General features: G+C 41.5%; 1 protein-coding gene across 3 annotated transcripts; it reads left to right on the top strand.

Moving 5' to 3' along the window:
* The first annotated feature begins 57,001 nt into the window (after window positions 1-57,001).
* On the top strand, window positions 57,002-125,690 carry NPR3 (natriuretic peptide receptor 3). Of its 3 annotated transcripts, none has more exons than XM_058564279.1 (8): window positions 57,002-57,094; window positions 68,445-68,567; window positions 82,319-82,485; window positions 115,245-115,380; window positions 120,464-120,558; window positions 122,451-122,586; window positions 124,088-124,175; window positions 125,199-125,690. In XM_058564279.1, the coding sequence occupies exons 1-8, from the start codon at window positions 57,055-57,057 to the stop codon at window positions 125,308-125,310; spliced, it is 897 nt and encodes a 298-aa protein (XP_058420262.1). In that variant the 5' UTR covers window positions 57,002-57,054; the 3' UTR covers window positions 125,311-125,690. The 3 variants fall into 3 exon arrangements, with proteins under 3 accessions (XP_058420262.1, XP_058420261.1, XP_058420259.1); XM_058564278.1 differs by lacking the exon at window positions 57,002-57,094 and adding an exon at window positions 58,053-58,815 and having other exon boundaries at window positions 124,091-124,175; XM_058564276.1 differs by lacking the exon at window positions 57,002-57,094 and adding an exon at window positions 58,053-58,815.
* Window positions 125,691-144,179: the final 18,489 nt, after the last annotated feature.

The raw sequence follows: 144,179 nt of genomic DNA, 5'->3' as shown, positions 1-144,179 counted from the left end.
ATGCCTAATGTGGCTACGTAGGACTAAGGAAGAAATAAGGGAAAACTAAAAAGAACCATCATGTACTTATTAATAGGCCACCAAATAGAAATTTTTAGCCTTCATCCTTATAATAAAGTACCATTTTGAAGAAATATCCTACTACTTTTCCTCATTTATGAACTGCAGATATTACGGGTTGTCATTGGATCTGAACACAACGTATGTGTTCACTTCGGTGTCACAAATCTTCTCGTCTTCACTGTGCTATATTTTGCTTATGATTTGTTTATGAGTTGCACATCTATGTTCATGAAGGAGGTTGTGGCTTTTCTTGAAATGTAAGGTTCCTGGTCTTGTTAATAGCTATGCCATGATCTCCACCACAGTCTTTCAGTTTGCCCATTTCTTTCGTCCCAGCATTCTCTGCTAGGAAGTACAATGCTGATGTCTGCATTGTAACGCGTGGTAAATTCCAGCAAGGTGGAAGGAATGAGAGAGGACGAGAGAAATCTACCAGGGCTACAATAAGGAAATGGAAATTCTTGGGGAAATGCAAATGGACACAAAAGCCATTAAAGAGAGTTTATTTCATGAAGGCAAGGTTGTTTTCCCATTCAAAAAAATTATTCTTACATATCTTACATAACAGAATGAAGGAGAAAAATCCAATGATCACCTTAGTCAATGAAGAAAAAGTTGGTGCAATTCAATATATTAAAATGACTATTTTCCCATACATCATATTCTTGACAATCCTAATTGGCTTTCTTATATTTCACAAACTTTAAGACCTAAGCCTGTTCGGTACTTGTTCTAGACCTCCATGTCCATTTCTTGTGAAGCGCTTAGGCCTCTTTTTAAAGACACCCCATAAGAGATTCCCTAAAGATTCTAGTGGTGACTACATAGAAGTCACTATTTTCCAGGGAAGGGTGTAAGGAAATGGGGTCTCACGTCAGAGCACTACCAGGGCTGCCAGCTGTTGGCATGTCTCTAAGATGCAGCATGGGACCTCACGCTAGTGCTAACAAAGCAGAAAGGAAAGGGACACCACTCTGGTGGCTGGCAACTGCTCTGAGGAAGGGTCAGCTCTGCTGACTGCCTGGTGGGCTCATCACACAGGGCTGGAGCTGCATCCAAAGAAGAAGCTACCACCTGGGACTTGCAGACCAGAATGGGAGCCATCCTCCAAATGGGGACCCTAGGGTAAGACCAATGACTGTGATCAGTGAGTCCTGGTTTCAGGCTATCCCACACAGGAATTCTGGGACAATCAGGTCCTCCTCACAGCCAGCTTCTGTGACTGACATGACTCAGGCCTCACGCATGTTCCCTGAATTGGCTGGCTTCCTACCTCAGAGAAAGTATGAGGAGGGCATGTGTTGTAAAATGTAAAGCAATAAGAAAAGTCTTCCAGAGAACCTAATCCAACTAGAATAGTGTGTATACTAGAGAGGAACCCCTGGTGTTAAATAAACCCCCTCCAAAATTTAGCAATATGACATTAGGTTATTTCCCTGACATATACGATGATTTCTATCTCTGTAATAACAGAAGACAGAAGGACAGGAAGTGCCTGCTGCTCAGATATTAAGACAAGTTTCAGAGAGATTCCCTTTTCTCTCCTATTGAATATTCCTTATTTCCTTAGGATCTGGAGAAGGAATAGGAAGGCCGTGAATACATTGAACATTTATTGCTTTCCTTTCCAATTCTAGTGATTCTGGTATCATCACTTAATCTAGTGATCCTGTGCTAATATTCAATTGAGAAACTTCAGTTCTTTGTTTTTTGACAAATAATTTGAGCCCTCAGCAACCATCAGTTTCTTATTACTTCAAGTGGACGACAGTTCATCCAGTCCATTCAGGTAATCTGCACCATAGGTATGGATCTCTTTCTAATTAATGTTGTCTGGAGAGGAAGAGGAAAAGAACTTTTTACAGTTTTAATATCTTTGGTCTCCTCTCAGAATATATTTTGATGGTGTTTTATTATATGTGATGGTACAGATCCAGACCACTTCCTCAATATCTATATAGGGCATTAGATAATGGATTTTTCCTCAGGAAATTGCTCAAATCTATGATATGGTGTTAGGTTTACTCTCTCTGACCTGTTTTAAACTTTAAACTTCTTCAAGCCCTAAATGCATGTTGCATTTCTTTCTAACATCCTGGGAGGTGTGCCCATTTTCAAACCTTCATTTTTCGTTGCCATTGATATTTACTGTACAGAAAAATTTATGTTCCACAAAAGCCTTCACATGAAGTTCATACCAGCTTTATCCGTGACAGCTAAAATTGTAAAGACAAAAAATGTCCTTCAATAAGTAAATGGTTAAACTGCAGTGCCACGTTGCCTCCTTCCCCCACATCCCACCCTAGGCTCACAGTGTCCCACTGTCAGACGGTGACCACCACACAGTTGCGCCCCACTCCATTCCCCAGAAGGAGAAGGCGGGTGCAGGTGAGCAGGGCCCTTCATCCTCTGGGGCAGAGGTGGACAGGCCCTCAGCAGCCTCCATGCTCCCCACCTGCACGCCCTCAGAGCTGGGAGCGCCTTCCTCCTCCTCGCTGCTCCAGAGTGTGACAAGGACAGAGGGAAGGTGACACTGGGCTAAGAGGGATCCACAGGCCCATCTCAATCTCAGCTTTACCAGGGAGAGAAGAAGCTCCTGGGGCACGTGCCATCTATTCCCACCAAGAGATCGGGGTGAGGGCCAAGATTTCTCCCACCCCTGGACTCACGGCCAGCCCTGTCCCCAAACTCCCCTCCCCACTCTGGGACATGTGAACCAGTCATTGACACTTTCTGGAGCCTGAGGGGAATTTCAGCCTGTGCAAACCCCTTCCCTACAGCCCCACAAGATCGAGGGAGAGAGAACGCAGGAGAGGACAGGCTGAGCCCCATCCCAGGGCGGGGTCATATAGGTTTTTCTCATCTTGAAATATCCTAAAGGCTTCTGCTTGTTTTTGTAATGATGGTTTATGGAAACTTCAGGTGCAATGAGGGAATCGGGGTGAGGGTGGGTATGCCACACTGTGGTCAGCCTCGCTCCATGGCCCTGTCCCTTCTGGAAGCCAAAGCAGGCACTCAGGAAGGGCAGACCCTGATCCTTTCCCTTCCCCCGAGCAGGGCACAGGCAGAGGCGACCACCTCTCATGAGAAAAAATATTTATTTTGGGAAAATTGGGATGGGAAGAAGACATTAGCACACAGGGGTTGGGCTCAGGAGAAAAAACGGGTTTTCTCTGCACCCACTTCATTGTTTTCTGGAGAAAAGTTTTCCTATAAGGAAAGGCGTGAGAGGCACACTCTGGTTGACCACAGGAGACAACTTTTGAAGAGAGCATGGTGGGTAATGGTGGGCTGAGGCACCGTGCTGGTGGGGTCTGGCTGGGGACCCTGGCTTCCTGAGTGGCAAGGTGCACTTGCTATCCCTGTCATTGCTCCACTCATGCATTCTAGGACAGCTGTGGCCCCTGGGGGTGGCTTGGTGACTGTCATCTATCATCATGCTTGTCTGCTCTGGGAAGGTGGGTACCCCGTGGTAGCAGGAATGCCCACCTTCCCAGGCCTGAAATTGTTCTTTGTGCTGCGCTAACTTGGATGCACGAAGTCCTTGGCGAAGTCCCAATTTCTCTCCCAGGGCCTCTCCATAAGATGTCACCATGGACTGAGTTTCAACTGCCCTGCCGTCCATGACCAATCTGTTCTTCATGGTCCCCGGCTCTGGGCAGTGGCTGATGCAGGCTTGCCTTTTGGAATAGGATCTTCTGGTGTTTCGTCTTCTTTATTGGATTCAGACAGGGCAGAAAGCATCTCATCTTTTTTACAAAGCGGCTTTCAGGAAAAACTTGTTCCTTCTGTGGCAGGAGCTGGACGTCTTTGCTCCCAAGTGTGTCTCCTATTCCCCTGACCTGGGGAGGGTGGCTCATCCCACTAGCTTGGGAAGCCCTCAGTCCTGCAAATCTTTCTTCATACTCTCCTGGTCTGGGCCTCCTGTAGTTCCCCCTCTCATCAGGTGGGGTAAGCATCTTGCTCTGACTCTCCCATGGGGCCTTACCTTTTGGTATCCTGCACTCCTGCTGCCCCTGGCTGCTCCATCCATGTGACTGGAGATCATATGGCACCTGGCGAGTGGGCATGTCCCCGCTGGTGTGTTCCCTCTGGGAACAGGACAGTGACCAGTAAGAAGCCAATGTGTCTCTAGCACGGAGCACATAAGTATGAGAGTTTGAAGAAGCGCATTGGTGGCATACTCTTGGAGAACCGTGCCAGAGGCAGAGTCTTGAAGGATGTCAATGTGAGAGTTCTGAAGGAGCACGTCAGCAGCACGGCCTTGAGACTGGTCCTCTGACACTACCTTCCGTTGCAGCTCGAACTTACTAGCAAGCTCTGTTTGAAGGCATAGCTCCTTTGGGTCTTGGGCAACTGACTTTGGAGGTGGTAAGGGGCTTTTCCTGGACCCTGGACTCCTCATATCCACATTACTGGTTTGGGAGGTGGCCAGCACACTGTGTCCCAACATGACTTCACAAAGAGGGGCCTCCTTGGCTTCCACAACAGCTCTAGCCTCTTCAGCCCTCGAAGACTGGGACCCTGAGTACACCTCCAGTTTTGCTACCTCATTGCAGGGGTCTTGTGTGGCCCCACCCCCACTCTCTTCCCTTGGCTCATTCCTGGCCATTGCCGAACCCAGACTCAATCCTGCCTGCCTTGCTCAGCCCACACTACAGTCCCGCTCTGCCAGCTTCTGCCCATGAGGCTGAGCATGAAGGTCTGAGAAGGTGGCCTGGCCTCCTGTCCAGTCAGAGGGGCCTCTGAGGGCCCAAGACCAGCACCAGGTAGGGTCCCTCCTAGGACCTTCTGGATTTCCTCACATGCAGGTGAGGGAGCAGGGAGGGGACTGGCCAGGGTGGGAACTGACTCTTTGGGTAGCAAACTCTTAGGTCTCTCTTCCGGCAGGGGCTGAAGAGGTTTTCCCAAGAGCTTGGCAAAGTGGGCTTTCGAGTGGGCCCCAGATTCACAGGAGGCTGAGGGGGGAAAAGTGGACCACGGAAAGGGTGAGGGTTGAGCCTCACATAGTTTCGGATCTCCAAGGTCAAGAGGCGTAGGCCCCACCTGAATCCCAGCCCAGACATGACACTGTGTGCTTCGAGCATCTGTCGAGTGCATGGATCATCTTCCTCTTCCTTTTCCCAGAGCTTCTTTTCTACTCTTTCAGTGACTAGTGTCTCCAGCAGCTTCTGGACATCAGGGTTGGCAGTTGAGGGGCTATCGGTCTCTCCCTTCCTGTTTATGGGGAGCCCCCAGAGTGAGGGCACTGGTTGGTGGCAGGACAGGTGCCCTTGCTGGCACTCGAAGTGTGATGAAGTGGGGAAGAACAAGACCATGGCCATCTTCCACCAGGGGAGTAATGACATGCGACAGCTTGTGGGGCCAGAGCCTGAGATGGGACATGCCAGACAGGAGTTACCTGGAGCTGAGCTCCTTGCAACGGTGCCCACTGGGGTTCTGTTCAAGTCCGATCAGTCTGCTGGAGGTTCCGCTGACAGGGTAGAGGCCAGAGGTAGAGGGTGCTCGGTCAGAGGAGCCAGGGAAGTGCTGGAGACGTGGCGAGAGCAGCGTCTTCCACAGGCTTCCCGCGTTGCTGGTGGGCTCCCACGGACGCGGCTTGGTACACCTCACCAGGGGAGTCGTGACGTGACAGCCGATGAAATCCACCCTTGTGAGAGAGCCTCCCCGGGTAGCTGCAGGAGACAGGAGGCACAGGCTGCAGCCAGCAGCAGATGGGCCCGCGGGGCTGGGCAGGCCAGGCAGGGGTGGCCACTTGAGGCCCACGGCCCTCCACGGCCCCCACCCTCCCTTCACAGAAGGCTCCTGCTGTCCCTCACCCCAGGCCTTTAGCCATGCCCTGTCCCCACATCCCCCCTCCCAGCCCAGCCCCAAGCTGCCTGCAGCCCTGGGGCCACATCACAGGCTCTGGGAGGAAGACGGACCAGGAGAGAGGGGGAAGACTCTACCTTTGCAGAAGAGAAATCCACCCCGCCCTTCTTCCAGGCCTTTCCAGCCATCTCTCTAAGCTAGAAATCAGGACACTGTGTCACAGTGGTGCAGGCAGGGGCCAGGGGGTCTTACAGGAGGCTGCGTGCAATGTCCCTTTAGGGGGGAACATCGGAGGTCAGACTCTGGAGCCCAGGCATCAGTGTCCGAGGCCACGTGATCCCTGATGGGGACGGCAAGGCTCACGATGGGTTGAGATTTGTCATTGACAAGGTGCTTCCTCCTCCACCACAGCCCACACACCCCTGCTGGGCAACACCCATTTCCAGGCCCCTCCCTGCTTGGTTCCCAGCACAGACTCGGGCAGGCATCCGGGTTCTCATCTCCCTCCCAGGAGCCTCCCCGAGGGCTCTGTTTCCTGGGGGTAGGCTCTGCCCCTGACATCCTCGGAGCCCGTGGAGCTGGCGCCCAGGGACAGGAGGGGTGGAGGCGAGCTCTCGGGGCACAGGGCTGAATGGCAGCAGCTTTCCTTTCAAAGCTCCACGTTTCTTCCCTCTCCTGCTGCTCCTCCCCCTGGCTCCACTTGATGCTGAGAGGTGAGAAAAAACAAAGAACTCCAGGCGCTGAGACCCAGTGCTCCCTCTCCTCTCCCCAGACCAGCTGCGGACGCTCAGTGTTCATGTGCAAGATGACTTTCCACATTGAACTCCTGGAGCTCTGTGGTCTTTCTTTCTTTTACTCATTTTATAGTAGATAATTGAACATGAAATGGAGATTTTCTGTCTTCCTTCTTTGAAGAACATAAAGAAGGATTTTCTATGGGAGACCCCCTCATGGGTTTCTTCCATCACTGTTCCTGTGCTCAAGAAACACACATATTCTCAGACCTACAGATGCTTCTGAGCTTCCTCAGGTAGGACTCTGCTTCTCGGGGCCAGAGCCCCGCTCCAGCCCCTGCTCAGAGGCTCTCAGGGTCTCAGCACGGGCCTCAGATCAGCCCTGACAGAGGAAAGTCTCCCTGAGACGCCCGCCGTGGGAAGGGAGCTGGTGAACCAGAGCTCAGGGCCCGTCCTCCCACACAGATCCAACTCAGTATCCAGTCCTTGGCCTCTGCTCACTGTATTTGGGACTTTGCCTTGGAGTCCTCTACCATAACTGGACTCCTGCTCCTAGATCTTCAGATGGAAATCCTTGTGCCCACTCTAAGCCCTGGCTACCCAGCCTGGCTTGTCCCTAGAAGGATGATATTCTATTCTTTCCCATTCCAAGAGTCCCTTTAGTTGATTCAGAAAAGTGGAAATCAGAGCAGAGAAGAGGAGAGAATCATCTTCTACTGGGTCTTCACCAAGGTCTTACCTTCCTGATGTTTCTCCATTTCCTAGGTGATGGTAAGGATGGGTTACTCTGGAGGGAGGGAAGGAACACTAAGAAGAGCCCTAGTCCACACAGGAAGGCGAAGATGGTACCAGCTGTCCAGGAATTGGAACTGGAGCTCCGCCAGGTAACAATAACTTTTCAGGTTATTCAGGTAGCTTTTCAGAGACAAGAAAAGATTCTCCAAGTCTGAAATGCAGTGCTGCCCTCAGGCAACTGAGCTGTGGGAGTGGCTTAGAGATTATTACCCCAGGCCCCCATCACAGAACTCTGGCCCTGTCACAAAGGGATCCTGAGGGTGGCGGAGGGGACAGAAGGGGAGCAGGCTGGATACAGCCCCTCCCCCACCATCTAGCCTACGACTCTGTCCCTCCACCCTCTTGGGCCTTCTCGACTTTCATCAGTTTTCTATTCCTTCCACCTGGAAGCCAGACAAGACCTGGTTCCTTGTTTCTCTTGGAGATCTTGGTTTGAACCCACCAATTTCATAGCCTTTGAAAGTCTGAAGTTCTCCCAGGAATTTGGGCTATTTCCCAGCGATTTATACTCTCCGAATCTTCTCTGTCCTCAACTCCAATTTTTTTTCCACCTCACATATTTACTTTTTGTATGTGTGTGGGAACATTTAAGTGTTACTCTCTTAGGCAATTTTAATTATATGTTACAGTGTTATCAACTCTAGTCACCATGCTATGTATTTGGTCCTCTCTCTCTTTAAAGGATAACTTTCCTGGACTTTTAGTCTGCTGTTGATAAAGAGGTTATAAAAGATTTTTCTTTACCTTTGAGTAAGTTTACCTAAAAGACAGAAGATCTATGTTTTATTAAAATACTTTCCTATGTTCATAATGAGTGAGGTTTCTCTATTAAGGTTTTTTGTCCTTCTGACTTTTAACTCTCTGTTTGCCCTTGACTATTTTTGTTGTCACTTTGATTGAATGGATAACCGAGCATTGTTTTGCAGTGAGCATTGTTTCCTATTTGACCAAGTGTTTTAAAACCTTTTGATATTTTTGACAAGCTTTCCCCCCAAATTCAAATCCTAGATGAAGTCTTTGTTTTGACCTGAAGAAAAACTATTTCCCTTTGAGACTTTTCAGGGAACCCCCGGGACTACTCAAAGAAATTTGTTCTCTCGCCTCCTATAAAGAAGATACTAAACTAATTAGGTTTATTTGGTATGTTAAATTGGGAAGCATTGCCAAATAAGTGATGATAAACCTTCTTAGGTGGTATTATGTAGGTAAATGTTATTGATATAAATCTTTAAAAAATTATGCAATATTCCTAAAATTCTGATCTGTTCTGGTTGTCAGCCATAATTATAGTTACTATCTTGAAGTGTTGTATGTCACAGAATTAGCCAAGCTTCTTTTGTCAGTTGAACTTCTGAGTCTTTTGTCACTTGCGGATAGTTGCTGTTTTACTTTTGCAAATATGTTTTGTCTTCACAGAGGTTCACGGAAAGGATTCTGATGCTTACATTAAAATACAGGTTTCTGATAAATTTTCAGATCATAAAACTGAATTGGGTAAGAAATTACAGAACTCTAACAGAAACTGGTGACTTCATGAAACTGCTAATAGAAGATTAAGATAAAGAATTGATTACACAGGACTTGAACTGATGAGGATGATTATAATTTGTGTGACTTTTTGTTTGAGATATTGCTTATTTTTTAATCAGCAATCAGTTTTGTTTTTTCCTGATTTAAGGAAACCTTTCCTCTTAAGCTAACTATGACTTATAGCAGTTTAGTAAATTATACCTTTGTAAGCAAAATTTAAACATTTATCTTTTTTCTCCCTGCCTGATCCCTCCAGAATTTGGAAACTCAATGAGGGAGTATTGTTTTCATGGCAATACAGTTATTTGCATAATTTCAATAAGAATCTGTTCTCCTTATAACAGGACGTAATTGGAAACAAGGTTATATTACCAAAGATTTGACTGGAATGTCGTATTTGAGAGAAACATGCAGACTCAGATATGACAAGACAGTTTTTGAGGAATAAAGGTTAACTTTATGGGATAAAGCCACTTGGAAATATCATCCTGGTACTTTGTTTACAGGGTTCCCAGCAACCTTACCAGGTGAGTAAAAAAGGTCACTTCTCTGGCAGGTGCCTGGAACCAGAGAATATTTTGGGGACCTCAAGAAAAGAGAGGAATTCACCCAAATTTATAAGTAGGCAGACATATATACTACAATATATGTAATATATATTACAGGCAGAGTTGGATGACAAAGCCTTGGCTTGGTTTTCCTGGCCTCAAGAGGCCTATAAAGTTCAATCTGAGATTCCTTATAAAAAGTTCCAGCAAAGCAGATTTGAAAGAGCCTGTATAATCAATTGCTATTCTTGCTGTCTTTATGTAAATAATTAGGCCAAATTTACTGAAATTAGACTTATTTTGCCAACCAATGAGTGTTAATTGGCTATCTTTGGTAAAAATGAGGGTGCTTTTAGAGAGAAAAATTATGTTTCAATAGAAACTGTAGTACACATTCATGTATATTAGGTTCTAGTTCTGATAATTGTCTTTGAGGTTTTGTTTTATATTTGTTAATGGGACTGAATCTTGAATTCTTCTAGTCTCCTGAAACAACTAGCTACAAATCTCCAAACTAACGTTTTCACTTTTTGCATCATTTTCATTCAGAATCATTGAGAATTGAACCTGCCCTTTTCCCTGAAACCTTGCAAACTGAAGCTGGATGATTTGATATAAACTTAAGAGAGAGCCATGCCTGTTGCTGTGTAAGCCACTCAGAGAGTTACCTGCACACCTGACATCACCAGAGACATTTCAAACTGCAAAAGATACTTTGACTCTGACATCTAGAAATCCTTTGACTGCCTGCTCCAGAAACTGGGTCCAGAAACTGGTCTATAATTTGCTCCAGCCATTAACTTTGTTTTTCTTTTTGTTTCTCTAGAAATGCTTCTTATTAAATACCTGGATACTTGCTCACACAATATAGGCCTAAATTTGGGAGCCTACCTGCATCACCATCTTACTAAGAGACTGGTTTAATGAGATGGAACAAGCTACTCCCTCTATCAGCAGTAAGAAGCTAGAGCAGTCATCGCCTGTGTCCCTCAAGATTGAGGAATGAACAACAAAAAGGTGAGATTTATAACCTCAGGCCCTCCAGGACCAGTTCAACTGACCTCATCTCTTATCAACAAAGTGATTAAGAATCGTCTTTCAGAAAAACTGCAAAGTCACTTAGCCAGAGCATGTGTAACAGAAGAAATCATGAAATCATGTGAATCAGAAGAAATGACCTCAAAACTAAAGATCCTCCTCCCCACAGAACCCAAGGACTGGGACGTGACCAGAACTTGAAAGTCAGACTCTTATCAGAAATGAGGGGGTCCCTCATTCAGGAAGATCCAGTGTTAAAATTCCTTCCCCACCCTGTCATAAATGTTTAAAACCTTACTATAAATGCTTGAAGCCCATGAATCAAAGACTGTCCCATTAGCATTTCTGAGTGCCAGCCTGTTCTCCTTAACCTCTTAAATTTTTCTCCAAATCCTGAATTGCGGAGACAGATCTGAGGGTACATGTTCTCTGTCTCCCTGCAGATCGATCTCACAGAATAAAAGCTGATTTCTCCCCCAAAGGCTGATGCCATAATTAATTAGCTTGTTTATGCTCATTGGGCAGAGAACTTCAATTTTGTGCAGTAACAGCAGTGGGGCCTTTATCAAGTTGCTTAACTTCTCAGAGCCTTAATTTCTCATCTGTGGAAAGGGAATGATATTGGCAATAGTATTGCTGAAGTGAAATGAATGTTTTATCATATATAAGCATGTATAGTAAACACTGTATAAGGGATTATTCCTGCTTTTTTCCTTCTGAGAACTAAGGACAATACGGTAAGACAAGTGGCTAATCAAACTAGTCCATTACGTGGTGTAACTAGCCATATTCCCATATGCATCAGTGTTCACAAGCGTGTCCTCCAAGTCCTTGTTGGTCGGAATTTGTTTTATAACCATCCAAAAGGGTTTGAGAGGAAAGTTTTGGGTCATATTTTAGGAGCAGAAGGGGACTATAGAGAAAGAACTTCTGTTCCAAGTGTTTCGATGGAAGCAAAAGCACCACCCAGCTCTAGGAAACCAAAGCAGAATGTTCAAGTGAAGTGTGTAATTGAAAAGCGATTCTGCCTTTGATCTCTTCTCCTCTCTAGCACCTCTATGCCTTGGGGGCTGTCCCTCTACTGCTATTGCTCTTTTTTTTTTTTAAACTTTTATTTTATTTATTTATTTACTTTTTGTGAGGAAGATTAGCCCTGAGCTAACAACTGATACCAATCTTCCTCTTTTCGCTGAGGAAGATTGGCCCTGGGCTAACGTCTGTGCCCCCATCTTCCTCTACTTTATATGGGACGCTGCCACAGCATGGCTTGACAAGTGGTGGGTTGGTGCACCTGGGATCCAAACCTGTGAATGCCAGGCTGCCGCAGTGGAGTGCATGCACTTAACCGCTATGCCACTGGGCCGGCCCCTGCTATTGCTCTTTGAGGGTCCCTGTCTTCCACTGGCATCTAATTAGGACCTGGATTTTCTCAGGAAAAGCCCCAAGATCAGCCCACCTCTACTGCATAGGAATGTCTTTTGTCCCTTTCTCTCAAGGGTTTACTTGTGTTCTAAGCTGGTCCATAAAGTGCATATCAGCCCAGTTTAGCTCAGCAAGTGAGAGGGGACCAACGTATTATGTCTCCAGTTACGCTCTAGGCTTTCTGACAGACGTCCCCCACAGTCTGAGCTATTTGAAGGCAAGATGGCAAGCAGGTAAAGCAAGGCTCTGAAAATTGGTCTCTTTTGTCTCCTTTTAAATTTCAGCATGTAAATGACATCCTAGTGATTTTCTGTTCACTGCTCCTTGGCAGTAGGACAGAGAGGATGAGAGCTTGGGGACTTTGAGTCATTGGGCCTGATCAGCGTCTCTGTTCAGAAGAGGTGACATACTTGTGGTAAAGAGGCATTCACGAAAGAGCACCTAAAATGAAGACTCCTGTTCTGATCCTAGGAAAATAACAATAGACCAACATTTGCATGTGGGTAACAAAACCTTTCAATCCTATAATCTCTCTTGGTCTAGACCACCACTGGCCAATAGAACTGTATGTTGTAATTTTAAACAGTTGTTAAGAATTAAATAAACATTAAAAAAAATCTGTTTTGTGGTCACCTTAGCCACATTTCAAGTGCTCAGTAGCTACATGTGGTCAGTGGCTACTATATTGGACAATGTAGGTTTAGATTACAACCCTGTGAATGTGGGATGGGCGTTACTGTGCTCACTTGATCTACTAATCTACATCTTGGTGCAGATAAGAGGTCATAGACTCAAAGGCCTTTGGGAGCCAGACAGGTAAGAAAATGAGTGTGTTGCTCTGGGTGTGCTATGGGAGTGGGGGGGACTGGGTCACACTGGAGAGTGTATGCCTTGTCCAAAGAGCAACTGTTACTCAGATTTAGCCAATTGTTGCCATTTGGAAATGCAGCCCCAGAGGTACCAGATCTTTCCTTTTTTTTGGACATTGATAATGAATTTTTAAAAATTCAACATTATGTAGGTTAAAAACAACAAAAACAAAAAACCCCCACAAAAACCTAACCACATTGGAGCCTTGATGTAGCCCACAAGCCACCAAATTTCAAATTCTGCAGATGGACCAAACCATTGCACTTGAAACAGCTTCTGTGTGGAAAGGAGCTTGTAGGAATGTAGGCTGTAGGAGGCCAGACCTTGAATATGACCTTCTAGAAATGGGAGACTAAATAAAGGAGATTGTGGTAGGAGTAAAAGAAAAAACACCAAAAAACAAACTGTTTCTTTTTTAAGGGTCAAAAGTCAGAGAAGTTCCCAATATGTGCACAGACTGTTAGAGACCAATGGTAGGGATTGACCTCCAAATATGAAGGAGCCCTAATTAGAGATTATGATTTTCCCCAATGATCATAAGTTTTACGCGTCAACATTTCCTCCACAGGCAAGGAAGAGGAAAAGTGTTTCTGTGTCCCAGTGCAGACAGTTGTTAGTTGACTCCCAAATCTTCATTGTACGACTCCAAAATCATAGCACAGGAAAACATCTTGAAATAACAATACAAACATTTTAACAACAGGAATGGATAAGGGAAAAATGATTTAGTTTATAGAGACATCAGTTATCTTAATGAATAGTCATCCTGCTCTTCTGTGATGAAAGTTACTGCATATCCAATCAATCCATTGTTCTAACACATAAGGATTAGAGACAGCTTTCAAATTATCAAAAGTAAAGAGCATCATATGAGAAATATCTGTTTTACTAATTCAATACTGCAAAAAAATTGCTCCATCTTAAAGTTCTGGTCTCTTTAACCATCTGTATTACTAGATTGTATTTACTGTGTGTTTTTGGTTCGGATACTTGCAGGAAAAATAGTTTATTTGCATTTCAAATTCCTGGGTTATGTCTTAGTTATGACTCAGATGTTCTGCTGATTGTCTTAAGGCTGCTGTTTTATAATATTTTTCTGACATGATGCCAAGAATGTTGCAAAAAAAAACAACAACAACAACAACAACAAAAAAACAGATTGAGAAACCTGAGTCAAACCAAGGCAAACGTGAGCAAACTTCACCCAAATGAGAACAGAATTATCAGTTTTCACCAGATATTTCAAATGGCTGGGTTTTTCTTTCATTAAATTTCACCACGTAAGCCAACATTTATAAAGTGACTATTGCATACCCTCTCTTAAGTGCCCTACTGTTGGGACAGAGGGATAAATTCAACACTCTCATTGTACCCTCAGCAAGTGTAAAATTCAGAAATGCAGTCACTGATATTTTCTTCTGAAGTTCAGTTGAAGTTGAAAAATAATGACCTAGGGCCTAGTGTGTTCTAGGCAACATGCGAAGCATTTGAAAGTCGCTACAAGACAGAAACAGGAATACATAGATTACTGAGTAATATCTTAAAATACCACCAAGGTGTTTGCAGATACAAGAATTAAATTCCCCCTCAGAATGCAGATGTTTTCTGGAAAGGAAATGTTGGTAAACCACAAAGATGCTATTGTTTTTTGATCATGGAATCCCTTTCCCCTTGGATCCTTGGAGCACGTACTGCACTTTGTTCAAACCAGTAGCAAGTTTGTTGAGATGCGTCTTTCCCCAGGGTGAGTAGTCCTTGGATAATTTGCATTAGCCCATGAGTACATTAAATTTTAACAGGCACTTCAGCAAAGGGCAAGACTCTTCCAGGATCTAGGGGCCTGGACTTCTGCATTAGTCTGCTTGAGCCGCCATGACAAAATACCACAGACCAGGTGGCTTAAACAACAGAAATTAATTTTCTTACAGTTCTGGAGGCTAGAAGTCAAAGATCAAGGTGCCATCACGGTTAATTTCTGGCGAGGCCTCTCTTCCTGGCTTGTAGATGGCTGCCTACTGGCTGTGTCCTCACACGGCCTCTTCCCTGTGGGCTGAAGGAGAGAGAGATCTTTGGTGTCTCTTCCTCTTCTTATAAGGACACCAGTCCTATAGGATTAAGGCCCCACCTTTATGACCTCATTTAACTTTAATCACCTCTTTAAAGGCTCTATCTCCAAATATAGTCACCTTGGGGGTTAGGGCTTCAATATATGAATTTGGAGGTGGGTGGGGGGCACAATTCAGTCCATAACAACTTCTTCTATTTTACATATCAGATCATTTCATCTAGGAAATAGTAGTGCTTGTAAATAATTGTCCCCCAGCCCCAAATTTATAAAAAATTAACCACATCCTTCAAGGTTAACACTGGAAAGAGAATTTCCTAGAGAGGAGAAGCACCTGGATCCCATAGTCCTGTTGTCTGTCTCCCAAGCTCCACTGTTCTGTGGGGGAACTCTCATATGTACCCTTGCTACCACCTCCACCTTGGGTGGAGTAAGGGTGGGAGTGAGGAATGTCACTTCCCTTTTAACAAAACTTGCCTAAGTAGGAAGCATGACCCTTCTAGTCCTGCCCTATAGTACAGCTGAGCCAAGGTTATGTCATCTAAGGGAAGCTTTTCTGAGAGTTAGGAAGTGACAGAAGGCAGAGAATTACTGACTGCAATAGGAAGCACAATGATCCTCTGGCCAAATCTTCCCCATTTACGGTCCACTGGAGGAACTACCTTGCTCCCTAGTTCCTGGGGTATTAAAGATACCTAAACCTTCCGAATTCTATCCCAAGAGAGACTTCCTAAGCTTCTTTTTTCTATTTCACGTTTTCCCCCTAGCTGGTTACCCAAGCAGTGACCACCCTTCTATAGAGGAAGTCATGGAGGCAGAACCCCAACATGATAACCATGTCAGAATGCCCCTCAACATATCGTAACAGGATGGCCCTTTGCTGGGAGTTGTCACCCCTTTGTCTCCATGGATAAGTCATCTTTATCTCCCTGGTGCTCTGAATTAAGCACCAAGATATGCTAGACACCCTTTATGCGATAAATTGCTTACATGTCATCTTTCTATCTGGATCCTACATGATCTCTTCTTCATTTCATCTATTCACTCTTCCATCATTCTTCCTTCCAAATGACAGACATCTAGTGTCCCCAATAAAGATGTCAAAAGAGACAAGACCAAGTAATTATATCAGATCTTGCTTAGAGAGTTTAATTTTCAGAGTTACTAAACAACCTCAGACAACATGAAAACCCATCCTAAAATCCCTACAGTCTTCCCTGTAGTTACACAGCAATGACGAAAGGACTAAAAAACTATATTTACATCCAGACATTGTAAGCATCTGATCTTTGTGACACCATTAAAAAAATACTGTTTTTCATACTTGCATTTTACCTACCAAATAAAAAATTGGTAGAAAAGGTTTTAGTCTAGCAAAGGAGAATTTTAGCAGCACAAACAAAGGTTTCGTTTATTTTCCTAATCGGTTGAAGCTGTAATTCTCAGCCTTCTGCCTCTGCTCTTCAGAGCAGGTCCCCAGTGTGAGATCTGGGAGGTGATGCCAATTCCTGACTCAGGTCCTGACTCTCAGTGCACAGGATTTTTCTCTGAGGGTTCCCTTGAAGAACTTAAACCCACTTCCTTAAAGAGAAAATTACGGAAAGTTAGAGCACCGTGTCCTGATCTTAGTTGAGACAAATGTTCAAAAGGATTTTTTTTTTAAACAGACGTTAGAAAAGGCCAGGAAGACAGACTCAATTTTTTCCTTGAAAATGTTTACCTTCCATGTTTCCAATTTTGAATATTTGGGCATGACCATAGCTACGAGCAAAACCTTTTCAATCCATTGATGTCCTTGAATTAAAACAAGCCTCTCAATCATTCACTCATACAGCAAGCATTTATTAAGGGTCACTTGTATGCATAGCAGTATACCAGGTAGTTCCTGAGGGACGCAGAAGGTGAAGTGATCCCCTCTTTGCCTTCTGAGGGTTTACAATCAGGACCCACAGTGGGGTGAACTGTTCCCTCAAGGAGCCCACTTCAGTAGCGCAGCCAGCTGGTGGCCTGGGCGGCGAGAAGGGTGGCTGCGAGGTTTAGAGCAGTTTGGAACAAAGTGGGGTTGTGTGTCTTTTAGGACCTGAGCTGCTGGCTGGTTTACAGCTATATGAAGTAGGATGGGAGGGGAGACTACAGCTGCGTGGGTCCCCGGGTTCAGCAGGGGATGTCACAAGGAAAGTTATTTAGATGACTCAATAATAAGAAGAGATAAGAGCCCAGGCATCTTGTCAAACATGGCTTATTTGCAGGAGGGTGAGACAGGGAGAGGAGAAAGCGGGGAGAAAAGCACGCATATGTACATCAGTGCAAATGCAGAAAAGTCAAAAAGGCAAATGGAACTGACTGGAAAGAGAAAACCTCAAGGTAAAGGCTATCGGAATGAGCTGAAGAATATAGAAAGACTCTAACACAGTTCCCAGTAGATTCAGGGCATCTCTCCTGGAAAAGGCTCAAAGGACTTTATAAAATTATGAAATTCATTTTTATTGTCTATAACACTCAATAATACTTTTTAACCTCTACGATCTCTCTTTTGTCACTAAACTCTCTCTCAACCATCCATGAATTTTTCCCCCTCATTTAACATTCCTTTGAGTCTTCAAAGCTTAGCTGATTCTTATTTTATCTGTAAGGTGGCAGTGTCTAACACAGTCAGTAGATGTCACTCTCTATTAGTTAAGGTGTCCACCGAACGACGCCCTTAGGTCAGAAGCTTCAGGTTCCCTTTGATGGATTTACTCCCTACTTGGTTGGCTCTGTAAGGTCTAAAATCTGTGTATAGTGTTTATTCAAGACAGAGACATAGCCACCTCTCCATTTAAGATATGACGTTCAAGACGTGATTTGCCTGGGGTCTGTGATCACCGGCTTTCACCGGCTTCCAGCTGTACCACATTGCCTCATGCTCTAAGAAGCCACACTTGCCCTTCCAGGCTGATTCAATGGCATTTAATGGTATCTAACCCTGGCCCACTGCCCTCTGGAACTGGATCTTTAAGTTGTGGCCAAAATCTTAACTCTGAAGATGGAGACGGGATCAGGTACCACATGGTCCTGAGCACAGGAGCCAGTCTGAATGTGTCCTGTCACTTGATAGCAGACAGACACTCTTCATCAGCTACTCAGGACTCCAGGCGCCAGGAAGTAAGTTGAGGTCAGGGAGTTTGTTTTATCTACTGATTTGGAAAAATATTTAGCCTCCCTGGAACAGGGATGTGCATTCCGTGCGCCTGAAGCCATGAAATTTGGCAAGTCCCGTATCAGATGCCTAAAACTGTTATACAACTTAGTCTAATTTAGATTGTAAGGCTGCCAGAAGGAACCGGGTCTCTCCCTTGGTCCAAAAGTCCCCTCTGACAATTCTTAGGGCCCAACAATTAATATCACTCGATAATAATGATAAGGATAATAATATCCATTGTCCAGATTCTACCTACAGTTCAAGACCCATAGCTTTGGATAATCAGGAGCTAGAATTTGGCCCAGAGGGACATGTGAATACTTGTGCAATAATTTGGCCATCCTACAAATGGAGACAAAGGTATCTGACCGTGTGAATTGGAATGAAAATATCTCCCAAACTGGTGCTTTTTCCACAATTGGCTCTGGCACCCAGAAAAGAAAAGCCATCTTTCTTGTAATTTTTCCAAGACGAGGCCATTGCATGTCTCACATAATTTTTATTCAAAATTGTGTTAAAAAATTTAATTCTACTTAATTTTGCATGGTATATATGACTCTGCAAGAGCAAGCACTTAAAACTTTGTTCTCTGGGAAAGTAACACTAAAAATGGAAAAGCAAACTCAAAACTAGTGTGTCTAACAGTTACTTTCCAAATGACTAATGATACTAGTGTTGTATTTGTGTATATGTGTATGGAATGTGGAAAGAGCCTACGTTTTAGATTCAAATAGATCTGGCTTCAACTTGTTACTCAGCAGATTCTTCAGTTTGCTTGTCTTTATGTTATCACACCAAAATGTATTCCGAAGAATGCTAGCTTTGTAGAATAGGAAAAAGGATCACAGGAAGAAAAGTGAACTGAAGTTAAATAAGTTTGGGAGGTGCTAAGTTGAATAAAGTTCCGCTGGCTTTCAAGTGTAGGGTCACTCAGAGTCTTTAATATGTTAAAATATAATGAGACTATCAAAGAGGGAAGCAATATATAAATTAAAACACAATGAATATCCATTCTTATCTATGGAAACTTTTTCTCCTAGAGCATCTCATGGAATTCAGGAATTTAGGGAAATAACGACTATGTTCCTCAGGACTCTTCAGGTTGTGAGTAATAGAGACCAAACACTAGCTTAGGCAAAAAGAGGAAACCATTTGCTGGGGGGACCCAACCAAAGGCGGGGGAAGGATGGAGAGAGCCTCATGGACAGTGGAGTAGCTTATAATAGTTAACATTTACTGTGAGATGACCATGTGCCAAGCACTGTTCAACGTGTTTCATGTGCATTAATTTGTTCAGTCACAGTAGCCCCATGAGTTAAGTACTATTATTATCTTCTTTTCACAAAAGTGGAAACTCAGGTTCAGAGAGATTGTTTCCAAGGTTACCCAGGCAGTCTGACTCCGAGTCCACACTTGGAACCACTATGCACTGTGCATCTCCAGGGACTTAAATGAGGTCAAAGTTTATTTTCTCTGTATGACTGTTGTGTGGTTTGGTCCATTTCATTCTCTTCAGCCAGCTTTCCCCCATGAGATTAGAGACCTGGCTCCCGCCTCTTAGCTTGTCCCCTCACCTGTTTCCCAGGAAAGGGCTCTTTCCCCTGAATGTTTTATTAAAACCATTCTAGAGAAGGGCTATGATTAACCCCCTGACTTAATGTCATCTACCCAGTGTTGGTGGGCTGGTGCGTGGGGTAGTCTGCTCAGCTCACATGCCACTACTGTGGCCACAAGAGAGTACAGAACTATGATTAGCCACACCCATTATATGAACATGGTCTTAATGGGGTGATGGGGAACAGTTCTCTGAAAGAAAGGAGGTGTGTTTTCCAGAAGTAGATGCCTGAGGCACTGATATTCTGAACTCTGACACACCCTGAGATCTTTTAGGATGGAAGGGGATACGTATATAGAGATGCCAGTGTGATTCCTAGCACTGGAACAGGTTGTGGGTTCATGGTGACTACTCCTCTATTCAGGTTGAAGAAGAGGAAGACCCTCCTTTTAATGTGGGGATGCTAAACTAAGCAGGTGGAAGAACTAGCTAGGAAGTGTGCTTTGTATAAAAGTCACAGAGTTAGAACAAGACATGACTGTCAGGTCAAGATCTAGGTCTCAGAGTTCAGGCTAAGCTGGAGGACAAACAAAACCAGGTCAGAAGTCCAGGGAACAGAGCAGCAAGATCCAAATTTGTCATAGAGCACAGACATGCTCAGATAGAAAAGGCCAGAGGTCAATAGGCCAAAGGTCCAATCTAAGTGAGAGGGCACAGGTGGGAGTCAAACCATGGAGGAGGTCCAGCCCAAAGCGGGGTCTGGATGTACCCACTCGGGCTGGAGTGTAGGATCCCAGCTAGATGGAGGTCAGGCAGCAGTCCTCAGATGTAGACCAGGGAGACAGAGAACAATGTCTTGGATTCCAAGATCAGGGATTGACTAGGGAGTTAAGTGATGCCAGAGGGAATCTCCTCCAGTTCCTAGAAGGGAAAGTCAACAAAAACAACACATTGATTTACTTCAACTCAGTATACCCACAAATTCTAATGTCATCATTGACTATATGCAGGAATGGGTTGCCAAATCTCAAACAGTGCTGTGCTGAGGAGCGCTTGTGGTGCCAGTGGCTTCAGTTCTGATGGGCAGTCTTCTTCATGTCAGTCTTCATGTCAGCCAGCATTGTTCTCAGGATCAGTAAGGAGTGTGTGCCTCCATTTTTGTGATTATCCGCAAGGTAGATCCTCATCCACCTTTGGCATTATTCATTTCATACTCCTGCTGTAACAAATGACCACAAACTCAGTGACTTAAAACAACGTGAATTTATTATCTCACAGTTCTGGACGATCAGAAGTCAAAAATAGGTCTCATTGGGTGTTGGGAAGGTTGCGTTCCTTCTGGAGGCTCTCAGAGAGAATCCCTTTCCTTGCCCTTTCCAGCTTCTAGAGGTAGCCTGCACTCCTTGGTTCATGGCTCCTTCCTCCATCTTCAAAGGTGGCAGCCTAGCATCTTCCAGTGTCACCCTAGCTCTGACCATCCTGCCTCTTTCTTATAAGGACCCTTGTGATTGCATGGGATCCCACTCCTCTTCCAGATAATCCAGAGTAATCACTTCTTCTCAACATCCTTAATTTAATCATACCTGCAAAGTCCCTTCTGCCATGTGAAGAAATCTATTCACAAATTTCAAGGATTAGATGTGGAAATCTTTGGAGCGCCACTAAGCAGCCCACCACAGCTGTGATGTTGAACTTTAAACCTCCAGACAGCTTTGGCTGTTTGTCATACGCATATATCATCTCTATAGTGCTTCCATCAGTCTGTTCCAGATTTTATAAGCACCTGCCTGGGTATCTGCAGGATGAGAACTGCATACCCTGGATGTATTAGCTCTCCTTGTGGAGGAGGATGGGGCTGGAAGGTATGTGCTGTTCCTCGAGTGAGGTGGGCTTCTGTAAGAGCTGGTGCGTGTGGTAGAGGCCCAGCTCAACCAGAGACCCCTTCCTGACTACTGCATTTTCCTCCATGAAGGGAAGAATTTCTAAGCAACCTCTGATCACTAGCTACAGCCATACAAATCTGCTATACCTAAGCAGATTTCATGGAAAAGCAAATGGAACAGATAAGTTTCTCTGGAAAAACTCTCATACCTGTGCCCTAGAAAAAATACATGAGAATATTCATTACAGTCTTGTTTGTAATGGTGAAAAACTGCAAACAACTAAAATTTCCTTCAGTAGCAGAATGGATCAAGTATTGACATACCCTACAGTGATCAGCATGAATAACTTACAAGTATGTATATTGATACGGAAAAATGTTAAAAATATAATGTTAAGTGAAAAAAATCCCAAGTTAGACAATTATGTTGTTTATATAAATAGCAGTTAAAAGTGTAAAAACATGCTTGGGATGGAAACACTCCAGCTTCAGAATAGTGGGTTCGTCTGGATGGGAGGGAGGGTACAGCATTGGATAAGGCCATGCAAAGGAAAGCAAAGGTGAAATTGGTAAATTTCACCTCTTCAACAAAAAAACTGAAGTGAATACGGCAAAATGAAAATATTTGTTACAGCTGAGTGGTAGGGACTATGTGTTTATTATATCATTCTCTTTACTCTTCTGTATGATTTTGAAATATTTAATAATAAAGCAATAATTGATTAAATCTCTAAACATAAGACATAGTGTAGTCGTTTGGATTATTTTTAAAAACAACTTTTTAAAAAATAATATAATGTTAAAAAGAAATTCAAACTAGTCTCATTATGGAGTTAAACTACATATTGAGCCAATGAACGATTTACAGTTTTTCAACACTGTGCTCTGACTTAAAAACTGGTTGGCGCTCAAACTTCAACTCTTCAATTATTACATAATTCTTCATTAGCCTACTTGTCTTTATGAACAGCAGGGAAAAGTCATTGTTCCAGAATTTTTTTCCCCAGGGACTTATGGAACAGACATTCATTTTCTCTATGGAACTAGATGGAAACTTAAGCTAGGTAAAATTTTTATAATGAGTACAGAATTCTCTCTTCACTATGATGATGTCGAATATGACTTTATCCAAATAATGATATGAGAACCACCTTCACCAGTTCTACATTTCTGCCTTCTACACAACATTACAGACAAGTTTAAAAGTCACTGCCGTGTAGACATTTAATCCAATCCTCCTGCCTGTTCTTCTCTGGTCACCTAGTACTTTGTACGGTCTTTCCTCTGCAAGTCTTATGTTGTGCTATTTCTCCAGTCTTCCCAAATTGCAAGGAGGAGTTGCTGACCCTCTGCAGGGAAAGAGAAGTTCCAGTTGAAAACCAAGATTTTAAAGAGTTAAGGGAGCGGAGTCAGAAGTGAACACATAAAGGTTCTTATACAATTTTTTTTTTTGTTCACTAAGTAAGAGCAGTACAGATAACACATTCAGGGCTGCAGCAAGGCTGTACAGCTCCTCTGTGCAAAATTTGAAATGTATGTCTTTCTCTGGGTGGACACAGCCTTAATTAGCCAGGTGCTCTTGTGCAGGGCACAACCTGCCCAACCATACGTGGCAGCTCTGAGGGGGATTATCCATAGCATTTTACACATCTTAATATAGTAATATGGATATGCTACAAACAATTTAAATGTGCAACCCCTTGCTTGGTAGAAACCTTTTAGGGTCTCTCTGCTTCACGCTTGCAACAGTATGCATGCACATTTGTTTGGCTCTGCTGAGATAGCATGTACAGTAAGAGGCATTTTTCTTCCTCTGAGTCTGCGTGTTCATTCAAATGGTCTGCGAGTCAGGACTGTTGAGTCACTTCTCACACTCACCCATGGTTCCAAATATGATGCCCCCAACAGGGCCTGGGGAGGGATAGCGGGAGCATGATGGAGGGATGCTCAGGGCAGTAATCCATATGGGGCTTAAGCAGCAGAGGACTATAGCAGTCCAATGGTAAATTGGTTCTGCTGACAGACAGCACCCTTGAGCAGGAATAAAATAACTTGAGTGCCAAGCTACATCTCCTAAATATTTTTGCAACGCCCACATGCAGTCTCACCCAGTCAGCTGAAAGTCAGCAGTCCCAGGCAACTGGAATTCTGAAACCAAGTAAAGCCTGGCACAGGGACCTTCCTGTGGATGGAATAAATCATGGATTTCTTTTACTATTTAATATCCCTCCCAATAATTGGCTAAGATTAGAAAATTCCAAAAGGAAAGAGCTATAAGAAAAGCTGGAAATGTTTTCTTGAATTTTTTCAGACCACTGACTGTTTCAATCAGAATCGAATTAGCGTTTCCACATGCACTTTTAAAATACTTGTATAATTTTGAAGCAATCACACAGAAGAATTGCAAGTACAACACAGAAAACATTTTTACCTCTGAGACTTCTCTTTTCCCCTTTGTAATTAATAAGTATTTTGAGAGGGAAGAAACTCTGAAACTATGTAAGTATCTTGTATCTCATTGAACTTAGACTTCATTGATTGTTTTGTCAATACGAATATGGGCTCATGTGTTTGGGTAATAATCAATTACTATCATAATTTATCTTGATAAATTGTCCTTGTTTTGGCCCCCATTCACGCTGGCTTCTGTGTCTTTTTGGCATGTCTGCTCACTCTTTGAGTGCTTCTTGCTTTCTGGCCTAAGATGCTCCAGATTCATCTTTACTTTCCCTGCCCCAGTGTAGAGTTGGCCATTTCCTCAAGGAGATGGTTCCTTTTAGTGGAGAACGGTGTTTAGGAGTCAAGATCTGGGTGCTAGGTGTGCTCATTGCTATTGGTGTGATATTGTTCCCAGGCCTTTTTAGTGGATGGATTCTCTCAATGTATGTGTGTATATAAACACATCTCTACCTATGTTTATTGAAAACCATGACCTCACACCAATACCTCCAATTCCAATCTGTCACCACAGGCTTCATTCATTCCTTTCACTATGTGTACCTCTCTTCTCCATGAGAAGCCTGGCTCCATTATCTTTACTTTATTTACTCCTTTGCTCAACCCTCCTGTATGTAACCAATCTACCATCTCCGCTGCCACCTCTTCCCCGACCAGATGCCCTCCTTACTCCTAGAGTGCTGACTCCCCTTGCCAGGCTGCCTTTCCACAAAGACATCCTCTCACCTTTGCCCCCACACCCCACTTGGGACCTCCCCTGTGGGGACACCCTCCTTTTCATGCTAGAACTCTGACGTTCCCCATTGGGCTGTCCCCATGTGTGAACACTGTGTTCTCCTTGCTGAGCTCTGACACCCTGCTCAGGGCCATCAAGGTCTTCCCTTTGCTGGTGCAGAAGCCTACCTTGCTCTGCCTCACCTGATAGATTTAGGACTGAATTGTTTGAGAAGAAAAACGGGAGAAGGAGGAGGAGTAGCGGCAGGAGGAGGAGGAAGACGAGTTACATGCACTTTTAAGAATAAAAAGCCTCTAACCCTAACCTTACTAAATACATGTTGAGCCATTTTTAAAAATAGCATTGATTTGTTGACGACGTGCTCCACTCTTGGCCTTCCCGGGGCACGTTGTGTCTCTGCTCAGCCCTGGCTGTCAAGCCCTCTTATGTATGTCTTAGTTCCTTCCTTCTGTACAATCCCAGAGTACAATCGTAAGGAAGTAGGTTTCTCTCAGCTTCCTTTATCTTCCTAAGACCTCATTGCAGAAATGCTCTATGATTTACCTTCATTTTCTATTTTCAACTATCCCACTTCCACCCCATTCTTCCTTTTCTAAATATGCCTATCAAGAATGACTTGGGTTTACTGGAATCAAAATTCTCAGGCTTGACAAAGAGATGTATAGCAGTAAAGGTTTATTACTAGAATCTGTTTATCAGGAACTTGTGACTGAATTTCTATACATGTTTATTCCTGAGTCTGGAGCTTTTTTTCCCATAATTATTTTTGTTTTTTAAGACTTGGCATTACACCTGGCACGTAATAGGCAATCAGTGTATGTTTGTGGGACTGTAACAAGTGATCTTGACTGATATTATATGCCACGAAGTTTGAACACCTGATGAGCTGAAACTGGAAAAACTGTTATTTGCACTCTCCTGACTTTTGATTTATTGAGTTGGTTGTTTCTTTGTTCTGGGGAACTAGTCACGACAGGCCCTAGTAATGAAAGGTGGAGCAAAGACCCTCTTCTGGAATGGGGATGTGGGAGCTAAATGATTTGTCTGATTATGTACACAAGGGCCGTTGCTACAGGCAGAGATGTCTTACTGCCCATTGTCTTTGCTTTAGTGGGGTTGTTCTAGGTCCAGATCCAGGCCATGGTGTTGTGTGTGTCACTGCTCCAAATATTGGAACAATGTGTGTTCTTGATCCCACGTCAGGAGCAGAGACCCTAAAGAGTCTGGGAACACACACTGGCCACAATCTTCTCTTTCTTTATGCTGGAGCAGAGACGGGGCCAAGGAACTTTGCTTGGAGCAAAAGGAGCTGGATGGGATTGTGGTTGACCCCCCATGGTGTTATTAAAGATTGAATAACCCACTTGGCAAAGTATTGACATAGAAATATGTTCTGACGTCTTTCGGGGCTAAAGAACAATACTACAGTCCTGGGGGCGGAGGCTGAGTTTCCCCTGAGAGGAATGGACAGTCTGACCACCAGTTGTCCCGGAAAGAGGTCAGTTCTGGGAAGGTGGTGGGAGCAGAGAGGTGGGTCTCAGCAGAGGCAGGGGAAAGATGTCCTCTTTTCCCCAAGGCCTCAGGTCAATTAGACCTGGATGCTGACAAGTGGAGGTGTTCAGAAACCTCCCGTGGTGGTGGGTGTGTTTGGCCACGAGAACTAAAGGCAGATTGGAGGGACCCAGAACAAGTTATGTCATTTTAATCTATTCTGTATGTTGTACTTTTCCATGATTTTTGAAATACACACACACACACACACACACACACACACACACACAACTCAAGTCATCTAGATCGGGAAAAAAAAAACCCCTGGAGCTCTGTGTGGATTTCATCATTTGTAAAATGGGGGAAAATAGGGCATACCACATAGGGTTACTGTGTGGATTAAGTGGGATAACCCATGTCAGAGGACCTGCAACTGTGCTCACGAAATGTGAGTTTCCTTTACTTTCCATAGTGAGCACTTTAGGAACTATTTCCAGGGAAGCTTCTGTCTCACACACTCTGAGACTTGCCTTGAGCCCTACACTCCAACCAAAAAAAAGCCAATTCTTTATTCCGTCATTCTTTATTTTGATAAACATGCTCATGTGTGTCATGGCGGCTCACAGCATTTAATTATACGGTTCATCCAACATCATTGTAAAGAAACAGTGACATAAAGTAACATGATGAAACGTCAGAGTGAAAAGGACTTCAGAGATCATCTAGTTTAGTTTCACAACAGGGTTATGTTGATTTTCTGGTGGAACAATTCTTTGTTGCATGGCACTCTCCTCCCCATTGCAGGTCGCTTTGCATTCTTGATTCCCACAGTTTTGTGACAAAAACAATCCAAGTGTTTCCAAATGCCCCTGGGTGGGAGAAAATAATGTTCCTGTTGATAACCACTAAAACCTTGATTTTCATTCAAAGATAGGTAGGTCTGAAGAGGTCATATGACTTGCCAAAATTACAGAGTAAGTTAGAGGACCAGAAAAGAAAGCAAGTTCTCTAACTCCTACAGATAAGTCTTATTATTGTCTTTACCTGGATTGAGAAACTGAAGTTCAGAGTGGTTAAGAACATGCCTTAGATCACACAGTTCATAAATGGCAAAGCCTGTATTCAGCCCCAGACCTGGTTGTCTTCAAAGCCCGCCCATTATACTCCATCACACGATGCTCATAAACTAGTCCACGTCCAGGGAGACTACGAAGACCTGACATGCTTTAAACTTTCTATAGGACATTTCCTCCACCCCCAACTCATAACTAACAAAGAGATAATCCATAGATTTTCTGATATTTCTAAAATTTTCTAATTTTTCTCACATAATGTACTGTGAAAGGTGACAATTTAAAGTGATAGATAATGCAGAAATCTCTAATTTTTTTTGTTATTACCCAAGTATTAACTCAATTTTAATTGTGCAAATAATTAAACTTGCCCAACCCTGCATTCTTTCGGTATGACCAACTTCAACACAGGAGTTTTCATGCAGAGATATAAACTGTTGACAGAACATTTTACCCTAAATGAATTACTATTAAAGGCAAATTCTTTGAATTTCTGACTGTGGACATTAAGGTTAATTGTATACTGCATAAATGAAACTAAATATTAAGAAGAGGTTTCTGTATAGTCTCTCTTCATAAACCAGGCACATTAACTAGTTCTGCTAACCTACATAATCAGAATTATTCTGGCATTCGGAACTAGCATACACAGGATTGCTTTTTTTTTATATGGGTGACAACGAGAACTATTCTTCACTGAAATATTCTCAGTACTATTTGCTCATGTTTCCAATACGCATGGAAAGTTAATTGGAAGTTAACTTCCGTAGTTATAAATTAGAGAGACTGATTCCACTAGTGACAATCAAAATCCTTCTCATTGTTATAGTATAGATGGTCATCCAGGTAATCCATAACATGCAGATATTAAGCTTTTTGAGACTATTTTAGAAATATAAATGCAAAATTGAAACATTCTTGGAGGACTCATCTCACATATGAAAGCATTTCCTTTCAGCTATCAGTGCTCTCTTTTTTTCTTTTTTATGTGAGGAAGATCAGCCCTGAGCTAACATCTGATGCCAATCCTCCTCTTTTTTTTTTTTTTTTTTTTTCCCCGCTGAGGAAGATTGGCACTGGGCTAACATCCATGCCCATCTTCCTCTATTTTATATGGGACGCTGCCACAGCATGACATGACAAGCTGTGCATTGGTGCACGCCCAGGATCCAAACCTGCGAACCCTAGGCCACAGAAGCAGAACACGCGCACTTAACCGCTGCACCACTGGGCTGGCCCCTTCAGTGCTCTGTTCTTTTTTTCAGATGCTATAATTCTTAATCTAACCTGGCCATATAATTTAGAATAATTTTTAGAATTTATTTAGAAAGTCAATGCGTGTAAAATTTGGTTATTGTTGAGTTGATTTTTTTAGATAGAGCAGAATGTCATTTAGTCTTACTGGATCAGAAATATTTCAAAATCAAATACCGTGTTTCACAATCACTAGAAAGTAAAATTCTCCACATGTGCGTTTACTCACAAGAACAGCTAGATAATTACGAGCAATTTCATAAATAGAGGAATGGTCTGAACCCCAACCTCTACTCATGAACTCAATTTACATGCTTTTGTATACAATTTGACAAACATATATTAATGCATTCATAGAAATTGGAGCTTTCACCTACTTAATAGAGATTATCAACAGGCTGTAAGGTATTTTTCCTCTTCAAATACAGTGTACAGAATATCAAGGGAACAAGAACTATCAGAGGCCTGCCTGGTGGCTCAAGCCGTTAAGTGCACGCGCTCCGCTGCGGCAGCCCAGGGTTCGCCGGTTTGGATCCCAGGCACGCACCATTGTACTACTTGGCAAGCCATGCTGTGGCGGCGTCCCATATAAAGTGGAGGAAGATGGGCAGGGATGTTAGCCCAGGGCCAGTCTTCCTCAGCAAAAAAAGAGGAGGATTGGCAGATGTTAGCACAGGGCTGATCTTCCTCACACACACACACACACACACACAAAACAAAACTATCAGAATGCGTATGGAAATTTTGCACCAAATACCTATGTAGGAATTTATAGCAGCAAATCATTGTAATACCCTTCAAAGGATTCATCTTAGGAGGCCACACATTTATTCTAAGGATGATGTCATTGCTCTAAACCACTGTTTCTCCAACTGGGAGTCATGATCCCTGGGGTTCCAAGAATGTAGTCTCAGAAATCCATGAGTTCTCCATAAAAAAGTTTAAAAGTTGCATTAATATTTCTAAGGTAATCTCAAAAATTTTAATATCAGCATGTTACGGATCATCTGTGTGACTATCTCATAACTGAGTACTGCCAAGAATTATGATGCCTCTGTTTGCATTTATGTTTCCAATTCATTAACATCCGATAACACTACTCTAATTATCATGGGTTAATATGAAAAGAGCACAGAGATTGTCACACTAAGTGAAAACCAAGTAAAGATCTGGCCCTGCTGTCTCAAGATTTCCCAGTGGATTGAAGGGATAAAAGTGGTGGGAGAATTGAGTCATCGCAAGGCATGCAACGGCATAGCAATGCTGAACTCCCAAATGCCTGCAATATAGCAGTCAAGACTATATTCACACTGGGAGAACAGCTCAGTTTCAAACAAATACCATCTGTCAAGTTAAACTTATGTAAGTAATTTGAATTATATCGGTTTTGTCATTTTGTTTGAATTGAATTTTAAAATTTGTTGTGGCTTTATAATTTTATAAGTGTTATAATTCTAAGGATTTTTACCCCTAGTTTTATGTATGTGCACATCTAAGTAACACTGCAGTATAAAGTAATTTAAGACAACACTAGATGGTTCATGAGAGCTTTTCTTTTAAAATCTTCTATTTGTTTATTTTATTAAAAAGTGGTCCTTTTGAGAAAGAGTGCTCTAAATATTTTGGACTTTTTCTTTAGGAATTGAGCCTATGGTGCATTTTTTTGAATGTTTGTAATAGTATGAATCTTTCTCCTCTCATCATGGATGTGTTAAAGTCATTGTAGCATTTTGTATTTGCCTGCCTAGCACCCATGAAGCCTTCTTGTGGTTACTCCCCCTCTATTTTTCTTTCTGGAATTCAGCCTTGGTGGAACCGCCAATCACGGTGCCCCATCCCTCCTCCACTCCCACTCCCCTGGCCTAGGGCCGGACAGGGGATCCAAATGATGTCAGTCAGACACGCACTGGAACTAGAGGCCTGAAGCAGAGTGACACAAGGACTGAAAATAGTTGAAGCTGATTCATCCCAATGGTGGAGGCCCAAAGAGGCTGTCTGTTACTTCCTGCTACTTTATTCCCTCGTTTTGCCTGGATTCTGTCCTTTCCAAGATTTACTGATTACCTCCTGCTTTAATTCTGTGAGCTAACCTTACCTTTCAACAAATCCTTTTATTTTTGATAAATTTATCCAGAGTTGGTTTCTGTTACATGTAACCATTTTTGGAGTCATAAGAGTGTAATCTGGTCAAAAGAGTTAGTGATAATACCAGGAAATTTTGTTTGGGGTCAACAAAATAATGTGGAAATAAAGTCATATGTGTAGCATTTATTGGGACTCCCTCATCTGGCTATTCATTCTATAAACACTATTGAAAGAAGCCGTGGAGTTTGGCCACTTTAGCGTCAAATAGAGCCAATTCTCTCACTTACCAGCTGTGTGTCACCTTGAGCGTGTTACTTAAACTCTCTAAGCCTCAGTTTCCTTATAGGTAAATTTGGGATAATAATAGTATATACCACAGGGAATTGTGAAGATTAAATGAGATAAGATATACAAAATATATAGCAAACATTCAAAGTATAAAGTATTATCATCACAATTTTGATATATTTTATGAGATAGTCATTGAGCTACATGCTGGGGATGCAAAAATAATAAGAAATTAAATCCACCCGTATTCTTCTTGGAAAAAACACTGATTTTGAAGAAGTACACCGATATTCTACTTCAGGTAGAAAGCAAGGAATTAAGTTTAATTAATAGTTGAATAAGGATGGGAAGAGAAGAGAAATTAGCCAAAGAATGACAAATTGGAGACTGTAGAGTGAAAAGTGATGTAATATGATCCAGCCTACGTAAAATGAGGGGACAGTTGTCATCTGTGTTTTATTTCTGGTGTTCTATGTGGGATTATTGAAATAATGGACAACACCTGGTGATAATTTATATTTGTTCACTTTATACTCAGAACACAGACCCTTGAAACAGGATTTTGGGATTGGGTTGTATATATGTTCAAGAAGCACAGAGACTGCTTCCTTGATGGGGTGAGGGGAGAATGGGGCATGGGTAATTCACGGCATGTGGTGGCATCATGACTCAAATTATCACTGCGTGACACGGAGAAGTGAAGTGCAGGTGGAGGGCGAGGCTCGGGGAGATCAAGTGGCTGTGGGACTTAGTTGCTATAGCGATAGCAGTGTTTGTAAAGATTGTGGAGTCACCTGGCTTCTTCTGAGAATCCTAGACAGTACAAGAGAAATGAAAAGCTATGACCGTAGATTTAAGAATACACGTAGCTTTGAAGGACACGACAGCTTTGAAGGACTACTTCATCTTTTGTAATTGCAGGCTTGGTAGAGCTGAGGGGTAAAGGGTGAAGAGTTACAGCCCCAATTAAATGCTTAAACCTTCCAGGCTTCTGACCCTAGGGTGAGGACACTGGTGGGGCTGGAGTGGGACATGGCTTGAAGACATTTGGGCAGATATGGACAAGGCTGAGAACCTTGAATCTGTAAATTCCCCGTAACTCCTTTGCCAGCAGAGGAAACCCCACCCCTCTCCGAGGGACCAAGTCTTCCTCTGCTAAAAGCCTTTTAAATGGCAACTCCTGGCAATTGCCTCCCAAAATAATGTCACCACTCATTGCCTCTAGGTCCATAACAGGAGTCAAAACCCAACTCTCCCTGATGGAGAGGCACAAAGGCTGGTCTGGGAAGAGAGAGCTTATACAGAGAGTTATAAGATGTCACTGATCAGTGTTGGCAAGAGTCTGGGGAACATATGTGAGAGTGGATTCTAATGGTGTTAGACCAAAAAGGACAACAGGTAAGGCTCTTTTGGCCTGATTTTATTAACATTGGAGCACTCATCCAGGATTCCAGAGTTAATGCTTTGGCTTTAGTGTGCTCAATTGGCTAATCAAAATCTGGACTTAGCCATGGTGTGGCAGATTGTATTTTCTAAGGTGTTTGCAATGTATATCCCATCCCACATGCTTAGCGCTAGGGCTGAGTCTGTTCTCTTGTTCTCTATCACAATATAGTTTGGAGGAATATTGATCATTCTGATATCCCACAGTCAATGGAATTATACTAATGGGACTTGGTGGTCAGGAAGTAGCAAACTCCTTTGGTGCCTTGGTAAGACACATGTATTTCACAGGATGACAAATAAACTCTGAGAAAGGTTAGAGCTTTGCCATTTTTCTAGATGACCAGTGACCTGGTCATTTTGGGATATTCCTTGTAAAGTGAGAGACATTTTGTTGCACCTTGCCTAGTTCACTGCTGAGAATGAGGTACAAAGCTTGGTGAGCCTCTTTGGGTTTTGGAGGCGTATAGACCCTATTTGGGCCTGCTGCTTTGACTCATTTGCTGGGCAACCCATAGGGTGCCAGTTTTGAATGAGGCCTGGAATAAGAAATGGTTCTGCAGGAGGTCTGGGCTGTGATCCCAGCTGCCCCTGCCGCTTGAGTCTTATGACCCAGCAGAACCAACAGTAGGAGAAAATTTTCTTGAGAAAAGAAACTCCAGTATAATAAGTATAAATAATATATTTTTTTCTCATTTTTATAAAATAATACATGTTTATTATAGAACCTTTGAGAACACAAATAAGAATAAGGAAGAAAGTAAATCAACTATAACCCCACAACTCGTATAACTGTGGATCCTAGCTTGGTGCATAGCCTCCCAGTCTTTTTATTTTTATTTTTTAATGTGTGTAAATTTCTTTTTCTTCAGAAAAGCAGATCATCTAGAACATGGAATTTTGTAACTTACATTTTTCATTACGTATATTGAAAGCACCTGCCATCCTACTCATCATTCTTCAGCAACATTATTTTAAATAACTTTTGCATGTTTCGTTGTGTGGATATGTCATGATTTCCATAATCGCTTAGCTTTGGATGTTTAGGTTGTTTTCAATTTCTGGCTTTGATGACAGGTTTTGCTGATCAACACATTTTAATTTTTTTTTGTTGTTGGGAAATATTCGCCCTGAGCTAACATATGCTGCCAATCTTCTGTTTTTTTTTTTTTTTTTTTCCCCTCCCCAAAGTCCCAGAACATAGTTGTATATTCTAGTTGTAAGTCCTTCTAGTTCTCCTATGTGAGCCACTCCCACAGCATGGCTACTGACAGGTAGGTGGTGTGGTTCTGTGCCCAGGAACCAAACCAGAGCTGCCGAAGTGGAGCACACCAAACTTTAACCACTAGGCCATCAGGGCTGGCTCAACACATTTTAATTTTTATTCTACTAAACTAAAACCACCACCTAGAAAAGAAAGAAAATTGTTAACTGAAAAGTAATATATCTTTAAATGAAAAAATATTAATGTGGAAAGAAATCTATACATGTATTTTTAGTTGGGGAAGAGTAGGGTAAAGCATCCATCTGTCCTTACAATAATGCACAACTTCCTGAACTTAATTATTCTTTTGTGATTTACGTAATTAGTTCAGTTACACATCCCACCAGAATTGAGCAATATCTGGAACAGAACCACATGTAAAATCCACAGACTGTATAGATTTCCTCTTGTGTTTTCCATAGGAGTTGATTAACACCAAATAGCAGTTCTCCCACAACATTTTATTTTTGGTTAACTCTGCCTAAGAACAACTTGTCTATTACTTACCTTCTATATGAATTGTGATTTTTATTGTCTATATTTGATAATGCTTTGACGTCTTGGAGGGCCTTACTGGCTGGAGAGAGACTTCCCCTGCCAGGGATAGCTGATTCCTAGAGATAGCAAATGATTCCCCTGTGAGCACACCTTTAATATGCAAATCAACCACACCAAAGCCCATATCCCCAACCACCTCCTTTATCTAATTCTCCAATACCAAACCAATATTTCCTCTGCCCTAAATCAGGTACCAGACAACTGGAGACCCCGCCTATAGCCCATAGCCCCACAAAATTATTTAAACTATTCAGTCCTAAACTTGCTCAGACTTACCTACCCTGTTTTCCCATTCCTTCCCTTGGAAACCAAAATAAAGTCTCTGGGCCATACTTTCTCCTTCGCTCCTGCCTCCTGACTGACCAAACTTGGTGCTTTCCCATGTGGCCCTGCATGGTGTGTCATGTCCCCTTCTCTTGGGAAATGTAAGTAATAAATTCTTCTTTCAAAGGCAGTTGTCTCTGTGTCTGTCGCATCACCACACCTGATTAAAACAAATATCTGGTACAGATTAGAACACCTTCCTTCTCTCCGTAACCATAAACATTCTAAAGCTGCCTGGGATCCCAATTCTACGCCCATCCTCAGTGCACTTTCCCAGTTTATAGCAACATCCATTCAGGGCCCGTGTGCGTCTGAGGTTTTAGGATAGCCCAAACCTGGAGGCTTTGCACACTGTGTAGACAGTTTTTTCCCATAATACAGAATGCCCTTCGGGTATTGCAATTTGCTTCTTATTTCTCTTGTTTTTTAACTAGGTCATCGTGGTTTCTCCTTGTTCAAAAGAAGAAGAAAATAATGCGTTATTTTGCTTTGTCATCTTTGAATAGCGGCATGAAACAAGAGGACCCCTGGATTTTATATGATGAAAATATGTCTGTGGCTACCCAAATATAAATTTTACACAATGTGAATCTTTCTCCAAAGCCCAGTAACTGGACATGTAAAAGATGTGTCAACCAAAGGCTCTGTTTGATCTCCATAGCTCTTGCAGCTTAAAAACAACTCCTATTGAGAAATAGAAGGGTATCTGCTCACAATCAGTCTAGGAAACACAGAGACTTCTAAGAAAATGAGTGATTCACTAGAAAAGGATAAATCAAATACAATACAACCCAAGGGATTAAGTACATACTAAAAAACATTTTTCTTGCAAAGTAAGCTTGGTAGATTTTTTAAAAAACGACTTACTTAATAAATGCTGAATTTAGAAAATTTGGAAAATTAAATCAAACATTAAACTGTTACCAAATAACACCTTCACACTCCAGGCTCAGAACAAAAATCCCAAAAGCTCTTAATAACATAATGTATGATAACACAGTAAGATATATCATATCATGGAATGACAGAGTTGCGATGCCTTGGTTCTTGGCTTGACTACATTTGGTGGCAATGAGCATTCACTTAACTTTCCAGGCTCTCCTTCATCTATGAAATGAAAGGATTGGATTGGCTGCATTCTTTCAATTCTAAAATTCTAACATATTAATAATTTACTTGGGATTCTTTCTATGACTATTCCAAGCCTATCCTTAGGTCTTCACATAGAAAATCACCCTGGTAAAGACGTTTCCTCTTAACGGTATCTAACATTTTTGATACATGCTGAAATATAGATGCATGCACTTACATTTTAAATAAAGGAATGAAAAAACAGATTAATCGCTAAAATGGAAAACTCTTTGACAATGATTTCCCAAGGCAAGGAGGGTAGATGATGTTCAGCACAGTTATGGGCCAGGGAGCCCACCATTTTGGTAGGCTCAGAATTGCTCCCCAACATGGGAATGACAGTTGACACACGCAAGTTCAACCCTAGTTCTGATTGAATCCAAATTTCTTGTTTTGCCTGTGGAATAGTCGTTAGAAATGTGGACTTCAGAGTTAAACAACTGGGTTCAAATCTCAGCTGTTTCATATACTACTTGTGTCACTACAGACAAATTATTCCATTTTTTGAAGGTTCAGTTTCATCATCTCTAAAATGGAGCTGATAACAATGATTACGTGAGAGAGTTACTGTGAGGATTAGATGAGATAATGCATGCAGAGCACTTAACAGTGCCTCATTCTGACTGAGCAGTGCTCAAGAAGTGGTTGCTACTCTTATGCTGCACTGCCTTCTTGGATGTCAATTCTGTGTCCTTATGATCTTGTAGGATTAGGAAAACTAAAGAAATAATGACATATGATTTCTAAATAATATAAAGAAAATAGGGGGAAAATCGAGTGTCTAGCATAAGAGAAAGATGAACTATTTTGCAAATGTGGAAAGTAGATCACAATAGAGTTTACAAAGGCAGAACTTTAATAAATGACATTAACTTAAGAAATGACATAAAAAAAAATAAATCAGTAATAGACTGGGAAGGAACATGACATTTTGACTCCTGTGAAGCCTTACTACCACAGACATTTTGATAAGTAGATGGCAAAGAGGGCAAAGGGTGCAATTGTCATTTTGGTGGTAACAGCGGAAAATAGCCAATGGTTTCACACTCTCTCCATGACCTTGGAGAATAAAATGAAATAGATTCAAAGTTGTTAGGGTTTTTTCTGCTTGGAGTGGACATTTGTCTTTTTTTTGGTCTTTTGAGAGCCCAACTCTTCTTTGTAATAGCATCTGGCTCGTGTTATAAGGCTTGATGGGAGGAAGCACCTATCTCCCGCCTTGGAAGCCAAAGAGAATATTTTCTGTTTTCCAGCCTGTACCCACAACCAGAGGCAGGCTTAACCTGAGCTCTGCAAACTGCACACATCTCTCAGACTTTGGCTTTTCTGTGAGGGACACAGTGAAACGTGGACTGGTCTCTTCCAGCTGCAGGTCCTTGCCAGGCCTATCCCATCTGAGCTCCTTTGGATTATCTATTTCCTGGGCCTGGTTGTGAGATCTCTCTCCTTTCAATTCTTTGAACTTCAATAGCCCTCCAGTGAAATCCCTTTTTGCTGAAGAGAACCTGTTTAGTTTGGTTCCCCCAGAAGTAGACCCTGAGAAAAGAATTTGAAAGCAGGTAGTTTATTTGGGAGGTGCAGAAGACATTGGTTAGGTAAGTGGAGAAATGAGGTGGGGAACAGAAGGTAGCTAATGAAGGATGTGTAATCACAGCTACCACTGGGGGCTTCTGAAATGGATCCCGCAGAGGAACTCTGGGAAACTGGGAACATGGGTCTTAGAGTTGTCTCCCTCAAGTGGGGCGGGCACTGGGGTATATATATAGTCCTAGCCTCAGGGCTGCTCTGGGGCTGATTAATATCTGGACCTCTGGCTGCCATTAGCACAGGCAGGGCAGCCTTCTTCTGCTTTGAGGAAAGCCTCTAGTCAAAGAGATGGAGGTACTGGCAGCTGACTCTGGGCTGGAGCACACAGAGGTGGTAAGGCCCGAGAGACACGGGCAAGGTGCCGACAGCATCTGCTACAGGGCTAGAGCCAGTCCCAGTCGTTGGAGAATCAGAACCAGGACTGAAACACACCATAAGCAAGGCTGCAGCCAGGCCAGCCTCTCCCGGGTCAACGATGCCAACATCACCTGCCTCCCCGACATGTCCGTGTCTTCCTAATAGTCTCAGCCACCCAGATGCCCCTCCTTCCAGATTTCTGGTTCTCGGCAAGAACAGGCCAGACAGCTGTGTGCTGGCTGTAAGGGAGTGGAGAGAGGAAAGGCTCTCTCTGACCTGATTTCCACAGTGGCAGGCTGAGCACTGAATCCCACATATATCATCTAAAATTGGGAAGGGTGGGGGTTGGGAAGGCCGTGGAGCAAAAAACCTGACAAATATTCATTGCAGCTGTCACTTTGGTATCTCAATTTTCACCCTCAATGGTATCCCCATACTTCACAGCCAAATAAAAAAATCACCTGCCTAACATGACGAATTATTCCTCATGTGACTAAAAACGCACTCACTCTTTCCCCTAAGGAAGAACAACTAAAATCACATCTTTTAAGATAACCAGCTTGAGCAACTAGAAGGATGTGCAGCTATGACAGCCAACTATCTACTGGGGCTTTGGGGGAAAAATAAATAAATAAAATCTTAAAAAAAAAAAAAAAGATAACCAGCTTCAGGATCAGGATTTCTTGGTAGGGTTCATTATTTCTCCAATTCTGTGGTGATCTCATCTCAATACTCCACAACTGATGGACCACATTATAAAGTTATCACCACAACACACCCCACATATGATAGAGGAGTAAACAGAGAGAAAAAAAGGAAAAGTAGGTAAAATATATAAACAGACACGGGATAGAGTGAGAACGGAAACAGATGGGGAGATTAACACCCTCATATCTGTACCAAATCAGGAGGCTATAATTGGGTTTGGGGACTTCACCCTGCCATGGTCCCTTTGTCTTCAGTCAGAGTCTCTGTTTGTTAGTGCTCTTTGCCCACTGAGTTGACACAAAACCTTTAATTCACAGAGATCTGCACCTTTGGCCCTGGAACACAGGGGTTCTGGTAGTCATCCATTGTCTTCTTATCACTGGTATTGTCATGTGAGGAGGCACCTCATGGGAACTCCTGAATTCCATTCATATTTCTTCCTGCTCCGGCAGTGTTTTAGCATACTTGGTTCCTCTTGATAGTCAGGATCAACTCTTCTAGCCAATTTAGGACCAATTTAGAACTCACCCCATTTTTTGCTTGTTTGCCCATTGGCATGAAGATCCTGAGTGGCCATTGTCAATCATGGAATCATTCCTTCCTGGGTTCAAAACCAGCAGAACCCAGAGTCATAGGGATAGTAGCATAAATTTTGAAAGTGGGTCATTAGGAGTAATAATGAAAGGTGACAATTGCATTTTTGTCCCTTGATTCCCAGATCCATGTGTTCTGGCTGTGGGAGCAACAGTGACATATATTGATCGAACCCCTGGTAGGTCATTCAAACATTCTTTAAAACCACCTGCTTCTGACTGATGCTGAGTATGTGATAAAACCTAGAATCTCATGGGAATGAGATTATTACCTACCTTTTTTCACTGTTAAGTTCATTCCTTGGTCGTAAGTAGTGGTATGTGGGAACACCATGACGGTAACTTCCTAGATGGTGGAGCTGGCAGAAGCATTGTGGATAAGGAAACCAATCCAAATACAGAATAAGCATACATTTCAGTGAAAATACATTGCTACCCAAGAAAGGGGTTCAGTGTAATTAGCTTCCCTTCAGAGAGGTGGATGGTTCACCCAGGAATGAGGATATCAGGGTTGGTCTCTGTTGCTGGCAAGTTGGGTACTCACCACAGTGGTAGCTAAGGCAGTTTTGCCAAAGCAAATCTATTTTGTGGAACTCATGCATAAGCTCCACTCCTGCCAGCATGGGCACTTTGTTTATGACTCCTTTGAACAGGAATGGAGTAGCTGGAGAAGGAAGCTGCTAGACCAGGTCATCTTTCTCATCTGAATAACTAATAGCCTCCTCCAGGGTAGGAACTTTTTGGTTAGATGTCAATACATGGAACACAAATATTCTCATATTCTAGGCCTACTCAAAATGTCTATCATCAATATACCTCTTTCCCAAAACTCTTTGTCTTTAATCTTCAAATATTTTTCCATCCAGAACTCTGACCATTAGTCTTTTCCTATCATGCCAATTAGGATTAAATTCAGCTGCATATAACAGAGAAACTCAAAGTAGTGGCTTGAACAAGAGAGAAGTTTATTAGTTTCCCACATAAAGAAGTCTTGAGTTGAACCATCCAGGGCTGTCACTGCCTCATCATATTTGGATGTGATCCTCATCTCTTGATCCAAGATCTAGTCATCATGTTTACCTTCTAACTGCAGAAAGGAGGAAAGGGAGAGAAATAGCAAACTTGGATTTCTTTCATAAACCTTTCCGGAAATGACACACAACATTGCTGCTTACATCTCATCATTATTCACATGTCCACATCAAGCAATGTGTTCAGCTAAAATCACTAAGAACGAAAGGGACAATGGATCTTGGAAGGCCATTAGCAGTCTCTGCCATACATGTAAATCAAATATTCTTACTTCAGTGCATATCTCCTTCAAGGTAAAGTAGACAGTAAAGTAGACACGTTCTTTTCCATGGTCCTTCAAGGCCACTAGGGGGCAGTGAGTGGGGGAAGAACTTCAGAGTCTTCTAGCTGATGTTAATATACCTTGCAGCACTATTTGTAAACCAGGCTTGTTTTTTCCCCTGTCTCAGTGAACTGGCCAGAATATACTTCCTACGAGGCCAAAGGTAAATTAAGGAAGGAGTATCAGTATGGAAGGAGTATTTAGTATTTATTCAGGGAGTGTGAAAAACTTCCCCACGAACCTTCAGTATCTGTTGGGCCTGAACTTATACATACTCCTTCTGCTTGGTGTGGGGTACTGATGGGCATGTTTGACTTTATGCTAAAGGGTTAGATAAAACTCAGGTCATGATGGACAGCTCAGGTCACATGGTCACTTGGTGGTCCATGGTCAGACACTTAGTCTCCATCAGGGTCCAGCAGCAAGCCAAGGGATGTTTCTCACAAGAGGGTATTTACTTGCTCCAACTGTAGAGCCAGCTATTGTGATTCTTCTAATGAAGCATGTCATAGGTTGTAAATAGTATAGGTTGTAAATAGTATCTCCATCTTCCACAGACACTTCAAGAATCTCCTAGATCATAATGGCAAGTAGCAGACTGCTTACACCTCAGCCCAGACCTGTTAGAGAGCTTGTTTTTACTTTGGGCACCACTTAAACCTAGCAGTCTTTCATTCGGTTCACTGGGATCAGTGTAGCAATCCCAAACACACTACATGGTCCTCTGAAATTCAAAGAGGCCTAGCAAATGAAATGTATCTTTATTTCTTAAGGGTATGAAGCACAAGATACTTAAATTTGTCCTTCATTTTAGAGTGGATAGCCATAGTCCTTTGTTTTAGAGTGGACATGTGTGTATTTTATGGCATCTATCTTCCGTCTTCACCTAAGCATATATTTTAAATGGTCTGAATAGTATTTGTCATTTTGTGTTTCCAGGTACCCTTAGGATGCTAAAAAGTACTCGATCAGTTTGGTGACCTGAGATATTAAGATGGTCAAAGTTAGTTACGCAAAATTAATTATGTTTCAAGCTAATGAGTTTACCTACACCTGAGGTGGTGTCACAAAAGAGTACTGCTTTCCCTGTTAGGTCAAAGAAACTTGATCTGGGGGTTTTCATTTATTGGATTAGAGGTGGGGTCAGCAAATTACAGCTTTCTGACTGTTTTTGTAAATAAATTTTTATTGGAACACAGTCACACCCATTCATTTATGGATTTACTGTGGCTGCGTTCATGTTACAATGGCAGATTTGAGTAGTTGAGATAGATGCTCTATGGCCAGCAAAGTCTAAAATATTTACTATCTGACCCTTTACAGAAAAAGTTTGCTAACTCCTGGGTTGGAGAAATAAGTTAAGTCAATAATTGCATAACAGCTTCCAAGGGCTGTTTGGTTTGCCCATGTCTGTTTAGACAATTACAAATACTGTCTCCACCTAGTTAAACATCAAATAATTCAGCCACTTTTCCAAGACTAATCTCTTTTCATTCCAGCCAAGTTGGACATATAAATGGACACATGATAGGAATCATCCTGTTTCCCCACATACAAAAAATATTTCATAATGGCTCCAATCTTTGTAATTCTCAGGAATGCAGAATTGCTTTTGGTTTATTATTTTGGAAAGGAGGGGAAACCCTAGACGTTCCACTTGGTCTTGTCTACTAAAATAGTCCTTATTCCATGGGTTAGGAAGCCAATACCAGTATTCTTGAGTTTCTGAGGATGTCTGTATTTTTAGTAACCATGGGATAGTATGGTGGTCCCATTTGACCTCTGGTGAGAAGGATATGGTTAAAAAAAAGTCAGTATTTCATATGTCCTCTATGATCTCTATTGTGATTGGTAGACTGCAGTGATAATCTGGGAGCTCTGGGAGTTAGAATTACCTTAGAGTCAGTGTGCAATAGTTTTCCAAAGTTTTGGGTATTTTTTTTTTTTAGTGCATGGTTATATTGATGAACAACTACAGGTTCCTTTGGAGAAGAATAGGAAGAAGAGTCATAGTACCCACTTGTGATGTTACTTCAGCTTCCTTCGTTCCTCAGTGGAACCCGCATTTTTCTTCACTGAGTCTGTGAATGGATTCAGGACTGAAAAGTGGGCAAAGTGTTGCTATTCTTAAGCTACTCTTAGGACTTGGTGTTTTTCTAATTCGAATCAAGTAGAACCTTAGCAGTTTGACTTTACATTTTTTCCTAGGGACCAAATAAATTAAAAATCACCGAAATTCCATGTGGGTCAGACCACTTTGATTACAATGATGACTTGACTGTCTGTAATAGCAGGAATGGGAGGAAGGTAAGCAAGGTGCCCAGGATACACAATTTAAGGAGGCATCACTCCCAGGGTAACACGAGTACTAAGCCCTTCACTGGCACAACCTTGAGAATGAATGTCTCCTTAAATTTTGTGTCCTAGGTGCCTTGATTGCCTCACCCTAGTCCTGGTCCTGTATAATAGTAATCATGTGTTTCTACTTTCTCTCTGATTGTTAAGTGCTGCTTCTTTGTCTCCACTATCTCTAACATATTGGATTCTTTCATTTCTGTTAATATTGAAGAGATCATTTCAATTGCAGTGTCTCTCTAGCTATAGTGAATGTATGTTGTGCTGTCCAGATCCCCCCTTTAGAGAGAGGCACTCATTCCTCTAGTAGCTGTGAATGTTGGTAGCTGAGGGCTGTCTGCTGAGTTGCTTTCCAGGAATTGCATTGGGCTGAAGAAAGCCACTTCATTCAAGATCATGCCCCTCCCTGGGGTCAGGCTTCAGTATGAAGCTGGACGCCTTGCTTCAAAATTGGGCATTCCAATTCCAGAATTCTTGGTGGGATTGCATTGCAGTTCAACCCCTCCCTCTGCCTAATCCTCCTGCCTTCACTCACCCACATATGTTGACCATGAGAATATTTACCAATAAACATCCTGCATGCAAATCTCTCAGAGCGTGTTTTCTGGAGAACCACATAATGACAGTTGGTTTCCTGAAGAACCACATGATGAAAGAAGATCAACATGCCTCTTCCCCAAATCTTCAAATCATTTTCCTTCTAAAATTCTGACCATTGAATCATACCATTAGTCTTTTCCCATCATGCCAAGTAGGATTAAGTTCAGTGGCATTTGACAGAGGATGCAGACTCTACAATGAGATTTTGGAACAGCATCACCTGCCATTGGACTGGCATTGAGGACAATATCATGCTGGCAAGTGGAACACTGATTGCCCCTGGCTTGCCGTAGCGGTGCATGCATTACAACTTTCACTGCTGGTATATTGGGATGGGATATTGGTGGACCGTGGAAAGGAATGCAGCGGTAGGAGCAATATGAAATGTGGAATTGGATGGCTATTCCTGGGGACAATTAATGAAATAGAGTAACACAATGACAAACTGAGGGATATTAATCACTAATTTAAGACTAAGTGGGAAAGATAGAGGGCCTCTTTGGCAGCACATAAAGGGACTCCATCTGCCTCAAAACGGTAGAGAAACCTAAGGATCAGGACTAGAGCATCATTATAAGAATAATAATGCTCCAAAGGTGGCTGAATTCTCAACATCAGAAGGTCTGTGACACCAAGGTCAAGGCCTTGATTGGGAAATCTGGGTCAATGTAGTAGAAAATCTTGAGTCCCCAGATTCCTCCAAACCCCCTGAGCCTGCAGAAAGGGCTCACTACTTCCTGTTAAAGGACTGTGCTCCCCCCTTGCTTGAAAACAATCCAGAAGTCTCTGCCATGAAAGACAGTATGAAGCCCCCTCAGGATCTACACCCATCTCATATCCTGGCTACCAGGCCAACGATTATGGTTAAATTACAATAAAACTCAACCGTGGAAGTTCTGGGCTTGCTAACGAAGGATAGGGACTCTCCACGGAAGGAACTGCAGAAACTCACCAATATATACTAGCAGTAGCTGGGAGGATTTATATGAACTGGATCCTGAGGATGCCAAATGAAGGGAAGTTAGAACATACAGGAGTTCATCATGGGAGCCTTCTTTTAGGATACATGATTTAACATCTTTGGCAATGACTATGGGAAATGGCGGGTCTTGGAAGTTTGAAGAAGGGGAAAGCCCACACCAAGTGAAGTAGAAATTCTAGAACAGTGGTAGATGGTGGAAAAGTAGATCAGAAGGCTCAGAGAAGAGGGAATGCTATAGTGGACATACAATCTAAGGTCAGAAAGCCCACCAGCTGATTACATCCTGGGGAAGGGCCCAGAGGACAGTCCATTTTTCAACATATTAAAGAATGGTCTGGTGAGAGGGCACCAGATTCACTGAGATTCTCATTGGTATTTGTCCCTGCAGGACAGGGCTGAATGATAGGAGATGTTGATGTAGAACTGGGCTTCCTGAAAACAAGGAGATAATAAGATTCCAAAATAATAAAGACTAGCTGGTCTTTAATCATCAGAAACAATGAGGCTACAATATCAGAGGGGCATGAGACTGAGTGGGTCTGACCTCTAAGAAGTTTACAGAGTTGGTTAATAGAAGATGTCTTCCCTTGAAGCAAGACAGATGGCAAGCGATAAGGGCATTGCTTAATTTACGCAATCAAGAGGAATCAAGGATGGATAATAGAAAGGCTGAATGTAGCCAGACCAGAAAGTCATGGTCCCTTGCTCAGTTTCCAGACTCAAGCTATTTTAAGACCCAGAACTACTAGATTAAGAAGAAGCCATGTCTCCAGGAGGAAGGACCCTGCAACACTATGGCAAATGTATATGGTAACTTTCCCTACTCCTTTCCCAGAGAGACCTATGGCCATTTACTCAGATAACCAATAACTTGGGAAAAGAAAACCCAAACATTTCAAGGACTGTTGGATATAGGATACAAGCTGACATTGCTATCTGGAGACCCAAAGCATTATTGTGGACCACTTTCACAGGGGGTGCAAATGGGAGACCAGGTCATAAATGGACTCTTGACTCTGGTCCATTTCACAGTGGGTCTTCTGGGTCTATAGACCCACCAGTGAGGAAAGTCTTCAAAAGACTTTTCTGTGTAACAGGAAAGAACAAAAGGAAAATAAATACCAAGATTCAAGAAGCCACAAACAGCCCAATTTACATAATAACAAGTTACTCAACCTACCTTGATGTACTAATTAGGATTAGGTTCAGATATGTTGACCAAAAACTCAAAGAATGGCATAAAAATATATGAGTTTATTTGCTCTTGTAAAAGAAGCCTGCTGGGCTATCATCAGGGATGCAGACACTGATTTTTCTTTTATTCTTTCTTTTTGTACCATAATATAAATTTCAGGTGCACATCATTATATTTTTACTTCTGTGTAGACTACATTGTGTTTATCACCAAAAGTCTAGTTGCCAAATGCTGATTTTTCTACCCCGCCATCCTTAGCATGAGGGCTCCATCCTCAAGGTCATTTCATAGTCTAATATGACTGCTGGAGCTCCAGCCATCATGTACATATTCCAGGAAGGAAGAAGAGAAAGGGCTAAGGGCCTCAGTGTATGCCCTCCTTTTAAAGAGCTTTCCTAGAATTTTTACCCAACTTCCACTTACATTTGATTAGCCATACTTAGTTTCACCTGGCCATACTTAGTGTCAAGGGAGGCTAATCAATATAGTTTTTGAGCAGATAAGATTGTTGCCTTGAATAAAATGGATAATAAAGACAAAGGGGAGAATGGATATTGGATGGATAACCAGCCCTCTCTGCTACAGATTGCTTCCATGGCTCAGAAGCCCTATTCAGTAGATGTCCCTTAGCTCCAAGATGGCAAAAGCTCAAAGCCACACTGCCTGTATCTTGTCTGTATTTTGAGCTTCTCTCCAGTCTCCATATGGAGGTGTCATCTTAGAACCCATTACACCAGTGCTCCCTCAGTATCTTGGGCTGGCTCAAGCCAGAAGAGCCAAATACTTCTTTGGTCTTGTCCTACTTTGTTTTGGTTTTTGGCCAGAAGTCGTACCTCTTCTTAGGTGACTCTCAGTAAAACTCACCATTTTAGTGTAGTATGCTGTGGAACCATCCTCTAGCACGGTAGATTGTTATTTAATGGACCCCAATGAATCATGCATGTGGTACTCACTCCCTTATGAATCACCTTCCCACATTGACTCTGGGCTTGGTCATGTGACATGGTTTGGCCAACGAGACATCAGCATATCAGCCAGAGACTTGATATGTGCTATTGCACTGGGGTCGCCTTCTTGGAACTCTTCTAAGAAACTCAGGCCATCTTGTTGGAGAGGCTGCATGGATGAGAACTGTTACAGCTAATGGCCCTGGCTAATCTTCGGGCATGTGGTTGAGGTCCACTTGGACCTTCCAGACTCAGATAAGCTGCCAGATGATTGTGGCCACATAAGCAATCCTAGATGAAATACCAGAAGAACCATTCAGCTGAGCTTACTTGCAGAATCATGAGTAAATAAATGGTTGCTGTTTTAAGCCGTTAAGTTTTGAGGTGGTCTCTTATGCAGAAATAGAAAACTGAGACATGTTGGATAATGCTCAGAGAAGTTATGGCTTGGGTTAGGGTTATGGGTTGGTCATAGCCCCTAACCAAGAGGCTGTGGTTTTAAGAATATACTTTCTTGTAAACACTTATTTTATTTGATCATTCAGCATCCATTTCTCCCTTTTTTGGTAACAACACTGGAATTTTACCTGGGACAATCAATGATTCAATTCTTGCATGCAATTCCTTTGGCCACTGTCTTTGGACAGGAAGAGGCAGGTGACCTAATTCAGACAATTAAAAGTCAGTTCCAGGACTTTTGTTCAAACTCTCTTTTCATCTGGAAGACAGACTCCGAAGTTGTGAAGGATCTGAGGAAATTGGTTCAGCTCTCCTCTTGGGTAATGGAAACACACTAAATGGGCATTAGAAACATACTGACTTTTTACTGTAGGAAGGAAACCCTCAAGTGCAGCTGGTGGGCGTGTAAAACTCATGCTGCCATTCTGCAGAGTAATCTGGCCATACTAAGTAAAATAAAATATACCTTTGACCCAGCAACATATACCCCAAGGAAACTCTCATATAAGTCCATAAGGAGACACAGATGAAGATCTTCATCAGAGCAGTTTCTGGTAGCAGAGAATTAACACAGGTGTCAAAAGCTAGGAGAATGAACAAGTAAAATATGGTAGAATACTATGCAACATTCAAAAGTAACGATGTAGGTCAGCAAGATGGTGGGCTAGGAGGTCCCAGCTCGTCTCCTGCACAAAAACAACAAAACCAATAAATAAACAACTATACGCTGATGAAAGTAGCTCTGGGAAAGCAATCCAAAGCAGCTGGGTGCCAAAAGGGATCCCCTGGGAGAGATTTTACCCCCTGGGCAAAAAGAGAGCAGGAGAAGCCCAGCAAGCCTCACTGCCATGGATGTTGCAGCCTTTGCTACTGAGGACTCCACAGTCTTCATCAATGATGAATCCAGCTGATGGAGCTGCCCAGACTCCCCACTGCTGCGTCTCCTCCCCAGGGCTGGAGCTGACACTGTGGTGACATACTAAAGGCTGTATATGACAAGCTCACAGCTAACATCATACTCAATGGTGTAGAGTTAAAAGCCTTTCCTTTAAGATCAGGCGTAAGACAAGGATGCCTACTCTCACGACTTCTATTCAACATAATACTGGAAGTCTAGCCACAGAAATTAGGCAAGGACAAGAAATGGAAGGCATCCAAATTGGAAAGGAAGAAGTAAAATTATCTCTGTTTGCAGATGACATGATCTTTTTTTTTTTTTTAAAGTTTTTATTTATTTATTTATTTTTCCCCCCAAAGCCCCAGTAGATAGTTGTATGTTATAGCTGCACATCCTTCTAGTTGCCTGTATGTGGGACGCGGCCTCAGCACGGCCAGAGAAGCGGTGCGTTGGTGTGCACCCAGGATCCGAACCCGGGCCGCCAGCAGCGGAGTGCGCGCACCTAACCGCTAAGCCACGGGGCCGGCCTGACATGATCTTATATATAGAAAACCCTAAAGACTCCAATGAAAAATTGTTAGAACCAATGAGTGAATTCAGTAAAGTTGTAGGGTACAAAATCAATGTACAAAAATTAGTTGTGTTTCTATACACAAACAACAAACTATCTGAAAGAGAAATTAAGAAAGCAATCCCATTTACAATGGCATCAAAAACAATAAAATATTTAGAAATAAATTTAACCAAGGAGGTGAAAGACCTGTATAATGAAAACTATAAGACATTGGTGAAAGAAATTGAAGAAGATACAAACAAATGGAAAAGATATCCTGTGTTCTTGGATTAGAAGAATATTGTTAAAATGTCCTTACTACCCAAAGCAATCTACAGATTCAATGTAATCCCTATCAAAATTCCAATGTCGCTTTTCACAGAAATAGAAAAAACTATCCTAAAATTTATACAGAGCCACAAATAGCCCCGTAGCCAAACCAATCCTGTGAAAAAAGAGCAAAGCTGGAGGTATCACACTTCCTGATTTCAAACTATATTACAAAGCTATAATAATTAAAACAATAATTAATTCTGTTTTAATTAATTCTGCTCTGGCATAAAAACAGGCACATAGACCAGTGGATCAGAATCGAGAGCCCAGAAATAAACTCATGAATATGTGGTTAACTAATCTTTGACAAGGGTACCAAAACCACACAATGGAGAAAGGATGGTGTCTTCAATAACTGGTGTTGGGAAAACTGGATATCTACATGCAAAAGAATGAAACTGGACCCCTATCTTATACCACTCACAAAAATTAACTCAAAATGGATTAAAGACTTAAATGTAAGACCTGAAACTGTAAAACTGCTAGATGAAAACAGGGGCAAAGCTCCTTGACATTTGTCTTGGCAAAGATTTCTTGGCTAAGACACCAAAAGCACAAGCAACAGAAGCTAAAATAAACAAGTGGGTCTACATCAAACTAAACAGCTTCTGCACTGCAAAGGAAACATTCAATAAATTAAAAAGGCAACTGATGGATTGGGAGAAAATATTTGTAAACCATATATTTGATAAAGAGTTACTATCCAAAATATATAAGGAACTCATACAACTCTTTAGCAAAAAAACAAATATTCAATTAAAAAATGGGCAAAACCTCAATAGACTTTTTTTTCCAAAAAAGACATACAACTGGCCAATAGGTATTTGAAAAAATGCTCAACATCATTAATCATCAGGAAAATGCAAATCAAAACTAGAATGAAATATCACTTCATACCTGTTAGGATGGCTCTTATCAAAAAGACAAGAGATAAAGGGCGAGGATGTGGAGAAAAGGGAACCCTTGTGTACTGTTGGTGGGAATGTAAATTGGTGCAGCCATCATGGAAAACAGTATGGCGGTTTCTCAAAAAATTAAAAATAAAACTACCATATGATCCAGCAATCCCACTCCTGGGTATATATCCAAAGGAAATGAAATCAGTATCTCAAAGAAATATCTGTACTCCCATGTTCATTACAGCATTATTCACAATAGCAAAGATCTGGAAACATATGGAATGTCCGTCAATGGATGAATGAATAATGAAAATGTGATACACACACACACACACACACACACACACACACAATGGAGTATTACAATGAACATACAATGGAATATTATTCAGCCATAAAAAGAAGCAAATCCTGCCTTTTGTGACAACATGGATGAAACTGGAGGGTGTTATGCTAAGTGAAATAAATCAGACAGAGAAAGACAAATACTGTATGGTATCATTTATACGTGGAATTTAAAAAAAGCCCATTCCACAGAAACAGAGAATCGAATCGTGGTTGCCAGGTGCTGGAGGGAGGGGAAAATGGGGAGATGTAGGTCAAAGGGTACAAACTTTCCATTCTAAGAAGTTCTGAGGATCAAATGTGCAGCAAGGTGACTGTAGTTAATAATATGATATTGTACACTTGAAAGTTGCTGAGATTTTAAGTATTCTCACAACATACACAAAAAAGAGCTAACTACAAGAGGTGACGTATGTGCTAATTATCTTGATCTTGGTTAACTATTCCACAATGTATATGTATATCACATCATCATGTTGTACATTTTAAATATGTACAATTTCATTTGTCAATTATTCCTCAATAAAGTTGGAAAAAAGAAGAGATTACCATTCTAAAAATTAAACAAAAGAATGATGTAGATTTTTCACCTAATAGTTAAGATCTATCCATGTTACTCTTTGTGAAAATAAGAAATAGCATCATACAATTTCTATATTGTAATAACATATGCACACATAGGAAAAACTCTTTTTCAAGAATATAGACTTCTCTACGGCATATATTAAACACATAAAGAGGATCCTATGGAGTAAAAGAATGTGAAGAGAGTAATGAAGGGGAGAGATAAAAATAAGAGAAGAACCTTGCAGATTGATAATGAATGTGTCAAGAATTGAGGATATGGTTAGTTAAAAAATTTGTACCTGAGGTTAAAAGAAACCCAAAGTGATTCACTTGAACATGAATGATTTGCAATTTGAGACAATTTGTACACTGATATACACTTAGATATGAGAAATGACCCAAGTAGAAAGTCATTTCCATGTCATACCTCGAGACCTCCAAGAGTCGAAAAGCAACGGATTCAGGTTAAAATAATCCTTACTATTTTCCCCAGGCAGTTAGTAAAGGGCAAAAGAACATAGAGGCTGAAGAGAGGATATTTTTGTAGGATGGATGAAGAGCAAAGAACATTTCGTGTCAAAAGAGTTACCAACAATTGAAAAGTAGCAATGTCAGCTTGACGAAACAATTCTCTCCCCTAATGTCAGGGCGAAATTTGATGTCACAACCTGATCACCAAAAATATAAGAGGGCAAATGTCAAGAATTTTCCTGATGTTTTCCTCATGGCATTCTATTCTATTTTAGTCTCATGCATCAGCTATCCAAGATTTAATACCTCGTGGAATGTACTTGCTGGAAAGAAATAAAAAACTATGTCTCACGACATAGCACGTGGCGGTAACAAAAGTTTTTCTCATCACCTTTAATTCCTGTTCACAGCATTATAAAAGATAATGTACGGATTTTTTTAGGATACTGCATTTTTCCCATTAGCAAGAAAATAATCAAGAATTAAGTGATGAGATGCTGGTATATCAATGTGTTAAGGCCTCTTAAAGTTGATATTTAGGATCTTTGGCTTCTTACATTGTATGCATGATCAGAAATCCAACATGATCATATCTGAATGTTCTTAAAACTATGATTTTAGAATTTATATATATGAGCTAATTTCTCTTTGAATTATCTCTTTTTTCCTTTATTGCTTTATTATTTCTCTTCTACATTCTGTTTTATAGTAATATTTGCATTCTTTGGATTTATCACTGGTGAAATAAAATTTCAAATGCCTACTATATCATTCTTGAAGGAGGGAATGCAGGATTCAAGAAAAAAAAAAAATCCCAGCCCTCATGGACTTTATATTCTAATGGATTAATGCTGGTTAATTTAGAGTATAAACTGTTCGATATTGTGATGTCAGGAAAATTATTTTTATAAGATGTTTTTGAAATTTGATATATTTTTCTCCTGATAATGTTTCTCTTAGACATAGCATATTTGACTGTTATAAATAACTATCACATAGATTTAAATATAACTTGGGTCAAAACACATCCCCAAACAAAACAAATGCATGTCTGATACAGCAGGTTTAAGCTGTAGAACACCATAGTCCTTCACACACAGGATGTTTAAAAGGTTGAATTGAACAAGAACATTAAGCCCCGAGCTTGACATTTTTATAGCCTGGGTATTCAGCACATTAGGATATACTCTACTCTTTTCTCATTATTTATGATAATACCCTTGATCTAGAAATTAAATACATTCCTTCTAGCACAATCCTCTTTTGCTTCCATACAGTCTTATATTGCTTCCCCTCATCCTCAAAGTCTTGCTCCTATGCACAGCCACTTTTATTTTTTTCCCTTTTTTCAAAAATCGCTCTCTGATGTATCCCTGTCTCCCCTTGGTCCCTTTAGTTCTCTCAGGCTGCAGGCAAGCCTGAGTTTCTGGAGGAGCCTTATAGGTGTTGAGGGCAGCCGTGGGGTGGCAAACATGAGCTGCTTCCTGCTCTCTTTGCGACACTACGTAAAGAGTATTGAACAAGCTCTTGTCTCAAGCTTACCAGGAAATATCTGAGGTTGGGAAATCAGGGCCAACGTCAAAGTGATTGCCAAAAGGGCTCCCCCAGGGAAGCCACTGTCACCAAACAAACATTATTAAATAAGGTCTGTTGAGATCAGGCAATAGATAATTCCAAAGAAGTTACCCATAAGCCATATCTTTTTGGGTTTTGAATTCATTCCTTCATTCCATAAGCATTATTGAATGCTTGCTTGGTATAGTACTTTTCACCAGGCATTGAAGGGAATGTAATAACAAGAGCTGCCAATTTTAATTTCCTACTATATACAAAGCACTTGGCATGTATTTTTCCTGATCTGTGCTTCCACCACCAGGATGATATTATCTCCATTTTAGAAGTGAGAAAATTGAGGAAAGTGAGGAAACTGAAGGTCAAATAGATGAGGTGATAACCTACGGACATGTCTGCGAGGCTTCTGAGTGTGCACTCCGTCCAAAAGGAAAAAGCAGGATCCAAGAGAGTGAGACCCAATGGCTGTGCCTTTTGCCCTGAGGAAAATTTCCCAAAATTCATGTTATATTTTTACGTGTCTTCTCAAATCCTTTCTGGAATGAGGCAATGTACAACTGAATACACCAATTAAATATAGTCTGTATTGGTATGCATGACATTGGGGCACATAACACTAGTTTTTGTGAATATAATAATCTACATTAAATAACTTCTCTGTAAGTCAATGATATGAGAATTCTTCATGTGGCTTGCAAATCCTAGGAAACCTTATGCTAGTACTCAGGTTAAATCACAGACCAGCCCTACATTTTCCGGAAGTCTTTCTATGTCATTTTGTCTTAGAACACCTCCAAAGAAATGAAAAGAGATTGTAGTTGATGAAAGCCAAAGAGGACAGTGATACAGAAAGAAATCTGACCAGAAGGAGATAAATCTCCTAGAAACGTTTTCAAAAGAATCCCTCAAGGCCACGTTTAACTGTAGTTTCTGACGAAACTGCATCATAAACTTAAAGAGAAAAAATATGTAATTGCTGTTATTTATAGTGCTGGCAAAAAATTGTAGATTTGTGTAATAGAAGAAAAGGGGTCAATTAACAGAGTCCCTGCTAAAGAAAGCTAAGACCTAGAGGCAAAGTTTTAATTTGATGTTTTGGCATTCATTGATTTTCCTCCCATGTTTTGAATGGTTCCCTCTAAAACATCAACTATACGTCAAAAATAAAATCTCAACACTCATTGATTTACACAAATGTTCTTAAATCATGTGTAATATTCTTTCATCTTTTCTGCCTCTAGGGGGAAGTGTGTTTTCAACAATTCTGTCCCCAGAAGGTATTTTCTTTGTGGGCTACAGACTTCACAGGGGTATTCTTCAACGTGACTTCAGCGCTGGCTTAACAAGGGACAAGAGATTCTCTTTGAAAATCTGGAAGGGCTCTTACTTTAGAGGCTGCTGCCAGGATTCTGAGGGAGAAGGTCATACGGACCACGACAATTGCTGGAGAAAACTTCTGATAGCATTTCTAACACATTTCAAAGAATCACATGCTGAGGTGCCCTATATATTGCCATCTTTCCTGGTGGCAGAGGAATAACATATAGACACCGGTTTCATTCCACAATTGGAAAACAAACCGTTGAATACTTGATAGAAAACTTGCCACCTTATTTTAGCAACTTGAAGTTAAAAAAAATACGATTTGTGGGTAGCGATGAAAATATTTCTAAATGCTATAAAAAGTCTATTAGTTTCATCACATTTAGGGCTAACATTACCCTTCTTTTGGCTATTTTTATTTTATTTTACAACATTTCCCTGTAGCTTTCTTTTGTTTTCATTCAGCAATTGTAGTCAGAAAGAATGCACTCAGTGAAAAGGTTAGCAATCTTTTGAAAACATTCAAAAGTGCCCCCCCTTTTTTCCATTTCAGTGTTTTATAGAATCGAAAGGAACAATATTTAAAATTGAATCTAAGGCATGTTATTTCCATTTGTTTCCTTTTTTTCTTCTTTCTCCCTTTGATTCATCTTTATGATTATAACGCTGCAAAAATTCTATTATAATCTATTAGTAATTTTCTTACTGTGCTGCATATCCTCAAAACAGCTTCATATAAAATAAAATCTTGATACAATGAATCTTATCTCTTAATGAAAATTAGCTTTGTTCCCAGCCCTCTTTTACATGGTATAATAGGCGGTACATGCTTTATTTCTAATCCAATTCCACTTAAAAATATTCTCAGGAGATGAAGAGGTATTTAAATACGCCATTTATAACCTTTGGCCTAGATTCTTCACGTAGAAAATGAAGGGTGTCAGGTTGGGTGACTTCTAAGATAATTTCTAGTCCTAAGTTTGGAGAACTCCATGATATTCATAATATTTACACAAACTTTCAACTTCTTGGGAAAAATCTAATTTGACGGGAAGCAAACTCATAACACTAAAATCTATATACTTATATTACTTGGTGGGTCTTCCTAGAATCTTGTGCTTATTTTCATTTGAAAAACAAAAAATAAAACTTAATTTCTATAAAATAAATGTCATGGGGATAATGTACAGCATGGTAACTATAGTTAATAATACTGTATTGCATATTTGAAAATTGCTGAGAGTAGATCTTAAAAGTTGTCATCACAGGAAAAAAAATTTTGTAACTGTAAGGTAACAGATATTAGACTTATTGTGGTGATCATTTCGCAATATATACAAATATACAATCATTATGTTGTATACCTGAAACTAATATAAGGTTATACATCAGTTTCGTACCTCAATTAAAAAAATCCTAATTTCTGCTCATTGGAAAAATTTAAGGTGAGCTTTGAGCATCTGCAAAAGCCTGTAACACTGGCTTTTCTGGTTCTGCTGTCTAGTTTGGGGGTTCTTCCCTTCCACAGCTTGGTTCGTCGGTGCTCTTGAGTGACAAGCTGGAAGCTGAGAGCTCTGGTCCAAAGGCCACCGAGAGGCTGCGATACTTACTGACACGTAAACGCTCTGCCCTGCCGGTGACCCTCGGCGCGGCTGGGCAGCGCCTGGAAGGGGAGAGGCATTCATGCCTGGTGCCACTGAAACCTCAGACTCTCCGAATAAGCCCACGCTACGCAGTGTGCAGAATCATATCGCCATTGGCCGGTGTTCCCCAGACACAGGGCATAGCGAGTAGTAATAGGAGACCCTGGTTCCTTCACGTCTCCTGGCAACTAGTTTTGAAATCCATTAAGACCCTTGGAAGTCGAGATTTAGCTGTTCTTTCCTTCTCCTTCCTTCCTTCCTTCCTTCCTTCCTTCCTTCCTTCCTTCCTTCCTTCCTTCCTTCCTTCCCTCCCTCCTTCCTTCCTTCTTCCTCCCTCCCTCCCTTCCTTCCTTCCTCTCCTCTTCCCTCCCTTCCTTCATTCCTCCCAGGAATTTAGGGAGGATTTAATTGCTATGAAGCTCTGTCTCAAATTCCAGTGTGTGCAGATTACCCTCTCTGTGGAATTAAATTTTATACAGATGCCTCTTTTGCTACTGATTAGCAGCTCTAAATTAAATAAATGAAAGTTCTCACAGGAGTTAGACTGTCCTACCTGAAGATTCAGGGATCGCATTGCATAATCTGAAATCTAAATGACCCAGACGATGAAACGTTACCCATAATTACATTAACCGTGCCAGAAAGAGCGATAAGGAGGGTGCCGTTAACGGCGACCAACGCTGATGCCTGAAGTTGCCACATCTCTGGAAACTCCAATTTGCCTTTTCACCGTCACAAATGAGAGGGATTGCTCTTTGAGGCCTCGGCTTAAAAAAACACGAAAACAAAAACAAAACCCACAAACGCAGCGCCTGGGGAGGTGGCATCAGGGATACAAGTCGGCTGCAAGTTTCTGCCGAAAGAGGGCGTTGGTCTAAGACTAACAGAAATTTGCGGACAGGGACGCCCAGTCAAATGAAAGACCTTTTAAAAACATTTTCAATTTATTTTAATTTGCGGGACTTAAGTGTCAGAATTCTCCCGTCCAATATACCACGTTCACACTGCAAATGACCTCGGTGTGTTACCACGTTCAGAGGGTCAAGTTCCATTTGGACCTGCCCTGAAGCGCGCGGACTCCAGCGAGGCTCCTCTGGCCACGAACATCCCCACGGCCGTTTCCATCCTTGTCTCCACTGCTGTTGTGGCTGTGACCAGAGGCAGGACGGGGTCTCGGACGCAGGACCTTTCTCGGCACTGCAGAACCCCGAGCATAGCGTCTCGCGCGCCCGCGAGGAGAAGCAGTTGGATTTCCAAGCGCCGGGGTTGCAGCGGAGCGTGCGCCTGCATCCAGGGGACCCTTGGGCTAACCATTTAGGGAGAAAGTCTCTTTATTTAGTTACCTGGTTTAGCAAGCAAAGCCCAGAGGACGGCTTGGAGATGCTTTTCAAGCTTTTTGCCACCTCCAGAAGCCGAACCGTTCGCTCGCCTTTGGGAGCAACAAGTTTCGCTTTTCTGCTTGCAATGCGCCGGCGGAATGTCTGTGCGCGGGGACTCTGGAGTCCCCGCAACGCTGGGACTCCAGCGCGAACCCACTCGGCCCGGGGGGAGGACGCCGGCGCGGGACTGAGGAGGGCGGGAGAAGGAGGGGTGCCAGTAAAGCCTCGGCAAACTGGGCGTTCCAGGTCCGTGGTCTAGCCGTCTGCCTGGGACCTTGGTCCCTGTTCCTTGACCTTGCGCCAGGGGACCGAGGAAGGTCGGGTGCCTGCCCAGAGATGGCGCGTCCGGAGGGAATGTGGCCAGAGGGAGAAAGAGGTGAGAGAGAGTAGGACCTACGGATTTTTGCAAAGAAACTACCAATTTCTAGGACCACCTCCTGTCTCTAATCCTGTTGGTTTTTTTGCACGGTGTGTGTGTGCCTGAGCGCGTTTCTTTACTTTCAAACATTTCCTTTTTTAAAGCACGGAACTGGAGAGAGGGCTGCCGCGTGCGGGGCCGGGGAGAGGCGAGGACCCCGGAGGCGGTGGGGTGCGGTGGGGGCTCCCGGCCGTGCCGAAGTGGGCGACTGCGGCTTTAAGGAAAAGGCCGAGGTCTGGCAGGGAGAGGGGGTTAGGGACAGGGGAGGGGTGGGACCGGTAGGAGTGCGGGGAGGAGCCCTGATGTAAGAATGTTAATGAGAGGCTCCCCCAGCCCAGCCCCCACCACTCCCCACCCCCACCCACCCTACCCGCTGGAAATACAACCCCGGCCTCGGCGCGCCATGTGTGGTAACACGCTCAGCCGCTGCCACGCTATTTAAACGCGGGCTATGGATCCAGGAACCGGCACGAATCAATGAGATCAAACGCGAGGGAGATGCACCGTCAATTACAAGCACTTGGACAAGTCTAACTTTTTTTTCTTTTACAAATATGCTTTCAAAAGCAATCTTTGCAACGCCCAAATAGGAAGCCACCTCTAAGCAAAATAGTATATATATAAGGAGGGCGAATATATATATTTATAATAAGTATATATATATATAAATATATTACAGGCGTACAGGTTTACACCCGGTGAACTTTTTCTTCTTTTTCTTTTTTTTTTTAAACGAGTGAGATTGCAAAGAAGGACTCTTCCTCTCTATCTTTTGGCAAGTTAGTGAAGGGGGTGTTCTATTTTCTTAGAGCGCCCAAAGGGGCGCAGGGACCTGGGAGAGAAGAGTGGGGAGGAAAGAAGAAGGGTGGGTCGGGGGCAGAGGGCGAGCCGGCAGCCAGGGCAGGCGCTTTCCTGCGGCACGATGCCGTCCCTGCTGGTGCTCACTTTCTCCGCGTGCGTCCTGCTCAGCTGGGCGTTGCTGGCCGGCGGCACGGGTGGCGGTGGCGGCGGGGGCGCGGGCCCGGGCGGCGGGCGCCGGGAGAGAGAGGTACTGACGCCGCAGAAGATCGAGGTGCTGGTGCTGTTGCCCCAGGACGATTCGTACCTGTTCTCCCTGGCCCGGGTGCGGCCGGCCATCGAATACGCGCTGCGCAGCGTGGAGGGCAACGGGACCGGGTGGCGGCTTCTGCCACCTGGCACGCGCTTCCAGGTGGCCTACGAAGATTCAGCCTGCGGCAACCGCGCGCTCTTCAGCCTGGTGGACCGCGTGGCGGCGGCGCGGGGCGCCAAGCCGGACCTTATCCTGGGGCCGGTGTGCGAGTACGCCGCGGCTCCCGTGGCCCGGCTTGCATCGCACTGGGACTTGCCCATGCTGTCGGCCGGGGCACTGGCCGCCGGCTTCCAGCACAAGGACACTGAATACTCACACCTCACGCGCGTGGCGCCCGCGTACGACAAGATGGGCGAGATGATGCTTGCCTTGTTTCGCCATCACCAGTGGAGCCGTGCCGCGCTGGTCTACAGCGACGACAAGCTGGAGCGGAACTGCTACTTCACCATCGAAGGGGTCCACGAGGTCTTCCAGGAGGAGGGCTTGCACACGTCCGCCTACAATTTCGATGAGACCAAAGACCTGGACCTGGACGACATCGTGCGCTACATCCAGGCCAGTGAGCGAGGTGAGCAGAAGCGTGCTCCTGTCCCCCGGCCCTAACCCAGCCGCTCTCCGGGGCTTTCCCTACACACTGCAGACCCCACTACCCTCTGCGACACTGAAGACCTGGGGAGGGGGCGCACTGGGACTCGCCCGGGTGCGCGCTGCCTGGCTGCGACGACCTTTGACCACCACCCCCTGCGGTCGCGGGGTGTACGTAGAGGGTCCTAGGGAGGTGGTGGAGCCTGGGGGAGGGGCATCTGAGCCCGCAGCTCCCGTGTGCCCGGGTCTGACAGGTGCCATCAAACTGCCTGAGTTTTTTCTTCCTCGCTTTCCCTTCACCGGCGCCGGTCTGGCGATTAGGGACGCACTCCCGGTGCCCTGCTCCAACCAGGGTCTGAAAGCGTGCGGAGGCCGAAAGAACTTGTTACCCAGTCTTTTTCCGACGTGCGGTCCCTCCTAGGGCCGAAGCGTGCGCGGACACCCTACAGCCCGCGCGCCGCCACTTGGCTAGCCGGGGTATCCGGGTTTCCCGGCTGCTCCTTCCACAGATCCCAGATTCTTTTAAACGCTCATTGTATCGCCCTTCTTATTCCTTCCATGGCCCCTCCAGCCCCTTATAAATGAGCTTCTGTGGTTTGCACCAAAAATGCCTCGCTGTGTCTGGACTCAGGCGACACTGACTTCCTCCAGCGCGTTTGGCGTCGCGGTCTCTAAAGCGCCCGGAGCCAGGCTTTGCAAAAGCGCGCGCTGGAGAAGCAGGCGCTGAACCTCCTTTCCACGTGACCCCAAGTTTTCTCCGCGGGTCTGTGGGGGTTTGAATAACCACCAAACTGGACAAAGAGTTCAAGGATGAGGATGGTGGCTATGGCTACAGGGAGCGGGAGGAGAAGCGGGTGGTCGCGGATATGTAATCGCAGAAGCTCCCAGTGCAGCCCATTTTACTGTGGAGTGGACTACCGGAAGGCGGGCTGAGATCCCAGCATCGCGCAGTTCCCGCCTTCCGGGCGTCAGGTTTGGGGTGCACAACACTCGGGGAATCTCGCCTCTGCTTCCCCTTGGCGCGCACGCGCCTGGATTGTCGCTGGTGCAATCCCGGCACAGCTCCCCCCGACCCCACGCGGGGAGACCCGAGGGGAGAGGGGCCGAGCCACGACTTGGCACAGCCGGCACCTGGGCGCTGGCGGTGGGAGACAGCGCAACCGGAGGCTGGCTGCCACTGGAACAGGTGAGAGTGGGCTGAGGCGTCGTGGAGGATGGCGCTGCGGCCGTCCCTCTTCCCAATTTGGCCACCTCGGACTCGCAGTGAACGCACTCTTTACAGCGAGAAGGCAGAAGGTGTTGACAGTGGGGATGCATGGCCAAGTTTTAAGCGTTCGAACTCCAGGCTGTCTGCGCCGAATCCCTGCCAGCCGAGCAGGCGGGGCGCCGGCTTTGCTGATTATGAAAAAGGGCACTTGTATCCCACGGCTGCGGACTCGCCACGCCCGGCCGAGAAACCCACATCTACTTCTCTCCCCCGTCGCAGTTCCCAGGTTACTGCAGACCTTGGGCTGCTCTGTTCCCCTAGAACCCGATTCTTCAGTTCTCGGCTGTGGGGGCCTGGAGCTAGGAGTCGGTGACTTCCCTGGAGGGGCTGGCGATGGGGGTGTGTCCCCCTGCGGGCGAGATCCGCGGTCTGCCAACGCGTCTGTGCTGCCCCTGCGGTGAAGGTCTGGATGCCGGCCGTGACCCCTGCACACGTGGCCTGGGATTCACTGTTAGCCCAGATGAGGGCAGATCTCGGCCACCGACGGTGTGGCTGAGGTCAGGGGCTAGGGAAGGCGTCAGTGCTCTGGTGGGCCGGGGGACTTCAGAAAGCTTGGGCCACAGTCGGCTGCTGCTCATAGTTTATTAGTTCCAAAAGCCTCGTAGATTTCCCAAGTCTCTTTGCTTTTTTTTTTTTTCTTATAAGTTTGAATTTAGTGGTGAAAATTTGCTTGGCTGACTTGTATGTTTTACAGGTGATAAGGTTACTGTTCTTACTCTAAAATATATTTCCAACAATGACTTGGCAGATGTTCAGAGATATATAAAATATAAAATAGTTTCTCCCCTAAGCCCGCTGCCCCCGAAATTCCCTACTCTCTGGAGAGAAAGTTGCTTGATAACAAAGCTCTTCGAGCATCTTTCACCTTTTATTAATCATCATTACTTCACTATAAGCAATTAATGGGTTAAACAGGGGTTCAGTACAGGGGTTCAGTGGAGTTGGACTTCCAGAGTGCCTGTCCTGGCTCAGGCATTTATTGGTGAGGAAGCTTGGGCTGTTACTTAACCTCTCAGGCTCAGGCTAGCTCAGGCTTCTCAGGTGAAGTGGGAGTAGTCCCAGCACTCCCATCTTGGGGATGCTGGGAGGATTAAATGAGCTAAACACACGGAATGTGCTGAAACAATGCCAGATGCATACTGAGTGCTCAGTAAGTGTGAGGTCTTATTACAGTTGTTATTATTTTATATATATGATGATAATCACGGTTACCAGAAGGTGAGGGCATGCCCTGGCGCAAGACTCCTGGGGTGATAAGCAGATGTTCTGGATTTGGGGTCTCCACTCAGCTGCTGCATGGCCTGTGCAAGTCACTTACCTTCTCTGAGGCTGAATTTCCTCCTCTGTCAAACAGTGAGGTGGATGACAATCAGGCCTCTTCAGAGTAAGTTAGGTGGTTCTGATTTGTGCTCACTCAAGTGTAAAAATGTAACTGACCCTGTTTTTGTCTTTGAAAATTGCATATTAAACATCACAGAACTAGAGAGATTTTCCCCCCCTTTTGGAGATTACATTTTTAGCCCTTTTTGGGACTTAGGTTCATCTTTAAAATCAGATCACAAATGTTTGAATATCTTACAGGGTAAAATCTGATAATGCCACCATCCCAAATAATAATATGACTGAAATTTCATTTGGCTATGTGCTGTACTGCAGAATGAAAAGCTGAAGGATATTAATCATTCTTTTCAGAGATTTACCATCAAAGTCAACGATGAAAAAATTTTGTTTCTCTCGTGACTTTCGCTAACATAACATCACCAAAATACACAGACCTGAGCATATATTATTTTAAAAAATGACCTTTATTTAAAACTGATTCCATTATACCCTCACCTACTGCTCTCAATATTCTACACTCAATCATAAATTTATTTTTAAAAAGGCAAAGTTAAAAATAAATATTATTTTCAAGCAATAAAAGCCAGCAGTTGTTGTTTATACATCTCATAAGATGCAGTACTAGAAGTATTGTACACACAAACATTTTTGTATGAAGAACTGTAGTTTTATGCTTTTAGTTATCAATATGTCATTAATCAGGGCCTGCATACAACTGTAGAGATAACAATATTTAATCAGCACAAGAGTCATTTATTTTTAGAATTAGGCTGGAGTAAATGGCCAAGTGGTTGATCAGTAGAACTTTTAAGCAAAGAACCCATGATAAGTGTACAATAGCTAACACACCTCAGGCAAAAAACAAGCATTGTGGACTGCAGTGTAGAAATTCTGAAAGCTTTTGGAGTAATGAAGCTTTGTGAGCAACAAAAAGAAAGGTGCAATCTCTATTTTGCAAATGAAACCCATTGCTATGTAGTGTAGAAACAGCCAGAGAGAAATCTTTTTTTAAAATAGATTTTATTTTTATGAAAGTTAATTATACAGCTAAATAGTTAAAAAAGTCAGAAAATGACACGTCTTATTAGGAACAAGAGTTTCCCCATTTCGCACTTCCCAGAGGCAAATATTTTCAACTCTTGTAGCTGTTTCTGTAGGTATTTGACTTCATACCTCTAAATAACATGTTACTTTAGATTTTTTCAGTTTTAGGTCTTATCTCTTGCCATCCTAGTGGAAGATGATGATTTAATTCTCTTCTACTGCCTGTTGACCACACACTCAAGCTCTCCTTCCAGTCATCCTTCCAATATGGTTGTGTCAAAATTTTTGGTTAGCCCAGTATTCAGTATTATTACCTTCTAAATGCTATTTGTAGCTGAGCCCTATAGGCTACTACAATGACGTTTTCATTATTGTCCTACTTGTTTTCCTTGGGGTTAAAAAAAAAAGTCTGCTTTTGTTTGCTTAGTTTCCTATGGGCTTATAACTAAATCATCTACCAATTCTCTGTTTTAAGCCTCCTGAGCTGCTCCAGTGTGGTTCTTTTCTAAGCATGCCGCACAGTTGTCACTTGGGGTTCTTTCTTCAACATCCTGCTGCAACTCCCATCACCTCTGTCTCTCAGACTAGATCCCTGTGTGTTCCTCTTTCTTGGTTTATACTCTTGTTTTGGTGGAGCACATCCTCCAGGAGCTTTCTGAGAAAGGATGGATGAGAGCTAAAATTTGAGGCCTTTCATGACTGAAAATTTCTTCATCCTACCCTTATACATTATAGAATTCTAGGTTGGAAATCATCTTCCCTCAGAATTTGAAGGATTGTCTTCTAAATTCCGATGTTGCTATTAGGAAGCTTGAATTCATGCAGATTCTTGACCTATTGTTTGTTATCTATTTCTTTTTCTAGAAATTTTTAGAATCTTCTCTTTGCTCCCAATGTTTTAACATTTCATCATCTTGACTTTTGTGCCAGTATTTTGCCTTACGCATGTTAGGATATTGTAGGGAAAGCCTCTTTAGTTCAGAAAATCATGTTTTTTAGTTCCGGGAAAACTTCTTATATTATGTCTTTTATCTCCTTCATTTTCTCTGTTATCTTCCTCTAGAATTTGTTTTATTTGGTTGTTACACTTCCAGGATTGAGATTCTACATTTCTTATCCCTTTTCTCCTATTTACCACCTGTCTTTTTCAAAAAAAATTCCTCTTACTTAGATATTTCTTTGAATGCCCCCAAAGTTACTATATCAAGTTTTGGTTTTTAATTTCTGCTATCATATTTTCAATTTGCAGCATATGGCATATCTAGCTTTGCTTCCACAAAGGAACATCTCTTCTCTCTTCTAAGTTTAGAATTAAATGATAGACGGATGCAGGAGTCAGATGGATAATATGAAAATATCAGAAAGGCTGAGTCCAGTATGCTCAGTTTTTTTCTTAGACTCACCAATCAGACAATTCACTCCTTTTCCTCTGGGAGAGCAAAGGAGAGGGATAAATGAAGACACACTGAGAGGTGAGGAGTGCCAATGGAAACCTGAGACTGGAGAAAAGATATCCCCTTAACTCAGCTTTGCTACTTGGACTGTTTTTGGCTCTCTGAATTGACTTCTATAGCTACCCCTGTGCACTTTTCACGGCCGTTCTTAGAGTGATTGCAAGAACGGGTTGCAATACTGAGAAGCCACTTACAGAAGACATTGTGGGAATCAGATAGTGGAGGCTGACATGGAACATCACAAGTTCATGAGCAAGGAGGAAAAAATAGAGCAGAATGATGAAAAGTCTATCCAGAAACTTAGAATCACACCATCATTCCCCCTTTCAGAAGTTTAACAATTTGGACCAAAAAATTAGTATTTATATATTTATATATACTTAAATACAGCAGAAATTGTCTTTTTTTTTACTTTTTTTTTTTTTTTTGTGAGGAAGATCAGCCCTGAGCTAACAGTCGTGCTAATCCTCCTCTTTTTGCTGAGGAAGACCGGCTCTGAGCTAACATCTATTGCCAATCCTTCTTTTTTTTTTTTCCCCCAAAGCCCCAGCAGATGGTTGTATGTCATAGTTGCACATCCCTCTAGTTGTTGTATGTGGAACACCACCTCAGCATGGCTGGAGAAGCAGTGCATCGATGCGCGCTGGGGATCCAAACCCGGGCCGACAATAGCGGAGCGTGCGCACTTAACTGCTAAGCCATGGGGCTGGCACAACTTTTTCTTTTTTTAATCGTGGTAAAATACACATGATCTAAAATTTACCATCTTAACCATGTTTAAGTGTACAGTTCACTGGCATCAAGCACATTTACATTGTTGTGTGAGCATCACCACTATCCATCTCCAGAATTACTTTTATCTTGCAAAACTGAAATTCTGTGCCCATTAAACACTAACACCCCATTCCCTTCACCCCCGGCCCCTGGCAACCCCCATTCTACTTTTTGCCTCTATCAACTTGACTACTCTAGGTACCTTGTATAAGTGGAATCATACAATATTTGTCTTTTTGTGATTGGCTTATTCAATTAGCACAATGTCTTCAAGGTTCATCCATGCTGTAGCGTGTGTCAGAATTTCACTCCTTTTTAAGGTTGAATAATAGTCCATTTCAGGTGTACATCACAGTGAGTCGAGATTTATCTACATTATGAAACGATCACCCATAAGTCTAGTTACCATCTGACAGATGGTATGTTGACAACATACAAAGTTATTACAATATTATTGGCTATATATCCCTACGCTGTACATTACACTCCCATGACTTATTTATTTTCTAACTGGAAGTTTGTACCCCTTAATCCCCTTCACCTATTTCACCTGCTCCCCCCAACCCCTCTCTACTCTGCCATCTACTAGTTTGTATCTATGAGTCTGTTTTCTGTTTCGTTTCATTTGTTTTCTAGATTCTACATATAAGTGACATCATAAGAAATTGTCTTAACTGACCTCCACTTAAGCAGCTTGCAGGATTGGCTGATGCTCTTAACTATATTGACTGTTGGTGAACGCTGGTAGCCAGCATACTTCTCCTGAGTATGTCCACACACTTCTCAACTTGTCCATATACTTTCCAATAGTTGTCCCCAAATCTGTTTATGCCAGTTGTGCTTATTATCATAAGTATGTAATTTAATTAGTTATTATATAAACTGATAAAACACGAGTAGGAAGAGAAAGCTATTTTAGTGAAAACTATTTTAAACCCTCTGATAGAATGCTAAAAATACTTGCTGTTGAATTAGGCACGAATGAAACAGCTATAAGAGATTCAGGAGCATCCTACAATTCTAGAAGGATTCTGCATTCTGACTGCTTTGCGAGTGTCCTCAAGTGCTTGTTCCAACTTAAACTGGATGATAATGTGCATTATGGGTTTGTTTTATGCGAGAAAAACAATACCCTGCCCATGAACTTGGAAGTTAGGGTTTCCTTTTGAGAGCTGAACCACATGGTCAACACAAAATGGATGAGATCTAAAATAAAGTCTGCTCAGATAGACACAATGCCACTCTGGGTCACTTTTGCTCAGTCTAAGCAGGTACTGACATTTAAAGAAAGAATGGGTCCATCAGAAGGGCTTGGTCTTGGTGGTGATGGGGATAGAGAGAAGGAGATGGGCCAGGACTGTAAAAGTAGAAAAAGAAGTGAGAGCGAGGCTAGTGTTGGGCAGAGCCCATCCAGGACTTAGGGAAGCTGTGCTCTGGCCTGAGGACACAGCCCGTTCAGTCCTGGGCCATGTATAGTTCTCAGTTGGATGCTTAGGGTTATCAAGGCCTGATGCCTTTGGATGCCCTAATCCTCCAACTGACTTCCCTGATTCTGATTTCATCCTTACTAACATCCTACTGCTTATAATTTGGCTCCTCAATTAGCATGCCCAGGTACATGTTGACACAAACATGTTCATAACCATTCTGGTCCTCACTGAAATTAAGTAATCTGTATTTCATTCTAAAAATATCTGAGTTAGGTTATTGGGACTCTGCCCCTAAGCAATGACTCTACTCTTCACATGTGACAGAATCAGGTTCTGTGCGGGGGGGTTTAGAGCCAGACTCCAGACTATGATCAGTTGATCAAAAAATAATGAGGGCTGCCAGTGGACAGTCTGCCAGCACTTCCTGGAGCCTCCTGGAGATGCCCACTCTCAGAATCCACACTTTTCAAACTGGTCCAGCCTCAGCCCCTTATCGGAGCTAAAACAAGGATCTAGGTCATAAGGAATAATGAGAAGTTTCTTCGAAAGCTTCCTTACTGAGGCATCTTGGAATTTGACTATTTATCCCAAATATATAATCCTATTTCCAGGCACAAGCAACACCTAATCCCACAGTTATAGATCTCTACAAGTTTTGTATTGTTTAAAAAGCTCGTCCAGGGCTTTTACCCTGTACACTGAGTCCTTTGGTAGTTAGAAATGTCAGAGTCATGATCCAACACTCTAAATCAACGTGTGCAGTAAACTAAATATCAACGAGCGCCTACCCTCCATGCAGGTTGCCAAGGCAGCTTTGGCACAGCCTGGAGTTTGTTTTACATCTTTCAGCACCCGTGCTTTTACAACGAACATACACATCTCGGAGGGCTGGCAGGCATGATGATAACGCGGTTCCGGCATCCAGGCCTCTCCGGTCTCTCCTCTCTCTCCTCTCTTCTGAGTATGCAGCAAAACACAGTGGTCCCCGTCATGGGGACTGGGAGCCATCAACAGTGATCAGATTAACTGGATAACGGCCAGGTCACCAATTCACTCCAGGCTGTTGTAGCTCTTATGTGGCGGGCAACAATATTCTGAAATTGTTTAAAGCCTCTCAAATCTGACAGTGTGGATATAAACTGAGAGAACATGGGGAGGGGCCTAGAATTTTGTTAACTATTTCCTATATACGTTGAGGCTGTTTGAGAAAAGTGTTTCAAAATTCAGATAGCAGAATGCCTGTACTACTCACTGCAATGAATGCTTTCCCTAAAACCATTCAGTTTGCTTTTTCAGGAAAATGTATTTACCATGCTATTAAGTATAAAAAGCAGTTGACACTCTTCATTGTCTTAAATTGGGCAATCTGGTGATTTATTTGAAGTATTTTTTAAAAAACTTTATTTTGAAATAATTTTACACTTTTGGAAAAGATGTAAAAAAGTATAAAGGACCTCTGTATAGCCTTTACCCAGATTTTTACCAATTGTTAACATTCTGCCACATATGCTTTGTCATTCCAAATTCCTCCCCTCCCCTCTCCTTCCCTCCCTCTCTCTCTCTTTCTCCAAGCATATCACATATATACACACTGATACTGCTATCTTTTTATGAACTATTTGAGAGTAAGTACAGCCATCATGCTCCTTTATCCCTAAATATTCAAGTGTCTGTTTCCTAAGAACAAGGACATTCACTTATATAACCACATTATAGTTATGAAAAGCAAGAACTTGAACACAAACACAATACCGTTATCTAATTTACACACCTTATTCAGATTTTTCCAATTGTCTCATAATGTCTTTTATAGCAAAACTTTTATTATTATTCTTTTAAGGATCCAATTCAGGATCACACATTGCATTCAGTTTTCTGTTCCTCTAAGTCTCTTTCAGTCTAGAACATTTCCTCAGCCTGTCTTCATTTTTCACGAAACTGACCATTTTAGAGAGCATAGGCTAACCATTCTACACTGTTTCCCCAGCGGGGTTTGTGGCTGCTTCCTTCTGATTAGATTCAGGTTGCCCATTTTGAGGTTTTTGGCCCTGGGTGTATTTCATTAGGAGGCTCATGAGTCTGTTCCCATGGTTGGTGATGTTGGCTTCCATCATTTCGTTATGGTGGCCACCGCTAGGGTTTTCCACTGTAAAGTGACTATTCTTTCCCTTCGTAATTTGGAGATACTTGAGGATTATATAAATACCCTGTTCCTTGTCAGGCGTCCCCCACTGGTCTCAGCGCCCTCGCTGTGCTCTGGGAAGGGGCGTTTCACGCGTGTTGTTTGTTCCTCCCTCCCCAGTGGTGATCATGTGTGCGAGCGGCGACACCATCCGGGGCATCATGCTGGCAGCGCACAGGCACGGGATGACCAGCGGAGACTACGCCTTCTTCAACATCGAACTCTTCAACAGTTCTTCCTACGGTAACTCCGCTGCCAGTGGCCCCTCCCCCTGCTTGGGTATCTAAAAGGGGTTGTGAGAAAGAGAAAGAGCCGATAATTTGAGTTACCTCAACAGATTTGATTTCCATAAATAGGATTTTAGAAATTTGATTCTGAACACTCCCACGACTTCTCATAAGTTCTCAAGCTTTTCTTCTTGGAGAAGTCAACTAGAGCAAAAAGATACCATGTGCTGGTGACGCCAAGGGATTTGTCTGGGGAGACTCTAGCGTTCAAAAAGATCATAAATCCAGGACTTAAAAACCCCTCCCCAGTCTGTTTCCAACTGCAAGTTGCCATCGTGATGGCCTGTTGGAATAATTTTAGTGAGATTTGGGTAGAATTTTTGATAGAATGGAATAGACTAGAACATAACATAATAGAATAGCGTCAGTGTGTTACATGCAGCATAAGTATTGTTTTATAAAACTTTTATTTTAGTAATATAATTACCTGTTTGTGTGTATATTTATGCATGTTACATGTATGTTTGTCATGGGCCACAACGTGAAATAAACAGAATAACCATTACGTTAAATTGAGGTAAAAAATTTTGAAAGCCACTGCTCCTAGCCCCCCCTCCTTCCAGATTACGGCCCCCTAAGCCTATTCTATATACGCAGAAGTTTGAGAACCACAAACACGTATGATTGAAAGCACGTAATTCCTAAAAATGGATCTGGGGAAGTTCCCATCAAAATCACAGGTACAAAACATTTCCACCCGCATGTGGTTAGGGCTTTCTCTGAAGCAGACGCTGTAGGGTATTGTAGACACTTGGGCTATTGAACATTTTCTCAGATCTGGCATATTGGTGATTATAGAGGAACTGTAATTGTACATATCACAGGTGGCATGTTTATGCTGAGAGCCACATCCCAGTTCTTGCTGTTGAGATACAGTTAGACAAAATCTAAACCTTAGAGCATACAATTCAGCTTCCTGTTCCTGGCTTCCTAAAGCAACATATCATTGTGCACAAGCAGATAATACAACACACTTCTCAGGGGGTAAAGAAAAGTTGATGAAACAAATGTAGCCTCTGCTTCTTGTAGTGGATAAAATTGGAAATTTGAGGCTTGCAGGATAAATACCCACTTTTTCCCCTCCTTGCTGCCATGATCATCTTTTTCCCTCTCTTTACACAAGCTGACTGGTAGTTTCACTTCTTGACTCAAGATCAGAATGTAATTATATTATTGGCTACAGTATTGAGTGCGTTGAGATAATGGTAGAGACCGGTGAAAAATGAAAAACTTTGTTCTGAGTTTTGCAAGATGGCAATTGCAAATATAGAATTTGGAGACAATGCACGTGAATGCACATTATATATGGGCAAACGCAATGCAAATATTAGGTACTAGAATTCCTTTTATCCGCAGATAAAGCTTGTGTTACTTTTCCCTGCTAATTACAATACATGAGTATTGTAGAAAATTTGGGAAACAGAAAAGCAGGGAAGAAAATAAGTTACCATAATTCTGCCACTCAGATAAAAGTACAGTGGTATTTTTTTTTTTTTTTTTTGTGAGGAGGACCAGCCCTGAGCTAACATCCAATGCCAATCCTCCTCTTTTTTTGCTGAGGAAGACTGGCTCTGGGCTAACATCTGTGCCCATCTTCCTCTACTTTACACTGGATGCCACTACAGCATGGCTTAACAAGTGGTGCGTTGGTGCGCGCCCGGGATCCGAACTGGCGAACCCCCTGCCGCCGCAGCAGAGCGTGCGTACCCAACCGCTTGTGCCACCAGGACGGCCCCAACAGTGCTAATTTTTAGAAGTGTGTACGTCTTATTTGATTTAAAAAAAAATATTTTACAAAAATATTTTTCATTAAAATGATCATACTATTTATAGTATGGCTTCATAGTATTTTATAATGCTGATGTGTCATCTTTACTTAATCAGTCTCTTATTTTTCAATATTTATGTTGTTCCTAGCTTTTTGCTATGAAGAACAAGGCTATATTGAGTAGCCTCGCATATGCATGTGTGCACACACACATACACACACTCATATATATATATATATCTTTGTATATATATTATCTGTAAGATAAACGTCTAGAGGTAGAATTTCTGGGTCAAAGGTTATGTGCATTTAAGTTTTTTTTTTTTTAATTTTTTGTTTATTGCAGTAACATTGGTTTATAACATTGTAAAAATTTCAGATGTACATCATTATACTTCTATTTCTGCATAGATTACATCATGTTCACCACCAAAATACTAATTACAACCCATCACCACACACATGTACCGAATTATCCCTTTCACCCTCCTCCCTCCCCCCTTCCCCTCTGGTAACCACCAATCCAATCTCTGTCTCTGTGTATTTGTTTATTGTTGTTATTATCTACTACTTAATGAAGGAAATCATACGGTATTTGACCTTCTCCCTCTGACTTATTTCACTTTGCATTATACCCTCAATGTCCATCCATGTTGTCACAAATGGCTGGATTTCATCGTTTCTTATGGCTGAGTAGTATTCCATTGTGTATCTATACCACATCTTCTTTATCCATTCGTCCCTTGATGGGCACTTAGGTTGCTTCCAAGTCTTGGCTATTGTGAGTAAGGCTGCAATGAACACAGGGGTGCATGTACCTTTACAAATTGGTGTTTTCAAGTTCTTTGGATAAATACCCAGCAGTGGAATAGCTGGATCATATGGTAGTTCTATCCTTGATTTTTTGAGGAATCTCCATACTGTTTTCCATAGTGGCTGCACTAGTTTGCACTCCCACCAGCAGTGTATGAGAGTTCCCTTCTCTCCACATCCTCTCCAACACATGTTGTTTCCTGTCTTGTTAATTATAGCCATTCTGACGGGCGTGAGGTGATAGCTCATTGTAGTTTTGATTTGCATGTCCCTGATAGTTAATGATTTTGAACATCTTTTCATGTGCCTGTTGGCCATCTGTATATCTTCTTTGGAGAAATGTCTGTTCAGGTCTTTTGCCCATTTTTTAATTGGGTTGTTAGTTTTTTTGTTGTTGAGATGCATGAGTTCTTTATATATTTTGGAGATTAAGCCCTTATCAGATGTATGGTTTGCAAATATCTTCTCCCAATTGTTAGGTTGTTTTTTTGTTTGTTGATGGTTTCCTTTGCTGTGCAGAAGCTTTTTAGTTTGATGTAGTCCCATTTGTTTATTTTTTCTATTGTTTCTCTTGCCCGGTCAGACATGGTGTTTGAAAAGATGTTGCTAAGACCGATGTCGAAGAGCGTACTGCCTATGTTTTCTTCTAGAAGTTTCACAGTTTCAGGTCTTACATTCAAGTCTTTAATCCATTTGGAGTTAATTTTTGTGTATGGTGTAAGGTAAGGGTCTACTTTCATTTTTTGGCATGTGGCTATCCAGTTTTCCCCACACCATTTGTTGAAGAGACTTTCTTTTCCCCATTGTATGTTCTTGGCTCCTTTGTCAAAGATTACCTGTCCATAGATGTGAGGGTTTATTTCTGGGCTTTCGATTCTATTCCATTGATCTGTGTGTCTGTTTTTGTGCCAGTACCATGCTGTTTTGGTTACTATCGCTTTGTAGTATATTTTGAAATCAGGGAGTGTGATACCTCCAGCTTTGTTCTTTTCTCTCAGGATTTCTTTAGCTATTCGGGGTCTTTTGTTGTTCCATATAAATTTTAGGATTCTTTGTTCTATTTCTGTGAAAAATGTTGTTGGAATTTTGATAGGGATTGCATTGAATCTATAGATGGCTTTAGGAAGTATGGACATCTTAACTATGTTAATTCTTCCAATCCAGGAGCACGGACTATCTTTCCATTTCTTTGTGTCTTCTTCAATTTCTTTCAGAAATGTTTTATAGTTTTCGGTGTACAGCTCTTTCACCTCTTTGGTTAAGTTTATTCCTAGGTATTTTATTCTTTTTGTTGCAATTGTAACTGGGATGGTATTCTTAATTTCTCTTTCTGCTACTTCATTGTTAGTGTACAGAAATGCAACTGATTTTTGTATGTTGATTTTGTATCCTGCAACTTTACCATATTCGTTTATTACTTCTAAAAGTTTTCTGGTGGATTCTTTAGGGTTTTCTGTATATAAAATCATGTCATCTGCAAATAGTGACAGTTTCACTTCTTCCTTTCCAATTTGGATCCCTTTTATTTCTTTCTCTTGCCTGATTGCTCTGGCTAAGACTTCCAGTACTATGTTAAATAGGAGTGGTGACAGTGGGCATCCTTGTCTGGTTCCTGTTCTTAGAGGGATAGCTTTCAGTTTTTCACCATTGAGGATGATATTAGCTGTGGGTTTCTCATATATGGTCTTTATTATGTTGAGGTACTTTCCTTCTATCCCCATTTTATTCAGAGTTTTTATCATAAATGAATGCTGTAGCTTGTCAAATGCTTTCTCTGCATCTATTGAGATAATCATGTGATTTTTATTCTTCATTTTATTAATGTGGTGTATTACGTTGATTGATTTGCGAATGTTAAACCATCCCTGCATACCTGGAATAAATCCCACTTGATCATGGTGTATAATCTTTTTAACGTATTGTTGTATGCGATTTGCTAGTATTTTGTTGAGGATTTTTGCATCGATGTTCATCAGTGATATTGGCCTGTAATTTTCTTTTTTTGTGTTGTCCTTGTCTGGTTTTGGTATCAGGGTAATGTCAGCTTCGTAGAATGAGTTAGGGAGCTTCCCCCCCTCCTCAATTTTTTGGAAGAGTTTGAGAAGGATGGGTATTAAGTTTTCTTTAAATGTTTGGCAGAATTCAGCAGGGAAGCCGTCTGGTCCTGGACTTTTATTTTTGGGGAGGTTTTTGATTACTGTTTCAATCTCCTTCCTGGTGATTGGTCTATTCAAATTCTCTACTTCTTCTTGATCCAGTTTTGGAAGGTTGTATGATTCTAAGAATTTATCCAGATTGTCGAATTGGTTGGCATATAGCTCTTCATAGTATTCTCTTATAATCTTTTGTATTTCTGAGGTGTCTGTTGTAACCTCTCCTCTTTCATTTCTGATTTTACTTATTTGTGCCTTCTCTCTTTTTTTCTTGGTGAGTCTAGCTAAAGGTTTGTCAATTTTGTTGATCTTTTCAAAGAACCAGCTCTTGGTTTTATTAATTTTTTCTACTTTTTTTTTTGCTCTCTATTTCATTAATTTCTGCTCTGATTTTTATTATTTCCCTTCTTCTACTGATTTTTGGCTTGGTTTGTTCTTTTTCCAGTTCCTTTAGGTGCATTGTTAGATTGTTTATTTGAGATTTTTCTTGTTTGTTGAGATAGGCCTGTATTGCTATAAACTTCCCTCTTAGAACCGCTTTTGCTGTATCCCATAAATTCTGGCATGTCGTATTTTCATTTTCCTTTGTCTCCAGGTATTTTTTGATTTCTTCTTTGATTTCTTCGTTAACCCAGTCGTTGTTCAGTAGCATTTTGTTTAATCTCCACGTATTTGTGGCTTTTCTGATTTTCTTCCTATAGTTGATTTCTAGTTTCATACCATTGTGGTCTGAAAAGATGCTTGGTATTATTTCAATCTTCTTAAATTTATGGAGACTTGTTTTGTGGCCTAATATGTGATCAATCCTGGAGAATGTTCCATGTGCATTTGAAAAGAACGTATATTCTTTGGTTTTTGGATGGAATGCTCTGTATATATCTACTAGGTCCATCTGTTCTAGTGTGTCATTTAAGGCCAATGTTTCCTTATTGATCTTCTGTTTGGATGATCTATCCGTTGGTGTAAGAGGAGTGTTAAAGTCCCCTACTATTATTGTGTTACTGTCTATTTCTGTTTTTATGTCTGTTAATAATTGCTTTATATATTTAGGTGCACCTACATTGGGTGTGTAGATATTTACAAGTGTTATATCCTCTTGTTGGATTGTTCCCTTGATCATTATGTAATGCCCTTCTTTGTCTCTTTTTACAGTTTTTGTTTTAAAGTCTATTTTGTCTGATATGAGTACTGCTACCCCAGCTTTCTTTTCATTGCCATTTGCGTGGAGTATCTTTTTCCATCCCTTCAATTTCAGTTTGTGAGTGTCTTTAGGTCTGAAGTGTGTCCCTTGTATGCAGCATATATATGGGTCTTGTTTTTTTATCCAGTCAGCCACCCTATGCCACCCTATGCCTTTTAATTGGAGCATTTAGTCCATTGACGTTTAAAGTAGCTATTGATAAGTATGTACTTACTGCCATTTTTTAACTTTTTTTTTCTCAGTTTTCTAGTAGTCCTTCTCTGTTCCTTTGTTCTTCTATACAGAATTGATGGTCACTTTAGTTTGACCTCTGTCTGAAAGCTGTACTCTTTAACTCCCCTCCTCCCTCCTTTTATATTTTTGATATCATATCTAACCTCTTTTTTGTGCATTTGTATCTGTTACGTTCTTATCATGGAAATAGATAATTTTTCTTATTTGTGGTCTTTTCTTTTCCCCTTAAATCAGTCCCTTTAACATTTCTTGTAGCACTGGTTTCTTGGTGGCAAACTCCTTTAATTTTTGCTTCTCTGGGAAATTTTTGATCTCTCCTTCCATTTTGAATGATAACCTTGCTGGGTAGAGTATTCTTGGCTGTAAGTTTTTTCCTTTTAGCACTTTAAATATATTGTGCCATTCTCTTCTAGCCTGTAAGGTTTCTGCTGAGAAGTCAGCTGATAGCCTTATGGTGTTTCCTTTGTATGTAACTTGACATTCTCTTGCGGCTTTTAGGATTCTCTCTTTATCTTTAATTCTGGACATTTTGATTATGATGTGTCTTGGTGTGGGCCTTTTTGGGTTTATCTTGTTTGGGGCTCTCTGTGCTTCCTGTACCTGGATGTCTGTTTCCTTCCTTAGGTTAGGGAAGTTTTCATCTATTATTTCTTGAAATAGATTCTCTTCCCCCTTGTCTCACTCTACTCCTTCCGGGACACCTATAACACGGATGTTAGTGCACTTGATGTTGTCCCAGAGGTCCCTTAGACTGTCCTCACTCTTTTTAATTCTTTTCTCTTTTACCTGTTCAGCTTGGGTAATTTCTTCTAGTCTTTTGTCCAACTCACAGATCCGTTCTTCTGTATCCTCTACTCTGCTTTTGAGTCCCTCTAATGAATTTTTCACTTCCAGTATTGTATTCTTCATTTCTGATTGGTTCTTTTTCATATCTTCCATTTCTTTGTTGACATTCTCACTGAGTTCATCTATTCTTCTCCCCAGATCAGTGAGCATCCTTAACACTCTTAGTTTGAACTCTCTGTCAGGTAGGTTGCTCATTTCTGTTTCACTTAGTTCGTTTTCTGGGGTTTTGTCCTGTTCCCTTACTTGGAATGTGTTCTTTTGCCTCCTCATTTTGCCTCTTTCCCTGTGCTTGTGTCTACGTATTAGGTAGGTCAGCTACGTCTCCTGCTCTTGGATAGGTGACCTTATGTAAGTGATGCCTTAGGAGGCTTCCACTGTGCTTCCCTCAGTTCTCGATGTTCCAGGGGTCACCTCTGTGTGGGCTACGTGTGTCCTTCGGTTGTGGCCTACGTGTGTCCTTCTGTTGTGGCCTGTTTGCTCTCCCTGTAGGCAGCCAGGGATGCTGAGTTATATGTGCATTTAAGTTTTGATAGATATTGCTAAGTTACCCTTTAAAGCAGTTTACCAATTTATACTTTTGCAACAATGTATTGCAACAGACATTGTCTGTTTTCCTATACCCTTGTCAAGCCTGCACATCTAACTTCTAAATTGTTTTATTTATTTGAATTTCTTTTTATGTCCGTAAGCCAAGCTTTGCAGTTTTCTTCTTTTATATTCTTCACCATTCTAGGTATTTTATGTTTTCTGGTTGTTATGATCATGATCATTTCCTATTCCATTTTGAAACTGTAGTTGTCATATAGAAAAGCTATGAGTTTTTGTTTGCAAGAATGCCACATATTAAATCCTCTGTTCCAATGGTTTTTATATCATTTTCAAATAATAACAGTTTTTCCTCCATTTTGATACTTGAACATCTTCTATCCTTTTCTTTTCTTATTGCAATGGCAAGAACATCCAGAATAATATTATATAACAATGGTGATACTTTAATTTCTGACTTCTGGTCTTGAAGTAGATGTGAAAGTATCCTTTTATTTCTAGCTTAATAGATGTGGTTTTAAAAATCAGAAATGAGTGTTGAATGTTATCAAATACATTTGACCTATACTTTTAATAAATTTCCTAATAGGAGCCATTGTAGTATTCTTGGAATTAAACATACTTTATCATGATGATTTTTTTTAGATGTATTGCTGATTTTAAGTTTTTAATATTTTATTTAGGATTTTTGAATCTATATTTGTGAGATTGGACAGTAGTTTTCTTGCCTTGAGGTAGTATTGCCAGATTTTAATATCAGATTTACATTAGCTTTATAAAATGGTTTGGGACACTTTCCATTGTTTTTATGCTCTAGAACAGTTTATATACCATAAGAATATTCCTTGAAAGATGGAAACAATTCAACTCTGTATCTGGACCTAATTTCTTTTTAGAGGTAATTTTTGGAAAACTTAAAAAAATTTATTTTGAAATAATTTTAGACGTACAGAAAAGTTGCGAAAATAATATAGAGTTCACGTGTAGTTTTTACCCAGATTCCTCTAATGTTAACAATTTAAATAATCATAGTATAGTTATCAAAATAAGAAAATTAACATTGGTACAGCACTGCTAACTAAACTGTAGGCTTTATTTGAAATTTACTACTTTAATGTGTTTTTGTTCCAGGATCCAATCCAGGATCCCACATTGCATTTAGTTGTTGTGTCTCCTTAACTTTCTCTAGTCTGTGATGGTTTCTCAATCTTTCCTGCGTTTCATGACCTGACACTTTTGATAAGTCTGTTATTTTGTAGACTGTCTCTCAGTTTGGATTTATCTGGTGTTTTCACATGATAAGATTGAGTTTATACTTTTTTTTGCAAGAATACTACAAAAGTGATGCTATGTCCTCACTGTGTAGTATCAGTGCATAAGAAATCATATATCTATATGACATTGTTGGTTATGGTTGGACAGCTTTTTAAAGCTTAGTTTTCCATGAGTTCAGTTTTTCTGCTTCTTGAAAATTTAATTGTGTAGGTTATACAGTGTGCTCTTATGCAATCTACAAAGTATCCTTGGTGTTTCTGATTAGATCCCCTCTCTTTTCCCTTTTGCTCAGGCCTTGGGCTCTGATGTTAGTCTGCTTGAGACGCTGTGCCACATACTAGCTCTTGGCAAATTGATGTAACCCTGCTCTCCCCTGCAAGCTTTAGTTTCTTCTAATGATAATAATAGTATTTACCTTGTGGCATCAGGCTGAGTAGTAAATGAGGTGATGTATATGACATACACAGCAAACTTCTGGGAACATAATGAGTGTTTAATAAATGTTTGCTACATTAGTCTTAGTTTACTTTGATATTACACATAGTACTTTAAAAATGAAAAGTTAAGTTTGTACATTTTTCTGTGATGTAGTTTTATAGATAGATTTAGGGCCATACATTGGCCCTAGAGGTCAAGAGCCATAGTGCTGTGTGGCTAGCTGAGGTGAACTCCAGGCTTTCATTTCTTATTCTGTGATGTCCCAGCTAGTCATTCAGCCCACATTTATTGAAGGCCTACAATGTGCTGGGTCCTTGGTAAGTACCGAGAGCTACAGGATGACACAATTATCCCAATGTGAGCATCCCTCGCCAGTGCCCGATCTCTGGCCACAGGCTTGCTGAGCACAAGGCTTAGTGCTCAGCAGGTTATTTCTTCTTTCACAGATATTCTGTAGCCTTCTCACTCAAAATACAAGCTTGGGACTCCATGATGTTTAAAACAAAACAAAACAAAACAAAACAAAACAAAGCAAAGCAAAGCAAAGCAAAGCAAAGCAAATTCACTTTCCCTTATTCCTGGAACAACTGCAAGGAATCAGCTTCTCTGCTTTACTTTTCACTAGCAGACTTCTCCTCTTCTTAATCTCTTGTTCAGGAGCGTTGTAAGAATATGATATCAGTACCCACCACTCCTCTGAAAGGGCTATTTTCAAGGTCACCAATGACCTCCTCATTACCAAAGCCCTTAGCTTCACCTTGGACCATGCCTCCGTGCTCTAAAGCAGTGCTGTCCAGTGGAACTTTCTGTGATGATGGCTGTGTTCTATTCTGTGTTGCCCAATACGGTAGCCGATAGCCACATGTGGCTATTGAACACTTGAAAAGTGGCAAGTGCGACTGAGGAATTGAATTTTAAATTTCATTTAATTTTCATTAATTTAAGTTTAAATAGTCACTCCTGGCTAGTGGCTACTGTATTAGACAGCACAGCTCTCGAGCATTCAATATTGTTTTCATCCACTTCTTTCTGGAAACCCTGTGCTCTTAGCTTTGGTGGCACAGCATTCTTCTGGTTCTCTCTTAGCTCCTCTCTGTCTCCTCCTACTCGTCCTGCCCACTAAGAACAGCATCCTCAAAGTGTCTGTGCTCAACCTTCTCCCTTCTCTTTCTGCACTCTCTTCCCAGTGCAGTCAGTCCCTGGGTTCCAACTAGAAGCCATAAGGAAATGACATCCAACACTCTCTCCAGCCCTCACTCCTTTCTGGCTTCAGACCACTATTTCCAACCCCAGTCTGGTGTTGGCACTTTAACGTTCTGTAGTCAGTCACCTTGGATTGACCATGGCTCTAACTGAAATCATTATTATTCTCACGTCCACTTACCCCTCCTCCTCCACTGGCGCTGCTCTTTCCTCTAATGACAACCGGTTTTCCTTTCCTCTTTGGCGTCATCGGTGACGTGCCTCTCTCTCTGTTGTCTCTCACTCCCTAACTCTTGTAGAGTCTTGAGATTCCTCTTTTTCAGTCCTCTGCTTTCATTCTCAAGGGCTCTCCCTCTTTTTATGATTATAAAAGCAATAAATATTTATTAATGAAAATTTGCTAGATTGAGAAAAACACAAAAAAAGAAAAGAAAAGAAAATTGCTGTGATTCTAACCACCCAGACAACCATGTTTAATTTTTTGGGTATGACTTCCCACATGTAACCTCTCATAACCTCTTGCCTGGATTACTGTGGCTGTGAACGCTCCATGTCTCCCCACTCTAATCCACTGCTATTTCCCAAGGCATGATTCTGATCATGTCATTCTTCTGTTCTGCTCATAAATCTCCAGAGGCACCCAGTTGTCTACTGAATTAAATTTGTCCCCACTGATGCGGCGCCATGCCAAGCCGACCTCTGCTTTCCTAGCGTACAACAGTCTCGTATGGAAGATGTTACTGACACGTTACAACAAGAAACACACACAAAAACAGGAAGTCAAAGTATTGCTTATGGTTGTGATTAGATACCTGTTTGGTCTGGCTTAAATTTATGAAGCTCTATTGCTTCCATTCTTTTTTTCTAGAAAACAAAACTCCAAAGTTATTGCCTTTCAGATTGTGGTAGGCAGATTTATTGTACTGGATTTCACCTCTCTCAAAATAAAAAAATGTTTTTCCCGATTTAGTAACTGAGGTAGTTGCTGTTTCCAGTTCTATGTATATTTTCTAATCACACAGTATAAAACCCTATAGGGTTAAGTATTTCCTTTCTTATGTCCCTGGAGAGAACTCTTTCCCAGGGCTGAGAAACTCTGACCTCTTCTTAAGAAACATCGCTCCTGCCTTGAGTCTTGATACCTCAAGTCAATTAAAAATGAATCAATAAATATTGATTGCAGGCCTATAAGAAATGGGTTTCTCCGTGGGATGAAGATGTTCTGGAAATCTTAGAATTAGGGGTCTTCCTGACAAATGGATTCGGTGGCTTCACAAAGGCCACATTGTTCGTGTCTTGAGCACCCAGCTGGGTGTACCCTGGCTGATGGCAGTGTGCTTGTGCTGTGGCCTCCTTGGTGTTGGTGTTTGGGAGGTTTTCTATGGGAGGAGGAGGACTTTGTTAAGTTTTATTTGGTGGCCTGAAATTTAATCTTGTGCTCATTGAGAATGGATCTAGCCCTTAATGAATTCTGTCCTCAGCTCTGTCTTATTTATCTTTTAACAGCTCCCTGGCACATAGCAAGCAATTAATAAATGGTTGCTATTATAAGGATTATGATTATACAGATGTCTCCACAAACAAATTCTTTTCTCTGCCTTTTCTCATGCTCCAGACCGAGGTTCCCAGCTGCCTACTGGATGTCATACACATTTGCACCTTTGCCCATGCTGTAGGCTCTGCCAAGCATGCCTTTCCACCTCCTCTCCTTCTATTAAAATCCTATTCACATGTTTAGGACCAGGCTGACGCCTCCTCCTATATGAAACCTTCCCTTCTTGGAGTTCATAGCCTCTTCTTCTATACTCTACATTGTTTCTTTGTACCACCCAATCCCACTCCCCCGTAGTGAGCTAACTGTTTGTTACCTGTAATAACTTCAGTTGTTTACATGTCCGTCTCTAAATCCCTCTCTTGAAGGTGGTGGAGACTGTTCAAGACATTTACAATGCCCGCTGTGGCTATCACAGAACCTTGCATGTAGTACACGGTTAATCAGTGTTTGTCTGGTTTAAGCTGTTCTAGAAATTCAAAAGCCACCAACTCTTTATTGAACTTTTTCTGTAAGAGTAGAACAAGTGTCACGGAGCCCTGGCTGACCCTCCAGAGACATCCTCACTGCTCAGCCTCTGGCCTCGAGGTGTCTGCTGCGGACTAGGGGCTTGGGGCAAACAAATGACTTTGGTGTTCGACTCCAGCAGGATGAGTTCCTTGATGTATTTTCAGAGATCTCCAGGAATCATAATGATAATTCATAGAAACAACAGCTTATTGTCAAAAGTTAGAGGTCTACCTTTCCTTTCGGGGCCCGACAGGCCACATATTTTCTCAAAATGAAATAATAAAGAGACGAGTAATGATTATTATCCATGTAATTTGCCTTTGCTTTTGTGAAAGAGAGAGCTGTGAAGCAGTGGGGTACCTAGCTTCTCAATGCCTTGGTTTCCTCATCTGTAAAATAGAGAGGATAATTGGACCTGCATCATGGGGTCTCGTGAGGATTAAATGAGTTTAAACATATAAAGTGCTCAATAAATAGAGCTTTTATTATTATATCTATGCTCAATAAATGTTAGCAATTTTCATTTTTTTACTATTGATGCACTGATGAACAGTGTCCAATAAATAATTTTTATAATGTTGCCAGCACTAGAGAAATACAAATCCTCACGTTCACCTAAGCTACTTTCACACTGAAGAGATTCCAGAAATATTTCAAGAAATATTAATAATCTCAAACTTTTCTCTTTTAATGGTGCCAACTTTGTCATACTTGTGCACATGCGTTGTCATACAGAGGCATTCCTGCCGTTCCACATCCACATCACACCAGGTGTATTGTACCACACTAACAACTTGGTTGACCTCTACAGTTGATGGTAGGTATTAAAAAATAAGTTTGAATGGAAAGGAATAGAAACTTACTTCTTACTCCTGCAGTGCTGCAGTTCTTGGGGGGTGAAAATACAGTGACATGGTTATTATAAGGCAATTTACTCCACAGTGCTTTTCTTTCTCTCTCACTTTTCAAAGGAACATGTGTCCAAAAGGCCTTCTTCTTCTTTGAGGATCTTGACATTGTCACATCACACCCAAGTGCAAAACTATGACAATACCTCTTGCCCTGGCTGCCAAAAGTAACATGTAGAGACACATCGCAGTTGAAAAGGAAGAATGGCTCCTTTATGGTGACTGGCTTGGAATTATAAATATTTTTATTTCTCCCATAGGAGATGGCTCTTGGAAGAGAGGAGACAAACATGACTTTGAAGCTAAGCAAGCATACTCATCCCTCCAAACAATCACTCTACTGAGGACAGTGAAACCCGAGTTTGAGAAGTTTTCCATGGAAGTGAAAAGTTCTGTTGAGAAACAAGGGCTCAATGAAGAGGATTACGTAAGTGCTTGATTACCAGCGTAGACCTTCAGCATCCTGAAAACTGTCTTCTAATTAAATCAGAGGTGACAAAGTGTCCCATTCTGAACCGTTCAAACATTCCTAGGTCCAGGTCCGAATGTCACTGAGCTTTCTGTTTTTTTTTCCTGGCCAGTTTCCACCCCCCCTCCCCCCACGTCCCCATCACTCCCACCCTTCACTTCCACTTTTCCAACTGCTGCAGGAAGGAAAATTGCTTTTTGTGGGTAGCTGTGTTCTAATGCTAAGCAGATGTCTGTAGACTTCCATCACCTATTGGCTAGGAGCATGTTGGAGAAGATGGATGAAGGAGTGCCCATGTTTTGCCTGACTGATGTTTTCAAAGCTTTGTGACAGGAGATATTTGGGGTTTTAGAAGGATCTTTCTTTTGGCAATCTGTCTTAGTTTTATGGTGAATCTGCTTCTCTCCTGTGGCAATGTCATTGCCCCTTCTGCTGTGAGCTGTTTCCTCCTCAGGTGTTCCAGAGTTTCCCATCCATTAGTGCTGTTGTTACTGATGCATCTTCCAAGAGTGGACTAGAGTCAGAAGCTTAGGCCAGGCTAAAGATCAAGCAGAGGAACTCATCTAAGAGGTGTCACGAAGACAGCTGACCACACCTCACCTGGTGCCACTGTTTTGCTGCCTCTGGCACACCTTGCTGTGTGACGCCTCAAACCTCTGTGTCACACCTGCAAATCCTTTCTCAGAGCAGGATGAGCAGTGGGCCACTCAGGTTGGTTGGGTAGGTGTGCTGGTTTTCAAAACTGTTTGCTTCACAGTGTCCAAAGCAGAAAAGGAGCACCTTCTTAATGACAGACATGTGGCTTAGAAAGTCCCTGCCGAAGGTGGACAATGACCAACTTCATAAGAGATGGATACTTCCCAATAGGGCCTCTACCAATTTCTTTGCTTCAAGTACTACAAGGTACAGGCATTGGCGTCAGACTGACTGCATTCAGAGCCTGGACCCAGCACTTCCTAGCTGTGCAATCTGGAGCAAATCACTCAGTCTCCCTGATCCATGTTACTCCTCCCTATTGGGAGCACTGCAGATAATCTATTTGAAGCATTTAGCACTATCCAGTCAAAAGCTGGAACTCAATAAGTGGTGCCTCTTTTGTCTTATTGTTATAAGATTACACCTGTCTTTACAGGCGTTTTCTATCAAATGACATACAAAGTCTCTTATAAGCATATTTATTAATGTTTTAAATGTTATATATATTATACACACATCATTTAAAATATCTTTTGACTTTCTAAATCAGCACTATCTAGTAGATATATAATGTGAGACATATAGATAATTTAAAATTTTCTCGTAGCCACATTAAAAAAAGTTAACCAGGTGAAAGTAATTTTAATAATACATTTTATTTAACTCAAATATCAAAAATATTATTTCAACATTTAATTAATGTAAGAATTACAAATGAGATTGTATATTCTTTTTATTGTACAATGTCTTTGAAATCCGGGGTGTATCTTACCCTTACAGAATATCTTAATTCAATTCAAGTGCTCAGTAGCTGTGCGTACATCATGGCTACTATATTGGTCAGGGTGTTCTGAATTATCAAAGAGGGAGGGTTTCTGCAACAGAGCCCAAGTTTAAGGAAACCTATGATAGGATTGTCATCATCCAAATATTTTGCCTCAGGAGTATGAAAGAATACAAAGGGCATGGAGCTTCCTTCAGTAGTGCTGCCAAAGGTGGCCTGGGCCAATATTGAAAACATCCAAGTTTTTTACATATGTTTTTTACATATTTTTTTATTTTACAGATTTTTTTACATATTACACACTGTAATCATTATAACCAACGCTTGTAAGTAAGCAGATGAGACATTGAGCTGTCAGTGACAATGAGCCATTTACTAGGTTCATATTAATTTACAATTTTCCAGTTTAAAAACTCAAAAATGGTGTGGTTTTGTCTGGCCTCCTTCCTGAGGTGGTTGAAGTTCAAGTATTTCAGTGTAGGCTGTCCACCATGTTGACACTCATTGGGCAAAGGTTGGTATTCCAACACACTACTAGGTAAGTCTTCTTGGTCATCAGTTATTTTGTGTTCAGAATATTAAATCTTATTTTAATGGTAGTCTAAGCAAAATCTCATTTGGAAAGTAGACCTCCTACAAAGATCCATAATACATTCCAAGGCAAATACTAGTGCTTTAGAGAATATTTGTAGTCGTAGATTACAATACTGCTTCTCTCTGATGGTGGGATCATTAAAACTCATTTTATAAATAAATGAAAATTATAATTTTAAGTAGAAATTAAGCTCATTGTACTAACTTATTCCAGTTCTGAAGACATGTTCGTTTTTCATATTTATGTGTGTTTTCGTTGAGTTCTTTTGCATGCAAGTTGGAGATGTTTATCAGGTTAGTTTAGACAGGTGGTTGTGGTGAGTACTGTGGAATAGCGAGATATGGGAGCCAAAGAACTGGGAGCCTGGTGTGGCTGGGCCTCACAGAGGCCAGCCGTTGGTCTAATGCAGCAGGAGATGCTTAACAAGATGAGCAAGACTTGGTGGTCTTCGTTCCAGGGCTCAACTCTTTTCTAGTTCTTTCTGCTTTTCTTATTGGTACCAATGGGTTGTCTCGTCTGCTTACTTAGGACTTCAGTTCGTGACACCTGTCATGGGCTCTTCAGCCCCTGCTGTCAATCTCAAATCCAGCAACTTTCGTGGATTCTCTTTTAGTTCTAAAATTTACCACGTTTTCTAAACAATCACATGACCTGTGAATAGTCACAACTTTGTTTTTTTCCAATTCTTCTCCGAAGCATGCTTAATTAAAAGTATACTTAACTAAATTAAGCATATTAAATTAAATTAAGTGTAATTAATTAAGTTAAAATTTTTAATGGCATGGGCTAGGACCCCAATACAGTGTTGAATGTAAGCAGTGATGGTGGGCATCCTTGCCTTGTTCTTAGCTTTAAAATGAAGAACATATGACAGGTTTTATATCTGTTTATATCACCATTTAAGCATGATGTTTACTCTGGGGTTTTTGGGAGAATCTATTAGATTATGGAAGTTCTTTTTTATTCCTTGTTGGTGAGGTTTTGTTTTGTTTTGACATAATTACTCCTTTTATTAGGATAACTGAAACAAAAATACCACAACAAGCAGCAAGGTTTATATAATGTAGGTTAAGGAAAAGCTGTGGACACAGGTTTTTATGGCTGGCGGTGTTATAAATTGTGTGATATCCCTGACTCTATGTCATGTATGTTAGTATCACATTCATCATATTAGCATGTTGGCAGCATCGGTGGAAAGGTTGTGATCTGAAAATGCAAAAATTTGAAACTTTAAAATTTTGGTAAGGCTATACTGAAACATTGGAAGGATGGAGTGGCTATGATTTTTAAAATAAAATTATTATTCTATATTTTTAACTTACCAAATTTTGATGCATTAATGCAATTTTGTTTACGTACAATTGATCTCCTTTCCCTTTCTCCCTCTCTCCCTCCCTCCCTCCCTCCCTCCTTCTCTCCCTTTCTCCCTTCCTCTCTTCTTCTATCTCCACCTCTTGCCCTCTCGTTAAGATTGACTTTTTTAGTTGAAATAATTGCAGAATTACATGCAGTTCTAAGATGCAAAACAGAGAGATCGCTTGTATACATTGGCCAGTTTACCCCAATGATAACGTTTTGGAAAATTATGTGTAAGATCACAATACAGATATTGACCCTGATGCAATGCACTGATCTTACTCAGGTTTCCTTAATTTTATTTGTACGTGTGTGTGTGTGTGTGTGTGTGTGCCTATTAATTTCTATGCAATTTTATCACCTGTGTAGGTTGGGGTGTTTGAATTTTATCAAGTGCCTTTTCTACATCTATTGAGATAATTGGATTTTTTTTTCTTTATTCTGTTATAATGTAGTGAGTTGCATTACTAGATTTTTCTTTTATCCAGTTTATCGAGATATAATCAACACATAACACTGTATAAGTTTAAAGTGTACAACATAATGATTTGATATATGTATATATTGCGAAATGATTACCACAGTAAGTTTAGTTAACATCCATCACCTCACATAGTCACAAATTTTTTTTTTGTGATGAGAACTTTTAAGATCTACTCTCTTAGTAACTTTCAAATATACAATACAATATTAACTATAGTCACCATGCTGTAATTAGATTCCTAGAACTTATATATCTTATAACTGGAAGTTTGTACCTTTTCACCACCTTCTTTACTAGATTTTTCTAATTTTAATAATCTCTGCACTCCTAGCATAATTCAAGTCTCTCTATACCTCAAGACTTTGAATTCTTATTTCCCAGTTCATATTTTGGAGAATATAATTATGGTTGAACTTATATATGTTTGCCTAGGGGGAGCTAGGCAAAAGGAGATGACTTAGGGGTCATCTCTAAGGCTATTGGCATCCTGTAGATTAGCATCTCTGGGTCAAATATTGACTCCTGTTTCACTCATCTCTGGTCATTGGCTGGGTGGGTACATATATGTGGTGTGATAGAAAATAGGATTGCTTAGGGCTGGGTTATCTTGGGGGCTGTGGGAGTTGCATGTACTGTAGTGGTCTAGTTATTAGAACACGTGTCTTATGACAGTGTCTCCACCATTCCTATCAGTAATATAATAATATTTTTAAAAATACATTTGTCCTCTTTCCAGTGAACCTGGTGGAAACCTGTTCCAATCTGATACATCACATTTTAACAGGGCCCAAGGCCACCACTGGAGACAGTATGGCCTATTGGTTAAATATGCAGGCTTGGGGTTTCATAGACCCGGCTCTGCCTGGCTATGGGCACATTTCTGAAACTCTGTGCCTGGGTTTATTGGCTGTAAAATGGGGATAATAATTCTTAACTGACAAGATTGTTGCAAGAACTTAAGAATTGTATATAAATAATATTCAACACAAAGCTAGGCACTTAGTAAATAGTCAGTGGATGTAGCTATTATTTCTCTTACTTTTGTTTCTTATGCTCCAGACCAGTGTATAGGATGCTCCTGCATGCCTAATGCACCTAGGCCTCCTACTCACCCTTCAGGTCTTAACTCAGATACCACCTTCTCAGGACCATCTTTCCTGACACTCCAGACTATCTCATGGCACTCTCCTCCTTTCCATTGTGCACACTTCTCAGGTTGTAGTCATACACACGTGTGGGATTTTCTAATTAACTTGGGCCCCTCCTTCCAGACTGTAAACTCTGTGACAGCAGGAACCACATCTGTTTCTGTCCACTCTTGCATCCCCTGACTGTGTTCTTGGCACATAGGAAGCAGCCAACAAAAGTAAGCTTTTATCGTTATGCATATTATTTTAGTTATTACTGAACCAGAGGACATCAAATCCAGCCCACTCCCTGTACAGTGGGGGAAACCGAGGCCCAGGGAGGTGAGGCGGCTTTTCCAAATGTAACCAGTATATTGCAATCAATACAATGTTGGGTGGTGACAGAGTCCTGGGCCTAGACCTCATCAGGTACACAAAGCCAGAAGATCAGTTTCACTTATACTGTGGGAGATGCTGTCAGGGGATAGTAATTGGTTTTTGCATTGTGGGTTCTGAACACCTCTGGGGGTCATCAGAAATCTAAAGTTACGTGTAGACCCCACTGGAGAGGCTCGCAAGTATAAGTGGGGCTCCTAGCATGGCTGAGACAAGTGCTTGTCAAGTGCCTGCCTGGCCTTCTCTGGTGGTTTTATTGGGTGGCCCACAAGTGCAGTGGCTCTCATTCAAGGGTATCTTAATGGAGGTGTTTGGCCTCTGCCATGTGAGTGGTTCCAATTCTAGAGTGCTGGTATTTGGTTTTAGAATGTGCTGTGTGGTGGCCAAGGCAAGATTAGTTGCATCCCCTGACTCCTGGTTCAGTGACTTTCTTTTTCCACTACATCAGTCTGACCGTTTTAATAACAATGTGCCCAACATGGGGGCAAACCCATGACCCAAAGATTAAGTGTCTCAGGCCCTACAAGTGAGCCTGGTAGGCAACGCAGGCTGAAGCATTTTCTTCCTTTCTCTGCACCCTGCCTGCCCACATACACACTTTTAAGATACCAGTTTCTTTTTACTCTTTCACACACTTAACAAAGTCTGGCTAGGACTGTCCTCTTCATCTGCAGCTACCTGTTTTCCCTGTTTTCTTCCAAAGTGTGTAAACCATCATTTCCTCAGATGCTCTTTACTGAGTGCCCCAGGGAGCGTGGCTATCAGCTCGATCCTGGACCATGCAGTAGTCCCATGTGTGGTGGGATCCTCATTACCTAAAAATACTTAAACAAGTATATAAATATCCATGGCCATGAGCTCTGGGAGCCCACAGGAGCTGCATTCCTATGCCTGCAAGGACATAAAACATCACGCACCTCAGTGTAAAGCACTCTGACACAGTGATGGTTCTCAAGAGGCCTGGACAATTTATCTTGTAGCAGACCAAATGTAGCACATATGTGAAAATATCTATGTTTCTAGAGAAATGAAATCAAACACAGCGGAGTGGGTCACTTAGTTCTTTAGTAGGAAGCTCCTTCCAAATTCATTGAAGTTTCCATGACCTCTTTAAGTGGATGAGGGTTTCTTGACTTAGGGTGCGTTAACTCCTATAATTATGTTCAAAATTTTTTGTGTCAGTGCACATGTGTTTATTTCTGGATAGAGGGGCTAACACCCCTCAGCTGATTCTTAATAGGGTCAGCATCACAGAAAGTTAAGAATCGTTAAACTAGACCATGGCTAGTCAGCATACCCTTTGCCCAATTATTGTCCCAAGCCCTATTTATTCACATGGATAGGGTTCAACATTGTGAATGCAGGGCTGTACTGAAAAATCACTCCCCTGGAAGAAAATGAAGAAATACCTAAATGCTCTAAGATTTTGTAATCTTACATTCTAAGACCATTAGTTTTATTTCTGAGATGACAGAGATGCTAATTCATTTATTCATTCCTTCCTTCTGGACTAGGGAGTCAGTCCATCTTTCCAATTCCAAGTGTTTTCACATTATGTCTTAAAGAGGTAACTTAAATTTCTCCCTGCTACTATTTCTCAGTTTAGACAAGCCAATGTTGGAGACATCTTTTCCCCTCGGGCTCTGACTCCTCCGTCCTGTAAATCCCACTCTTGGCCTTGTCCCCTTCTCCCTATTGTGTTTGGCACTTCTGAGACCCATTCACTGGCTGGCCTTTAACAGTTGGCTGTGCCCTTGGGTGAAGCTCACCTTCTTTACCTGATGTTGTTGTTTAAATCAAAATAATATATGACTTTCTAGATTGAATATAATGAATGAAAAAAGACCCAATCAAATTAAAAATAAGTTCATAGTACTATAAGAGTTATAGACAGACATGAGTGTATGGGTCTGCTCTTCTCCAATTCCGACTCCCATTCCTTAGAGGCAATAATCCTTAATTTTTTTTTTTTTTGTGAGGAAGATCAGCCCTGAGCTAACATCTGATGCCAAGCCTCCTCTTTTTTGCTGAGGAAGATTGGCCCTGGGCTAACATCCGTGCTCATCTTCCTCTGCTTTATATGGGATGCCGCCACAGCATGGCTTGACAAGTGGTGTGTCGGTGTGTGCCCGGGATCTGAACCTGCGAACCCCGGGCCTCAGAAGTGGAGCGCACGCACTGCTGCGCCATTGGGCCGGCCCCTAATCCTTAATGTTTTTATCGGCTTCTTCTGCTGTTTCTCTCCACATTTCTAAAATAGCTTATGTACATTGTCATTTTTAATATTAAAAATTTTGATATTATCTCTCGATTTTCTAAAACGGAAGAAGACTTAGCTCCTTTATACACTCTTCCTCTACAAATACTTCCCTTTCCTCCCATCCTCCCAATAGTTTATAACATAGTTTTTAGTTAAAGGTACATTCACAAAATGAAATTTGAGGAAAAGCTAAAATAAAAAGCATATTCAGAGCTCTTATTATTGTGACCATGTATGTATTTACTACAGAACCATATAGTTCTATGATTACATTTCCTTTCTGTGTAGCTTTTTGTTTTCTCTGGAGTTAATAATTACCTTGGTTTTCTGTTTGCTTCCTTGTAATTCTCACTATTTCATTCTCATTCCCTCAGTCAAAAATTTTAGATAATGATGTTTGTTCTTTTTTTTTCTCAGCCCTTTGTCTGTCTGCTCCAGTTTAGAGTAATTGCTTCCTTCAGTATCAACCTGGAAATATCCTTTAGTTCTCTTCTGTACTGGATCCTCTTTTTCTTGGATATCAAATCTCCTTCTTTGTTGAATTTCACCTTAGTTTTGAAGGACAAGATGGTGTGAGTGGGAAATCTTGTGAGACTTTGCACATTGGGAAACATTTTGGTTTAATTTTTTATTTTATTGATTATTTAGCTGGATATAAAATTTTTGTTTGAAGATTATTTTCCCTCAAAATTTTGATGTCATTTCTCTATTGTTTTGCAGTTTTTGGTGTTACCATTCTGATTATTTATCTTTTTCATGCTACTTTCTTTTTGTCTCTCTCTAGCAACTTTTAGTATTTTCACTGTATTGTTGATTGTATCAGTCAGGGTCTAGTTAGGAAAATAGAGTTTACACTAGGTAATTAAACAGAAGGAATTTAATAGGAGAAACTAACTTTAAGATGTAGGAAGAGCTAAAATGCCAAGTAAAACAGTAAGGTCAGCCAGAAATTGGGAACAGCTTTTTGCTGTTGCCACCTCTGGAGCTAGAAGGACCAGGGAAGAGAGTTTTATTAGGACCCAAGAGTTAGGACTGCTCATAGGAGCCAGAAGCATGGAAGAAATGCAGCCTCTGCCAGCGATGCTACCTAAGGCAAAGAGAGAAAGAGAGAAATATCCTGGCTTTTCCCTTCTTCCCGGCTTTTCCACCAGTGCATCTTGTTGGCTGAACCAACCAGAAGTCAGTGACAGGGAAATGAGGCCTGGAAGAATCATCCTCCCATGAGATAGAGCAGAGCAAAGCAGGTGTAGAGAGGGAAATGAATTGGAAACCAAATAGGCAGACAACGGGCTCACTGATGTTCTGAAATTTCACAATTCTATGGCTTGGTGTGGGTCTTTTAAAATCTTTTTGCTGGTCACTTTGTTTGCTTTTTCTGGAAATTTTAAAGTTGGTTGCTGGCTCTCCTCCATTGATTCTCTAATTTTCTCTCCCATTTTCTGACTCTGCCTTTTTCTTTTACTTTCTGAGAGATTGCCTCAACTTTATCTTCCAAACTGTCTATTGGACTTTTAACTTCTGCTACCATATTTTTAATTTCCAAGAGCTTTCTCTTGTTCTCTGAGTGCCTCTCTTTTTAAAAAATAGTACCCTGACCTTGTTTCATGGATGCAGTGTCTTATTTTCTGAGTGTACTCGTTTCATGGATGCAGTGTCTTATTTTCTGAGTGTACCCTTTCTTCAGTTCTAGAATACACTTGTTTTACATTTTAACTTATTGTAAGTTTGGATTCATTTTATAATTGGTGGGCTGTCGTCATTTAATAAGTAGAATTTTGTGTTCTGAGGACACATAAAGCAAAGATGCTTCTTACGATTGCTGGTATCTTACATTTGTTGAGATAAGGTTTTTTTTTTTTTTCTTAAGTTTTCTTTTACTTCCTGCATTGCCTATTTCTTTCAAGTTCCTTTTTTTTAAATATTAATTTTGACTTCTTTCTCTTTCATAGTACAAGCTTTTCTTAAATTGTTGGTAATTCTTAGCTGTCTGTTTGTATTTAAGGATGAGCCATTAATGAGCTCTCCAGAAGCTCTGTGTGTATAGGAACTTGTCTAGTGGTGGACTTTATTTATTTACCTTTATTTATAAAGGTGTCAAGCTAGCTTTTTCAAAGGGTTATCCCAAGTATGATTTTCTGGAGATTGTCCTTAAAGTTTCACTAAAGGATTCTCCTCCAATCCCCCTCTTAGAGTCATAGGGCTGCCCTACATTCTGGGAGCTCAGAGTAGGGGACTCTCACCTTTAGGATTGCAGACTTTGCACTTAAACCTCATTTTCAGTTTTATGCTTCTCCCAGTCTCCAGCTGTGCCTGGTACCCTCCCGATCAGACCTGCTTTGCGTCAACATCTTCAGACAATAAATCTTCTGTCTTCTGCCTGGATGGGAAGGGGCAGTTTCTTCTCTGTGTAAGGTTTCAAGGTGGGGGACATCTGACTTTTGAGTGCTCCTTACACAGACTTTCAACTAGTTCTGCTATTTCCAACCCCAATGCATCCCTACCTCCAGAGGTAACTGGTGTCTCTAATTCTAGATCCTCTGGACTGGGATTCTTTGCTTCTTGTTGGAGTTCCCTGCCATGCTCCTGTGCACACTTCGGTTTTAGTTTCTCAGGTCTATTGAGTCAGTTACTCCTTTCCAACTTCCAAAATTTTGTTGACATTTCTCATCTACTATTTCTTTCCTGTACTCTTTTGCCTTGTAATTTTACACTTTAAAAAATTCATTTACTGTTGTTGTAGTGGGGATTTTGGAGGGAATGTGTGTTTAAATGGCTGTGATTTACCAGAAGTCTCCCTGGATTGTTAAATCTCAATACCATGCAAGTGTTCAGAGAAGGTGGTGCCATCTTGTTTTTTGGGGGGGGATGGTGGTGGTGGTGGTAATCTTGTGGCATTCAAAGCAAGGAAGGAAGAGGGAAAGAGAGAGTATGTGTTTGAGAGAGGGAGTCAGCATGTTTCTTTTGGTCCAAAATATTCTAGCTCCTTTAGAACCCATTTGGTTATGGTTTCCCTCCTAGTGGCTACTTTTTCTTGATTTACTAGCTGAGTGCTTACTTTCTTACCCTCCCAGAGGCCTGCCTTCTGTGATTCTTTAAAAGCAATTATACAGAAGCAATGTACATTAACGACAGTACTTCCTCACTGAGGAAAGAGTTGTTCTTTAATAGGTTTGTCATAATGGTGGATGAAGACCTTATTTTACTTTATGTCCAGGGCTAACCTGTTTCCTCTAACATAGTTTTTATGCCAGTGTCATTTGAAAAAGGAACATATGTAGGAACATCATCTAGGAATCCTGTTGCCAGTGTATGTAGAAGTTTAGGTTTTAAAGTGGATTTTTTTTTTGTGAGGAAGATCAGCCCTGAGCTGACGTCCATGCCAATCCTCCTCTTTTTGCTGAGGAAGACTGGCCCTGAGCTAACATCTATTGCCAATCCTCCTCCTTCCCCATCCCCCCACAAAAGCCCCAGTAGATAGTTGTATGTCGTAGTTGCACATCCTGCTAGTTGCTGTATGTGGGACGTGGCCTCAGCATGGCCGGACAAGCGGTGCGTCGGTGCGTGCCTGGGATCCAAACCCAGGCCGCCAGTGGCGGAGCATGCGCACCTAACCGCTAAGCCACGGGGCCAGCCCCTTAAAGTGGATTTCTTAAAAAGCCAAGTTGACTCAGTTTTAAGTTTCATTTAAAAAATGGGATATTTACATAAAAATAATTGGACCTCTTTGTGTCCTGGCAGGTTATTTCTAATTTATCACAATGCAGTGGTAGCAATTTATACCCTTTCTAGAATCTATTAGGACTCTTTTAGTGTAAAACAAAATACTTCAGGAAAAATGTTGAAGAACATTTGAAGACATAAACTTGTTAAGCGGGTTCCAATGTGGGGCTCAGTTACCTTCCAATACAACCTTCGATAGCAGAGACCATCTCCTCTGAATAGCTTCCACCCCTACTAATCTTCAGTGTTGCAAACAGCGTCATTCTAGAGCCAAACACAAGCCAGCTGGGAAAGGAGCTTTAGGAGAGAGAAGAGCTCCTGACCTTGGACTAGCTAAGTGGACTTGGGCTGAGAAAGCCCTTGGTCAGGTCCCTTTACTTCTTAGGGCTTCTTCCTCTGCTGTAAAGCCAGAGATTTGGGCCACCACCTCATGGGGCTTTCTCATTCCCAGGTTTCTGTTAATAGATGTTGAAAGTGTTTTTCTAACTTTACTCTTAATTTAGAGGCTGCATTTCATTGTCATTATCTGGGTATGGAATTTACTTATCCTTTATTGAAAAATCACGGTATAACAATCGTCACAAACCTGTTCCCCTCCTCCCCCATTTTAGAAGAATTTTATTACAATAAAGTATTCTGCTGCTTGTAACATTACATTGGAAAAGTTTCTTGGACATTTGCATTACTCCAGCTTTCAAATTCGAAGGATCAACTTTTCTTCAGCTCTAAACTGGTCACCATTCTATGGCATGTAACTGTATGCAAAACTCATCTTTGTATACACAACTTAAGTAATGACAATCGTCTGTGTCCAGTTTGCATTTGCAGAGATGCAGCTGCAAGTGTAGTTTTGCAAACACAAAATTAGAGCCTAGTTTTTAAGAGTGGATCAGAAGTGTTTTTTTAGTATTTCTCCAGTTAGTCTCAGAGATGGTTTTTTTTTTTTGGTTGTTGTTAAAGAAAGATGTTTTAGTTATAAAGAATGTGTAAAGTCCATTTTTTTATGAAATAATGCTGGATCCTTAGTACTTTGGCTTTCAAATTCGGTTTCATAACTCTTAATGCAACCTCTGTTTTTGACTTGGGGTAGATTTGGTAAATGCTGTTTTTATTTCTAACCAGGTATTCTGAGCAGGGGGTGATTTTATAACTTTGGATATTTGCTTGTTTGAGGTTAGCGGGCCACCCATAACTTGTTTTCTCTCCTTATTTGAAAGTTGAAAATTTAACTAATTAAACAACTATTTTGGCAGTGTTCAACGCACAACCGTATTGTTAGAGGTGGGATGTGTATGTGGGCATTCCCTCTCTCTCAGGTCTTCCTTTGACATTCAAAAATGAAATGGGAGCCTGGGGAGCAGGTGATTTATCTAGCCAAGGTATTTGAACAGAGACAGGGTTTAATAAATCATTGTTTAGATAGGCCAGACATTACATTTTGGAAAGTCCAAAATGTTGAAAAACAACGCTCTCATTTCCTTCAATGAGGGGAAGGCCAGGCAGGAAAGCCACTTAAACCAGCTTGTGTTTTGACACTGGTTTTGCACAGAAGCAGTGCAAAACCCGTGGGAGGTGACATCAGTTGAAAAGTGACCAGATCATCAATAAAATCTTGGCCAGACACTTCACCCCCTTTTGTCTTACATAATATCATTTAATTGGAACTGTATACTCTTACTGAAATTTTAAAAAGTTAGCTATTTGGTAAAATTAACGGAGGAAAAAAGATGCAGGCTGTATTTTCCCATTGCGCACAGGCAGGCTTCTGTGCCTGCCAGAGCTGTACTAGAATAGGAGACTACCCCACCCCCGCCACCCCCCACCCCCCTTCCACTCCCATCCCCCCCATTGCCCTCATCCCCTTTCTGTCAAGTCAGCCAAGGAATAATTTGTCCAAATGAAAAGACTCTTTCAGGCACTGGAGGGCTTTGCTAATTGTATTTGAAAGAATAAAAGCAAACCACAAGTTGGCTTTTAACAACAGAAATATAATGAGTTCACATGCCAACATATTAATAAGATTAGTTTTACTAGAAAAATGTAATCAGGCGGACCGGGCACTGCAAGAGCAATGGCTTATTAAAAACTTTTCTTTTTTTCTAGCTAACGAAATACCACTTGGCTTTCAAAGCACATTTAAATAAAGATGTACTGAAATGTAAAAAAATATATCACTTCTATTTTCTTGAAATAAAAGGGAAAATTGCTTTAAATTGTTTATTCCTGTAACTTTTAAATACGCTTTAGTTGTGCTAAATTAGAGTATTTAAAAAACTTGGGAATCTCCTGATTAAAGTATTTTTTTGTCTGATTGTAAATAAGTGTCCATTTGCCTGTGATTTCCACACATTGGCAGGTGTGGATTTATTAATTGCAAAAATGCTATTGAACTGGTGCAATCTGAAAACGTTCAAGGAAGAACGACGGTACCTATGACAAATGACCTTTCCAAGCAATAGGCTTCATGTTGACCTTTCAAAAGACAATCACTGTGTGTTTTCTTTCCAGTATGTGTGGTGACGTAATTTCAGTTAGAAAGATATTTTGCAATAACAGTGACAATATACTCAAATATGCATGACTAAAATAGCAATGCAGTGTGGAAATACATTTCACAATTGAAAGGCTGTTTTACTGTTTTTTCTGTATTGTCACTGCATGGAGTGGAAGGGTATTTCAGTGCATTTGGCCAAATTCTTCACAATGGAAACAGAAATTAAATTCTTTTTAGAATAGTCAGGTCACTTAAAATATGGACTGTGGGCGCGTTACTAGTTCAGCTTGCAGAAAGAGCATGCATCGGCTCTAACGATTATACCCATTAGTGTAGGCGAAGGTGCACAGGGCAAAATGATAGGGGCCGAAAGCTCAGATTTCTTTTTTTCTGTCTTTCTCCCCCCTTCCAATGCCTCTGTGCTCCTGGGGCCTCAGGGTCTCCGCTTCCCTCTTTCTCCACTTGGTGAAGATCTGATTTACATCAAGATACTGGGGTTTCAGTAGATTAGCTTTACCAGGCTATTGCATTTAAAGGAGGAAGCTGGAAACAAAAAGCTTAAAGTAAACAAATGTAAAGGTGGTATTTTGCTGTCAGGTGGAGGAGATGAGAGAGTCTCTCAAATGCCAGGATTCCTTCTTTCTACAAGAGAGCTCTGCTCAGGGCACATTGCTTTAGTCAGACCGTCCCAGGCTAGAGCAGTGTGGTACTTTCAGAACTTAAACTCCCTGACATGAAGCTTTGCATTTTACTGAGAGAGCAGCAGCAAAAGGACTCTGCATTTCACATAATTTGACAGGAACCAGACAAGTATGCCCATGTGTTCAGCTTTCCAGCTTGGAAGAAGGGAGGCCAACAGGCCCCTGCCAGCTTCCTTGGCCACGGCACTAACAGAGGACTCTGGTGTTTGATGCTGACAGCAGCCACAGGTTTTTTAAAGTCCTAGGGCAGAGTTCTGGTTCATAAGGCCTGGCCATTGATGCTGCTGTCCATGTGGGTGGATGTGGCAGAGGAGCCGGAGGTAGTGGTTCAATAAATATTAATTGATGGGCGTTAAAACAATCAATGACCCCAGGGCATGCACCTTGGGTGCCAGAGACTTTAATCTGTGAAATGGAGAAAACCACAATGAGTTGCTCTTGGAAGTTATGAAAAATGATTGTAAAGGGGTTTTATAAGCTTAAGCGCTTTGAGCGATAGTGTCCAAAGAAAACAGCCCCAGTAGCCGAGAGCAGAGCATCCCCAGGGCCCTGCATGCAGTGCGCAGTAGCAGTTTTAAATGACATCCTTTCTGGGGTCCAGCCAATTGTTAAAACAGAAGAACTAGAATAATATATTGCTGGGGACTCAACCCCCTTCCTAGTTATGAAATTTGAAAGTAGTTTAAGCTTTAGGAAATTATTTTGGATTAGTCTTTGTCTTCTGATTTTTTTTTTTTTTTTCTCATTGGAGTGAGTTTGCTTCATTTTGTAAAGTTCTAAAAGTCTTGCTCCCACAGGCTGTGATTTGGAGGTAGGGAGGAGGTGAGCAGAGGAAATTTTTTTTTTTTGGTATAATAATTTGAGAATTGGCCTAAATTTGGAGACCTTTATTAATTATTTCCTTTACCCTGTTATCTCCATGTGGGATGATTACTAAATCACTGAAGTCATACAGCTGTGTTTCTAGCCTATCCTAAAGATCTTAGAGAGATTTAATTTATTAGTAAATAGTCTTGTGTCAGATTGGCACCCCATTTTGCCCATTGTGGCCCTACGAATTACATTCATTTCAATTTTAGGCCATTTTTCCTTTTCTGTACTCAGCATATATTTATGGTAATCATATGTCCAGGAATTTCTAGGGTAGGACAGATTTCAGATACAATTCATATGCCTTCTAGGTGAGCGTGTATTCTTGTCGACCACTTGACTCCATTTATTGCCACGCATACCGTTAAGCCTGCAGATGGGTTATTGATTGACTTGGTATGCATACCATCACACACTCACTGAGCCCCTCTTTTGGGCAAGGCATTGTGCTGGGTCTTATGAGGACAATTCAGCACCTGTATGGGTCACTCCTGAAGGATGGGTAAGAAGAGATGGGTACAGATGAGCCTCCTAAGTGAGGCAAATACAGGGAATCCAAGCTGAGAAGTAGGAATGTATTAGACACATTTAGGGAATAGTGAGCAAAATAACCTGGCTTGACTGGAGGGATTTCATAGAGGAGTAGTTTGGAAAGTTCTCTCTCTTTTTTGAAACTTGCTCCTCCTTGGCTGCCAACACACCGCTGTCTCCAAGTTCTCTGCCTACACTGCAGACCTCCCCAGTCTCCTTTCATGACTCCTCTTTTCCACTCGCTCCACAAATATTAGTGTTTCCCAAGGTTCTTCCTTTGGCCCTTTTCTCTCCAAACACCATTTCTGGATAGCACCTCCACTTGCCTGGGTGGGATGTTCACCTCTATGTGGATAACACCTAAATTTATATCTCTAACTCCAACCTCTGCCTGAATGGCAGGCCCCCACTTCCAATTTCCCACTGACACCTCCGCCTGAATAACACTGTGTCTACCTGCCTCAGCCTTTCATTGGGAACTGCTCCATTCTGGACGAAGCATGGGGGGGAGTCAAGGAGAATGGAAGTTTGAGTTCGAAGAACTTGTTCTGCACACAGAAGGAAGTAGGAAGTAGGAGATTGTGGTCAAAAAGAGATTTTCAAGGATTTTGAAAGTAGAGCAGTTCCAGGTGATGATAAGCTCTAGGGTCTTGCTACTCAAAGGGTGGTCTATGGACCAGCGACATCAGCATCACCTGGGAGATTGTAGAAATGAGGAGTCTTAGTGCCACATACCTCAGACCTATTGAATCTGAATCAGAATTTCCACTTGAACAAGATTCCCGGGTGAACTGTATGCACATTATAGTCTGAGAAGCATCAGTCTAGGGTGTGCGCGTGAACGTGAGTTCATGAAACTGAGTGGAGATGAAATTCAACAAATAATGATGATCAGGGAACCAAGAGGCTGTGGTGTTGAATGAATGGATAATGCACAGGGACATTGAAATGGCCCAGAATGAATGCAATAATGTGGGTGGAGAGGAAGAATGTGAGCTGACTGCCAACCTCCTTAATGCATTCATTGTGCCCCGGGGAGTGAAGGAGGGTCCTTGCATCAGGCGGCAGTGATATTTGCCATAGGATTTTGACATCTCGGTTCTTTGAGAACAGAGTTTCTGATTAGGATTTTTCCCCTTTAAGTTCTGTGTCTCAGCTCTTAAAAAAATATAGCAGGCCCTTAAATTATGATGAATTGACTTTACGAGCAGTTGATTTAAAAAGATTAAGCCTTTTTTTCTGGCTTTATGCCAACTTACAAAATTTTTTTTTAAAGCAACGCTGAAGCTGACTTTAACAATCTGGTGTCCAATATTACCTTCTTTTCTCCTTTGATCTTATTTTCTTGACAGTTAATTAAAAATGTGTTTGCTAGGACAAACATCCTCATTCTTTTTTCTCGCTCCTGATACGCAGACAACGTCTTGGAAATCTTATGCATGTCAGAGAAGTCATAAGAAGTTTGCGGAAGCAAAGGCTGATATACTTGGTGCTCTGTCCCTGGATGCGAGTTTGGCCTTTAGGGAGGTGCCTGGCTCGATAAACAAATTAGCACTGATGATGAAGGTGCTACTTTGGAGTCAGGAGACTTGAGTCCCACTTGCAGCTCCGTCTTACTATCCACGCAGCGTTGAGTGAATCAGGCAACTGTTTCGGCCTTCAGCTAGTTGGACTATATGAGCTATAAATTCCCTTCAAGTTGTAAACTTTTGTGATTCTGTCATTCTTTTAGGCTGTTAATAATGCGTATGAGGTTAAACTAATGCAACTCCCCAAGACATATACCTGGGGGTCTCTCTTGTATTGTGGCCAATATATTTATTAAGCTCAGTGTCATTCTACCTTTCAAAATATTGGGACTATCTCCAAGGTTCAAAATCATGATACATCTGCATCTAGAATACTCTACATAGTTTTGGTAACTTTCTTAAGAGAAACGAATCTCCTCACGTTAGTAGAGTAGGCTAGCCCTAAACATTTAAAAAAAAAAATAGAGTATCTTTTAATTGCCCAAGGGAACGAAACAATTTTCATATGAAATAGACTTAGAAAGATCAGTCTCTTCAAAATGTATAATAAGATGAAGTATGATCCAACCTTGTAAAGACTATGGGACAGCTCTTGAAATTTGAAGATTTAACTGAATTCTCAAACTGTAGACCTGAAGCGAGACTTTCAGGATAATTACAAGGAATGACCATTTTTCCTGGTAGTTAGTAAGCATATGAAACTCATTGCTTGTGTAGTTTCCAAAGACTGTCTTAAAATGGGTTCCAGAATGATTTAGATCAGTTCATTATGAAGGATCCCAAATGGGATTGAGAGCGTGTTGATCATTTGGTATGTTGCCCTGTTCTTTTAGGTTGATATTTGAGATGTACAAATATATATTTAAAAAAAAATTATTGGTTGAAAAATTAAAAAAAAAATTTTGTTCAATGGTAGAAAACACAGAACTGGACTAGAGAAAACATGAATGTTGACATTATTATATATTTTCATATGTTCTAATAGCACCAATTGTGGAAAAGTTTCCACAATTTTCCAGGCTTGGATTACTAAAGATTAATAGATTAATAAAGGAAACTTTTTATTGTGGGAAATTTTAAATATATACAATAGAGAGCCCAGTAGAGTGAAGCTCCATGTCCCCATCACTCAGCTTCAACAATTACCAACTCAGTCTAATTTCATCTGTAACCTTTTCCCCACCCTCACCCCTACCCCCTGACAATTTTGAAACAAATCCAAGGCATCCTCATTTCATCTGTAAATATTTTAGTATGTACCTAAAAGATAAGGCTCTTTATGATTTTATTAAAATAAAATTTATATACAGTGAAATCCATAGCTCTTAATTGTTCAGTTTGGTCAGCTTTGATAAATGTGTATGTCCATGCAACTACCACTGCAATCAAGATATAGGAGATTCGCAGGACCACATACAGTTCCTTCATGTCCCTTTCCAATCAATTCCCACCCCCTAAGCAACCACTCTTTTTTTCCCCTAGCTTCATTGATGTATAATTGACAAATAAAGTTGTATAAATTTAAAGTGTACAGCATAACGATTTGACACGTATATATTGTGAAATGATAACTACAATAAAGTTATTTAACATACCCATCCTCCATCACCTCATATAGTTATCTTTTTTTTTTTTTTTGGTGGTGAGAACATTTAAAATTTACTCTCTTAGCAAATTACAAGTATACAATGCAATATTGTTAACTATAGTCACCATGTTGTACATTAGATCCCCAGAACTTATTCATCTTATAACTGAATGTTTGTACGTTTTGACCAACATCTCCCCATTTCTCACACACTGCAGCCCCTGGCAAACTCTGTTTCTATGAATTTGACTTCTTTAGATCCCACATATAAGTGAGATCATACAGCGTTTGTCTTTCTCGATATGACTTATTTCACTTAGAATAATGCCCTCCGGATTCATCCACGTTGTCACAAATGGCAGGATTTCCTTCTTTTTTATGGCTGAATAAAATTCCATTGTGCATATATATATATAAATATATCACATTTTCTTTATCCATTCATCTTTTGACAGGCCCAGGTTGTGTCCATGTCTTGGCTATTCTGAATAATGCTGCAATGAACGTGGGGTGCAGATATCTCTTCCAGATACTGATTTCATTTCCTTCAGATATATACCCAGAAGTGGGATTGCTGGATCATATGGTAGTTCTATTTTTAATTTTTTGAGGAAGCTCTATACTGTTTTCTATAAAGGCTGTATCAATTTACATTCCCACCAACAGTGCAAAAGCTTTCCTTTTTCTCCACATTCTCACCAATGCTTGTAATCTCTCTCTCTCTTTTTTAAGTAATAAGCATCCTAACAGGTGTGAAGTGATATCTCATTGTGGTTTTGATTTACATTTTGCTGATGATTAGTGATGTTGAGCACCTTTTCATGTACCTGTTGGCCACCTGTGTCTGGCTCCCTTGCCACAGATTAGTTGACCATATATGTGTGGGTTTATTTCTGGGCTCTTGATTCTGGTCTATGTGTCTATTTTTATGCCAGTACCATACTGTTTTGATTACTATAGCTTTGTAATATAGTTTGAAATCAGGATGTGTGATGCCTCTGACTTTGTTCTTCTTTCTCAAGATTGCTTTGGCTATTGGGGGTCTTTTGTGTTTCCATACAAATTTTAGGATAGCTTTTTCTATTTCTGTGAAAAATGCCATTGGAATTTTGATGGGCATTGCATTGAATCTATAGATTACTTTGGGTAGAATGGGTATTTTAACACCATTAATTCTTCTAATCCAAGAACATGGGATATCTGTTCCATTTATTGTGTCGTCTTCAATTTCTTTCATCAGTGTCTTATAGTTTTCGATGTGCAGATCTTTCACCTCTTTGGTTAAATTTATTCCAAAGTATTTTATTGTTTTTGATGTAACTACTCTTCTTATTTTTATTATCATACATTTGTTTTGCTCATTCTTGAATTCATATAGCACATACTGTATGAGTGGAATCATGCAATATATACTCTTGTGACTGGCTTCTTTCACTCCATATACTGCTTTTGAGATCTTGCATGATGTTGCATATATTAATATTCATTCTTCTTGTTTTTTAAATTGCTGAGTAATATTCCATTGTATAAATACACCACAATTTGTTTGTTTATTCTCCTGTTGATGGGCATTTGTTTTTTTTCCAGTTTGGGATTATTATGACTAAAGCTGCAATTAGCATTCTGGTAAAAGTTTTTGTGTGGACGTATGTTTTCATTTCCATTGCGTAAAGACCTAGGAATGGAATTGCTGGTGGTAGCACAGATGTATGTTTAGCTTTATAAGAAACTGCCAAAATAGTATTGTTTTACATTCCCACCAGCAATATATGAGAGTTACAGTTGTTCTACAGTCTCATCTACATCTGGTTGTCAGCTTTTTAATTTTAGCTATTCTGATGGATGTAAAATGGTATCACATTGTGGTTTTAAATTGTATTCCCCTGGTGCCTAGTGATTTTTGAGCCTCTTTTCATGTGCTTGTTGGCTACTTCACTTTTGTGATCTGTCTGCTGAAGTATTTTGCCAATTTTTAAATTGGGTTATTAATCTTTTTTGTCATTGATTTAAAGAGTTCTTTTTTTGATATTTTGGATATAAGTCATATATATGTATAACGAATATTTTCTCTCAGGCTTTCACTCACTTTTTCATATTTTTAATGATGCTTTTTGATGAGCAGAGCTTTTTTTATGTTGATGAAGTCTTTTTTTATATGTTTTAGTGTGTTTCTGTACCCTCTTTAAGAAAAATTTGCCAACCCCAAAGACACAAAGATATTCTCTTGTTTTCTTTCAGAGCTTTATAGTTTTAGCTTTTACGTTTAGATCTCTGATCCATCTCAAATGAATTTTTGTATATGCTGAGAGGTGGGAATCAAGTTTTAGTTTTTTCTTATATTTTTATCAATTTGTCCTATCACCATATGCTGAAAAGACTTTGTTTTTCCCATTGAATTGCTCAAGTGCCTTGGCCAAAACTCAGATGACTGTATAAATGTGGTTTTTGGACTCTTTTTTTCTGTTCCACTGATCTGTTTGTCTATTCTTATACCAATTTCATACTGTGTTGAATGTCATAGCTTTATAGTAAATCTTGAAATCTGGTAATGTGAGTCCTCTAATTTGTTCTCTTTCAAGAAAATTTTGCCTATTCTAAGTTCTTTCCTTTGTCATTATAAATTTTAGAATCAACTTGTTAATGTCTACAGAAAAACTTCCTGGGCTTTTTTATTTGGATTGTATTGAACTGTAGACCAATTTGGGGAAAAACTGACGTCTTAAAAATATTGAGTCTTCCAATCCATGAGCACGGTATACCTCTCTATGTAATTGAGTTTTCTTTAATTTTTCTCAGTAATGTTTGTAGTTTTCTGTGTGGCAGTTCTGCATATCTTTGATTAAATGTATTGCTAATAATTTTATGTCTTTCGATACTGTTGTAAACAGAATAAAAAAGTCATTTTCCAGTTTGTTGGTAGTATATATAAATACAGTTGGTTTTCATATTTGATTTTGTATTGTTTCTGTTCTTTAGATTGGGATATTTACTATTGATATATCTTTAAGATTGTGCACTCAGTCTGCTTTTAAGCCTATCCAATGAATGTTTCTTTTTGCAATATTGTACTTTACAGTTCTAGAATATCCACCTGTAATTTTTTTTAGCTTCCATTTCTCTGCTGAGATTACCCCATTCAGTCACTCTTTTTGGCTATCTTTTTCCTCAAGCCCTTGAACATGTTTACAATAGCTGCTTTAAAGTCCTTATCTACTAATTCCAACATTTGGATCATCTCAGGGTCACTTTCTATTCACTATTTTTTCTTGACTATGGATCACCTCTCCTGCCCCTGCATGTCTAGTATTTTTGATTTTTATACTGGATGTTGTGGGTGATACAGTACAGAGATTATATTCATTTATGTTCCTCTGAAGAGTAATTTTTGTTCCAGCAGGCAGTTTTACTGACTGACCACTTTGAACTTTTGGAAGCTTGGTTTTATTCTCTCTTAAGAAGAAGGAAAGTGGTTCTGTTTTGGTTTGCTTTTAGTCTTAGGATGAATCCTTAGTCTTTGGACATAGTCTTTACTCCTAAGGTGCTGCCCAGATAGGGTTTTACTGGGAAGCCTGAGGTATTTCCCAAGTTCCTCTAACTTGGTGGTATTAAGCTTCAAACTTTCATGCAGTTCAGATGTGCCTCAGCTTCCTTGGCCTTCCATCTGTTGCTTTCTATTGGACTCCTTGGTATCTCCCACGTTTGTGTGCAGTTTAGGAATCAACCGAGGATAACAGAAGTTTATGGACAAATTTGGGTGCTCCTTTCTCTGTGGCTCTCTTCTCCCCAGGATTTACTTCCTTATCATATGTCCTCAATAGCAGCTCTGAACTACATCCTCGACCTCTAAAGCCAGGAGGGCTGTGGCTTTCTGCTTGAGTTCTAGCTGCTCCGTGCCTCCTGGGCCAGGAGTACCCTCAGAGGAAAAGCCACATACATTTAGCTCTCATTCAATGTGGTCCGTTCTTCCAATGGTCAGATCTCCAATTTCTGCCTGCTTTTGGTCACTTTCCAATGCTTTCAATTAGTTCTTTTTAAAATATTTTGTCCGGTGTATATAATTATTTTTTGGGAAGTTAAACTGATATAAACTACTCTGCCACTACTAGAACTCTGTTTTCAAAAACATAACCAGAATAGTATTATCACACCTAAAAGTTTCCAATAATTCTTTGATTTCATCAACAAACAGTGTTCAAAATGTGGGAAATTAAGTTTCTTGTGAAGGAGATGATATTTAGTTTTTGTCTGTTTTCTTGGTAGCCAACTTGGGAAAAGATTTCTCAAAAAAAGAGATAAGTTCATTCATTGACTGGTGGGGAATTATATTGTTAGTTTCGGTATGAGCATCTTGTGTTGGTGTTAAAACCGAAACGTCTTTCCCTTAGCAGTAGCTGTTGTACTAATTTTTATGGCAATCCCAGCTACATGGGACCCAGTCAAGAGCAAAGTATGTGAAAAAGACCTTTGAGCAGCTAAAATAGACATATAAACTATTCATTTATCATAGAGGAATCTCTCAAATCCTCACTCAGAACCTATTTACCTCCATTTTAAGTACAGCTTTAACATGCTTTGTGATTTCTTCCCCCAGCTTACAGAATATTAGTAGTAGCAAGTACGAGAGAGGAAGACGACATGCTAGAGGCAGGCACGGTGAGACTGGAGTCAACTCAAGTGAGTGCAGTCTCTGAATTAGAGGCAGCGCTAGATCCTAGGGAAACTAAGATACCTCTTATATGGCTTGCACATCAAGGAACTTGTGGAGTGTCAGGGTATGCAGGTGTGCAGAAGTGTAAAATAGACTAGTGAGTGAAACAGCACAAGTTTGCACTAAGTGCTCTAGCAGAAGAAAGGAGGAATTGGGTAGTTCAAGGAAGGCTCCAGCAGGAACAAGTTTGAGTGGCTCACACAAGGTTGATATATCCATTTGGGTCCTGAAAGGAAATGAAAGAGAACTTAATAAATATACTACTACAAAAATATGTGCAGAGTTAAAGAAAGTCAACAAAGGATGGCAAAGAACCCTAGGTCTTGCAAAAGTGGGAAGCTGCTACCACCCTTAGACTGGAAGGGCCAAGAGGAGGGAGAGGTTACTGGGACTCACAAGGCCTGTGGCAGCTGGGGAGAACTACCTGTGGCATCTGTGGAGGAGTGCAGCCCCTGACATTCTGACCTTTATCTCCTTCTGACCTCTCATCTCCCACTGAATCCAACCAGAAGCCAGAGGACAAGGGGACTCAGTTGATGTTGTCCGTATATGTCAGCCTTCCAGGGCACGGAGCTGAACTAGAGAAGCATGAAAGGTAGATCTGGAGTGGGTAACCTGAGAATATCCTGCAAAGTTGAGTAGGAGTTTGCTTTAGATGAGACAAGGCCCACGGGGAGGCCATCCCAAGCCCAGCAGCGAATGCATAAAGGTACCTCATGGCATGCTCAGAGAATCCAAGAGATTTTGTAAAGAGTAGGGCATAGAGTTCATTTAGGGGTGTGGCTAATAATGGAGAGTGTCACCATCCCGAAGCATTTGGACTTAATTCTTTAGTTGTTGAGAACCCTGTAGATGACCAATAGGAAGGGCTGGATGAGGAGCTGCAGAAGAATCAGCAGCCAAGGGAAGGAAGCATTTTAGGAAGGGAGGAGGGTCCCAACTCACATTCTGTCACCATGGAAGAAGAAAGATTATCTAGAAACACACAAGTCTGATGTCAGCATTGTGTAAACAGCACAATATACTCTTCCGTAGTGATGGAGGCTACTAGACTATTCATTGTCATAGCCTTACATATAGAGAATCTCAATAAGTTAATATCACATTCAGCATATTTCTGTTACCAAGGCAGGAATGTATGTGGTTCATTTTAGAAGCATTTCCATCAAAAGTGTTTATATTATTCAAAAAGTTTTGATGTTTAGAGAAATAACATTTAAGAACCTGGAATATTTGCTTATATGAAACATCTTTTTTCTCTGACGAGGCTAGGTAAATGAAGTGTTGCTACATTTATTATTATTATTTATCAAGGTTATTATTATTATCAAGAATTAGGACCATACAGAATAAAGACCCTCCAAAACCAAAGTCATCATATTTCATATTGAGTGTTAGAAAACATTAAATCAGTAGATCTTTTATTACCTGGTTTGGTTGCTGATGCGCTCGGAGTAGACTGGTCTCTGAAGTAGGATCCTTGTCCCTCATATCCAGCCTGTTTAGATGTTCCTTTAGCATAATAGGCCTTTTTATTCATAGCTAGGGCAAAGTCAACTTTAGCTGAATGCATGACTTACCAGAAATTCTGATTCACTTAATCTGAGTCATGCCGTATTAGCTGCTGCTTTAAAGATTTGCTTAAGAGACGAGAGACAATTAGCTTGTTGCCTCATGTCCCCTCTCCTCCTTTCTTTTTCCATCTTCTGTCCTCTCATTCCCTCTCCAGGTGTGAGTTCTGTCCCTCCTTCACCCTGAAGTACATTATCAATCTTACTCTTCTCTTTTGTGGACTCTCATTGGTCTTTCCAGCCTATACGCTTAACTTGTAGAGCGACCCAAGTACTGGCCAATTAATAACGGACACTCGAGCACCAAGCTGTTTTTCAATATTATCTGGCTGAACATATGTGTCAGTAGGATAAGTGTCATAACTAGGCAAGCGTGGTTTGGAGCCCTTCTTAAGAACTTGCCCACCCAACATTTTCTGGAGTTTTGGCCCCATCCACTGACCAAGATCTCTTCTTTCTGTTAGGATGTTAGCCAGCATCTCTCTCATAGGATAATAACAGTACTGACGTTTTGTAAGGACTAAATGCAATAAAACTTAAGTGTTTACACAGCTCCTAGCATATGGCACATGTTTAATAAAAGTTAGCTATTATAATTATTGCCTCGTAGTAAAGAGAACTGCTTGACTTTGTTCAATCTAGCATTTTGTAAACCTGTTTAATCACAGTGCTGCTATTTCTCGAACCATCCCTTAACATTTTAAGGAATGTTTCTGTTCTATGGAACACAGCTTGGGAAACTCTGAATTAAGAATTGAACAAAATTAAGCTACTAGCTGTTCACAGTGTGACTGAATCCATAATGCTTAAACTAAGATTTGGGGTTCTGGATCTCAGCTCAGTCCTTACCACACCTTGAAATTGCTTAAATAAAAGGGGAGAGGTTTTACTTTAAGACATGAAACAGAAATGAAAAAAGGTGGCTCTTATCCCAAGCCTGGATTTTTGCTCATCTATTCCTTATAATCACATCTCCAAGGTGAGTAAGGAAATTCAGGGGAAGCTATCTAAAGTTCTCTGGATCAGCTTAAAAGGATGTCATCAAGTTGGATAAATTAGAATTTACATGCTCCTTTGGATTTTGGTCTTTCAGAAATAATAAAGCCAGAAATTGTCCTCCGGTGTTCCCCTGTCTCCATCTCCTTTTGATTTGGTCTCCCTTCTTCTTGCCTTGGGTCTGCCTCACCACCTAGTGTGCACTGCACCAAAACTCCCATTGGGTTTTGGTTTATGCATTTGCCCCCTCGACATTATGCCTGACAGGAACACAGAGCCCTGGGAAGAGAGGCCAGCAAGTGTCCAGAGCAATCTGTGGGGGTCAGGTCACCGGGCTTTCCAGAAGCACATCTGGTGGAGCACTGGTGAGACGTCAAGGCCAAGGATAGACATCACTCACTTGATCATCTGAAAGCCAGAGACCATTATGTCATTATGTATGTGCATTTCTTATCTAAGCCTTCAAGCGCGATGGTTGATGAGAAGCATCTGTATATGACGTGTGTGTGACACATTCAAAGGGCAAATATATCAGATGACTGAATTCCCTGCGTGAGCATTGGGAGAATTTTTTAAAGTCATTTTTATTTGCTTGTGCTCCACACCCACCAATTTCAAGAGTCCATTTCCACGGAGTTCTCTTCTTTCTTATTGCTCCCCGTAAGCAGGCCCCGAAGTGGCTTTCCTTGCTGAGGTTTGCTCGTGTAAATGATGCCGTATGCCAGCACTGTGCTGCCTGCGCTCAGCCTCCACTGCTGCTCCAATCATTAAAAGGGCAGCCAGTTGCTGTAGTATGGGAGACAAATGAGGGGTCATAACTTACTTAATGATCTTCCCAGGACTGCTTTTCTTCAATGATCCATTCTGTTTCAGGTGATGAGAGAGAGAAAAGTCTGCTTCTATCTGCAGGCAGCCAAAATTTAGGCTATAAGATCTGAGTTAATTTGCCAGACTAGGGCATTGCTACAGGAGTGGAACTGAGCCCAGGATGGAGACAGTTATTTGGGCAACTTACGGCAAACCTCCACCCCAAATATGTCATAACTTCAGTATGGGGAGAAAGAACTGTGCTAGACAGTATGATGATGCTTCACCCAAGCACAGGGCTGGACTCTGGCTCTCTCCCTGATCTGCTGCCTGACGGTTAGTAAGCCACTTGCTCTTTGCATTTCCTCTGAGTTCAAATGGAATAAGAATGAAGATTTTCAACTTAACTTTCCTCAAAGCTAAGTAAGCCAGCAAGTGACCAAGTGTGAATTCCGTGAAGGCAGGCCCGTATAGAAGAGCAGACATTGGGGTGTCTGTCAGTAAGAGTGGGAAATCTCTCTTTTGGTGTTGAGGAGGTTGTGATATTTACAAGGTTTCTGGAAGTTCCTGCTGTTTCCCTGAATTTTAGATTTTTAGTTTTACGATTCAAAAGAAAATTGAATGAAAACAGGTAGTATCTACATTTTTAATGTATGGAGGTCATGTGTATAGTGTTCATGAAATGCATAGTATTCTTTAACCTTTGGTCCACCCAGGAAGCATGGCCAGGCCATTTCTTTCTGCTGTCCACCGTCTGTAGTGGCCCAGGAGGGCAGGACAAGGTTCATTCTCAGGGTCTTATTACTAATCAGACAAGGTGATGGTGCCACTATTCCTGCTGTGATGGAGAAGGCAGGTCCTGGACCCATTTCTCCTCTTACTTGTCTGCCATCAAAATTTCCTTGTCCCTCATCTCCCTTTCAACTGGATGGGAGGTTAAGGGTCAAGTCTTTTTCAAAAGACTCTTGAGAAATACTGCCCAACACCCTCAGCTTCCCTCATTTGCATTGGGAACCACTGGTTTGTGGTCTGGAAGACAGAACCACCGTGTGATGTGCTTGAGTTCATGTGGATACCACACGCGAAACCCCGGGACAGCCTGCCCTTGCATTTAAGTTTGGTAGCTTTCTTCAGTCGTCTCTATCTGAGAGCCTTACAGGCTTTCTCAGATATCCAGACGACCCAGGAGCTGGATTACTGCCGTGATATTCACTCTCCCTTTACAGAACAGCTGAGGCAGGCAGCATTCTTCATTTACGTGTTTGGAACACAAGCACCAAGAGGAATTCATCTATGAATCTGCCTCCCCCAAGAGAAATGAGAAAAGACTCTACTCACTGTCACAAATAGGAGCCGTGTCAGGAACGGCAAGTCTTTATGCTCAGTTAAGAAATAACAAGATTTCTATTCATCTTTCCTCATGATAGAGAATTTTTAAAAAAACACTAATAAACAGACATGACTGACAGGTGCTATCAGAGAGGAAAGCCAGTGACGAAAATGGTGTTCTTTCCTTTGGAATACCTGCCACTGGCCAGCTACCGAGAACAACATCAAGAGACTTGAGATGAAATGATGGAAGAGTTAATGCCAGCATGCTACCTTTTCTGGCAAACTTCCCAGAAAGAGCGGAATATGGTGAATGATTTCCACCTTGTTTGAATGACAGATACTTTGATACACAGCACAAGTAATTATTACTCTGGAGCTTGCCCCTCATGGTGGTCCACTTCACAGCTGCCTTGCGTAGAGTCCATCTGCGTGTTCGTAATGGAGCGGTGAAACTGTTTGGTTGAGATTTCAAACTCCCAGGGCTCATGAACTAGTCCCTTGACTCTGTTTGTTCAGCATCTAGCAGGGGAATGGCTGTGTTTAGGAATTTAATTAAGACTAATGACAGTAAGAAGAGCTTTCTGGCTAGAAATGATGCTAAATAGAAAATGTTGCTCAGGTGAGGGAACCCTATTTTCTGCGATCAGTAACAACAGTACGATCTGTCAGTCAGGACTTTGAGGTTCAAGTGTTGTTCTGACCTGAGGCAGAAGGACAGACCAGATGACCTTGTTCATTTCAGCCTGAAGGTCCAGTGGAAAGTGTTCCAAAGGCAACTTAATACTCTGGACTTTTTTCTCTGTCATTTATTTATTTTTTTTAATTTGCGCGTCCAATTTTCACTGTGTATAATGTGCTAACGGACTTTCCTCCCGTTAAAAAACACGTGTGGATGTGAGAATGTTCTCCTCGAGAAAAGATGGTCTCTAGGGTTTTGCTTCTGGCTTGAGGTCTTATGAGGTAGGTGTTATGAAACCTCCCCCGCAGCAAGCTGGGGTGCCAGCGAGCCTCGGAGGGGGTCATCAGCTCTCCTGCTAATTTTGGTAGGAGAGGGAAACACTCAGCCACTTTGAGAGGAAAGAAGGTCAATTTTGCGATCCATTTGCAAATCAAGATAGAATGAGTTTTCAGACCAAGATAGAATGTGTGTTCAGAGCCTATCTATTCTCTTCTACCATCAAACCTGTTAGGACAAAAGTGATCCAAGTAATGTTTCTCAGCCAGATAATCGTTCTTCCCATCCTGGATTGTAGAGGGGCCAGCTTAGGGGGCGTATCAAGAAGGAAGGAAGGGGACCGCCCCCGTGGCTTTGCGGTTAAGTGCGCGCGCTCTGCTAGTGGTGGCCTGGGTTCGGATCCCTGGCGCGCACTGACGCACCATTTCCCTGGCCATGCTGAGGCTGCGTCCCACATACAGCAACTAGAAGGATGTGCACCTATGACATGCAACTATCTACTGGGGCTTTGGGGAAGAAAAAAAAGAATTGGCAATAGATGTTAGCTCAGAGCCGGTCTTCCTCGGCAAAAAGAGGAGGATTAGCACGGATGTTAGCTCAGGGCTGATCTTCCTTACAAAAAAAAAAAAAGAAGAAGAAGGAAGGAAGGGGAAGGGCCAGAGAGGGGGTGGTGTTGGGGCACACGTCCAGTGCTTTGGGTGGCCAACCGCAGCATGGTGGCCCTGGGTTAGGATTTGAGAAGGAGTCAGGAGGAGGAAGAGAGGTGGATAGGTGATGCCCAGCAGCGGGTACTTCACAATTTAAGGAGGGGCTGTCCTAGGCTCCCCAGGAACAAGGAGTATAGAGGGAACAACCCTCAATTACAGAGTGCAGGAAGACTGAGGGAGAGCGATGTTTGGTTCTCAAAGTAAGGAGACAATTAGACCAGAGTTTTTCTAAGGCACTTTACATCTCCCATATCCACAATTCTGTGATTCTGTGACTTCCCTCTGTAGCAGGGTGGTTTTGATACAGCTATCAAAGAGGAGATAGATCTTTTGAAAAAATTATTTTTATTGTGGCCTGAGAACTAAATTACACAGCTAAAGTCCACTTATTAGAACTCAACTCATCAGCATGCATACTTTACAAACCATGATGACTTCATAGACTAAGTGAAAATTTCATATTCCAATTGGAAAATTGAATTAGCATAGTCAAATCAGAAGAAAATTATCTTTGACTAGTAGATGTTATTTCTACACCATTCTTCTTTGCCTAAGAAAATAATGACTCTGAGACTTAAGCTTGATGGCTAAAAGTAAGAGCCAACGTCTACCATTTGCTTTCATGGTCCCAGGAACTGTTTTAGATGTTTTACATGTACTGGTTCATTTAATCCCCAGAAGAGCTCTATGAGATGAGTACCTACTAGACCCCCATTTAACCAATGAGGAAATTGAAGATTAGAGAGGTTAAGTAACGTGTCAGGTCTAGGATTAGACTTTGGGTCCAGCAGCCAACTCAGAACTCTCCTGTGAACCAGCACTCTCTTTTGCCCTCCACCTCTCCCAGAGGGTCAGTGGAATTGGCCAGCTTGGGCTGCACCTGTTACAGTTGTTTGGAATTAAGGGCATGACATTGTGGTGCCAAAGCATGAACAAGGAGCCTTAGTTTCCATTAAGTGTAAAATGGGTCAATGAGATGTGTTATACCAGTATGTAAATCACTTATTCTGAATACCGCTATTAGGAATTAGAAGCTAGGCAGGATCCCAGAGTTATAATTCTCTATCTGTGGACATTAATAACAAAAGCTAACAGTGAGTGCTGACTCTGTCAGGCACGGTTCAAAGTCTTTCACATCTATTAATTCATTTAAATCTAACAGCAACCCCATGAGACAGGTACTATTATTTTCCAGATGAGGGGAACTGAGGCCTAGGTGGTGCAGAAACACAGCTAGGAAGCTGGGTAGTGAGCTCAATTTCTTTAACCATTGTTCTAAACTGCCTCTCAGCCACAGGCTTTGGCAAATCTGAAATATATGCTTCTGTGATGGAAACAGGACTTACCATTCTTAGGGGTTGGATGAGGTCAAGTAGAACTGGATGTTGAGCCGTGTCGTCTGTGAATGTTTGTGTATTTGAACCAGGTGATGCAAATCATTCGTGGCTGTCTTCCCACAGGATCAGTTTCTAGGGATGGGGCAGAAAGCCTCACTGCGGTTGTCTGTGGGATGCCCAATTCATCCTGCTGCGTGGCATCCCGTTCCTGACACTTACTCCTGAAATAAAAAGGCTCGATTTTTATTGTACTTTTGTACGGAATTTGTAAGCTACTCAATGTTTCAAGATTGTATTTGCTCATTTCATGTTCAATGAATGTTACAACCAGTTTATATGTGGTATTAGAACTTGCCAAATGGTGCTTATAGAAGGAAACAAGGCTTAAAGAGATTAAGTGACTTCCCCAAGTTCATATGAAGCTGTACGTTTCTTGAGTGCTAGGGCTTGAATTACTTGAGCCAGGACTCGACTGGGATAAACCAATATCCAGGCCTGTTTCCATTCCTGTTCTTAGAGCTTGGCAGGGGGTGGAGGTAGAGAATCGTCAGATACACACGAATCACTCAGAACACAAATTGGAAACAGAAACTGAGATGTTATCGCTGATAGAAGAGAAGACACAAATGCCAGGCAGGCAGGAATGGTGTGCCCACTCCTCTTTGCATCTTTAGTACTCTAGTAGGCATTTAATAGTATTTGAATATGAATGAATGGATCCCTACTCTTCTTTTAGTCATGTTCCGCATTCAGAGCATGGAGAGATCATGGGGCTGTTGAAGACAGAGAAGACCTCTAGGAGGAGGTTGGATTCAAGTTGGCCTGTGGTAGAGAGCAGATGTGGGGAAGAAGGAGGGCATATGTGCAGAGGGAACTATGGGCAAAGGCTGATGCACCTGGAATACTTAACCCAGTCAACAGGTACAGTTTTCTTGACCTCTGTAATATCTTATCTGCTTTTCAAATTCCCAAACTGGGAAAGGATTTTCCTTACTAAGCCGCTGCCAGGAAAACCATGGCATTATTCTTGTTAGCTACCCTTCTGCCCACCTCTGCCATTGCTTACAGGTCTGGAGTGAACCGTTTTTTGTTAACCATTTTGATTTGGCTACATAATAACTCAACATGAGTCATTTGGTGTTTGGGCTCACCCAACTGGGGTTTCCTTTCCAGGTTAACATGTTTGTTGAAGGATTCCATGATGCCATCCTCCTCTATGTCTTGGCTTTACATGAAGTACTGAGAGCTGGTTATAGCAAGAAGGATGGAGGGAAAATTATCCAACAGACTTGGAACAGAACATTTGAAGGTGAGGATTCAGTCTATGAGGCGACAACACTCTATCGCTGATTGAGCTGCTTTTTTCCTGGTTCTGTTTTTTCTCTCTGACAACTGTGGGACTTTGCCAGTGTCTTGCTTTTCTCAGATGTAAAGTAAGGATAATAAGATCCACCCACCTCACAAATGTTGTGAAGATTAAATGAGATAAAGCAGGTGAAATTGCTTTGAAAGAGTCTCACTGAAATAGGAAATGCCTCATCTCCTTCTGATTATTAGGTAACAACTTTCTTCTTCTTAAAATTAAATTCATCACGAGCCTCATTCACAACAAATAATCAGTTTGTCAAGAGTTCTGTGATCCGTTTTAAAGGGAGTAATCCCAGATACACATTCCTCTGTTCAAACCAGGGTGGTTTGAGATGATGGGCAGGTCCAGTTGAGCCCTCTGCTTTTATTTTTAAAATGATGAATATTAGCTGTTGCTTTCTTAAGAACAGAGAACCGTTAAGAACAACCACCAAAAAATGGCCCATCATCTCATCACTCAAGCAACTTCTGTTGACATTTAAAAATGTAGCAGAATGAGACTATTCTTGACTGGAAAATTCAAACAGTACAAAAATGTGCAAAATGAAAAGTGAAAGTTTTCCTTCCTGCCCTAGTCTCCTCTCCCCAATGTAATCACTATTAACAATTTCCTATGACTCGGTCTAAAAATATTTTATGACTTTTGCCAGCTCATATGCATTTGTATATCTTATCTAAAAAATTTACACTAAAGGGCTCATACTATGAATGCCGTTCTTCATCTTAGCTTTTTTACTTGTATGTCAAGTAAAAGAATTTTCCATATGAGCACTCGTAGATTCAACGCATTTTAAAATGATAGTTCTGTATTTTTCCACCATATTGCTGTATAGGAATTTCTTTAGCCAATCCTCTATTGGCGGAGACTTCAGTTGTTTAGTTTTTGCTATTATGCAAAATGCTATCACGAGCATCTTATACACCTTGATGAATTTTTTTAATACACCCAACATGAAACATTCCTAGTCGTGGGATTTCTGGGTTGAAAAGTACGTTGCTGCCTTTTAAAGTGCGTTAGATATTGCCAAATATCTTACAGAAAGATCTACTAGTCTATATTCCTGCCAAAAGTAAATAAGAATGCTGGTTTCCTCTCATCTCACCAACACTGAAAGAACATTAACATGAGACTCACTATGGGAATGACCCAGCTTCTGGAGCCCTGCAGATATTAACTTTATATTCATTCATCAAATATTCATTGAGCACCTACTATGTGACAGGCACTGTTTAAGGTGCTGAGGTTCTGTATAATGTTCTGTGTAATCAACTGAGCTTACATGGTAGTGGGGGGAACTGGCAATGAACAAATAAATACACCATTTCAGGGGCTATACAATGAAGCAGGGTAGAAAGAGAACATTTAGAAGGAGCAGCAAATGCAGACACCCTGAGTGTATCTGGTGGGAGAGGGTTGAGTGTCCCCGGAGGAGCAAGGAGGCCTGTGTGGCTGCAGCAGAGCACGTGAGGGGCAGTGTGATAGGAGCTGAAGCCAGAGAGGCAGTGGGGGCTGGATCCTGTGGACCTGGAAGCTGTGCTGAGCAGTTTGAGTTCCACTTTGAGTGAGATAGATAGCTATGAGAAGGTTTCAAGAGACATGATCTGTCTTGAGTCTTTAAAAGGGGTCTTTATGGGGGCTATGTGGAAAATAAAGTGGTATACTGATAAGCATCATTTGAGAACCACTCACATAGAGTACCTGCATTCTAGCCACTGACTAGCAACCTTAGTCCTTTGGGCTTCTCTTTTGTCACCTTCTTACTAAGCAGGTTGGACTAGGTGATGACCGACAAGGGCCCTTTCAGTTCTGTATCATGCTAACTCTTCCTTGGAGCACTTTAATGCATTGGGGGCTATGCCTATATTTATTTGCAATCCGACTAATGAAATTTTTCAATGGCAGGCACAAGTACTGCCAAGTCTAGACTTTGGGCACTCCTATCCCCTCCACTTCCTTGGCCTGCCCTCAGTTATCAGAAAGGACAGAACAATACAGAGGGGTCAAGTTCCAGCTAGAGTTGTCTGGGCAGTAGCTATGGTGACAGTTGGTGGATTTCATTTCTCCTTGGTAGTTTTAGTGAGTGCCACATCTTATTCAAAACTAGAGTGACATCTGCTTTAACGTTAGACAGATTATAGGACATGAACAATTATGCCTCCAGGATTGTCTTCCTTACCCTCTCACTGCTTCAGCTAGGAGCTGGAATCAAATAGGATAATCCAGGGGGCATATTAGGACAGAGTCAAATTTCCCAGAAGTTGTGCCCAATACACTGAGAAACCGGTGTGTGTGGACACAACTTTGGTAGGCCACATCCCGTTCTTAGCTATTCCTCACTACGTGGCCTGGTCATTTGTTCTTGGTCTTCTGAGGGAGGTTGTTAGGGAAGGGCAAGTGTCCACAATGGCTGGAATTCAGTTTTGTTTAGAGCCAGGACATGGACTAAATTTTCCCCTAGGCCATCTCTATGCCTCTCCTTTCTGGGGCCAGGTCTACACAGGCAATATGAAATGAGTCCTAAAACAATCAACTGTATAGTTCAGTGTAAACTTAAAATCCTACTTGTCCAAATGTCAAGATAATTGAAGCCAAGGTAAGTTTTGAGCTTGAATTGTTTGGAGAGCCCATTTAACTTGCTAAACAATGATCAGTCGGAGGGTGGCCCCCGAAAGAACTCTAAGAAAAACCCTAACCTTCCTAAAATTAAAAACAATTTTAATTTTAATGGCCACTGTAAGTGACCATTAAGTTGTCAAGGGAAAAATACTCTGGATGTTCTTTGACAAATTTGGATTTTATTACTGTGAAACCTATGATCAACTCTCACTGCTTTCAATAAATGGCCTGGGAAGAAGATGAATTTCCTCTCTATGTGAGAGGTCAGAGTGAAAAGGTAAATAGGACTGTGGCTCAAACCCTGAGCTCTATGACAGGCCAATAGAAACGAGAGTGGAAAGTCTCATTACTTATGTACAGGAAAATTCTGCTGTCAGCCTGACAATCGCACCTTATGTACAATACTCTCAGGTGAAGTCTCACTTGCTAATCGGCCACCCCGAGGGTTCTCACCCCATTTCTTGGCAGAATTGTAATAGCTTAAAGTGTAATGAGGTCTTGGATTACTAGGGCCACATTGTCTTATAAAATACTCTGTAAAACACTTAGCGGAACACACCATCATAAACACCTCTGAACAGAATGACAAAGCATTTTGGATAGCCAATATATTTGGAGATAAATGTATTTTTAAAAAATTATATTTATCACTTAAAAGTTTTATAGGCTGTCAAGGATAAACAATTTTCAGAAAGAGGCATCCTTTGTAATCAGTCTATATTAAGAAGACAAAAAATCAAGATGAATGGTAGCTCCATTCTCTTTCCGGCAAAGTTGACCAAAGTCTGGAAAAATCAGTGGGCCTTCAAACCACAACCCAAAGTACAGTAAACCCAAATACTTGCCCTCTTCAAACCACACTGGAGGATGGAACTTTCCCTTGGGAGACATTCATTTTGGAGAGAACCAAATCAATAGAAACACCAATTAAGAATTACACTGAACTCTACCACACTTAAAATGAAAGGAAACAAATAGCCTTAGTTAATTAGAATGTGGCTGAAATATGCATTCTCTTACTTAGTTAATGAAAATTACAATATAGACGTATTTAATATCAACTAATGAAACGTATTTGCTTTCGCTGACCAGCTGGTTTAGCCACCGTTGCTAGCCAAAGCAAATTCAAATCCTGAGTGCGAGCACTCAGGGCTCTCTATGCTCCGGCCACCCTGTTCCAGCCTTACATCTCATTCTCCCCTCCATACACACGGGCTACCTCCCCAGGAACCTCAGGGTCCCTCTGGTCCCTTTTGGCTTCTGTGCCTTTGTAAATACTAACAAGGCCAGTTTTTTTTCGGCTAGAATATTCCCATTCCCTGATGGCTGCTTGTCCAAATCATAGACTTCCTCCAACGCTCCTATAAAAGACCTGCTCCTTTCCTGAGTCTTCCTAAGTCTCCAACTAGATGTGCCAGCTGCTCCTCTGAGTGGTGTGGGCACGGTCTGCTGTCCCCTCCCAGATTCCAGGCACAGCCATAGTAATAATAACAATAGAAGAAAACAACTAACTTCTCTTAAACCTGCATTGACAGTGCTTTCCCTGTTTCATCTCAGTAACAGCTTCGTGCCAGAGAGGTACTATTATGCCTCTTTTATAGTCGTGGGGACTGAGGCTCAGAGGGCTAAGTCCTCGCCCAAGGTCACAGAACTGGTAAATGTGGTGGCTGGGATTCAAATACAAGCAGTTGGATTCCGGTGCCAACATGCTGAATCCCTAGGCCAGGCGGCCCCTTCTTGAGTGGAGAACGTGTCTGATTCATCTTTGCCTCAGCTGCAGCATTGAATTCAGCACCTAGTAATCATCCAGAAAACATCTGGATAAATAATGGATGAGCGAATACAGTGGGATAAAGACCAGCTCCTCTTCAGCTCTTGGCTCCCGAAGCCTGGAAGTAGGCCCTCCGCTCTCCTGTACATCAAAGGAGCTCGTAGTAAAGCACGTTCACTGAGTCCTGGGCCTGCAATGAATTTTCTATTATAATGTTTGTCTGGTGATAACATGGGCCCATGACAAGTCAAGGAATGTACCGCGCTGCCACTTCTCACTCTTTGCAGTTTTTTTGTGTGTTTGTTTTTATTAATACAGAACTCTGGGATAAGCATGCTGCTTTCAGGATTAGCCTTAGCTTTTTTTTTTTTTTTTTTTAAACATATTCCCCAAAGAAGGTCATTTATTTCTTTTTCTTTTCATTTTTCAATGGAGAAATGTTAAGAATTTAGGAATGCAGACATAGATGAAATTACAATGTCTTTCCAAATGCCAACAAAAATGCTCAGAGTCTGATGAGATTCCCTGTGGCATGAGTTTGTTTAAAAAATCCTGTCAATTCATTTTCTTATTTTTGTTGGCGGACAGAGGTATTTTGAGTAACTAACTTGGAGTTCTTTGCATCTCGTCCTCTAGGTATTGCTGGGCAGGTGTCCATAGATGCTAACGGAGACCGATACGGGGATTTCTCTGTGATCGCCATGACCGACACGGAAGCGGGCACCCAGGAGGTAAGCAAATGAGACTCCTGCCCTAGCTACCCCTTCTGCTTGTTGAGATTCCAAGAAATGCATTTGTTCTGGTGTCCAAATAGCTGTCCCCAAAGTAGTCTCCAAATAAAAATGAGCTGAAAATCCAGGAGTTTCCAAGTAGGGAGGGCTCACTTGTGGTTGAGGGTATCAGGGAAGACTTATGGAAATGGTTCCATGTTTATCCTAAGTGGGAAAATCCTTCCTTTCAAGTGGGCAAGCATCACATCTCAGTCCTAAGATGCAGGACAGGATCATCAGCTAAAAGAGGTAAAGTGAAACTGTATTTATTTCCTCCCTTAAAATTTGGAAATTCTTTTTGGTGGGGGAGGGTTATAAACTGGACATGGGTTAATATTTCAACAGATGATGAAGTTTCAGGACAGCGTCATGAAGAGAAAGAGTACCCTGGACACAGGATGAGTCTCTGACACTTACTGGGGTGTGAGCTCTCTGCCTCACTTTCCTCGGCTGTAAAGTAGAAATCGTCATATCTTCCTTGCCGATCTCACATGATTATTGTGAGCAGCAGATAAAATGAAACTTAGAAAAGTGCTATGTAAACTTTAGATGATAAATATATGAATAAAGATTATACAAATATGCAGTGTTTCAGGTCAAATAACGCTGCTTCCTCTGTGCTTCCTTGACGGCTCTCACCCAGTGTGGCTCCTGTGGCATTTTATGTGACCTGGCATATGGGACCTGCTGTTTTTCTCTTAGTACACAGACGCCTTGCCCCTTGGAGTGGTCTGGGTCTCATAGTATATTCTGGTCTCTCCCTCTGCAAAAGGTGGGTAGTAATAGTGCATTATAGGGTTGCTGTGAGGATTCAGGAGAAATCTGTGTAAAGCACTTGGTAAGTGCTCGGTACCTGCCAGAGATTGTTATATTTTGGTGATTATCTAGAATCCTTTTTACTATGACATGAAATAGTCTTTGAGAGCCTGCCGGGCCTCCTTCAGGAGAGAGGGGAGGAGATGTCATAGGCCACTCAGCAGCAGGACAAAAGAGAAGCAGATCCTGAGGTCCTCAGTGGGAAGGGACTTCTACATCAGAGCTTGGGTAGCTGATCGAATAGAATCTGAGGGGTGAACCTTGAACTGAACCATAAAAAGATACTGATTTTCCAGGAGCCAGAGGAGCCAATTGAAAAAGAGAGGTCAGCCTGGAAATGGGAAATGCAAATAGGATACATTCATCAGAGAGAAGAGTGTGTAACCCCTGAAGTCAGGATGGGGAATAGTCTTCCAACCAGAAGAGGGTGAAACAGAAAGTTCTAAAAGATGATCTTTAATGCTTTAATGACATGCCAAGCTAATGAGTGGTGTGAGGCCATGTACCGTAAGACACTTAACCTGCGTATGAAATGGACCCTGACTCTCCCTCACACATCCCTGAAAGTAACTTGGGCCTTACAAATGGCTGACCTCGTGGGCTGCTCTGTGGCAGATGGGTGGAGCGGCACCCTATCCGATGGGCAAGGGAAAAGCCGTGAATTGTTTCCTATATAACCACTTTCCCTGCCACGGGGAGCCACTGTTCTCCCTAAATTATGCCCGCCTTAGGAGCAGCATTGGCAACTGCAAATCTTGACTTACAAAGTCCCCAGAAACACACCATTCCAGTCAGTGTGAAGGCTAGGGGGGCCCACCCCATGCCCCGTGTTCTTCTGAAGCATGTGGTTTTGACGGCCCTGGTGGGGGTGATTAGCTGGTGTGCAGACCATCTGGCTCCCTCAGCTCCCCCGGCAGCCCGTCTAGATCAGGCTGTGCATTTCCGGGAGCAGCAGTGCAAGGCTATGAGCTTTCTGCCTCCTTTAGAGACAGACAACGTCCTTTCAGTTCGTGTATTTGTTTTTTGCCTTTATATAGGTTATTGGTGATTACTTTGGAAAAGAGGGTCGTTTTGAAATGCGACCGAACGTCAAATATCCCTGGGGACCTTTAAAACTGAGAATAGATGAAACCAGAATTGTGGAGCACACAAACAGCTCTCCTTGCAAATCATGTAAGTTTAGAGACTTAATCTGCTCTGTGTTTCATCATCTATAGTATCAGCTAATGCAAGTTTAAAAGACAGGGGTACTCTGAGAGCACATGTTCTGAAAGTTCAGATTTCTTTCTCTGATATGGTAAAACCCATGGGAACAATTCACAAACTGGCATTCCGCCTGCATCAGAGGCTTCTAGGTCTTTCTTCCCTTCCATCCTTTTCCAAAATGGTAGATAGCTTCTTCCTATTTTCACATCTCTTACTATAATCTCTTAGTATTTGAGGTTTCCACTTTTAGGGAAACTCAAAAGATCAACTACTAAATGTCACTCACCTATTCATCTCTTGCAGCAAATCTCATTCCCATTTTCAGAGTTTGTAGTTATCCTCCTACCCCTCAGAACCAAACAGATAATGTCCCTTAAACATCTAAAAATTGACAAATTGGCAAATAAGTGTAATATCTGTTATTTAAGAGCAGCCTTGTCAGAAATACAGAAGCAAGTGGACATTCTTATAAGGAGCTCACAAACAGGAAAGTTGTTGGAAATCATTGCTTTAGAGAGACCTTTTTATAAGGTAGTGAGGGAGAACAAAGTGAATATCAATCTTTCAGCCCATTTGATTACTTTTGGCTAATATATGTATGCCCATTATTTTGGGACCGACCTTCAAACTGTGAGGTATTCATGTATATGCAATAAATACAGGAAGGAGTAAGGCAGAAATGTAAGAACAAGTCTCTGGAGTTATTGGGCCCGGATTTGAAATCCCACCCTTGTCACTTACTGGTTTTGTGACCCTAGGAGTCTTCCTTCACCTCTTTAAACTTCAGTTTTCCCATAGGTAAAAGGAAAGAAATGTACCCAACTCTTAGGACTGTTTCGAGGACTAACTGAGATAATGCATTAAGGGCTGTACACTAAACTCTTTATATAAAGCTAGCTATTTATCATTTTTATATAATAACTGGGACACCACTGAACTTGATTGTTTCAAATTGTTATTCACATTTTCACAAAGCTATATAGGACATTTTGACATGAAACTCTGGCTTTGGTGAGAGAACATCTAAAAACAGAACATTAACCCAAGGAATTTTTTGCCAAATCTCCCAGCACTTTGAAGTGTCACCATCCATCTGTGAAAATAAGTGCTGGGTCAGTCCCCTGGTCCGTCAGTTGTCTCCTCTGACTATGAACTCAAAAGAGAGTGGATAGATCTGAAAACTGCAGTTTCCAGTTTTCCTCAAATCCTTCTTGAACCTGCTTATTCCCATTGTGCTCACTCTCTTGTAGCAGTGTGTTCATTCATCTAGTACTTTCTGAAATGCTTCTTAAGCTTTGCACTTGGAAAAAAAAAAGTGAATGTGCAGGATCCCCTAGGAAACCTCTTAAAAAGAAAGGGAAATTTTCCTCAAGTGGGCAATTGAGAAACACTCGCCAATCAATGAAACTTGAGGCATTTCTAACTGTTTCTCAAAATGGACTCTGATTATCTATGTTTTTTTTTCAAGCAGGTGGCCTAGAAGAATCGGCGGTAACAGGAATTGTTGTGGGGGCCTTACTAGGAGCTGGTTTGCTAATGGCCTTCTACTTTTTCAGGTTAGGACTGCTTTATAAAGTTTTCATGTTCATTCTCCTTTATTGCCCCCGTCCTTTGCCTTTGCACTGTCCTCCTTGTGACTTATCCATATCTTGTTCTTACCCAAAAGCACGGTGGTTAAAACTAAGCCATTCTTTTGGTGTGACCACCCCTGGTGGTCAGGGGGTTAGCATACTGGGTAGGGGATCAGGCGTTTCTGTTGCATCTCTCTGTAGGCCACAGAGCCACTGCTATCCTTTGATCACAAATATTCTGACCTAAATTCCTACCACCCACCGAATGCGTAAGTGGAGAGGGATCTGGACAAAGGGACAATCAAGTGCCCCATTCGCAGCTTTCCTCCATTTCAGAAAGAGGTGCCTGGGTTCACCTTCTGAAGGGGAGGAGGTAGCTCTGAGCAGTCCATACCCTCAGGCTGGTCTTTGCTCAGTATTCGGAGAACCCACATGCTTAGTTACCACTGTGGCTAAGCCCGAGGCTTGAAAAATTGTAATCTTCATGTGTGTTCAAGAAACTGATAGTTTTGCACCACGAGAGTGGTCCATTCCTTTGTAATCTTTGGTGGTTGAGTTTGTGGCTTATTCTTAAGTCCTTAGACCAAGATTTCTTCATTTCTGCACGGAAATGAAACTCTGGGTGTATGTGACTCTTTGTGGGAACAATTGTATTCCTGTTTCTTTGGTCACAGTACACTTAATCTGATCTTTATCTAGGGCATATCCTGGGAGTTGGGGGACAGTTTCTGTGGCAGAATAGACAAGACCTAACCCACAAGGCGCCCAGGGAAGAAGGGGAAGGCTTGTTCTATGGCATTTCGGAGATCAGGCCAATTTTCCTCCTTGAATAGGGCATCATGCCTTGGGGCACACTACTTTAATCTCTGACTAGGGTTTCATATTCTGTCACTTCTCATTTATCTTCCCAAACCCAGATGTCCCTTGAGGGCATTCTTTGTAAGAGAAACCATAGTATTTTGTAGCTAAGTGATGCTTTATTACTACATTCACTTTCCCTTTACCCAGGAAGAAATACAGAATAACCATTGAGAGGCGAAACCAGCAAGAAGAAAGTAACATTGGAAAACATCGGGAGTTGCGGGAAGATTCCATCAGATCCCATTTTTCCGTGGCTTAAAAGGAAGACTTTTCTTTCAGGCTGAGATTCTTTAAGGAGATAGATGAGATGAAAGACATCAATGTAACAGAAGGGGCGCTCTTGGAGAATTCATTCTTTTAAGCAGTTAGTCAGTTCATTGTAAAATTTCTTTAGAAGCTCAGGAACTCTTATTAATCACCATATGCCTCCTGGCCTTTCATCTCATGACAAACAAATATAAGAATATAACATCACTCTGTTAAATGTTCATACTGTTTCAAGGGCATATGATTAGATTTCTGTTTTGAAAATCTGATGTCCCCATATCTTGATGGCTTTTGGGGGCATTTTGCACAAGGCTATAAAATGTAGTTTTCTTAAATGAAATGTTTATAGCTAGAATAAAATCATTTTTACAAGGAGAATATTCTTGGAAACAATTTAACACCCAAGAAGAGGAAAATGTAATGAAAAATCTCAAGGTTGGACATACAGCGTTCCTCGCTGTAGTGCTGGTGGACAGATTTGAGGTTGAGGCCTGCTCTGTCCAATGTATTCATTCAGGTCCTGACTTCATATCTCAGAAAAGGATTTGCTCCCTATCTCCTTCAGTGTCTCATAAAAGCTGCTCTGGAAAGTTGTAACTATTAATGAGATAAGAGGATTTATACAAGAAAAGCAAATCTAAAATGTTTCATTTTTTAATGTAAAAAAAGCCCTATTTCACACTAACATTTTATTTTTAAGTATTTTAATCTTCTATTTTGCTATTAGAAAATGTGTCTATTTTTTCATTTCGAAAATTAAATTTCACTTATATTTTAAAAGCATGGGTAAAGTGTACAACAAACCAACAATGATGAAAGATGCTTCTCTTTTTCTCCCTGTGTCCCTCTCCCCTTGGCCATAGCCGAATGCTAATTGCTGCTTTAATTACGGAGATCTAGAAATGTATTTGGATTACAGATGCTGCAGGAGTACATGAATTCACCTGTTTTAAATGAGAGTTATTTTAGCATAGACCCCTGCTAATTCTGGCCAAAAGATGAGTTTTAAAATCAAAGGTGAAATTTATTAGAATTAAGTAGGGTTTTGTAAAGGGAGGCAGCCCTTTTTCCTCAAAATAACTTTATAGAGAAGTAAAACTTGACAGTAAGCACAGAAATGATAAATTTAAAAAATGCATACATGACATTTTACCAAAATTCGCAGTGATGATTTCGGTTAAAAGAGGGAATCTAAAAGCTACTATATTCCCTTTCAGTTCACTGCACAGCTTTGTAGTCATCCACTAATAACCTGTTAACAGTGGGATGGGTGTGGATATAAGCAATTTGGGTATAGCTGAGTAAGTATTTACTGACTATCTATTTTGCACCAAGTACTCTGCATATAGGTTTAAACTCAGGTTGCCACTTTCATTTATAATTTGTGGAGGAAATAGACAGTGAGGGAAGAATGGGAAGTTGCCGGATTAGTGGACCACCTTGTAATTAAGTCACTAGGGTCTTTCCTCTATAACATTTTGAGCATCTAGAAAATAGTTTTAAAAATTATCTTAATGTCTATGAAAGACCAGGTATAGGGAGGAAAATAGGGGAATTTAAGAAAATAGGGGAAGAGGACCTTTGTAATAATGGAGGTCGTAGTTCACACAGGTAATGGTGGAGTTAGGGTGAGTGAAAGCTACGTGTCCTGGAAGTTGGCCTGAGTTTGCTTCACCGTAGGAGTCTGCATCTGTCACTCCTGGTTCAGCCAGTCAAAGTGAACGGATTTTTTCTGTCTGAGGCACATTTGCCCTCTATTGTTTAAAAATGGGATGCAGGCAACTGGAGAATATGATAAAAGAATTAATTATGATCAACTGAAACAGCTATGTTGTAATTTTCCATGCCGAATGCAAAGGAAGAAGTGCTGAATTCAAAAAAGGATGGAAAAAGAAGGCAAGAAAGCCAAGCTCCAGAAATTCTAATGTAAGAAGAGAGTTTGGGAAGTAAAATCCAGGAAGGCAAAGTGTTAGTTCAGGACTCTTCAAAGTGAAAACAGAATGGAAGGTTCGCATCCATCTTATTTTCGTGAATTGAGAACTTATTTCTCTCTCTCATTTTTATTTTGCAATGATGTTTTCCATATATTTTAGAGATAATTCATTTTCTGTTTTCTTATGTTTGTAAAAAACATTTAAATTTTGAGCCTATGTGATTATTATAGGGAGAAAAGCACTGTACCTGATTGCAGCCTTTGGATGTAAACATTTCTAACCTTTCTAGAATTTATATAGGGACCCATTAACTCTAACATTGTTAAAGCAATATCTTTTATTTCTGCTTCAGGTAGAGGAATAGTTCTAAACTTAATATTATATACCCAGATAAAATCTTAAGACTAAGTGAGAATTGAGTCTTTTAAAAATGGCAGAACAAATCATGAGGTTTCTCATATGTGGATGCCATTCTCTTCCAATCTTAAAGCAATTCGAGGGTTCTTAAGATTGATTGCTTATTTACATGTCTGTTGTTTATTCTTTCTTCCTTGAAAATATCATATGAATTACTGAAACTTCGTTAAGTTTTGAAAACTCCCTTAAGTTGGAAACGTTTGCTAAAAGGGTAGGTGTTTGGCCCAAGGTTACCCTGGGTTAAGACCTCTGGCGATTATAATTTGGGATTTAAGTTGCTAACTCCTAAGCAACATCTTTGACAACTAGTCATTCATATTCTGCCAGTAGCCACATAGCATACAGTAAAATAAATAGGGCTTTAGTTCTTAAATCATTCTATTAATTTTTACCCTGAAATCTAAGATGTTCAGATTTCAAAAGGGATACTTTATTAGTATTTTCTCATCTGGCCAGACATAAATGACATTGATACAGGTCAAATGAATATATGCTTTTTGTATATTCTCATGGTGTTGGAAAGAAGTATAGATTTTATGGTCATCATTGTCACCTTCTTAGATTATTTTTTCTGGACTCAGAAATGAAAGCTTTCTCCAGATGATCACTTCTATCCAGAAAGAACTTTCTGTATAGAGTGCGTATCTTCCCCCAGACTGACCACAGGTCCCACGAGGAAGCCCCTGTAAACATTACATTTCTCGGAAGAACCATCAGCTTGTCCTCTCCTGAACCACAGGCATGGTTCCGCAGGCTTTAAAATAGTTCTTTACGTTTCAGAAGCCATATTTAGTGGATAGAGGGGAGAAATGTATGGAAAGAGAATGCCTCCTTTTCTCCTCTTCCTTAAATTCAAAGACTTTTGCTTTGGAATGGCCAGTCACTTCTCTTTTTCACAGGCTTCTCGGATCATTAACGTATTCAAGGCACCTGTGCCCTCTTTGCCCCTAATTTGCCACTTTCCTCTGGTTGTCCCTGGTTTTGGGAGTGTAAGATATGCTGTTGGCAGTGAAATTAAGGCCATTGCATAGATCTCACACAGACAGTGGTAGGAATTCAGAAAGTGGGTTTCAGTGACATCACCACCTTCGTGAGTGAATATACAGTGGCTGTGTGTGGAAGCCTCTTTAGGAGACCGAATAGAATATTATGCCACTGGTATTAATGGAGTGTTTATAAACTGAAAGGAATGCATACGCATGTTTCTTGGGACATGAAGAACTCTGATCCTGAGTGGATGCAGTCATAAAGCCACACGCCAACTAAAATTAGGCTCCTCGATCTACGGTTCATGGATTTTGTTTTGTTATGCCCTGTGGCTCAGTGTTTCATGAGGAAGCTGATAATGAGCTGAACTTCTTCAGTGGAGAAAAATGAAGCTGTCTAAAAACATGGAATATGTTTTAGGGGCAGTGTGGAAGCAGAGAGAAAGACATGGTGCTGTTCAGAGAGATCTGTTTCTTTTTAGATCTTCAGAACTAAAGAATAACCAATAATTTAGTCCCTCTTCAACAGCCAGACTCAGCAAGAAGCTTGGGACACACCCAGCAAGAAGAATCAGGAGCTCGGTCCTCCAAAAGAAACAGAAGAGGGTAGCGTCGCAAGCTGCCACTGTGTTTACCACTCCATCCTCCTCACTCCCATCCACCACCCATCATGGCTCCAAAGATGCATCAGCATCTTGACCATGCAGGTAGAACCTCTAGACTTCCTAAGAGGACAAAACGGTGCTGGCTGTAAGAATGTAGCTGGCTTTTGATCAGAACCCTTACGCTAACTTGACCACAGATGCTCTCGGGGCAGTTCAAGCCTGTGATGTGCGTTTACTCTAACAAGCCTGGCTTTGGTTTTTAGCATGTAGAGCTCACAAATGTCTCCTGCAGGCGTACCCCACAGCTAGACTCTAGGATGGAAATGACTTTCAAAAGGTGCTGGATTTGAGTTTGTTCAAATTTCTCTTTAACCACTAATGTTAATTCATACCAAAGACAAAGCAATTCTAAACCAGTTGATGCTGTTATGTTCATGTTTTAAGCTACTTCAAACACAGTAAAAGGGTTTCAATGGGAGCTGAGTCTCAGAAGTAAAAATCCATATGTTATAAGGTGTGGGATCAGTCCTAGGGGAGAAATTTGAATAAACAGAATTAAGAGTTAGCAAAAATGCTGCATTGCCTTGATTCACATATTTAAAGACCTAGATTTCTATGCACAAGGAATAAAGGGCCCGTTCACCAAGTGCAAGTCACAACATAAACTACCAAATTGTTTTTTATTTGCTAGGAGCACAAAGCTATCACAGCACATAATAATTGGGCAGAGAAGGTTGAGAAAGAGGAAAATTTGGATTTTGAAACAGGATGTCCTACTTATTTTTCAATACCAAGATCTGAAAATGTTCAATGTGGTGTGGCTTACTTACAAGACAGCAATGGGGAGATGCTGTGAGTTTGCAGACCTTTTTGCTGGGTCCTGGGAATGTGATCTTTGTTCCCTGTGCATGGTGAATAATTGAAACCAAGAAGACATGGTATAGACACTGTGGAAGATTACTTCTGCAGCCCACGTCTTCTGGGCCCTATTATTCATTGTTAATTTAAATACAGAAGTACCAAACAATACAAACCTACCACGAGCTGGTAGAAAAATAAAAGGAAAAGCTGCACAAGCTACATACAGTTTATTATTCTAATGTAAGTAGAACTATCTGCATATAATGTGATTTAATTTATTGTTGTTTTGTGTAGAAAATGAAAATTAATGACTGTGGATATAACCCTTGTTTTGTATAATATATTTTATTTCTGGTGCAAACTGGTCATTTAAAGTATCTACTTCATTTGGTGTTTGGATATAAATGCGTATGTGTTCTTGTAAATGTTTCTATTAAGCAAGAATGCCACATGCCCATGGTATAACAATGTGTTCTCATTAAAAAATACATCCCACAAAAAGCTTTTCCTGTTTATAATTCAGCCGACATACACTGTGCATATCCATATTCTGAGGACTTTCTGTTCTCCTAGGATAAGTTTAAGTAAAAGATCAATTGGTGGATGTGATGAATTGTACTGTTTGAATGGTACCCATGAAAGAACTCAAGAATTTCTGCCCAGCAAAGAGCAATTTGCAGAAATAAGAAAAGAATATGTTATCGAAATGTGGGGTAAACCTTGAATTGGTAGGTAAGGGAAGAAATCTTCCTGAATAACATTATCTTGAGTCTCTACAGCTTGAGAACACCACATAGCTACACAGTTGGCTTCATTGACTCATTATGCCCCTTGCCCACTTTGAAGAGGTCCTAAGTCAGATTTGTCACTCTAAAGTGCTCCTCGGGTTCTAGTGTACTAAGCAGACTAACCAGCATCTCCAGTTGCTTCTGGGTCTTAAAAAGCTGCTTCACTATCTGGGAAGTTACTCGTGATTTATTTTAAGCCCAAGAAACACATGGCGATTCTCATGGTTGGAGCAATGTTCCCCTGGTCCTGCTGCTGCCGCCGCCGCCAATGAAGTCCTCTGACAATACCACAAATGCCACTCCCATTAGGTGCCCATTTGAGAAGAATTTGCCATTGAGAAGATTCTGCAGCAGAATGTGAATTTGAGGGTTGGCAGTGGGAGTGGGGGTAGGGGGCAGGGCAGGAATGAACGGTGGGGCCAGGAAACCTCCAGGAAACGCAGGATGTCTTAGTCCACTCAAGTTGCTATAACAAAATGGCACAGACCGGGGAACTTAAACAACAGAAGTTTATTTGTCACAATTTTGAAGGATTTGGTTCCTGGGGAGGGCTTTCTTCCTGGCTTGTAGATGGTTCCTCCTTGCTGTATCCTCATCTCACCTTTCCTGGAGGGGTGTGTGTGTGTGAGTGTGTGTGTGGACAGAGCGGCACGGGGAGAGGAAGGGGAGTTCTCTGGTGTCTCTTCTTATAAGGACACTAATCCAATGAGATCAGGGCCTGACCTTTATGACCTCATTTAACCTTAACTACTTCCTTAGAGGCCCCATCTGCAAATACAGCCACCCTGCGGGTTTGGGCTTCAACATATGATCTTTAGTGGGGCATAAACCCCCACTATGATCTTTAGTGGGGCATAAACATGAAGTCCATAACACGGAGTATTTCCACTACTTTCCCATATCACCTTGAGGCCCATGGCCTCCTTGAATCTTTCTGCTCATGTCTCACCTCCCTATCCTCCTCTGAATGTCTTCGTGCATACTCATACCCATGATGAGGCCATGACTGTGGCTAGTGGGGGTATGTCCCCTGAAGGAGCCCTAGGGAGCTCCAAACACCATTGTTTTAGGGCTCTGCCCTAACCCTAAATCATGGGCTTCTGGGGTTGACATAAATAGCAACTACTATTGGGAGAGGTACCAATGGCTGTGTCTTTGAAAAAAGGAGCAATTTAATAAACCATCTATTAACACAAAACTAGAACCAAGAAAAATAATTCCTTTTGCAGGCTTTGTGCATCCCTGACCATCACGAGCTGCTGAAGCTCTATCGTTCCCACTTCATAGATGAGGACACTCTGGAGCCAGACTCCTCGGGGTTATAGCCTGGCTCTGATACTTGTGGCTGTGCAACCTGAGTGTAAATGGGGGTAATTATAGTCTCAACCTCACCAGGCTGCTGTGAGGACTTCAAACTTAGAATCCTACTTGGTGCATGGCGAAGTATTCAAGAGAATGGTTATATTCTCCTGTGTCCTTGGATAAGGAGACCAAACCCTCAGTTGGCCATTTTTGAGGCCTTTCATGACAAGGCCATCAAGACAAGTGCTTGATGAGAAGTAGTCCCGCTCTCTTGGAAGATGAGATAAGAGACAATAAGGAGGAAGAGGTCCCTTTTTTGTATGCTGTCGTCCTTCCAAAGGGTCCAGACAAGGGCCAAGAAGGCGACGGTGACGACCACATTGCTTCTGAAGCTCTCAGAGGGCCAGGCAGTTTCTTCATTCAAATCTGTTTTCTCCTCAGAGCGGAGGTGCCACAGCTGGACCAGCACGTCATACCTGCAGCCCACCCTGCATTCTGCCCCTGGCTGAGATGGTCCTAAGAACTGCTCCCTGACTTCATCTCCCCAGGACAATGACACTAGCCGCTGTGATCAGCGAGAGCAGTGCTTGCTGCCCCACAACACACAGGGCCCTCATGTGCCCTGAAGAACACCTTTCCCACCAGTAGCTGCCTTCGCCCAGGTATCCCTGAGAATGCTGGGATTTTGTCCCAAACGCAACAGTGGCACCTCATAAAGGTGTTGGTGGGTGAGGGGATTTTCCAGTGTAGACAATAGGAGTTTTATTCCACTGCCACTCAGTGGGCCAAGATAGACCAGGTGTCATGAAGCCTGGAGGAAAATGACCACATCAAAGTCACAAAGTTCCTGGTGCATACACGGACCTTGTCCTCCCTGGCCTGCAGCCCCAGAGACCAGGAGAGAGACAAAATGGCTCTTCCAAAAGGGCCTCTGACAGTTCAGAAAAAGGGTCGGGCAGGGCAGATCTGGGAGGCTGCATTCCAGGCCGTGTCACCCCCTCTGCATCCCTTAGCACAGTGGCCAGTGCTGGATATCCTTGGGCTGGGGGTGGACTGGCCCCATGGAATGCTTGAGAAGAACCAGCTGTGTGAGAGATCCATGCTTCCCCCGCAGGAGCATCTTGGGGAGTGTCAAAGGTATTTTATGCTTTCAGGCAAAAACCCAGCAAGAGACAGTATCTAAATAGAATTTACCACCTGGTATCTTAATTTTAAGTACACTATATGACTATTCTCAGCATTTTATTCAGAAGGAAAATGAAGAATGAGCAACAGTGCGTGCCCTTCTCAATTCAGTAACGGTAGCTATTTACTGAGAGCTCTCTACATGCCAAGACTGGGCTAAGCACCTTAAACGTGTTCATTTATTTAACCATATACAGTCACCAATGTGTCACTCCTTTGACTATGGTCATCCTCCTTACTTAGAGGTGTGTAAACTGAGGCACGGAGAGGCTAAGTAACTTGCCCAAGGTCTCCTAGCTACTAAGTGGCAGAGCTGGGGTTTGAAGTCAGGCTGCTGGCTCTAGACAGCGACTACACTGAACTGCGTAACCCAGTGGAGAGTGGTCATTTTCAGTCTTCTATAAGTAGATCTTGCTTCCTTTTCATCACCTCCCACACCCAATCAGACGCCCATCCAGCTCTCCCTCTCCATTTGCACTGCCACTACACAAGGCCTTTATCACCTGACTCCAAATTAGCGGGGAGCAGACTCCAGCTCGTCTCCTTATTTCTAAGCTCTCCTCTTTCACTCGTTTTTCTCACCACTGCCGTGTCAGTGGTCCTAAAATACTGCTTCGATAATGTTACTCTCTTGCTCAATAACCTTTAATGACTCCCATTCCTCACAAGTCAGATTCCATATTCTGTGCCTGGTGTTCACAGCCCCACACCCTCAATCTTACTTTATGGACTTGTTATTCACTATTCCTTTGGTTCAGTCAAACTGTGCTGAAATTGACTTACTCAGATTGATTTACTTGTCACCCGCTAGACATGCCCTGCCTTCAACTTTTTATTCCCGTTGTTCCTGCTGCCTGGAAAACCCTTCGCTTTCTAACCGGGTCCATCCTTTGTGTGTAGTTCACATTATAGTCCCTATCCACCTTAACCTCAGACAAGCCCTACCTTATTTTGTGGTATTTGTTGTCTCGGGGGTTATGAATGGGTGGTTTGCAGATGCATTTTGGTGGCCTGCTAGTGTTTAGAGAAAAAAAAGAAGGAATTTGAATGCCTTTGAATGGTGCAAACGCTCTCCAATTTGCCAGAAGCCCTACACACCCAATGTTCTTATATCTAGCTTTCTTCACTAATTTACATTAGGGCTTAGGGGTTTACAAACTTTGTTTGTACAGTTAATTGGACAATCATGGAGAGCTTTGTACCATTTCTTCTATTGCCACCTTATTTACCCTTTTAACACCATAACTTCCAAGCTGCTGGTCTTCAAAGAGTTCCCTGACACTTTAGATTTGTCTCTCTCCCTTTAGCTTCTTTGTCATATACTAAGTGATCCCAAAATAAAATATTTCCTGCACTGGAGCAATTATTACCCAAAGAAACTCCATATAGCTTTTGTAATGTTAATACTCACTCCATAATGTTTCTTCTTTGTGAAATTATCTTAAAACTGGGATATTTTTAGATAGCCTCCCACAAGAAGGACTCTGGAGCTTAAATCTCTGCTTTTCTGTTTACTAGCTGTGGGGCCTCAGCAAACCATAAGTCTTTCTCAGCCTCAGTTTTCTCCTTTGTACAATCAGGAGAATAGTAACTACCTTGTAGGGTTGTCAAACGATGCCCGATATGCAGCAGAAGCTCAATAAATGGGAGTTATTACTATTTTCATGAGGCAGCCTTACTTAGCACCTCAAGTTCTTGGTTTCCTGGTGTCAAGACTGGCCCATAACTGAGACCCTGGGGTCTTTCTGGCATGCAGTATTGTGGTGGTTATGCATCCGTTCTAATCCTTATCCTCATTTTATAGATGAGAACCCTGAGGTGTGCCCAGCGTTGTGGGTGTGAGGTTCCTGGCACAGAGTAATGATGATAACTCATATCTGTGGCAGGGACCCTCCGCCAGGTGCTGCTCCAAGCCCTGTATCTAACACAGTTCCCACCACAGCCCTATGAGGCAGGCACTGTGGTTATCTCTGAGACACGCAGGACTTAAACACCTCGCCCTGGTCACCCAGCCAGGAAATGACAGAGCCAGGGTGTGAAAGTGGGGAATCTGGCTCCAGAGCCCAAGCACTCATCTGCTCTGAAATACGGCACAGGCACCCCCAGTGTTGTCGCTCATGCCCTAAACGTGCCTAGACAACCTGCAAAGACGCTCCCACCTCTAATCCTCTGTTGCCCACTGCCCTATCAGACATCAGTCGTAATGAGAAGAAAAACTAGTGCCTTTACAGCAGAATTTGGGACTGTAGCTCAGAGCTTCCCAAATACCATCTTCAGACTGGTGTCAGTCTAGGGAGTTTTACCAGTTTCTGCTGAAATAAGAAAAATTAGGACAACAATAGGGAAATGTTCATAGACACAAATTGATTCAATATTCAAAGGTTTGGCTTTTTTCTGAGATTATGAATTTGTGATTTTGTGTCTGAGTTGTGAAAATATCATTTTTATTATCCAATGGTAGTGATAATAGTGAGTTTTCTTCTTTTGTTTTTACTTGACAAAATAAAAAGTTGGCAAATAATGGTTGAAATTCACGAAATTCATCAGTCTAGAAACATTGTGTTAGTCTGTTGTCTGATGGGATTACATAAGATCTGTTTGTTTATTCACTGTAACACCAGAATATATCTTGTCTTCTGGGCCAGGCTTCTCCCCTTTTTGTATCCCAGTGGCTTACAGGTATCTATTCAGTAAACCCCTGCTGGCTGATTCTTTCAAGGGCCACACAAATTCCTAACAGTTTATCTTGGTCCTCCTTTGAAAGATCTCTCACATTCTGACTAGTTGAGAGATTAACAAGTCATCTTTAAAGAAAACTGTTGGCAAAACAAACATCTCGACCTCTGCTCTTTCCTTCAAAGGTTTTCATAGCTGTTTCTCACAACCAGCCTCCAATGTTGAACTTCCAGTTTCACTGGCAAGCAGCTTCTATAGTGAAATGGATCACTACTTATCAGCTTATTATAAGAACAACGATAGTGATAATAATACAACAACACATTAGAGATTTCTACTTAGTGTATCCTTCCAAATGATCACACTGAAACATTTTTTTTCTTACTTTAAGCCATTTCTAAACTTAGTTGCTTTGACTTAAGAGAAAAAAAGAAAAGCCCCTGAAGCCAAAACCCTGCATATCAGTATGGATGCTTTTTTGCATTTTATTCTCATTTCTAATAATCTAAGACCCTCTATCTCTCATCCAAGTAACCTTTGGCCCGAAGCCATTCTTAGATTTTATTTAAGAATTAATTGTTCTCTGGTTCATCTCTGTCACATAAAAGAAACCAAACCCACTGGTGGTGCGCTGGAACTGGCTAGTACTGGCTCATGAGAACAAACACAAAGCCAGTCTTAAAATCTAAATTATATAAACTTACAATTAAATACATTTTATTAAAAACAAAGGTAATAAATACTCAAAACATCATTTTCTAATTATTTGACTACATTTTACAATTATCTATGCTTTTGAGGTCATTTACATCTACTCTATCTGTACGGTATCCGTATGGACATACAAAATAGTGGTGTGCTACTGTACATCTCTTCCCAGCTCCACATTCAGTGACATCACATTGGTGGTTGAAATTGGCCATGGGAGAAGTATTTAAGCCACGAAATCAACAAACGCTACAACTCATGGCACGTTCCCTTCAGAGACCTAGTTATTAAATGCTTACCAGCACACCATTGCCTACCATTCTCTTCTTCCTACTAGGTGGACCCAGAGCTCTACCCATCAATGACGCTTCTCTTTCACAGATAAGGAAACTGATGTTGTGAGGAGTTAAATGATCTGGTCAAAGTCTCACAGCTGATAAACAATAAACTCAGGACTAGATCCCAGGGCTTCAAAAGCCTACCTAGTGCTCTTAATATGCTAGAGAATGAAGACCTCAGGCACTAAAAATAACCCGGAATGTTAGAATGAACTTCCCAGCTTAATAACGGCCCTGGAGAAAGTTCTGCCCTGAGGGTCTGCAGAGAGATCAAACATTTTGATTCTTGTAACAGAAATCCTTAAAGTATGATGCTGCTCTTATAGCCTCAGCTAATATTCCCAAATTGCTGTCTCATAAGAAACCCTCAGTATTTTAGTCAGGTTTGTGTGTGCATTGCAAATTGAAGGATGGCAAGGGGAGGGTGACACAAAAGGTTAAGAATCACTAGGAATCTGACAGTTGGAAGATTTGCTGTTGAACCTTGTAGACCTCCCACCACCTCCTAAATTTACAGCCCCCACACCCACACACCACATACCCATATATGGCACACATGGTAAAGTTGGAAACATGATAAAAAATATAGTAAATAAAAATTCAACTCAGAACAATTGAAACCTAGTAGGCATTCCAAGTAAGACTTCAGTCCATCCATTTGCATGATACTATCTCTTGTGACTTTTTTTTTTTTGTGAGGAAGATCAGCTCTGAGCTAACATCCATGCCAATCTTCCTCTTTTTGCTGAGGAAGACTGGCCCTGGGCTAACATCCGTGCCCATCTTCCTCCACTTTATATGGGACGCCGCCACATCATGGCCTGACAAGTGGTGCATCGGTGCACGCCCGAGATCCGAATCCCAGGCCGCCAGCAGCGGAGCGCGCACATTTAACCGCTATGCCATGGGGCCGGTCCCTCTTGTGATATTTTCAATATTCTATTTATAATATAGAACCTATCTAAGCACACTCACAGTAGAGCAGAGAAAGTTTTACAGGCTTCCCCAAGAGTAATAAATATAATTTCCTCAATAGAATGAGGAATCCAGTATCAGCCTCCATTTTGGAAATGATTTGCATTAACTATATAAACTCTGAAAGAATGGTCACTATCTTTTAGAGAGCAAACAGTGTTTTTAGTATACTTAATTTTATTCCTATAGAATTAATAAAATGAATGTAATAATTGATAATAAATTAATAGCTTGCCTTATCTTTTCAGGTTATTATCTGCATGGCCCAGCTACTCCCTTAAAGGGCTAGAATTTTTCTCTCTCTACTCTCACTGCCATGCATGCTCAGTGCCTCCATAGGCATCATATCTGTGCTTCTGTAATGGTATTTCTGACCTCCCACCAACCAAACTTTATCTTCTTTTCTATCTTAGAAACTCAGGTACATTGTAAATGCTTCTGTAGACAACCACAATATGTAGTGTTAATAATAGAGTGTTTGTCTAGATGCAATGTCATGCTAATTAAAAAAGGGCAGAGAATGTTCTCCACGCCAAGCCATAGACTTTGGTATTCAAATTGCAATGATACCCTGAATTTTTAAAGTATGAGTGATGCTTTCTGATATATAAATGAAGGTCTGTGAATAGGCAAGAAATGGAGATTGAGTGCATTCAGTGGCCCTCCGAAGGGTTGGGAGTTATTTAGATGTTCACATGATTCTCCTCTTCACTATTATTAATCCGAACTGGATGCCAAGAAGTGTAGGAAGCTTACGCTGTTAGTTTAACAGAGAACTTTCAATGAAGAAGAGAGAAGATCTATCTGGGTGCTGTGTTCATATATCATGTAGAAGATACAGAGTCCAGGCATGCCCTATCTCAATTAAAGCCACTCTCTAATTCCTTTACTACATTTGGTGAAGAGGATTCCTGATGTGACCCGGACATCTCACCCTTTGCTTGAGAAGCCCGTGGTAACTCAGCTGTACTGGTAGGTCCCTAAGGGCTTCATTCTTTAAATCCCTTCTGAACATGTACAGGAGACATTCCTGCAGCCTACTTAGGAAACTATTTCTTGAGGAGCAGTCATCACATTTCTGAAAAATTATGGTGGCAGCTGATCCAAAATCTTGGCCTTGAACTCCAGCCAATGTTTTCTTGACTCCAAAGTGTCCTGCCAAAACAAAGTAATTGCACAGCTGACAGAACCTCTCTTGTTACCTCTTAGGAATGACCATAATTTACAGCCTGCAATGCCAGTGGGGGTCTCCCAGTGAGCATACAGCTACTCTGGGTGCATTTCAGTGAGTCATCTCAGGGCTAATGCCCTTCTCATATTTACCTTCTCAGGAAAACACGGAATTCCTTGTTTGAGGAGAAGGAATATCATCGATAAGGAGTTCTGTATTTACTGAACTGTGTGCTCCTTTTTTCCTTCCAGGTACCTACTGATTTCCTGCCCTGACAGTTTGGTGCCATTTCCTGAGACCTCCAATTCTTCCCCCAGGTGCTGTTTCAAGACTCGAGGTAGCCACGACCAAAGCTGTCAGTATGGAGACTTGTTAAAAGAGAGACATCATATTTGGCTTTAAAAACAGGCAGGTTCCCTCCTTCTAAAAAGGAATAATTGTTTATTTTTTCTGAAAGAACATTCTAGTCTTGACTATTCATTTTAAGGCAAGGCAGGCTCTGGGCTCAGGATCCTCTGGGCTGTAGATTTTAGAATCTAGAAGCCTTGCAATGAGGTAGGCAGGAAGATGTATCCCTAAACTTTGTGAACCTGGGTGAGAAGATGAGAGCTGAAGGCTCATGGGTGACTAAATGCTGCCAAAGCTGGAGGACTCTGAGGGTCTCTAGGGTTTGTTATCATACTTAAGAGGCTTCAATGTCCTCTATTTTCTGATAGAGATAACGTATCTAGAAGAAGCACCAAAGAAAGTTCAATATGTTCATCTTCAGGACTAGCCAATGGGAAGAAAGATCTGGGGGTTGGTTCTGACCAGGAGGTTAGAAGTTACCCAAGGTCACCCAAAGAGGGACAACTAGTCATGGCAAAATTTCTCTGAAACATTCATTCTCTGTTCCTGCATGGATGTCAAAACCCAAATCCTGGTTTCTGTACAATAGCAAACTCTGCCCCCCCTTCACGCCCAGGGCAGCAGCCTTTGGCTGATGCTCTTACTGCTCTGGTGTTCATTAGGTTCCTTCTGCATCGTGGGCCCCAGGAGATTTCCTTTAATTTTTTGGTGAGCTCACCTATGCATTTACAGGAATGTTTGTTACATATATCTAGTACTTCTGGCTGTTCTGTAGTGGGAGTGTCTGGGTAATCATATCCTCTATATTGCCAGAAATGAAGTCTTTGCAGTCTAATGTAAAGGGGATGGAAAGAGATCAGCAATGGATGCCTTTTCTTACCCTTAGTAGGAAGGGTCAGGCATTGATGAAGTCCTGAATCAGGGTCTTCGAGGTGAGGGGAGTTTCTGTCTGGGGTGGTCTGTGTTACTCCTGGGAGGGGCTTTCTGACAGAGGCATCATGTACATTTTGCTGCAGGGCTCCTGGGTCTGCTGCCTGGACAACCTGACTGAGTCTCTAAACCTCCATTGGTCATATGTCCCACATGGGGAATGGAGGCTCCTATTTATGCCTATGGTCCAGACTACTGGTCTGTTTCTTAGGATTTGACCCACCAGCTGGCCTTGTTTTCAGTTCTTTGTTATTCTGTGGTTTCTCACTGCTCTAATGTTTTGAACCCTTGCCTTGCTCCAACCTCTAGAACCATGCATATCCGCCCTTAGATGGCTTTCACCTGATACCCCGATTCCCCCCCAGGCTCAATCTACTCTTGTGTTTTAGCTCCCAGGATGCAATTCTTTCTCTTAGCCTTCTCTCCAGCACAGATAGAAGCAAATCATATGAAGACTCCGCTTTGACAGTTTAGGTAGTATAGATTCTCAGGAGGAGAGAGTGGGTGGGTCTGTGGTATTAAAAGACATGGATCTATCAAAACATTCAGAATTGAGGAGATCAGAAGTTAGCAGAAAGAAGGTCTTGCATAAACCTCTTCAATCCCTATTGTATTCCGAGGTCATTATCTTATTTCTATCTTCATTTACACTCTGCAGCCCCAATAGTTCCCAAGTTGCTGGGAAGGACAAACAAGTCCAGACCCCTGAAAACTCTCTGTATTTTTTCCCCAATCCATCTTCCTGTTATCTGTGAGGAAGTCTCTCACCCAATCTCTCCTGAAGTTAATTGCCAATGAGAAAATTGGCAACTTTTTTTTTTATAGTGGTAAAAAACACGTAACTTGAAATTTACCATCCTAGCCATTATTAAGCGTACAGTTTAGAAGTGTTAAGTATATTCACATTGTTGTGAAACGGATCTCCAGAACTTTTTTGTCTTGCAAATCTGAAATTCTATATCCATTAAACAATAACTCTCCTTTTTCCCATCCCCCTCGTCCCTGGAAACCACCATTCTTCTTTCTATTTCTATGAATTTGACTACTAGATACTCCATGTAAGTGAAATCCTACAGTATTTGTCTTTTTGTGACTGTTTATTTCACTTAGCATAATGTTCTCAAAGTTTATCCATGTTGTAGCATGTGACAGAATTTCCTTCCTTTTTGAGGCCAAATAACATTCCACTGTATATATATATAAAACACTGTATACATATATATATAAAACTATATATATAAGATATATATATAACTGCATATAGTATATATATAAAACACTGTATATGTATACATATGTAAAAACAAAATATGGTATATATATATGTATATATAATCTTCAATGAACATCTGGGTTGCTTCTATCGCTTGGCTGTCATCAATAGTACTTCTATGAACATGGCTGTGCAAATATCTCTTTGAGATCCTGCTTTCAATTTTTTTGGATATATATCCAGAAGTGGGATTGCCGGATCATACGGTAGTTCTACTTTTAATTTTTTGAGGAACCTCTATACTGTTTTCCATAGCAGCTGCATCATTTTACATTTCTACCAATAGTACACAAGGGTTCCAATTTCTCCACATCCTTCCCAATACTTGTTATTTTCTATTTTTTTTTATAATAGCCATCCCAATGGGTGTGAGGTAGCAATGTTTTTCTTATACTTCTTCCTAAGATCCTTGGAATTATGGATGTTTTGAAAATATCCAATCAGTTAATCTCTGGTTGCTCAGTTCAGCTTTCAGTGGCAGAAGGGGATTCAAATGATCTTCAAAATTCAAAGAAGCTATGATAAATTAAGAGTTTTCTGATCAGGAGTGGAAAGCATCCAGAACATTCATGTTTGTTTTCCATCCAAAATTATCACTCAATTAATGTTCACCACCAAATTCCACCTGGTTTCATTACATAAACTTTATAGAGCTCTCCTTACAAGCCTTCTGTGTGTTTTCCTAATGATGGAAAGACCACTTCATCTTGGCTTCTGCTTTTCTTCTGTAAGCTCATGCTAGGCTCATTGTTCCGCGTCTTTTAAATGCTTGGACTAGACTAGAACTACAGAAGTCCATTCCCTCCTGATTCTAAGTCTTGGTCTCTCCTCAAACTGGGGTGGTTGGTTCATTTTGGAGGTTAGAAAGGTCATCTTGTTTACCTTTAAGTAATGACCACAAGCAACGTATGGTTTTCACTGCAAATGACCTTATTGTTCATCAAATTTTATTTGTAGTTGGTATTGGATCAGAACCTGGTGTATTTAGCTTGGCAGCCTGTGCACCTTCCATTTCCATCATTCCATTTCCAAGGAAGGTATACCATGGTGCCTTTCTGCCTGGTAGGCCTCTCCTCTAATATGTGGCTCTAAAATAAGAAATGGTACTTCTAACATTCCCTTTTATTTTCTTCTTCTTCTTCTTTTTTTTTGAGAAAGAATAGCCCTGAACTAACATCCGTGTCCCCTTCCTCTACTTTATATGGGATGCCGCCACAGCATGGCTTGACATCAGAACCTGCGAACCTTGGGCCGCGGAAGCAGAGTGCGCGAACTTAACCACTACACCACCGGGTGGGCCCCTTTCTTATTATCTTTTGAGTTAGAGCCCTGCACCCATTCAACACAGCAAAGTACATGGCAAGGAGAGAATTGACACCTCACAATTGATGAATATTTTGTCTTATTGGGAGGTAGCCTGAAGGCAACACAGTGTGCCAACCTATGCTTAAACATTTCAGTCCAATATAACTGAATGCTTTTGACCTTGAAACGCATTGGCTGCTGATGCTTTATGAATAAGTTGCTATGGGACCATGATACTTTTTGGTCATGTGGCCAGGGTGGTAATTCTCCAAACTGTGCACCCTGGTTAGGCAACAGATTCCATGAACCATACCTACTCACACTTGAAAATACCTTGCAAAAGTGCCCTCACCATAATTAAGGGACAAACTGAAGGCACTTTCAATAATAGTTCAATGAGGGATTGATATGGAAAGAAAATTTTTCCTTCATGACAAAAACTATGGTGAGAGAGGAAGTCAAGATGGCGGCGTAGGCAGACTCTGAACTCATCTCCTCTCGCGGACACAGCCAGTTTACAACTATTCATGGAAAAATTACCCCTGAGAGAGAACTGAAAACGGGATAAGAGGAATTCCTGCAACAACGGACAATCCTTACTGTGGTAGAAGAGGCAGAAACTCCCTTCTGGAGAGGAAAAAGGCCGCCTTCACAAGCTGCCAGCTTCACGGCCGCCCGGGAGCAGCCCACAGGTCCGCAGCCCTCCCTGGAGGAGCGGGGCCCCGAGCTGGGGAGCACCCCCGCTGGGGGCATTTTGTGGACCCAGCACAATCCAGACGAGTGGCAGAATATCTGACTTTGCTTGCTTCTGGAGTACCCCCAGAAAAGCTGGTTCACAAAGAAAGTAAAACCGGCTCTTAAAGGGCCCACGTGCAAACTCACCCATTTCAGAAAGCAACCTAAAATCACCAGAAAGAAAGGTGCACAGTGCTTTGGTGAAAAGAGACTCACCTGATAGGCCCTGAGTGCATCTCGATGAGAGGTGAGACCTCTCCAGGGACTGGGACATTGGCGGTGGCCATTGTTGTGGCCTGGTGTGGGCGTGCTGACACAGACGCC

The sequence above is a fragment of the Diceros bicornis genome, chromosome 20 (assembly GCF_020826845.1).
Source record: "Diceros bicornis minor isolate mBicDic1 chromosome 20, mDicBic1.mat.cur, whole genome shotgun sequence".
NCBI classification, from domain to species: Eukaryota; Metazoa; Chordata; class Mammalia; order Perissodactyla; family Rhinocerotidae; genus Diceros; species Diceros bicornis.
This window is presented reverse-complemented; position numbering and strand designations above follow the sequence as displayed.

Coding starts and splice junctions, on each gene's coding strand:
- NPR3 (XM_058564276.1), top strand. CDS start 58,059: ATGCCGTCCCTGCTGGTGCTCACTTTCTCCGCGTGCGTCCTGCTCAGC. Junction 82,486..115,244: donor GGCTCAATGAAGAGGATTAC/GTAAGTGCTTGA, acceptor TTTCCTTTCCAG/GTTAACATGTTTGTTGAAGG. Junction 115,381..120,463: donor TTGGAACAGAACATTTGAAG/GTGAGGATTCAG, acceptor CTCGTCCTCTAG/GTATTGCTGGGCAGGTGTCC.